This window comes from Desmodus rotundus, chromosome 12 (genome assembly GCF_022682495.2).
Source record: "Desmodus rotundus isolate HL8 chromosome 12, HLdesRot8A.1, whole genome shotgun sequence".
NCBI classification, from domain to species: Eukaryota; Metazoa; Chordata; class Mammalia; order Chiroptera; family Phyllostomidae; genus Desmodus; species Desmodus rotundus.
In genome coordinates this window covers 38,658,607-38,797,112 of record NC_071398.1, presented here as the reverse complement: position 1 = coordinate 38,797,112, position 138,506 = coordinate 38,658,607, and the positions used below count along the sequence as shown (strand labels likewise).

Genomic DNA, 138,506 nt, shown 5'->3' with positions numbered 1-138,506 from the left:
TAAACATCGTGCAAACACTGGAGATAGTGTTTACACAGAGAGGGCAGGGGAACAGCGGAACAGCTTACGTTGTAAGAAGGAAAAAAGCAGAACTGTATAAACAATTTGCTCACAGAATTATATAAAACACACACACACACACACACTTTAAAAAGCCTGGGTAAAGTAGAAAAGGCTGAATGGAAATATGTCAAAATGTTAACTACAATAGTGATGTGGGTCTGGGGGGCTGCATGGGGGGAGATAGAGGTATTGTCTTTCTAGGTTTCTGTACTTTCCAAATTGTGCTTAACAAACAACTAGCTCTTCTTTTTTATTTTATTTTCAGAACTTTTCACTTAGATCATGAACATTTCCAAACAGATACAGAAAGCAGAGAGACAACAAACCCACATGCACCCAACACCCACCTTCAATAACCATCAACATTTTGCCGTTTCATTGTCTTTCCCTTCCCCGCTTTTCTAAACTTGAAAAAAAAATACCAGTGCCAGACAGGGTGCTGGTTCTCACATGCCAAACGAGCATCTAAAAGGGGGGGGAGGTACTTCCTTACATAACTACATTGATGCCTTATCACATTGAACAAAATTAACCAATTCTTTAATGTCATCTAACTCCCAGACCATATTCAAATTTCTCCCAGTGTCTAAAAAACATCTTTTTACAGTTGCTGTGTTTGAACTGGGATCATTGCCTTGTTTATTATTCTTCTTCACAAACAGTAGAAGTGACGGGCGTGCGCACGGCTCTGGGTTTTGACAAATGCACGGAGCCGTGCAACCGCTACCGCGAGCAGCATTGGTGGCAGCTCTACCGCTCCAAAAAAATCCCTCACTTTGTAGTTAAGTGTGTTTGGTGTTTATGTTTCTGTATCTGTTTTCTAATGGGAGAAAAATCAATCACCAGAGGTTGTTTAAGCCCTAAAGTTATGTAAGATCTGGAAACACAGGGTTAGGTAGAAGACCTGGGCTTGAGTGCTGCTCTCCTTCCTGGGGCTTCCTCTCTCTGAGCCTCAATTTCCTCATCTGTGAGGTGGGTGCTGTCAGGGCCCAGTGAGTTAGGAAGGGTGTCCAGGAAGCTCTCCGTCACAGAGGTCGGTCTGACCTGCTTTTCTTCTTTGTTTACAGCCCCCCAGGCTGAGTCATCTCCTTGTCCAGGCACCAGGCCCACACAGAGCAGCCAGCACTCCATGTCTCCTTCCCTCCCTCTCCCTCACAACCAGCCCACACTAAGTTCTGTGGTTTCCACCTTCAGTGCCCCCTCCCCCAACCCAGAGTCCCCAGGGTCTGTCCCACCTGCACCCCCCTGCTTGGCCCAGGCCTTCGTCTGGGACCCACTCCCCTTCAGCCACCCGATGTCTTCCTAAATCTTACTACCCCTTCCTGACCTTCCCGTGTCCCTCGGGCATCACAGAGGCCAGCCAAGCCCCGCCCCACTCCCCCCCCACCCCCCCACCCCCGTTCTCTACATGACAAAATTATCTCCAGTACCAATCAGGAAATGAAATGAACAATGTTAATGGCCAGGAAAGAAATGCAAACAGTGAACATTTTCTTTTCTTGAACCTCACAGATATGAAATCATGCCAGCAAAAAAAAAAAAAAAAATTAAAAATAAACATTACAGCACCAAAAAAAGAAAAAAATGCACTACTATTTATTCAAAGTTTATTGAAAGATTCAAAGTTTGAACTTGGATCCTTGAGTTGCAGTCTGATGTAATAAAACGTTATGTAAATAATTTCGAGTTTTTTTCTTCTTGAGGGGAGAGAGGTTGGCAGGGAGGCAGGGAGACAGACACAGTGAGAGAGAGCACCCGCCAGCAGGTTGCATTGCCAATGGCTGCTTCACAGGAACGCTTGGTACTGAGTCCTACCTGCAGACACTGGGCTCTGAATACGTGGGGAGCACCCTACAAAGCTCCCCATCAGGATTTAGGGCAAGGGCTGTATGGGGCAGTCCCTCCTGCCCCGCCCCCGCACTGGCCGTCTCTGCTGGAACCTGTGAGGTCTGTCTGGAACTGCTTGTAAGCTGAGGGAAGCAGCTGGGGCTGCGGCGGTGTGTGCAGTTATAAAACCGCATTGTGACGGGAGAGAAAGGCCTGAGAGCTGGAAATGTCCTGTTTCTTAAGCTGGGTGGGTGGAAACATGGAGTTTTAAAACTTAAAAACTTAAAAAAAAAGACTTTATTTTGAGAGAGGGAAAGAAACATCCATGCGAGAGAGAAATATTGATCGGTTGCCTCAGGGACTGAAGCTGCAGCCCAGGCACGTGCCCTGACTGGAATCAAACCGGTCACCTCCTGTTTTGCAGAATGACGCCCAACCAACGGAGCCACACTGGTCATGGCTTGTCTTTTTGCTAAACTGATGCCTGAAGTAAACGCACGTGCAAACCAGTACAAACCACAAGTGTATAGCATGGTGAATTTTCACCGACTGAGCACTTCTGTGCCACCAACTCTCAGACCAAGAAACACTTGTAGTCCCCCTGAAAGCCCTTCGTGGCTTCTGTCAATTTATCTGGCACTCCCTCCCCTGCTCCCCACTCAAAGTCACCGTCATTCTGACTTCTGGCTGCACAGATTGGTTTTTCCTGTCTTAAATTTTGTATAAATGGAATCAGAAAATTTATTCTCTTTAGTGTCTGGCCTTTTCCACTCAACACAGTGTAACTCATTCCTGTTATTGTGTGTAGCTATAGGTTATTCCCATGGCAGTGCATGATTCCATTGTGTGACTATACCCAATTTACTTATCCATTTTCTGTTGGTGGTGAGGAAGTGAGCCAAGTGGAAAGAGGGAACAGTAAGTGCAAAGGTCCTGAGGTAGGAACATGTCTGGTACAAGGACACTCATGTGGCTGGAGAGGAGCAAGCCACATGAGAGAGGGGGGTGACAAGAAGCAGGGGGGTGACAAGAAGCAGATGGTGCAGAGTCCCATGGGCCAAAGGGGGGACTCTGACATTTACTCTGAGTGAGACGAAGACACAGGAAGTTTCTGAGCAGGGGAGGGACTGGACTTGGGTATTTAGGGACTGGACTTGGGTATTCTGAGTCCCTCTAGTTGTGGGAGGGAAGAGACCCTGGGGGTGTGGGCAGGGGGAGACAGGGTGGTTTATATTTTATTCATTTACTTTAGAGAGACAGGAAGGGAGGGAGAAAGAGAAGGAGAGAAGCATCAATGTGTGAGAGATACATCAACTGGCTGCCTCTTACATGCCCCCAACTGGGACCAGGCCAGCACCCCAGCCCATGAAGGCATGTGCCGTGACCAGGCCGTGACCAGGGACCAGATTGGTGACCCTTTGGTCTGCAGGCCAGCAGTCAATCCACTGAGCCACACTAGCTAGGGCTGAATTTATGTTTACCTTCTGACTTCATGATTCTGTTGCCCCCACTTTTTTCTATGCTTTTTTTCTCCCTCTCATTTAACATTTTTTATTTTATTTTGTGTTTTCTTTTTTTTTAAGATTTTATTTATTTATTTTCATAGAGAGGGGAAGGGAGGGAGAGAGGGAGAGAAGCATCAATGTATTATTGCCTCTCGTGCGCCCCCTACTGGGGACCTGGTCTGCAACCCAAGCATGCTCTGACTGGGAATCAAACCAGCGACCCTTTGGTTCACAGGCCAGTGCTCAGTCCACTGAGCCACACCAGCCAGGGTGTGTCTTGTGTTTTCTTTCTCTTCTCTTCCTTCTACTCGTTTGAGATTTATGCACCATTTCTTTTCTTTTCATAGTAATCCTTGAAATTTTACCACACACTCTTTTTAAAAATCAGGTGTGAAGTTTAATCTGCAGTTGAAAATGGAACACTACCTGGATAATAGAACACTTTATCCTTATCTCCCTGGTTCTACTTTCATTGAGATTGGTGTCCAGAATTTTACAACTCTCGATTCTTTAAAAAAATAAATTAGCTTTTTATTTGGAGATAATTTCAAATTTACACCCCCCCGCAAGACTAAGATAGTACAAAGAACATACTTTTTACTCAAATTCGATTGTTAACATTTTTACCGCCTTTAGTTTTTCATTTTCTCCCTCCTCCCCTTGTTTTCTCCTGTACCATTTGAGGCTCAGTTACACACACCAGGGCCTTTTACTCCTCAATTCTTCACCGTGTATTTCTTGAGAATTGGGATAGTTTCACCCTGGCCGGGGTAGCTCAGTTGGTTAGAATGTCGTGCTGATACGCCTAGGTTGCAGGTTCCATCCCTGGTCAGGGTACATACAAGTATCAACCAATGAGTGTATAAATGGGTGGAACAATAATACATTGATGTTTCTCTCTCCCTCTCTCTCTCCCCCACCAAGTCAATAAATTAAAAAAATAAAATGAAAACCAGTAGAGATATTCTCTTACGTAACCACAGTACAATGATTGACTTTAGTAAATGTAACACTAATACACAAAATTTTCTTGATCTACCATTGTATTCCAGTTTTGTCATTGATCCAATAATGTTCTAATTTACAGCATAACCTTCAATACAGCAAGCCTAGGAGTCCCTTCCCACCAGTGCAGCAACAGTGCCAGGGCTAACTCTCATTTGTCCAGCTTCTAGGAAATGTCCATCCCTGAACCAATAGTAAAGGCACAAGGGAAGGGACCCTTCCTTCATAGGCCAGGCCTGGAGTCCGCCACTGGGGTCTGCCCCCTGGACTCAGAATGAAGAAGGCCATTTTTCCAAAGAGAAAGAACGAGCGCTGGGAGTCTGAAATATCACGTGGTAAGGACCCGCACTATTTAGGACAGTGGTTCTCAAAGTGTGGTTCCCAGACCAGCCGCAGTAGCAGGAGCCCCTGGGAACTTACTTGAAATACAAGTTCTCTGTCCCTTCTCCAGACTTTCTGGGAGTGGGGTCCAGCAATCTGTTTAAGCTAAGTTGCTATAACAAAGAGCCTTCAAAATATGACAACTTAAATAAAAAAGTTGACTCTCACAGGATACTCCAGAGGCGAGATGATCCAGGTTGGCAGTGTGGTGGTCCAGGGACCCAAATTCTTTCCTCTGCGACTCAGCTGTTCTGTGGGGCGACTTTGAAGCAACCCCCAACTATTATACAGGGCACGACAGGAGTGAGGCCTGCCGTGAGTGTGGTTGGTAGGGTGATAATATGGGTGTAAAATTTTATAGTTTTAATTTGAATATTTCACCTAAAATGTCATGTGGTGTGCTTGAGTGTGATATTGTTGTGTTACAGAATTACATGCTTATGATTTTGAAATACAAGATTTTGTAATAAAAAGGGGTGTTATTTGTGCCAAACCCTGTATTATATCACTTCATGATTATCTTTGAATAGTTCAGAAAATGAACTCCAGAGCCAGAATACCTATGTTCAGTCCAGACTCTGCCATTTAGTAGCTGTGTGATCTTGGGTAAGTTTCATGAACTTTCTGTGTTTCAAATGAGGAAAGTGGGGATGATAATAATGCCTATTTCATAGGACTGACGTGAGGATAAAATGAGGTGATATTACAGTTGTCCGGAATTTTACATCTCTCAATTCTTAGCCTGGCACATAGGGAGCGCTATTTACATATTAGCGATGATGATGATGATGGTGACGACAACTACTGGGGTGACCTTCGTCTACAGACCAAAGGCTGGCAGTGGCAGTGGCAGCGTCGGCCACTAGGGGCACGCAGACGGCTTGGGATGCACCGGCGTGTGGTGACCGTCAGGGGGCGCTGCGGCGCTTGTCCCACGAGCGCCAAGACCTACCTCCTGGACTGTTTCCTTCTGGACATTCCAGAGGAGAACGCGTTGGTCCCTGCGCATGCCAAGGAGTCTACTGCACCGGGCCTGGGGATTAGTGCGGGGGATGTAGGCGGGATGAAAGCTAGATCGTTGGCATACCCACCAGGGCCAGCGGTGGGTGAGAGAGATGTTTGGGGTTCTCAAACTTCCTCCCCACCTGTTACTCCTAGGATGCGTAAATTCAACCTCAAAGTTTTCCAGTACTTTTGGACACCCTGTCCCCATTCCTGGGACATTTGTTCAGCAAGGGAGGGAGTCATGGGATGCCTGCCAGCTTCCCAGGAGGTGGTTGAGGGAATGGACTATTAGGGAATTGCCTACAATGTTTGTGTGTTTTCCTTCTGTGGGTGTCCAGAGCATTCAGTACATTTTCAAAGGGATCTAGAGCCCCAGAGACACCTCGGAACTTTATCTCTTCCTCCAGGAAACCTCCGCTGATGTCCTCTTGGACTGGGGCCAGTGCCTCCTGCCATCCTCCCTGTACTGTCCTGACCCTTCTGCCTGTGCCTGCCCGATCTCAGCCCAGGGTACCGTGCCGGCAATGTGTCTGTGCAGCTCACCGAAGCTTCATGAAGGCAGGGACCAGGGGTTTATTATACACCAAAAATGTCATCAGCATGTCCAACACAGGGACTGACATACAAAAAAAAAAAGTAAAGATATTTGCCTTCCTTGCCTCTAGGCTTTTTCAGATGCTGTTCTCTCCACATGCAACACTCGGCTCCACGACTTCATCTGGCTCATTCTCCCACAGCGTGCAGGCCTCAGCTCGGGTGTCTCGTCTGCCAAGAGCCCTCCTTAGCCCTCACCCCCAAGGCTGATTCAAAGACTGTGTTCCCGACACTCACTTATTACAAAGCAGATATAGAGAATACTTGTTGACTGAACGACTGAAGGGTCAATATTTGGGCCGGGTCCCCTGTATCAGCTGGAGGGTCACCTCCTGAACTCTCTTTCTAAGTTGTACTTTTTCTTTATTGAGCTATCATTTACATACCAGACAACTCACTCATTTGACGTGTACACTCCAGTGGTTTTTAGTACACAGTTGTGCAGCTATTGCCCCCTTTTATGGAACTTTGACCCCCTTGTGGTCTGACAACTCTCCCTGCCAAGGCCCCTGTGCTAGGTGTTTCTCGCTGTCTCACTGAAGGGGATAGAGTCTGGCTTCTCCCTCACCCCAAGGGGCAGGGGAGGTCAGGAAAAGAACAAGACCTAGCCGCCTGCCCTCACCATCTGCCCACCCCCAGGGTGAAGCATTTCCAGGGAGGCCCAGGGTTATGGTAACAATCACTGTGCACTTGCTATGTGCCAAGTGCAGTTCTGTGCACTGGACATAAGGAACGATTCATTTAACCGCCACCAACACGCCTGTAGAGTGGGCACTACTCGCATAATCCTCCACATGCACCAGTGGGAATGTGACTCCTCCTGAAGCTCAGGGGCTGCTGGGGGCCTGCTCAAGAAGGAGCCCCTGTCCCTCATTTACACAACTTCAGCTGTGCCTGGAAGATTAAAACTGGTGGCTCATGGGCAGACATGACCCATAGGCTGATTTTTTAAAATATTATTATTTAAAATAGGGAGACTTAGCCCTGACTGGTGTAGCCCTGAGTTGGTTAGGCATCGTCCCACAAAGCGAAAGGTCGCCGTTCCATTCCCAGTCAGGGCACATGCCTGGGTTGTGGGTTCAGTCCCTGGTCAGGGCACCTATGAGAGGCAACTGATCGATGTTTCTCTCTCACATTGGTGTTTCTCTCCCTCTCTTCCCCTCTCTCTAAAAATAAATAAATCTTTTAATAAAAATAAATAAAAATCTTAAAAAAAATAAAACAGAGAGACTTCCCTCTGTGTCACCCCGACCTTTACGCAGGTCGTGTACCCTGCCCTGGTGCCGTGGTTTTCTTATCCTGCACCTGCCGCGCTCCAACCTCACTCGCCTCATCCTGTAAGCATTTGCGTTTGAGACCCTAACAGTAACAGAGTGGAGAATGACACAGGTACAGGTACAGGGTTTGGTTGGTTTTAGTGCCAATGAGACCCCCACTCCTGACCGTACCCTGCCCCCTGAGTTTATGCCCAGCAAGCTGTTTTATGTCTTTCGGGGGGGGGGGCAGTTATTTTGGACTCTCACTTGGCCAGGAATTAGGCAGGGGCACTGGGGGCTCCATGCTGGCTACCTGACCCTTACACACATAGCTCATTCCAGCCTCCCCCAGCACTGCCACCCTGCTTTGTCACAGCCAAATCTGCGGCCAGGGCCGGGTTCACCCTCAAGGCACTCCTGCGCCTGCCATGTCCCACTAGTCCCAGAACCTCTTTTCACTTATTTGGAGAGTATGAGGAAATCTGGGGTACCACCTAGCTGAGAAAAGACAGAGAACCCCATCCCATTCCTTGCTGCAGCTCCACACAGGGAGGGGGACGAGGGAGCTCCAGCAGGATTTATTGGGAGGGTGAGTACTGTAATTAAAAATTCAGAGGCAAGCCCTGGCTGGCATAGCTCAGTGGATTGAGCGCAGGCCTGTGAACCAAAGGGTTGCTGGTTTGATTCCCAGTCAGGACACATGCCTGGGTTGTGGGCCAGGTCCCCGGTGGGGGGGGGCACACCAGAGGCAACCACACATTGATGTTTCTCTCCCTCTACTTCTCCCTCCCTTTCCCTCTCTCTAAAATCCTTAAAAAAAAAAAAAAATCCAGAGGCAAGATCTTCCTCAAGATTAGAGAGAATGAAGCAGATAGGAAAAAGAGAAGGTCATAGAAAGAGAGACTAAAAGAGAATCGGGCAGAGAAAATGAAGCGGAAAGGAGACAAGAGAGAACAATGAGAGAAAGAGACATAGGAGAAAGGCCGAGAGCAATAAAGAGGCAGACAAAGCGACAGGCATGGAAGTTAATAGGAGTCAGGATGGGAAGAGGATATAGTTTAGTGGCTCAAAGAACAAACTCTAGCCCTGCCTGGTATGGCTCAGTGGATTGAGCACCGGCTTGGGAAACAAAACATTGCGGGTTCTACTCCCTATCAGGGCACATGCCTGGGTTGCAGGCCCAGCCCCCAGCTGTGGGTGTGTGAGAGGCAACCTACGGATGAATCTATGGATGCATCTCTCACACACACCCACCGTTCTCTCCCTTTCTCCCTCCCCTCCCCTCTCTCTAAAAATAAATAAATAAAATATATATTTTTTAAAGAACAAACTTTAGAGTTAGACTTTGAGAAACAGGCAGACAGAGGCAGAAGGTACAAAATAGGTGTTTTTTAATTGAAAACTTTTATAAAAAGGATTAGAAATATGAAGGGAACACTGGGCCGGGCCCGGGCCTGCGGCGTCGGTAGGAGGGGCTGAGGGTGGTGGGAGCAGCGAAGGGCGTCCCACTTCCATCCGTGGATCAGTTGTCCACTCTGTCCGGTCCGGCAACCCCGTGCCCAGGCGCGCAAGCAGGCAGGAGCGAGTGCCCCGCAGGGAGCCCGCGTGCGCAGGCGCGGGGAGGCATTGGGGGCCGCCCAGGCTCAGGCCCGAGGCCGGGCAGGCACGCAGTGGTGAGGCTGGTGGGAGGGTGCGAATCCCGGGCGGCAGATGCAGCGGAAGGAGCCGTCTGTGTTCACGCAGCGCGCATTGATGCAGAGCGGAACCGCAGCCTCGGCCTCATCGCACTCATTGATATCTGGGGAGGGGGTTGGAGGAGTGCTGCTACTCAGGGCTGGGAACCTGGGAGTCTGACTCCCTGTCCCCTGAGGCTCCTGAGGCAGAAGGATGTGGAAGCAGAGCCTCCTGGATGAGTTTGAACCCCGCCAGTATCATCTGCCGGCTGTGTGAGTCTGAGCAGGTGACTTAACCTCTCTGTGCTTCAGTTTTGTGTTCTGTAATATGGGTACAGTAGCCCCTAAGTCACTAGGTTTTTGATAGGAAAAGAATACTGATGACGGTATCGACCACAGTAAATGCTTACTCCAAACCGGACATGTGTTAAGCACATTACCTGCATTAAATTTATCCTCCTAATAACCCTATGAAGTACATTCTGTGATTCAGTTTTACATATGTGCCAACTGAGGCCCAGCGTGGGGATGCCCCTTGCCCAGTGTCACACAGCCGGCCCACACTCTGCTTAGTAGGTTCTCAGACCAGCTCCCAGAGGCTCTGAGTGCCCAGCCCCCTGCTCTTTCTCCACTGTGAGACCTTGAGGAACTCAATTCCCCTTTTCCGAGCCTGGATTTACAGCATCATTGTAAATCAGTATTAACAATGTTTGCAATTCTTTGAAATGGGTTCTGCGATTCGGTCACTTCAGATGAAAAAAACACTTAGCAAGGGACAGTGACCTGGCCAGGTCACACAGAACATTGCTGGACTGAGTCTGAGACCTCTCCAGTCCCCGCGGAGTCCTGCATCACTGCTCTGGAAACCAGGCAAACGGGAGTCGTGTTCCCACTTTACAGACGTGGAGACTGAAGCTCTCCAAGAGGTCAAGCAAATTAACCCAAGGTTGCCCTGGTAGCCCTTACACATCACCCCTTCAGGATTCCGCCCTGCTTCAACCTGCTTCAAGCCCAGCGCAGGCACTGGGGTCAAGCTCTGCTTCCCTCAAGCCTGACTTCGCCTTTGTCAGGCTGCTCCTCCCCTGCTGGCCCTTCTCCTAGACGTCACTGAGTACCCACCTTTAGTCGGGGCTTCCACCCTCTCCCTGCCCACTGGTCCCTGCCATCCCCTCACCGACGCAGGCCATGCGGGTCATGTCCAGGCGGTAGCCCTCGAAGCAGTCACAGGTGAAGCCCTCGGGAACGCGCACACAGCGGCCATGGGCACAGCCGTCCAGTATTCCGCACTCCTCCGCTGCCAGCCCCTGGTAAGGCCCAGTCAGGGCACCTGCGGAGAATGCCCGGACTCCCTGATTCAGGGTCTGTGCCTTTTCTCCCTTATTTCCCAAAGGCTAGTGTGTCCCTGGCTCTGTATCCTTGTTTGTCCCCTTCCAAATGGTCCATCGCTGTCCAGGGATGCTGGGGGCACTGGGGTGCTCTCTCTAGCTCTCCCTCTGTCTGCACCTCTTTCTTGGTGGATCTATAGGTATGTCTCCATTCTCTGCGACTTCATCTGTATTCTCCCATCTCCCTGAGCCTGTCTCTACACCGGGCTTCTTTGCGTCTGCAACTCTCTCCTTCCCTCCTCCCTGACTCCGTATTTGCACAGCTCCGCCCTCATCTCAGTCCCCATCAGCCCGTAGTCTCACCATCTTCCCGTGGCTCATCAGGCTCTGGGAAGGAGCCACGGGTGTCGCGGGACCGGTAGCGCCAGCGGGTGCCCGGGCCGGGTGGAGCAGGAGCCTCAGATTCGCCATAGGGACCACCATCATCCTCAAAGTCGGGCACATCGAAGGGTGGCACCCCGTAGGGGGCCTCCCGGCGGGCGAAGGGCCCAGGTGGCAGATGGTAGGGATCATAGGGTAGCACAGGTGGTGAGTACAACTCAGGCCCGTACGGAAGGCCCTGGTAAGGTGGACCTAGGTCTGGACCATACTCGTAGGGGAGTCCAAAGCCACCTGGCCGCGGGGGGCCATATGCAGGGGGACGCAGCACATTGCACAGGGCCTCAAAGTCATCTGTGAACAGGAGCCAAGCCTAACAGTCATCCCTTGCTTGCCTTGCACCTACCATTCATGTCCCCACTGTGGGAAGAACCCAGAGGAGAGGGTGGGAGGGCCCCAGGCTGAGGCATGGACGGGGCTTCAGAGGTGGGGCTTGGACTTGCAGGGTGAGGATCAGGGGGTCCGGAACCAGGATGGAGGGTCCACGGGCTGAGACTAGGATTTGAAGGTAGTGGGGTCAGAAGTCCTAAGGACTATAGCTAGGAATTATGGTCCAATGTGCTAGAATTTGGGGGGCCCCTGGGAACTCAGACTAGAAGCCCACAGAAATGGGATGCTGGTGTTTTAGGGACCAGGCCTGGGAATTCCCAGGACCTGCTACTGGGGTCTGAGGGGCCAGGATGCATGGGAGGGGATCTGAGCCACAGGACCTGGAGGTCTGAGGACTGAGTGTGGGGTCTTTGAGCCGGGGACGGGGATGGGTTCCCCAGGGCTGATGACTGGGGGAATTGAGGGTTCGAAGAGCCCTGTGTGTTGGGGTCTTAGGCCCTGGATACAGGGGTCCAAGGCAATGGAACTTGGAGGCCTGTGGGTTATGACCAGAGAGGCCACGATGGTAGGGCTGGAGCAACTGGTCTAAGGGTCCAGAATTTGGCAGAGGGGGCCTCATGGGCTGTTTTGGGATTTGGAGACCAGTAGTTGAGGGTCTGAGATACCAGACCTCAGGACCCTATGGGACTGGAACTGTGGGACCTGCCAATAAGACTTGGAGGTCTTTGGGATGTGACTTGGGGACTAAGGGACCAGGATTTAGGGATGGGCTGGGACATTTGGGAGTCTAACACTGGGTCTCAGACTAGGAGGTCTAAGGGTTTGGATTGGGAGCCTGAGGGACAGGGTCTTTGAGTGTGACCCAGGCAGGTGGCAGTACCTGAGTCCTGGGCAGGGCAGAGGGCACAGTCCATGCCCCAGGCCTCCCCGTAGAGGCAGCAGCACTCTGTGTAGGTGGCCTGGCGGTCCAGCCGGGGGCGGCTGCACACGAGGTCAGCCCCCACTTCCTGCCAGCACACTCCCAGGCTGTCCTCTGAGGGCAGAGACAACATGCATCAGAGTGGGACTGACTCTTAGATCCTCCCAAACGCTCAGCCTCCTCTCCTTCTGGAGTGGCCTAGCAGCCTCTGCCTATCAACACATCCTTCTCAGCAGCTGAGATCCGACTCCCAGAAGCCCTCTGAGGTAGTTCCAAGGTTCTGAACTGAGGACAGGGCTTGATTGCATACAAGGCTGTCATATAGAAGGGAAGAGAAGAGGGGTTCCAGTGGCTGGGACATAGGGTCTGAGAGCCCTGTCCGAGCCTGGCCTCTGGAGGGCTGTGTGGCCTTGGGGCAGTTGCTTTTCCTCTCTGAGAACTGTTTGAATGAAGTGTTTGGGCATGCTGTAGGAACAGAGTTTGGGTCCGTGGGCAAAAAAAAGAAAGAAAGAGCCCAAAGAAATAGAGACAAACACATCCAAACAGTCAGAGATTCAAAGACAAACAGGTGCCCTAACTGGGTAGCTCAGTTAGTTAGAGCATCGTCTCAATATGCCAAGGTTGTGGGTTCAATCCCTGGGCAGGACATATACAAGAATCAACCAATGAATGCATAAATAAGTGGAACGACAAATCAATGTTTCTCTCTCTCAAAATTGATAAGTAAATATTTTTTTAAAAAAACAAAACAGGTAAGCAAAGATGCAGAGACAGATGGAAAGAAACAGACCTAGAAACAACGATAGACCCAGAAAGTGTCCAAGTCTGAGAAAAATACCTAAAGACAGACACCCAGAGGAAGGTGGAAAGAGTTGGGATGCACAGGGAAAGAACAGGGAGCACGCCTTTAGCACTTAGATCGGGCCCTGTTCTGTCCTTAAAAATTTTCACAACCATCTTATAAGGTAGGGCTACTGCCAATTCACAAAATGTGCACAAAGGAAGTGGGATCCCAGGGGCTGGCTGCGCAGCTTGGGCAAGGCTGGGCAAGGCGTAATTGGCTGGGCGGAGCAAGGCGGGCTTGAGGCCGTGTTACCCAGGCTCTGGCTCTCGTTGGAGACACAGCGGCGCTGCGAGCCGTCCAGCACCAGCGGGGGCTCACACGTGCAGTGATAAGAACCCACGGTGTTGACGCAGCGGCCCGCCTCACAAGCCGGCTCCTCGTCTGCGCACTCGTCATTATCTGCGGGGGCATGGGGGCAGTGGTTAAGAAGCAGCCCTCTACACTTTCCCAGTTCCCCAGTGCAATGACAGTGATGGATAGGCTCCAGGAGGGACGTCCTATTAGTGGTGGCCACATTCCAGGGAGGGGCTGGCGTGGTGGATGGTGTTTCGGTGGATGGTGTTTCGGGGAATGGTGGCGATGGGGCTCATACCGACACACTCCAGCCGCTGGGAATGGTAGTAGTAGCCATTGCTACAGTAACAAGAGTAGCCTGGGGCCGTGTTCACGCACACACCACTTTTGCACACCTGGTCTCGGAACAGCTGGCACTCGTCCACATCTGCGGGAAGGATGGCAAGAGGCTCGCCAACACCAAGAGAGATGGATGAGGGCCAGAGTGTGGGGTGGGCTGGATGGTGAGGGGTGTGTGGCTCTGTGGCTTGGCCAGGAAAGAGAGAGACAGAGATATGGCGATAGAGACCCAGAAATAGAGATGGGGAAAGATGGAGATAGAGAGATGGGTGGGCAGGGGCTGGGCCTGGGGGCTGAAGGTGGATGGGGCTTAAAGTCAGGCCTCACCTCTCCGGAGGCTTGGGTCTCCGCTGGGTGCCAGGTAGCCACGGCCATGGGGGCACAGCGACTGGTACTCAGCTGCGCACAGAGACAAGGCTAGGCCCAGACTGCAGCATCCCAGCCCCGACCCTGGGCTCGCTCATGCCTGCCTGTCTCCGTGTTTACTCTGGCCCCTGCCCACCCTTCCCCGCCCTAGTCTTCAGCCCTAGTGCCTGTTTGTGCCCACCTCTCCACCTCACACCCACCACCCAAACCCTCAAGCCCGTACCCATGCAGTAGCCCATGCCCACCTGTCTCGGTGCTCGGGCACTGTTGGATGCGGCAGCCACTGCCCCAGCCCTCACCCACAGTGCAGCAGCACTCCTGCCACGTCACATTCCGAGCCAGGATGTTGTCACATGCATCTGGAGCTGCTGTGTCAAAGTAGCACTCCCGGCGCCCACTGCCCACAGGTCCCTGCCTAGGTGGGCTTGGCCGGCGGGGTGGGGGCGGTGGGGGTGGCCTGGCGGGCAGACCAGGGCTGGCAGGTGCCTGGGGCTGCGAGCCTGGAAATGTGCCTGGGGAGATAAGAGGCTTTAGGGAGCGTGGCCTGAACCTCCAGCCCCCATGTAATAAATGGGGAAACCGAGGCACAAAGGGCTCCCAGCCAGTAATGGCAGAACCGGACTCCACTCTGTCACAGCCCCTTTCTCCTATTTTTGTCTCCGGTCATATCTGCACTTCTTGCCTCACTCTCTCCCAGACCTCCGGCCGTCACCAAAGCTGCAGTTCGGCTAGGAGGAGAGGGGGTTTGTTTCCCTTACCTCCCGGATGTCTCCCCGGGTTCTCACATCCAACATGTCCCAAAATGGCCTTGGAGTCTTCATCCCCAAACGTAGGCCTGGGTCAGACCACCTGTCCCTCACCCAGGCAGCCCTACAGCTTGTCCATTGGCCTCCTGAGTGTTTCACTCACCCGCCCCCTCTTTCCCTCCTGTGGCTGCTGCCTCGATCCACTCCTGTCCGCTCTGCCTGGGCCCTGTCCCAGCCTGCTGCCCACTCTCCCAGCACCCAGGGCCACCTCCTCCAACCCACCTCCACATGGCAGCCAGAGGAGGTTTCAAAATCTGATTATACCTCCCCTCCTGCTCAAAACCCTTCCATGGTGCCAGGGTAACCTTGGGACAAGCCTAACCTCCTGACCATGGTGAGTCAGTGTGACCTGGCACCAGCCTTCTTCTGAGGCCTCTCTCCCTACTCCTTCCCTTGCCTCCCTGAACTTATTTCAGGTCCTCCCGCATGCCAGGCCCTCTCTGCCTCGGCCGACCTTTGCCCTTGCCCTTGCTCTCTCTACCCCCAATGTCACCCTCATCCACTTCGCCTGGCTCATTTCTACTCATCCTACTTCTCTCAGTTCAGACACCCCCTCCCACAGGAAGCTCTCCCTAACTCTTCTCTCAGGCTGGGGCAGGACTTCCTGTGGAGTCTCACAACCCAGTAGCCTTTCCTCAAGATAGGCTCGTTCCCTCTGGCCTGTGCTTCCTCATCCCAGCCCTGATTTCTTCAGGTCGTCACCATCTAGGGATATCGCTGTCGGTCCCCACTACATTGTGAGCCTCTTCAAGACAGAGCGATCTTCCCTGGTCACTCCTGTGTCACCAGTGCCCAGAACAGGGACCAAACACAGTGGATGCCCTTGTGGACATTTGTTGAATGAAGAAGTCTGGTAAAGTCAGGCAGGGCCAGGATCTAGTTCTCCTGTTGCTGGGTCACACTCCCCAGCTTAACCGACGAATTCTGAAGTTTTTGCTGTTTAAAACAATGGCATTTCATGGTTGGCACCTGTCCACATCAGCAGTGGTTAGGCCACACGAATCTTCTGGGGGGCAAGCGGCCATCAGTTAAATAGACACTGACATCAGTCTTACCAGCGGAAGTCCGCGGGGGAACACAGCGTCCAGTCATGGGGTCAAACTCCTCAGGACTGGTGGGGCAGACACAGAGGAAGGAGCCTTCCACATTTTCACACAGGGCGGCTCCACACACGCCCTGCAGGGTTTCACATTCATTCACATCTGTGAGCAGGAGACAACGGGGAAAGGAAGTCAGTGGCGGTAAACTCTGAGCTTTCCAATGTAATGGGTATTTGTGACAGCCTGGGCCCCGTCAGTGATTTTTGTTCTGGTGACAAACCCTGAATTTCCCTTGGGAGCCTTCTGCTCCTCTGTTTTCAGCCCATGTGTTTTGAGCAGAGCTATAGCTACTACTGGGGGTGGAAACAAGTCCCAGGTACAGACAACCCAATTGCTGCATTTCTCTGGTTCAGAGATGGGCAGTGGCTAAGCTGTGCCAATCAAAGCCAGTCCTGGGATTTTGGCTGGAAATACTGAGAAAGAGCCTCCCTCTGCAGCTCGGGTCGCCAAGCTGAGGATGTGAGCCAGAGGCGCTAGGGCCGCCTCTGCCGTCATGAAGAGCCTGCCTGAAAACAATGCGGTAGAGGAAGGCAGAGCTGAGAGAGGAGGCAGGTGGCCTTGTTACAATTCCTGGGTCCAATTGTGCCTGAAGTTCAAATATATCCTATGACTTCACAGTTGTAATTCCTTTTAAAGAAATATAGCCTGTTGTGTTGGCATTGTCAAAACTTAAAGAGAATGTGTAATTAAGATTCACACATTTCACTGCATATAAACTGAACTGCAAATGAAAATATCCGTAAACACACATTGAACTTTGGTAAATGATAGGCACACTGAAGAACTTAAAGAGAAGTGTACCGATGACTGTAATTTAATTTTCAATCTATCCAAAAAATTAGGTGGATTCATGGGTAGATATATGAGGAAGCAAGTATAATAAAATGATAATAATAGGGTATAGGTCATGCTATATGTTTTTCCTCATAAAATGTTGAGGAAAAATAAAGAATGTTTATGTACATTTTAGATTAGTGCATTTTACACATTTCGCAATTTTTAAAAAGCATCCCCCAGATACAATGTGAATGAAGAGGTTCTCCTGACATGAAGATGACCTTACATCCCAAGGTCTCAATTCCACACCCCCAAAGTTCACAGCGTTCAGATTTATGATGAGGGGCGGGGCCTGACCAACCTCTTCCCCACCCTTTGGCCCCACCCACCCCTGGAGCCCCGTACCCACGCAGTGACGCCCGTCCCGCGCCCCCTCGTAGCCCTGGTCACAGAGGCACTGGAAGGAGCCAGGCAGGTTCTGACACACAGCATGGGCCCCGCAGAAGGACCGGTTCCGGCACTCGTCCACATCTGCAACCAGTAGACAATCAGGCCATCGCTGGGCCTTCTATCTCCCCCTCAGCTCACCCAATGCCCAACGGACACCCACCCTGGCATCCGCCCCCTGGCGTGGGCTGGTAGCCAGGGTCGCAGGCTGGCATGCAGCGGTAGGAGCCAGGAGTGTTTTCACAGCGCTGGGCTCCACAAATTGCGGGGCCGTATTCTTGGCACTCGTCCACATCTGCAAGAGCAAGCACAGCATGAGGGAAGAAGAGGGAAGTCGCAGGCCTGGATTCACAGGTTCCTGATGCCACTTTCAGTTCTCATGACTGAGAAGTCTGTGAATCTCCTATTCTAGGAGTCTGAGCTTCTAAAGACTGACAGTGATGGTGATTCCCAAGGCCTCATTGCCGTTTCTCATGTAGCCCAGACAAGGCCCCACCTCAGGCTTTTGTACTTGCTGTTCCCTCTGTCAGGAACACTTTTCCCTCAGCTATATGCATGGCTTCCTCCCTCACTTTACGCAAGTGTCCAGGTCACCCACTGCCCGGTCATCTCTGTCCCTTTATCCCGTTCTATTTTCCTTTTTAAACTTGACCTCATTTTATAGCCACTTCCCTAGAATGCAAACTCCACACAGCAGGGACTTGTGTCTGCCGTGTTCTCCACTGCACTCCCAGGGCATAGAACAGCACCTGACATGTAGTAGGTGCCCCAAATTGTCTGCTGAGTGAGTTTTGAATCAACATACCTATTTAAGGGAAAGGAGGGCTGTTGGGTGGAGGGGCACAAAGGGGGAAAAACTGGGACAACTATAATACCATAACCAATAAAATATAATTTTAAAAAGAAATAGAAATAAATCAATAGAAAGACAAAAAAATTACCTATGTATTGTCTGTCCGTCCCCCCTCCCCACATCAGCTCCACAAAGGCCAAAATTTTGTTCGACTTACTGCCAGCTGCACCCCCCACGTCTGGCACACAGCAGGTGCTCTGTGGAATTAGTGAACAAGAACTCCTGGACCTAGCTTTTCCATGAGTCAGAGGTCTGGCAACCAGAGAGCCACAGGCAGCCCACAGTCATTTCATCTGTTCCACCAAATGCTGACCCACACTCCATCCAAAACAATGTCTTAGATTAGTCCTGGCCTCCTATCTCAGCCGGTACCTTGCCAGAACCTCTAGGGGAATGGGGCAGAGGGGCTGGGAGGCAAGGGGTGAGGTCGGGGAATGGAGGGGTGGGAAGGCATTGTAAATGAGAACAGTAGGCAAAGGGTGGTCTGAAAGTGGAGCAGAAACCGGAAGGTGTAGACCTGTAGTTCCCAAGACCTGCAGAAGTCTGAGCAAAGGCAAAGGGCTCAGACTAAATCTGGAGAGACAAATAGCACTTCGAAGAGTGGAGTTTAAGTGGTCAAGGGCCAGTGCTTAGAGAAACCTGGCGAGTTTCTCATTGGGAAAGGGTGGGGCCTGGGACAGCCAAGGCTGTGCCTCTTTGGAGGGACAATTGGAAGGAGAGTGAGTGGTAGAAAGTGGGAGGAGGGTGGGTCCAAAGAGAGGGGACCTGAAGAGAAACAAGGAGTTTTAATTGGAAAGTGGGTGGGAGGAGACCGGGGAGGCAGGTGAGGCAGCAAGGGCAACTATTCTGAGGTCAGAGATATTTTACCGGGGTAACTCAATAGGCAGAGGGGGCGTGGGCTGCTTCTGGAAGTGAGGCTTGGCCTGGTTCCTAGTAGTAGTGACTTTCCCCATCCTCCCACTTTGCCTTCACAAGAAACTACAAGACATACTAAAACAATTTTTTAAATTAAAATAATATTGCATGTCAACTGTAATTGACAAATAAAAAATGTTAAAGAAAAAAACCCCACTGGTGCCGTATTTCCAGCATAAAGATGGGGATAGAGTTAGTGCGTTGTTGGGGCCCTTTCCCTCCCCACAAGTCCGTGAGACACAGGGTCCCAAAGGGAACAAACTCCAGCAACCTAGGGGCGAAAGCGGTGGTCTCACCATCACAGGTGCCTTCAGGGCCCACATTGTAACCGGGGTCGCAGTGTCGGACACAGCGGTAGGAACCCGGGGAATTCTCACAATGCTGGGAGCCGCACAAGGCTGGGCCCCTCTCTCGACATTCGTCCACGTCTGAGGGGTGAGGTAGGGCGGTCAGATGCGGGAAGCAGGGGCGGTAGAAAAGCAAAGGAGAAAAGATGGGGGAATCAAGAAGGGGAGAAGACGGTCAGGAGGAGGAGGCAGAGACGCAGAGAAGAAGGCAAGAGAGGAATAGGACAGAGGATGGGAGTCAGGAGGCAAAGGGAAGAAAGGAGGGGTCAGGTCGGGCGGGGCCTCTCACCGAGGCAGGAGGCGAGGTCCGGGCCGGCGCGGTGTCCCGGAGGACAGACGCACTCGAAGGAGCCGTCGGTGTTGGTACAGATGCCGCCCTGGCAGAGGTCTTCCTCGCTGCATTCATCAACATCTGCAGGACAGTGTCCAAAACCGGGCACACCTCTTCCACTGCCTAACCTCTCAGGCCACGCCCCTCCACCCACCACTCTGGCTCCACGGCCTTTACCACCTTCCCCAATTTGTCTTAGGTTCCTTCCCTCCCTGCAATCCCCACCCCTCCGATGGGTTTAAGCTCGGTCCTTTCTAATCACTACCCAGCTATGCAAACCCCGCCCCTCCCTGCTCCGCCACAGGGCCCACAAGCCCCGCCCCCAAAACGCAGTGCAAAATGCAGATTCCCCATTCCACCTTCTTCTGCTTGTCCTGCCTTTTCCTGGTGTAAGATCACCCTTTCCGGGTCCAGGCTTAGCCTGGGTACAGACCGAGACAGGAGGCTCCACGAGGTCCGGGTCGGTAGCCGGGGGCACAAGTACAGGCAAAGGAGCCGTCGGTGTTGAGGCACTCGCCGTGGGGGAAGCAAAAGTCACCCTCAAGGCACTCGTTCACGTCTAGAATACCCGAGAGATAGACCTGAGGGTCACCGGACCCGCTCTAGAAACCCAAACCCCGCCCACAAAGAGGCAACCTTGCCTACAAGCCTCAAACCAAACGGTGGGTTTCTAAGCTCCACCCACAGCTCCTCAGTCCCGTTTCCATCTCCCTAACAGGATCGCCCAGGAACACAGGCCCATCGCACAGGCTCTCCCGCCCTTGTCTCATCCTGCCCACCTGCACAGGGCCCGGGACGGCCGGGCGGCGCCCGGTAGCCAGGCGCGCAGCTGCAGTGGAAGGAGCCTTCGGTGTTAGTGCAGTGGCCATGCGGGCCGCAGGAGGCGCCTGAACTGCACTCGTTAACATCTGTGGGAAAGGGGGGTTTCAGAAGGGGTCCAGTCTAGAGACACACAGGACGATTCCCTTGGGGCAAGGGGCCTGAAGGAGGCGGTGAGAAGTGTCTTGGGTTGAATATAAGGTGAAGGCTCCATGGCAGAAGTGGGCTGGGGAGACCAGGTTTCTCTGATTCTGGGGACCACAGCTGGGGGTCCTGTGGGCCTGGGTTTCTGGGAACTCCCTGTGCCAGTATCCTGGGGTCAGGGGAAGGGACTCTGACTGGTACAGGGGTCAGAAATTAATTAGAGTAAGGGATCGGGTATTACAAACCAGGATTATTGGATGGCATTCTGATGGGTCAGGGGTCAGAGTCAGTGACTGGGAACTGAGATCAACCAGGGTCAGGGGTTGGGGTTATAGTCAGGGTCCAGAGTTCTGCCTCCAGTCAGAGGTTGGGGCCAGGGATCATGGACCCAATCAGACCCCAAGGAAGGGGCTCTCAGAAGACACAGGGGCAGCGAAAATGACAGGATCAAGGGTCACACAGAGTCAGGGATTGTGGTCAGAGTTATAGTCAGGAGTTATGGTTAGATCAAATGTCACAGTCAAGTTCAGGGGTCACAGGTCACATATAGGGCCAGAAACAGGTAGGGTCAGGAGGGGCACAATTGCTATAGTGCTGTGGTTGGGTTATTAGCAAGGATCATGGTTAGGGTCAAATATCAAGTTGAGGGTTCATGGGTCACAGAGTAAGAAGTCACATTCAGGGTCACGGGCTGTGGTTCAGGTAAGGGAACTGAGGTAAGGTCAGGAGGTTATGGACCAGGTCTGGGTGGTAGTCCAGGACAGGGGTCACCGTCTCGGTCAGAAGTCATGATGCAGGTCCAGGGTCACAAGCAGAGCCTGGTCTCACCAGTACATCGTCCACGGTGCAGGTGGTAGCCAGCAGGACAAGCCCTGCACTGGAAGGAGCCGGGTGAGTTCACACACTCCTGCCCAGGACATGCCAGGTGGTTCTCACACTCATCCACATCTGGGGGGGGCAGGGGAGAGCATGGCTTTGAAGGAGTGGCCCAATAGCCCCCTCTCCCATCCACAGTCCTCCCTCCCTCCCCGGCCTCACCCTCGCACTCAGAGCCAGCAGAGTTGGGTTGGAAGCCTGTTGGGCAGATGCACTGGAAGCTGCCTTCTGTGTTCTCACACCGGCCATAGGCACAGGGCGGGGGGCTACGGGCACATTCATCCACGTCTGGGGCAGAGGGAACCAGTGGGGCTGAGGAAGCGGCTTGGACCCATTCCCATCGCCATCACCACCCTCCTCAGCATTCCAGTCTGGAGGCAGCCTCCTGGACTTTGTCCAGGCTGCTCCCTCCCTCCCCGTTTCCCCATTAATGGTCCCTCCACAGTTGCCAGGGTGAGGCCTGGACACCACCTCCTGCATGTGGCCTTCCTGTCTCAGAGCTGTCCCCTCCTCAAGGGTCCCACAAGCCCGAGTATCATCCAAAAAGGGAGGTGATATGGAGAACACCTTCATATTTGGAGAAAGGGGAGAAGACTCTGGAGTGAGATTCTCTCCTCTCCCCTCTGACCCATCCTCCACCACTGAGCTGCATCACCCTGCCTCTCTGTCCCCCAGTCCTGTCTCTTTCCAGTCCCCACAGAAGATGGGGGGTAGACTGCGCTTGGACTCAGCATCCTTACCTTGGCAGGGGGCCCCTGGCCCTCGGGATCGGAAGCCGGCAGGGCAGGCACAGTGATAGGAGCCCGCCGTGTTGTCACAGCGGCCTGGCCCACAGGGTGGTGGCTCCTGGGCACACTCATCCACATCCTCTTCACACGCCGAGCCCCGGAAGCCAGCCGGGCAAACACAGCGGAAAGAGCCGGGCAGGTTCTCACAGACCCCTCGGCCACAGAGGCCCGGGCTCTGGATGCATTCGTCCACATCTGCAGGGGCAAGGAACCCCCTTATGCACCCGCATTCTACAGTCTGCCCCCCGACCTCCAACACTCTGACTTTCCACTCTCTATCACACTGTCCCCAGCACTCTGCACTCCATCCTCCCTCACTCGTCCTCCTTCTCATCATTCGGCCACCCTCTCTCTCATCATTCTAACTCTCCAAACTCCACCCCTCTACCTTTTCAATCCCTGTTGTAAGCTGCCTGTTGGCCTCCTAGAACTCTGCCTTTCTAGTCACCACCAGTGTGGGCCTCTTTCTACTCTGTCCCCTATAGCTGACATATCCACCCTCCATGACTCAGTCGTTCTGTTTCCCGCCACTGTTGCTGCAGCCATCAGGCCGCATGTCTGGTTCTCAGAACCTGGCCTCTGTCCCCCATCAGTCAGCCTCATTGCTCAGTCTCTCCAGCCTTCATCACTACCGCTCTGCCCTTCCCCGCCACAACCCCTTCCCCATGGCCCCTTCCAGTCCTTCACCCTGGCAGCCTGCTCCGTGGGGCGCAGCCTGGTACCCAGCAGAGCACACGCACAGGAAGCTGCCTGGCGTGTTCTCACAGCGCCCGCGGTCACAGGGCGGCGGCACGCGGTGGCACTCGTCCACGTCTGCGGGCACAAACCGGGCGGCTGGTACTGGGGCAGACACTCCTCCCTCTGCTCCCCAACTCCCCGCAGTCTCAGGGAAGCTAGTTGGGTAGGGGCGGAGCCAAACTAGGGCGGGAGCCAGGATGGATGAGAGACAAGGGCGGTAAGGAGGGGTTCGAAGTAGGTAGATTTACAACGAAGGTGGGGCTTGAGCGGGGAAGTCAGGACAGGGTCTGGGATCCCCACCCGGCCAGAGGCCGAGAGGTGAACAGTGAAGTGGGCAATGTGGGAAGAACAGAGCCTGGGCAGGGCAAGGAAGGGAAGTTTGGGAGACTGAGCAAAGGGGTGGCAGGAGAGAGGGGAGGGGCGATCTTGGGAGGGGCACTAGTGTGGCAGGGTGGGAATCAGGGGTCGTACTCAGCAGATAGGTTTCGGCAGTTGTGGGACAGGGGCGAGGGCTAGGGGGCCGGCGGGAGCTAGTCTGGCAATTGGAGGGGCGGGGCCCAGAGAGGGCGAGCTCGGCCCTGGTCGGAGAGAAAGGTTGAGTAGTGGTAGAGCACAGATCCGCCCGGGACCGGGAGGGCCAGCTGGTTGGGGAAGAGGCAGTGGAGAGGCCGAAGGGAGAGCCTGAGCTGGTCAGGGGGCGCGGCAGGGCCAGGGGCCAGGGCTGCAATAGTAGGACCATAGGGGTTTGAGGAAGCGTGAGAGGGCGGGGACTGCTCTCGAGGGAGAGTAGGCGCGAGATCCGTGCAGAGGTGAAATCTGTAGCCAGGTAGGCAGTTTCTCACCCAGGCACTCCGTAGCCCGCGGACCTGCTCGAAAGCCCGGGCCGCACACACAACGAAAGCTGCCTGGCGTGTTTTCGCAGCGCCCAGGAGCACAGGGCGGGGGCGTGCGGCGACATTCATCCAGGTCTGAGGGCACGGAGGGGCTTGTCAGGAGGTGACCTGGCACAGTCCTCCACCCCACCTCCGACAACCCACTCTGTCAGCTCACCGGTGCAGCGTGTGCCCTGCGGGTTGAGCCGGAAGCCGGAATCGCACACGCAGGTGTAGCCACTGGGCCGTGGGATGCAGCGTCCGGGGCCGCAGACCTGGGGATTGCGCTGACACATGCCCGCGGAGGGACCTGGGGGGTCCAGTCAGCCAGGGTTCTCCCATCTCTGAATCCCCTGTCCCATTCATCCCAGTACAATCCCCTCAGATACTCTGCCTAAAACACCTTCATGTATGTCCCCCGCCCCCCAAAGCCATCTTCCAGCTACAACCATCCTCTTTCATCGTGGGATGTTCTCATCAGATCTTCTCCCTAAATTTCTCCATAATACCACCCTAAAATCTCCATTTTAAAATATTTTGCTCTCTAATTCTCTGCCTCAGGTATGTTCTTTGTGCTCTCATGAAAATAAGTATTTGTAACATTAATTGAGCATTTACTATGCGTTAGACACTTTAGAGATAGATCATTGAATCCTCACAATGATTCCTATTTTACAGATGAGGAGATTGAAGTTCAATGATTTTCCCAGATAACAGAGAACTTGAACCCAGGCCTGTCCGACTCCAGCTCCTGAGGTAACCACCACACAACCCTCCACGCCTTTATCTCTTCCCACCCTCCTCAACTCCTCTAGCTGCGGCATCCTTGCTTGTTCTATCCTGGAAACCTTCGCCTAAGGCCCCCACTGTCATGCCCCAATCAATGCCCTGGATTCCCTCCACCAAACCTGATTCAGGGACCTCAGGACCAATCCAGGATGGGATGCTGGGTGGGGGCAGCTCAGGGCCTGGCCGGGGCTCAGGCCGAGGTTCTGGGCGATGGGTGGGCAGAAACCCTGGTAAAGAAAGGCTACCATCGAGTGGAGGCCTGGATTTGGGTGTCCCCACTCCTCTCCCTGTTCTTAGGAGAGACAACATCCCCTCCTCCAGAAGCCAGCTCACCTGCATGTGACCGAGGGGTGGAGGGTGGGGCACGGGGTTGGCTGAGGGACACTCGAGGTGGCTCCTGGCTCAGGGGTCTGGTGTTGTAGCGGAGGTCGGAGGCCGAATAGTGGTAGCCAGGCCCAGCAGGGCAGATCTCCCGAAAACCCTCTGGGAACAGGAAAGGGAGAGGGGTAGAGAGAGGGCATGAAAGCAGGAAGGAATGAAAAAGAGAGAGAGAGGCTAGGGTCTTGCCCTGGCTAGGGGTGGGGGTTGGCCTGGGAGTGTAACAGGAGTTTGGATTAGATGTTGGGATGGGGTGGTACCCTTATCAAAGAATGGGATGTCTCGGAGGCCAAGTATGGGACCAAGGATGGTTTTCCATATTTGGGATGGTGGTGGGGTCTGGTTTTGAGGTCTACAGAGACTAGGCTGAAGGCCAGGAAACAGTCAGGCCCATTATGGTGTTTAGTCTTAGGCAGAAGCTAGATTTCCAGGGAAGTGCCTCAAGGAGGGGTGTGTGTGGGGCAGGACCCAAGGTGGAGCCTATGAAGACAGTGTCTCAGGAGCTGGGGACTTGGCTAAAGTAAGGAGACACGGTAAGGCAGGCAGCAAATCTGAAGAGCTAGGAGTGGCCAAAGCTGGAGGTGCTGGTCGGAGGAGACACACTAACTTAAGGTAGTGTGTCTCAAGGGCAGGTGTGGCCAAGGATGGGTGTGGCCTGGACGGAGTTCAGTCTGAGGGTAGCGGGTCTCAGAGGCTGGGGCGGGTGGCCGAGACTAGGGCCCGATCAAGTTGGAGGGCTGTGAGCCTCAGTGCTGGGAGGCGGGGCCTGAGTCTAGGGGTTGGCCCAGCAGGAGGCCCTCACCTGAGCCGAAGGGTGGGCAGAGCTGGCAGCCCCGACCCCAGGCTTTGCCCACGCGGCTACAGCAACAGATCTGTTTGGTGATGTTGCGCAGAATGGGTAGTGAGCAGCCGCCATCGCGGAGCACGCGGAAGCAGGGCCCCTTGGCCTCAGAGATCACGTGTTGGGCTGGGGGAGGGAAAGGAAATTTTTCAGTGAGGAGTTAGGAGGGTATGGTAGCTGAGAAGTAGAAGTAGGGCATCCAGGGCATGTTTGGTGGGCTCGAGGGACATTCAGGAGAGCTCTGAGCGGGGTCTGGAAGCCAGAAAAAGGTTTGGGGCCTGAGGAGAATCTGAAGGGGTGAATGAGACAATCTGAGAAGGATCTCAGGGTCTGAAGGTCTGGTGGGGGGAGGTGAAGGGATTGGATCCAAAAGTTTTGAGGACTTCTTAGAAATGGCTGAAGAACATCCAGGAAGTCTCCGAGGGTTCTAACAAGAGACCTGGGAGTCTTGGAGGACCTGGGGATGTCTAAGGGAATTAAAGGTCCAGGGATGTTCTGGGATGAGGTCTGAGGGCAGAGCAGGGGAGTGGGGACATGGGACCCAGCCTTATCCCCTGTCTTGGTGGCTCACAGATGCAGCTGCTGCGGGATGAGTCCAGCAGGAAGCCATCAGGGCACACGCACGTGTACCCACCATGCGTGTTTGCACACTCCCCGTGTTGGCAGCGCCCTCCAGTTGCGCACTCATCCACATCTGCAAGGAGGGATGGAGTGGTTCTAGTGGCGTCAGCCTCCCTGCCGGCCCTGCCCCCAGGGCTAGGTCCCTTCAACCTCTGTCCCGCTCACCTTCGCAAGACCCATTAACCCTTTCAAAGCCAGCTGGACATGGACCATCTGGGGCTCCCACTCGGTTGGAGTGCCCTGTGGAGAGAGGAGAGGGGTGGGCCAGGGATAAGGGGAGTAAGAATGGAGTGGGTGGGGACAAAAGAGGGGGAGGGACTAAAAGATGTTGGGTGTTGTTTGAGTGCAAGGTCAGCCTTAATTAAAGCTGGGGGTCTGACTGAAGGCAACGTGGGAGGTTCCAGAAATGTATGACTGGGACCATGGCACAAAAGCAGGATGAGAACAGAGAAGTCAAATTCAGAACGATATGGATGGGTCTAGACTGGAAGTGATCAACTCAACCCGGTAAACATGGCTAATCTGTGAACTGGGTTTATCTCTGGGCAGAGCACACGCAAGGTGGGCAGGGCGGCGGTCTCACCCCTCCCCAGCTCAGGGCACCTCTGGGAGGTCCTGGGGCTTACCCAGGTGCTCCGAACACGGCCGACAGTCGTGAACGCCCCAGGCCACACCGGCCCCTCCACAGCAGACTTCCTGGGTCCTGAGCCCGGGAAGTGGGGAAGTGCACTGTGGGGAAGTGTTGGGTGAGCAAGTCCCTGCGCACACATGGGACCCCTCCCCACCAGCCTCCTCTCACTTCGCCTCCACGCAGCTCCCGAAAGCAGTAACCAAAGCCTGAGGCGTCCGAGTAGCTGTCCTCACGGGGAGCGTTCTGAGCCAGCACCGTGTAGGGTGCCGCGGCCTCCGCCCGCGCTGCCGCCTCCGCCCGAGCCACTGCCTCGGCGTCTGCCACATCCCAAGGGCCGGACACACGCTCCACCTGGTGCACCACCACGGACGCCTCCTGCGGGTGCTCCACGTGGACGCTCACCATAGACGCCACACCTGGAGGGAGGCACCGCGGGGCAAAGGGATGTATACCTGGGTTCTTACACGATTGGGCTAGGAAAGGGGCGCACTGGAGAAGGGTACTGGGGGGGAGAGGCAGAAAAGATGGGGGTCAGAGGAAGGGCGAGGTGGTAGACACAAGTTTAGGAGAGGACCCGGGCCGCACTCTCCTCACCGTGCTCGTCGTCGCGGTGGTTGGCCAGTGGCATGGTGTACACTGAGCGGGTGAGGCCTGGCATGGCTGGGGCCGGTGGCCGGGCACCCGAGGAATGCAACTGGCAGAACTTGCCAGCGAAGTCCGGAGGACAGAGGCAGCGGTCAGGCTTCACGCACACACCGCCGTTGTGACAGATCAAGGGACACAGGACTAGGGGTAGAGCGGGGACATTCAGTCAACAACCTTCCTGGCAGGCATCCCTGGCGCCAGCGCACCCAAACTAGCTCGATCCCTAACATAACTAAATCCTCAAAGGTATCGCTCAGTGCTTAGTCACTACACCTTGAGCTGTCTTGTGCCAGCTCCACCAATCCTTAGCTACCTGTATTGGCTTGGTCCAGTTTTCCAGATCTCTGTGGTATAGCTTCGCCCACTGAATCGGCTCGCCACGCCCTCCAGCTCTTCATTCACTTTCCTGTTACCCCACTCTCCCTCCGGAGTCCCACTTTCTGACTGAGTTCCCAGAGTACCAGCCCCACCCACACAACTCTATCCCCGCCCATTTGGCTCAGCCCTGCCCACTCTAGCTTTCCATAAGCACGTGTTTATTTATTTTTAATAAATTTGTTGGGGTGACATTGGTTAATAAGATCATATATTTCCAGTGTACATTTCTATGATACATATCTATGTATTACATTGTGTGCCCACCACCCAAAGAAAAATCTTCTGTCACCACATATTTGGTCCCCTTTCCATAAGTGTTTAGCCCCGCCCATCTCTCGTCGGTCTGCGAGTTTTGCTTTTCCAGCCCCGAAATCCCAGCTGGTCCCTTGCATTGACTAAAACCACATTTTAGTTACTCCCTGGCACCACGCCCCCTCGCAACCCCGCCCACATCTCCTTCTACTCGCGGAATTCTAAACTCCGCCTATCAAATGGCCCAACTTGCTGCCTTTATCTCCGCCCACCTCCTTTCCACATGCTGATTTGCCCGGGCTTATTCGTTCACGCCCCACCCACCCCACCAGCCGGCTATCGGGGCGTTCTAGCTCCGCCCACCTCCTCTTTGGCTCTGGCTCCAGAGCTCTAGCTCTGCCTCCACGCTTCCAGGATCCCCGGGGCGGGGCCACCAGCGGGAACGCGCCTCAACTCTCTGCGCGCCCTCGCTGGGCCCCAGGCCACCTCTGGGAGGGGCACTGCCAGCTGTGCGGCGGGGTAAACAAAGAGAGGGGCGCGGCCGGGGTAGGGCGGTGGCTCCACATTCCGGATCCTTGGGGAGCCCCGGCCCGCTGAGCCAAAGAAGGCCGGACATACGCTTCGAGGGCACCCCCTCCCTTTCTCCCCAGGGGTGACCGAGAACAGCTGGAGACAGCTGTGGGGAGAGAAGGAAGGGGGCAGGCGCCGGGGCCATCCGGGAAGGCGTGTGTGGTATTCTGAACCATACACTGGAGAGAGAAAAACATACACAGAGCCCCTTAATTTAGAAGGGTAAAGAGACTGGACTCCTGGGAGGAAATCAGCCAGAGGGCAGTACTCTGGGGTTCAAAGGCAGCTCAAGTTTTCTGGAATTGAAAGAGAAAGAACCTAGCTTAGAGGAACTAAGGCATCCATTCAACGGGAGTCCCTTAAGTCTTTTTGGGGAGAATTACCTAGAAGAGAGGACTCTAGTGCCTTCTAGGGGATGGCCAGTTTGAGGGTACTGAGAACAGGGTTAGAAGGAGAAGTGGAACTTCTGGGAGTCCCCAGCACAGGAGACCTTCAGTAGTCTGGGAAAACTCTAAGATGTTGTAAAATTTCCCCTCCCCTCCCAGCTAAAGTATTAGGTGCCCAAGTCTTCTGTTTAATGGCCGACCAGTGTCTGAAGTCCTCTTGGGAGAATCAGTTAATCAAGACCAACTCTGGAGTTCTCTGAAGATAGATGAATCAGAAATTCCTGGGGAGGGGGACAGGTGAAAGAACAGGACTAGGAAATTAGGGATTAGGAATAACTGGGATTAGGAATTTCTAATGGGACTCAGTTGCAAATATAAGAAAAATGGTAGTCTTTGTAGGAAGACAATTCAGCTAGGAAGTGGAATTATCAGTGTATAGGGTTTGTAATCTTAGGCTTCTCTAGAATAGTGGGGAGCAGTAGCTCAGAGAAAATACTACACAATTCTCTGGTGAGGAGCACAGTTTGTGGGATTACATCAGAAGAATAGGAGGGAGGGAAATTCACTGGAGTCTATTGTTGGGGGGGTGGGGGTTGAGCCAGGCCAGGACTCCAGGGTGCTTTATTGGCGTTCTTAAGTGAGTGACAGGCCTAGGAGAGGCTTAACTGGGAATCAAGATTCCAAAATAGGGAAGGTCTCTGCTGGGGGTTGTGGGAATCAGGCTAGGTCTGGGGGGCACTTCCCAGCCTCCGAGTGCATTTCTCCACCTTCTGTTGGCCTCAACGCAGGCCCCCGCCCAGCTCCCTGAGGGCTCCCAGGCCTGGGCAAGACACTAGATGTGCATGGCCAACTCCACTCCCCTGGCCCCTGGAGAAGTGAGGAGCTGAGGACATTGGGGTTCTGCCGAGGGCAGGTTCCCTTCACATGACCCTCCTTGTGCCTCCAGGGGCTTGGCACCCACCTGGGCACGGCGCCTGGCACGGGCTCATTGTGGCTGGGAGGGAGTGAAGGAAGGAGGGAGGAAGGGGAGGAGAGAAGGAGTGGCAGTGGGCGGGGGCTCAGGCGGGAGATGAGCTCACGCCTCCAGGGCTGGGTTGGCTGGGGGCCAGGCTGGGCGAGTTCTCGGCGCCAGGGGCCCCCACTCCCCACTCCAGAGGGCCTCTTCGGTTGGGGGCAGGTAGGCTCAGACCCTGAGAGTCCCCCCATCCCCGCATTCTGGGGCAAACAGGTGGCCCGTTTTCTCCACCTCACCTGAAGCCCCCGGGGGCTACCTATCTCTAGGGGTGCCTGGTGCGAACCCTCCTCCTGTCCCCTCTGCCCCCAGAGGATCATCCCATCCCCTAGGCCTCCTATCTGGATTTCTCTCCCACGTGTGATCCTTGCAACTCAGAGTTCTGAAGACACTCTCCTTCTATGGACCCTTTCCCTCTCAGCTCTCTGATCCACTTTCTTCATCCCGATCCCCCCCACCCCGGCACAGGCACCCCCTCCCTGGACTTTCATAATCCCTCTCACCCACAGACGCAGAAACTGCACCCCCCCCCCACCAGGGCCCTGAAACTCTCCCTTGGTCTTCAGGGACCCCTTACAAGTCTCAGAATTAAGGCCCCCTTTACCTAAGCTCCCACGACCCTCAATTCTGGTATCCCCAACTTTGACTTAAAGGCTCGAAAGTCGACCTCAGTCCCTTCACGTGGGACGCCACAGGTCCCTGAGAAACCCCATTGCTTGAAAAATCAGGACCCTAAGGACCCAACCCCAAATGCCAGGAATTTGAAGCTCTCTTCCTTAAGTAACCAGGGATCCCCCTGCACAGGGAATCTAGGCTCCCTCTCCCAGGGGGGCTGTCTCCCCCATCCCCGAGGGCTTCTCCTTCCCCTGGGAACCCCTCCCTCGGGACCACCACCCCGCACTCACAGGCGCGGAAGCCGGGTCCCCCCGGGGCCGCCCCGCCGGGCGCGCCGCTGTCCACGCTGGTGGTGTTGCGGGGCGCGCAGATCGGGGTACAGCGAGGGCCGGTGGGCACATGGACGCAGCGCAGGCTGCACACCGCTGGGGTAAAGCGCACGCGGAGGCGCTCTCGCAGTTGGCTGTGTCCGGGCTGCGGCCGGAGCAGCTCTAGCAGCACCAATAGCGACACCCACAGCAGCCGCGCGCCGCCCGCCATGGCTGCAGCGCCGCGCTCCGCCGCGCCGCCGCCCCAGCCCGCCCGAGGGGCCCGGCCGCGCCCGCCCGCCCGCGGGGGAGGACGGCCGCGCCCCCGCTCAGGCCCCCCCCTCCCCACCACTCCCTCCCCGGCGGCCGCGCGGGGGCGCGTGGGGCTGGGCGCACAGCCAGAGGCGCGCAGGCTGGGCGCTAGACTCGCAGGGGGAGGGGGGCGCCCCCTCTGCCTCCCCCTCGCACCAACAAGTGAATGGGGCCCGTAGGGGAGCGGCGACCAAGGGAACAGGTGGGGGCGGGCCCATTTCTCCCTAGACAGGGCTGAATCCGTAAAGAGGAAGGAGAAGTGGGGGCCGCATTTGGGGTGGTGGCTAAGGGCTGATTCTCTGCCCTAAGTACAGAGAAAGGGGCTTCATATGGATAAGGTGCTGTCATGGCACATCTGGGCAGCCAGGTGGCACATCTGGGGGAGAGAAGGGTCAGTGCACCTGGACCCATAAAGGAATTGGGGGTCTGGATGGCTGGCAGAGCGCTGGTGGGGGGTCATTTAAGGATACACTCACATCTGGCCAGAATCGCCCCACACCTGGTAGAAGAAGTCAGAATGGATAAGGGGAAAGGATGGATTGAGGCTGTGGGTGGGGGTCCTTACATCTGGCCAGAGGCCCACATCTGGAAGACTTTAGGGAGGAGGGGACACATCTGGGCTGAAGGCCACAGCAGGAGGGGGATTTCTGAGGGTGGTTAAAACTAGGGGGTGTGCTAGCCCAGGGGTGAGAGCTGGAGCAAGAGGAGAGCAAGGGAAACAGGGGAAGGCCTTTGGCCTCTAGCTGCCGGGCAATTTTGGGCATTCAGTGACCGGGCAGGCGCCAATCCGCACAATCGCTTTTGTTGTCTGGGCTAGTTGGACTGCACTCTCTGCCGGGACAGTGCCCCGCTCTTTGGCCAAGGGCAGCCCGGACGCCTGGCTTCCCGGCCCCACCCCCACGGGTCAGCACCTCTGGCCAGTGTCTGGTTCTGTCCCGGGCTCACCTCTCGAGACCGGACGCCGAGGTCCCTAGAGGGGGCTGTGTCCTGGGGTAGGGTGCTGAGCTACAATGGGGGGCGGCTAGGCAGCGGCTGAACCGTGGGAACCAGACGGCTTTATCTGGCCCGGAACCCCCCGCCCCCCGGCGGCAGAGGAAAGGCGGATGTTCTTACCCTGGGTCTGGCCGGCAGGGGCGCGCTGCGGGGGCCTCCTTCTCAGCAGTGCCCGGCCCCCCGGCCCACGGGGCCGCAGTCGCCTCAGCAGAGCTCTGGCCTCCTGCAGCCTGGTTGGGAGGGGGCAGAGAAGGAGCTGTGACCACGGTTAGGCTGACACCCACCTCCCAGCTGGAAGGGGCCTCCCAGCCAGGAGGTCTTCCAGTAGTGGCTCTGCCCACCCCCCTGCCCCTCCCACCCCACTACAGGAACCAGGCCTTGAGCGTTCTTTAGAGGCTTGGCGAGAAACACAGACAAAGTCGGTGGGAGAAACAGATGAGGAAGGGAGAAAGAGGAGAAATACGGAAGAAAAGAGGCAGGTAACAATGAGAGAAACAAAGTGAAGGAGATGGAGGGAACAAATACGGAGAGAGGGACATGGAGATGGAGAGATAGAGACTGAAAGGCTTAGAGACTGTAATAGGCAGGAAAAGGAGAAAGAGAAGATAGAAGTTGATAGAGTCAGAGAGAGAGAGAGAGAGAACAAGTGAGAGGAGGAGACCAAGAGCAAAGTGAAATATGTGCCAGAAATGGTGGAGGAGCTGGGAGCTCCAGAACATTTGGTAGGGGAGGGCCCGCACACTCACGTTAGTGGCTGCCAGTTAAGGGACACCTGTCTCTTCCTCACGCTGGGGCTGGGACTGGGGCTCGGCAGCGCAGGGGGCACTGGTGTCAGGCACCGCTGAGAGCCTGCACACTTTTGAGGCAGGCAGCTCTGAACCCTGCAGGAGGCTTCAGAGATAGCCAGGGGCTAAGTGGAGAAGGATGTGACCAAGTCCCTCTTTCTATCAAGATTATCCAGATCTCCAGCTGGGATGAGGGATGGGGAAGGGAGCCCTAGCCCCTCCGCTCCTACTCTGTTTCACCCCTACCTATTCCCCACCTAGGATAACCCACCTCTGAAGCAGCGGCTCCTCCTGGGGGATCGGGCTGGGCAGCAGCGACACGCAGCAACACTATAAACAGAAAGGTGGAAGCCACTCAGGTCCCTAGGGTTCTAGAACTCCCCAAAGGAGGGCAATGGGGATGGGGGAGGAAAAGCCAAGATAAGTCCTGAGGGTGCTGGAAATAGACGTGTGGCCAGTTCGGACACTGCGCTCAGTGCCTCTGTTTCTCTGTCTGTACAATGAGAGGCAAATTGGCATAGCCTCTCCAGGGATGAAGGTCACAGCAACCTTATTTTTACTTGTTTTATGAAGTGTTTGGAGGTAAAATATTATTTTTAAAACGTATTTTTAAAAATACATTTTGAAATAATTTGTAAAAAACGATTTTTTAAAAAAAGACTCAAAGAGGATTTCTGAGAGCAGCATATCCCATTCCGGACTGTCTGGGAATGTAGAACCCGGCCCTCCCCGTACATCCGTGCTGGAAGGACTCAGCCGTCATCCCACACGTGGCCGGCAGGTGGCGCAACTTCCACAGGCCTCTGCGACTGAGAAGGAAGATCTTCGGCTGTGGGTCCTGCAGGGTGTCTAGGTGGAGGGGGATACAGAAGGAGCCCAGAAACTGGGAATCCCGAGGCTTGAGTTTTAGCCCATTCCTGCCCTTGAAAGCTCGTGTGTTCTGGAGCCAGGATCTCCTGGTCTTTGGGCCTCGATTTCCCCCCTGTCGTTCTTGGAGAAAACTCCGCGGCCAGAGGGTCTCAGATTCTGGGTAGCAAAGCCCTCAGCTTAGTCGCCAGTGCGCCGCAACCGTGGGGCCCCCCTAGACAAATCCATTATCTCCAGGCTAAGGGGGACGAGGGATGAGGGAGCACGCGCAGGCTCCGAGAGAAGGGCAGTGAGAGGATGCTGAGAAGGGGACGTAGGGCGCGTGGACTCTTCCCAGATGGTTGGGGTCCAGTGGGGAAGGAGGCCGCCGGGTGGGAACCTCCAGGACCCTTGATCTTGCCTTCATCCCTCCCTCCTTTTGTCCGGGTTAACCCCTTCCCGGCCCCGCCTCCCGCGCGGCTCGGGTTACTAAACGCATTCGCAGAGACTGAGGCGGGAGCGAAGCCCGGGGCCTTTGTAACGGAGCATTGGGCTGCTGGGCGGGGGGTGGGGGTGCTGGGCAGACTGTTTCCTTTGGTCTCGTCACCGTAGACAGGAAGGGTGGCTACAAGCTCCAAATCTATAGGAAATCCTGGGTCTCTTGCCGCGAAGCCACTAGTACCTCATTCAAACCTGAACTCTTCTAATTCTAGGACACTAGAGCATCTCCAACGCCCAGGAAACCCGAGGAACACCCCCGCCGGCACAATTCCCTGAAAGCCCTTCCGCCATCAACCCAAAAGTCCACGTCTTCCTCATTAGGAAAAGCCAAGTGTCCTTTTAATTAATCCAGGCGCCCCCAAACCCCAGGAAACCAGCACATCCTAACTCCCACATAAAACCCCTTCACGACCTCCCATACTCTTCCTCCTTAAGCACCCAAAAAACCTGGGGAACCCGATCCCAGTTCGAGGGCCCCACCCATCTGTCATCCTGAGAGAACTCAAAGCCCCGCCCCCATATAAACTGCGACCCTTCTCAGGGGAAAAAAAAACCCAAAACAGAAAACCCTAGACTTTGCTGGAGCCACAACTATCTCTACCACGCACACCAGAAGGGAATCTCTCCAGTCCAAATCCCAGTTCTTCCCGCACAATAGAGAGCCCTAGTAAGTCCATGGGCTCTCGCTCTTTCATCCCATCCCCGAAGCAGTGCGTTTGATTCACCCTGTATTGGAAAATCTTTGGCCTCCCGGACCACCACTCTTTTAGGGTAGAGGGGGCACAAGGAAGAGGGGGCTGCAGCGGGGCTTACCCGGCCGGGCGGCCCGGGGTCACCGCGGCCTCGACGGCCTGGCTGGGGCTGGGGCTGGGGCTGGGGATGGCGGCGGAGGCGGCGGCTGCAAGGAAGGGCAGCAGCAGCACCAGCGGGAGGGGGCGGCGGACGCTGGGGCCAGGCTGCCGCATCGTGTCCCGCGTGGAGTCCGGCTCCAGGCAGGCCGTCTGTCCAGCAGGTCCGGCTCGGCGCCGCCTAGCCGCACCACCCCTCCCGAGGCAGACTCATTTTCTCCACAGTCCCAGTCGCGGGCTGCTAACTTCCCGCCAATCGTAGTCTGGTACCGCCGGGGCGCTGCCCGAGCAGCCAATCGAAAGGCGGAAGGGGCGGGGCTAGAGGGACAGGTGTTGGGCGGGGGGCACTGGGGCCTGCCTGAGTTCTCGTGCGGTTGGCGAGAATCGGAAGTCGGTTACTGACTCAGTGAACCCTCTGGTGAAGGAGAGGCCCAAGTGTGGAGGTGCCGCGACCCTCCCACTACTGGGAGGCATACGTAGGCAGTGTCCCCTAAAATAGACTTCCATTCGCTGGCCTCATCCCTCAGCTCTCAGTTGTGGTAGAATTCGTTCAAAATTTGCTCCCTGATTGGTGTACATGCTGGAAGTCCCCACAGGTGTCCACTTTTCACGCGAGACACCCAGGATTCAGGGAACGGAGCATCCTGCACTGGGCCCCAGTCCCACCCCTCTGAAGGTCTCAGGCCTATTTTGGACCTTCCCAAAAGATTCACCCCTTCTACAGGCCCTGTGCTGCAGGGTTCCCGGCTCAACAAGCAATAGCTTAGTTCTTCAGAAGGCCATGATCTCGCACCCAGAGACTCCACTCCCAGAACTCCTGACTCTGTTCTCCTCCTTGAACGGCTCTCCATTGGCCACCCCTAGAGGGAACCAGACCCCTTTCCCTGCGGGAATCTTCAAAGACTCCCAAGAGCACCCCCTCCAATTCCCAGAATTGCAAATTCTCCCTAGGGAATTCCAGTTCCCTCCCTTTACCTTTAGGAACCCCAAACCACAGAGGGCCTTTGGCCCCCCTTGTCCTCCCTTTAAGGGGTTCCAGGCTCCAAGTCCTGCTCAGGGCTTTAGAGGGTATCAAGACCAGTCCCCTGTGTTCGTTAGATTCAAGGCTTAAGCCCCACCTTCTTTCCTTGGAATTACAACCCCAGCCCCTTCTCTCTTCTCCCCAAGGCACCATCCCAGGGCTTTTAGGCCTGCCCCCTAGTTGACTCAAGTTTCAGGCAACACTCCTTCCACAGATAATTGGGGAGTGGCCCTACACTTAGTATCCCAAGCCCCACCCCTTTTACGTTTGCCTCGTCCCGAGGGTTTCCAGGCCCTACCTCACTGCAGTTTAATTCTTAAGATTTTCAGTTTTGTAGTGTTAGTCTCTCCCTGAGGGTCCACCCACATAGAGTACTTAGCCACCCACCTGGACCAGAGGGCTGACCCCACACTAACAGAACAACAGATCCAGCTTTGTTTTTATCCCCTACTTCTTCCAAGGAAAGGTATACAGGAAGCATAGAGGACCCCTCACCCTCCCTGGTACAGTGAGGCGCCCCAAATGACTCACATAGCCACACTCACACCATCACTGCTACCTACAAGCAATCCACACCTCCATCCTACACCTAAGCTTAGAACTCTGGGCCCTCCACCACCCAGGAACACACAGCCCCTTGAAGCAGTAACAACAGCACTCAGGCCCCATTCAGGGGCATTCGTGGGCTGTCCCAGCGTGATGGAGTGCCTAGTTCTGTCCACTGAATGTGCTCCATGTCCCTGTCTTTGTGAAGCCCCCTCGATCCCTGCTAACAGCCCTGCAGGACAGCGTATCCCTGCCCCCTGTTGGCCCCCCTCCCTACATCCTACCCTGTGGCTGGAGCATTTGCTGGAGCGCTGCCGAAATTTCTCCCTTCTTCCTGGGATCCAGAGCATCTTCAATGCTCGTTGCTAGGCAACAGCCACTGGCTCACCACTGCAACTTCCGGGGATGGCATCAGATTCCCGTCCCCCTTCCAGCCCCCACAGCATTTGGAGTCCCCAGTTCTCAATCCCAATCAGTGCCACTATCTCCTAGGGCTCCCAGGGTCATTTTTTAAAATTTACTATTTATTTACTTATTTATTGTATTGTTGTTCAATTACAGTTGTCTGTATTCCCTCCCACTGCCCCCCATCCCAGCTATGCCTGCCTCCCTCCCCTGCTTCCACCCCCGCTTGGTTTTGTCCATGTGTTCTTTATAGTTGTTCCTGAAAACACTGCCCCCCCTTATCCCCTCCCACCTCCCCTTTGGTTAGTGTTGGATTGTTCTTAATTTCAATATCTCTGGTTATATTTTACTTGCTTGTTTGTTTTGTTGATTAGGTTCCAGTTAAAGGTGAGATCATATGGTATTTGTCCCTCACCACATGCTTATTTCACTTAGCATAATGCTCTCCAGGTCCATCCATGCTGTCTTTCTTATTTATTTATTGTTTATTTGAGCCAAACTGATGGCATATGCAGGGAAGCAAGATCTCAAATGCTCCTCCAGGGTCATTTCTGTGTCACCCCTTGGATCCTGATCTGCTCTTAATCCTTCAGAAACCCCAGAGCTCTGGAGTCCTGGGATTACAGAGGCTTCCTCCCAGGATGCACTCACAAACACCATTTTATCCCTTGTATTAATGAATAAAGCAACTAACAAAAATCTCTTTAGTGTTCTAGATTTACTGACATTTCCCCCCCTTGGTTCTAGAATCACAAACATGTGTTCTGGATTCCCTGGCATGGAAAAAAAAACTCAATATTCCAGATCTGCAAGCATAACAAAACACCCTCATACCCTAGAGTCCCTGACATCCCAACACCCTCCTATGTTCTAGACTTCCTAACATTCAAACATCCCCCTGTGTTCTGAGTGCTCTGGCAGGTGAAAACATTTCTAGCCCTGGCCAGGTGGCTTGGTTGGTTGGAGCATCATCCTGTGCACCAAAGGGCAGTGGGTTCCATCGCTCTCTGCCCTCAGGCACATATAGGAGGCAAGTGATCAATGTTTCTCTCTCACAGCAATGTTTTCTCTCTCTCAAGTCAATAAACATCTTTGGGTGAGGATTTAAAAAAATATTTCTAGAGTTTGAGCATCACAGGCATTCCAAACACTCATGTTTTAGAGTCACTCACCTTTTAGACCTCCCATTCATGTTCTACATTCTCTGACAATCTAGAGCCCCCTGCCGTTGTGGATCTCTTGGAATGCAAACCCTCTAGTGATCTAGAAAAGTTGACATTCCAGAATATCCCTAGATTTTCTAGTATTCCAGATTCTTTTCTTTTATAAATCCTCAGCATTCTATAATCCCTGGCATGGAAAATATTCCTACTGGTATAGATTCATAGCCCTTCTAGAACATTCCCATTCTAGAATTACTGACCTTCCAGGTCCTTTTTGTCAAGATACTTCTTCAGTCTGGATGCTCTGAAATGCAGGGGAGACCCCCAACACTGTCCATCTACTAGAACTCTAGAATATCCTTGTGTTCTAGATTCTCTAACATTCTAGACTTATCTCCAGCATGTTACAGAAGCTCTTGCATCCCAGAAAGTCTGGGATTCTATAATTACCATACCCTGAAATCCTTTCTTGGCCCACTTTCTCTCCCTTTCATTGGTCCAAGGAAAAGATGCTGAAAGTTTCCATAGGAACAGGTATTATTTGAGGGAAGATCCCAAGGATGTCAGGCTGTGGTGGGCTGAACCTTTCTGTCTCACATACCCTCTCAGGTGTGGGCAGCAAAGGGGTGAAAGACTGGGCAGCCAGGGATGTGGGCAAGGTATTTGCAATGCTGAGGTTTGGAGTACAAATGTTAAGGATGTGGCAACAATGTCTGTGTTTATGCTGACCTGTAGCCATTCGTCCCCACTTGTGGTAACAAAACCTTGGTTCGCTTTTCAGGAAATCCTCTTCCACTGTCAACATGGAGGTGACCTCACCTGGCCATAATGATTGGTTCAGGGATGGTCATCTGACTCAATTCAAGCCAATTCAGTCTTATGATTTCTGTGGCTGCTAGAGAGAATACAGTTGCTAAGGAACTACCTGGAGTTATTTTGGCACAGTCAGGGAAAACCTGAGAACCCCTGGATCCAGCCATGCCTGAAGCTGAGTGTAAACCTATACATTTCCTTTTTTTGCTTAAACCAGGAAAGACAGATGTCTCTGAGTTTACAGCCAGAGACATGGTTGGGCCCCACATCTCTCTCACCCTTTCCCTGGGGGGTCCCAAAATCCTCTGAGAATGTAAGTAAGATGTTGGCAGTGAGAACTTTATTAGGCGAGGGGTGACTTTGGCTCCAGAAAAAGGGTAGGGGGATCTAGTAACAGTGACCACTCCATGGAGGCCCTGGCCCTGGCCCTGAGCCCAGGGCTCTGACAGGAAGCAAGGAGGAACCAGAGTCCCCAGGACCTGGGTATCCAAAGGCACCATGGCAGCTGCATTCAGAAGGAAGTTTCATTGAGCTTCACCTTGGGGGGTGCAAGGGGAGCTCCAAGACCCGTGGAGGGCCGGGGGGCTGGTGTCGGTGGCCGTCTGGGCTCTGGCCCACTGCGCACCAGTTCCTGGCAGCGTTCCACGAAGCTGCCTCCCCCACGGCGCCGAACCTCAGCCTGTGGGGGGCTGGGGCTCCCACGGCGGCCAGACAGGGAGGTGTTGCTGGAGGCTGAATGGAGACTGGGGGGTGATGAGAGTCAGTGCAGGCCATTATGAGGCAACTGGGCCAGTCACCCCCACCAAGGCCACCATGTTCCATCCTTCCCCCCATGGCACAGAAGGGGGAGTGGAGTCATGCCTACCTGGTGAGAGAAGTGCGGGGGGAGGGGCTGGGGAGAGAGCCCCTCGAGGAAGCCAGTGGGGCCAGGTCGCACTGCTCCAGCTGTTCCATCAGCTCTTCCTCTGTCAGGCCGCCTGCTGGGGGGGCAAGGAAGTGGGGTCAGGGAACAAGACAAGGATGGCAGGGCAAGGGAAAAGGTAAAGTGGAAGGGTTGAGGTCAGGAGAAAAGATGCAGAGGTCACGGGACAGGGGTCAGAAACTGAGAGGAGTTAAAAAGTAATGGTAAGGAGGGGTTGGCGGGCAGAGGAAGGGGTCAGAGGGCAAGGGCTTGAGGAGGGAGATGGTGATGAAGGAGGATGTGGAGAGGGGTTCAGGGTGAGTCTGTGAGGCTTGGGGCAGGATCGAGGTGGGATGGGGAGTACCAGGGGCCTGGCCGAGGCCATCCATGGCGGTGGTCAGGTCCCACATGGCCAGGCTGCCGTTGGCCTGGCCAGTGAGCAGGTAGCGCCGGGGCCGTGAGCCAAGCCGCCGGGATCCCTCGCACTCGAGCACTGTGAAGGCGGTGGTGGGAGAGCCATCCACGGAGCGCACGGAGCACACCCTGCGAGGGAGGGACGGGTCACCCTGGCCACACCAGGGCCTGGCCTGCTCCCTCTTCTCATCCTTACACCCATCCTAGGCCACAGGCCCCACCATTATGGCTTCCGTTCCTGCCTCTCCACCCTCAAGCTTCTCCATCGTTCTCCAATCTACTTTCTTGGGTTCCGGCCCTGGGGGACCGGCAGCTCCTTGGATGTCCCCTGCCTTCATGCTCGCCATGTGTCCCATGTGGGCCTCAGGACTCTCTGCCAAATCTGCTGCTCCCCCAGTTCCCACCCCAGGGAAGGCCCAAGTCTCACCCGAGGTGCCTCCCTCATCTCATTGTATCGGCCCCCCAGGCTCCTCTGCCCAGCCCGCCACATTGCCCTGGTCAAGCCTGCCCTCTCTGGCCAGGCGCCTGCCCAGCCCTCTCACTGGCCTCCTGGCCTCCTATCCAAGCACCAGTCTGTCCCTGTCACAGCAGCCATGGCTCCCAGGACCTGCAGGACAGTCTCAGCTCCTCCATTCGATCACCAAGGCCCTGCCCCTCTGCAGCCCCACTGCTCACCTCCAGTTCTGTGCTCTGGCCCCCAGAGGCCATGGGCACTTCACTGGCTACCCTACTTAGCCATTCCTAGCCTCCGTACATGCTGTTCCTTCAGCCTGGCACACTCACTTCTATTTATCCTCAAAGCCTCAGCTCAGTCTCCGCTTCAAGAAAACCATCTCAGGCCTCCTTCCCAGGCTAGAGCCAAACCCATTCTACAGCTTCCTGGCCACCCACCCCAACCCCACCTGCCCGGGCCCCTGTCCCGCCCTGACTACACGGGGCAGTCTCTAAGGTCCATCACAGGTGCCACCTTCTCCAACTTCTCTCCCGCCACTGTGTCACACCTTTGCTGCCTCTGGCCCCCCAACCCGGACCAGGCCCCTGCTCCCCGCTAGCCCCTGCTTCTTTAGTGCCACTTGGCTGAGGCGTCCTGGCCTCCATAACACAGCTGGCCTCTTGCCTTCTCCTCTGACCACCCTCCCTGTTTGAAGAACAGTCCTCACCGCTGGCCAGTGGATGAAAGACGCACAAAGAGCTGGCTGGCGCTTGGCACCACCTTCTGAATGAACACTTGCTGGTCATCCCGCTCGCCATAGGGGCCTGGACCAGGCAGGGATGAGGATCAGGCCTGCTGGGTGCCTGGGACCTCCAGACCCCAAGGCTCTGCCCCATCCCAGGACTAGGTCCCTGTCCCTAAATTGCTGGAGTTGGGTGGAGTCAGAGAGGGCTGAGGGCCAGCAATAGTCAACAGGGTTCAGGTGCATCAGGGATGGGGGTGGTCCCCGGTCAGGTGGCAGTTAGCAGGAATCAGTGGGGGCAATAGAACTGAACAGGAGGAGCTAGGAGTAAAGGAAGGTCAAAGGGGTCAGATGGGGGTCAATGGAGGCCAATACGGGTCTGGGGGGTAGGCAGCCAGGGGCTAGGAAGCACCAATGTCATTGCCAGCACTGCAGCCGCCATGCCCATCAGCCGACTCCAGAGCCAGGATCTTGAAGGAAGCGAGTGGGGTGGAACCCGGCTGGGTGGAAATCATGCCACGGAAGCGGGTCACAGACCACGTCCGCACGTGGTTGTTGTCAGCACAGACTGCAGGGCAGAGGGCAGCAGGTCAGGAGGGCTGTTGCTGCCCACCTTCCCCAGCCCAAGAGGACCAAGTTTCAAAGGTGTGAGGATTCAGATCCCTCTGAGTTCTTTCTCCAAATTCCAAATGGTCAAAAATCCTGTTGGCTCTGCCTCCAAAACCATTCAGAGTCTGATCTCACCTTAGCCTGTCCACTGCCTCCAGCTGCTCCTGTTCATCTCATCTTCTGCCTGGACCACTGCAGTAGCCTCCCTCTGCTCCCTGCTCCTGCCCTGTCCCCACCGCCTGTCCCACACGCAGCCAGAGGGCGCCTACACACACCTGCATCAGGTCACAGCCCTCCTCTCCCAGAGCCCTCCTATGGCACCATCTCAGTCAGGTCAAGGACACAGCCTTCTCCATGGCTCACAAGGTCCTACTGACCCGCCCCCATCAACCCACCCTCTCCCTTGCCCACTCCACTCTTCACACAGGCGGCTCCCTGCTTTTCCTCAGATATATCAAACATCCTCCTGCCATATATCCTTTGCCGTGCCTGTTCCCTCTGCCTGTAATGCTTGTCCCCACCGATCTGCGCTGTTCATTTCCTCATTTCTGCTTAAAGGCCCTTCCTCAGAATGGCCTTCCCAGAACCACGCACTGTCCTGTGACCCTGACACTCTCTAGCCACTCACACAGCTTTGTTTTTCTCCATGGCCCTCATTACTGCCTGACAGCGATTTACACTTTTTATCAATTCGTCTGCCATCACCACGAGAACATCTGCTCCACGAGGGTAGGGACTCGGCCTGTCTCATTCATTCACTGTGTGTGCCTGGCACACAGTAGGTGTTCAATAGACGTTTGTTGAATTGATCAATTATTTACTCCCTCAAACTGGTCCCCTTTATAGTGTCCTCTTACTTCTGCGATTACTGTCGCAGGTCAAACTTCTCTCCCCGGTAGGTCTCTCCCTACACAACGTCCCTCCCCAGTGGAAACCCTCATCCACCTGGTTTCACGCTCCCATTGGAGCCGCCCCACCCGCAGGGAGAGGGCATGGGCAGCCAGCAGGCCCACCTGAGATGAGGTGCTTCTCCGACAACATGGTCTTGATGACGGGGCTGCGGTGCACAGTGAAGGTCTGGAAGAGCTGCGGCCCAGAGCCCACCGTCTCGGGGTGCTGCACGATGACCCGCACCCCCCCTGAGCTGGTGCCGTAGGCAATCTCAATCCAGTTCCCACTGTCACCTGACGACAAAGACAGGGACAGGGTCGCAGCAAGACAAAAACCAAGGCAGAGACAGACATATGAAGAACAGAGAGTCAGGAAGCAAGGAGAGAGGGAAGGATGAAAACAGGCGGGTGAGGAGGTGTGGAGATGGAGGAACAGGGACACAAAGCGACAGATCAGAGAGACAGGGAACCAGGGACAGACATTCAGATGAAGAGAGGCAGACCTAACATGAGAGGGAAGGGAGAGAGAGACTACAGAAATGGGGAGACATGGGCACTGGGCAAATGAGTCACCAGGAGGGCTATAGACAGACACACACGGACGGGGTTCGATTCCTAGTGAGGGCACACACCTTGGCTGCGGGCCAGGTCCCTGGTTGGGGGTGTGAGGGAGGCAACCAATCAATGTTTCTCTCACGCTTCAATGTTTCTCTTTCTTTCTCCCTCCCCTTTTGCTAAAATAAATTAACTCAAATCTTAAAAAAAACAAAACCCACAAAGGTAAAAGAAAATAAAAAATAAATAAAAGCCACCAAATGGCACACTTCAACATGCTGAATTTTATGGTATGTAAATGATATCTCAACTGAAGCAAATAAAAATCAAGTTTTCTCTATTTGAAGTCAAGGAAACAAACAAAAAGAAAAACCGTCCCAAGTGAGAAAACTCAGCCTGGTCCACTGTAAAATGTGCCTTGTCTTTGTCTTAGGGGCATGCAAGCATCACGCCCTAGTCACGGAGATGGGGAAGGAACCCACAGATGAACAGCTAGTGGTCAATTTTGCCCTTGGTGGGAGGCCTGCCGCCGCCCAGTGTCTAGAATGGCACTTACATACAAGAGGTGCTCGGTGAGTACTTGCTGAATGACTAAGTGACAGGTAAATCTGTCCCCTCTTCCATTAAATCTCACTGGGTCATGCTACACAAGTAGTGGGGAGACAGCTATGGGCAGGGGCTGGCTGTGGATGGGGGTGAAGCCAGGTCATAGCTTACTGGTCTTGGGGGTGAGGTAGACGCTGAGGGCTGTGACCCCGTCTTCTGCTGGGTCCCGGTAGAGCTCGCTGACAAGGAGGTCATTGTCCTTCATGCGCAGGGGAAACTTCTGCACATCTGCAGTGGACACGGAGGACACAGCAGGTTTGTTCAAAGCACCCCAGCCTCTCCCCTCCTCTCGCACTTTCCAGGGGGCGTGCTGAGGCACCTGCTGCTCACCCACGTAGTAGATGGAGCCATTGTTGCAGCCCAGGAGGAGGAAGGAGCCTGCTGCATCGTAGCTGGTGATGGGCTGCACTTCTTGGACCTGGGGGCAGGGCAGACTGTGGCCGGGAGTCCCCCCCTGCCTTTGCCCCTGCAGCTCCCAGTGCACCCTCCCCCTCCCCCTCCCCCCAACCCCCCCCCCCCCCGTCAGGAGCCCACGGAGAGTTTCTAGGTCAACTTCTCTCCAGCCTTGCCTGCTCTGGGCCTGTCTCAATCTGTTTCTCTCTATCTCTGAACAGCTCTTGGTCAGTGCTTCTGTCTCTGGGCTTCTCCCAGATGCTGCATCTCTGACACTTCTCTCTTCAGCTCCGTCCATTCTTTGGGTCCCTTCATCTACCACACATTCAGTCCTGGTTCCTCTCTGTCACCTCTTTCCACTTTTCTGTCTCTCCCCCTCTGTCTGTCTCTTCCTCCCTCCTCTCTCTGCTTGTTTGTCTGTCTCTCTCTCAAACACTCGTACTTCAGCAGAAGAAAACAACACTGCAGGTGTGCTTTCCTTACATTTGGGACATGGCTAGGGGTAGATGCAGAATGAATGACAGACGTTTGCATGTGTCTCCCTGGGTTTCTGTCTCCTACACCATCTCCCCTCACCTGCTCCCCCATCCAGCACCTGCAAAATCCTCTCTCCTTTCCAAACCCATCCATCGTTCCTGTGAGCTTGGCAGTCCCTCCTCCAGGAAGGCCTCCCTGATGCTCCTTAGGCCTTAAACACACAGGCCCAGCCTCTGGCCCACTGCTGAGCTTGCTGGCTCGGTTCAGGTGGGGTGGGGCAGAAAGAAGGTCCACCCGAGAGGGCTGTGCGGTCTGGACACCGGGGAAAGGGAGCGCCAGCACTCTGACCTGCCAGTGCTTGGTGACGGCATTCCACACCCCGATGCGCCCTGTGTGGCTTGTAGCAATAAGCTGGTTCCCGACAAAGAATAAGGCTTCCACGGGCACCCCCAGATGAAAGACTCCTGTTGAGGGAAAGGAGCATTCAGCCAGGACCCTGCTTCATGGGGGAGAGGAAGGATGGCAGGAAGAGTTCCGAGGCCCAGAGGAGTCAGCTGGCCACAGAATCTTCACAGGATAGAGAATTCCATTAGGAATTACAGGGGTTCTCCTGAGGATGGAGATTTGCTAGGGAACACATTAGTTAACAAGTCAGACAGTTTTAATGAGAACATAGAGTCTAATAGGCTTGGCATTCCACTGGCATGAAGAATTCCAACAAAGCAAAGGTATCTAACAGGGCAGTGAATTCTGACAGAATTGTCCATGGGTGGATTTTTCTACCAGGCCAAGGAATTCTAACGGGAACAGAATTCTAAAGTGTTGGAACATCCTAATAATGCAAAGAACTCTTATGGGTTGGAGAACTGTACAGCAGGGTTATTTTAAAAGGCCACAGAATGCTAATGGGGTGGAAAATTCTAACAGACCACAGACTGGAATAGAATTCTACAGGACAGAGGCTTCTGGAAAAAGCCTGGTGCCATACCTATCTCAGAGCCACCGCCTTCTGCCTGCAGAGCCCACAGAAGGATCTCGCTGCCTGTGGCCGCTGCCACCATCTTGTCATGCTCCCCCAAAGCCCCACCGAGTACCCGGGCTGTGAGTGCCAGTCGCTCAATGGGCCAGTCCAGGCGGGGACTGGAAAACACCAGCTGCCAGCCAGAGGCTTCCTTCAGCCTGGAGGATTGGGGGACATCATCAGCCCTCACCCCATGACCTCCCCATCAACAAGGCTCAAAACCTCCTGCCACCACCCTCCCCAAGCACCTGTAACAGACGAGAAACTGGGTATAGGCCACAGCGATCCAGTTGTGGTGTCCACATACCAGGCGCACCATCCCTGGCTCCTCCGGGAGGCCTCAGAGGGGAGAGCAAAGATCAGCACGGGGGAACGGGGATTCTACTGGCTGTCCTAGCCTCCCAGGAGACAGAAGCATACCTGATGGGGAGGGAGGGGTTTTCTCATCCAGCATTCGGCCCAGAAGTCCTGCATTACCCAGGTTGGGGGGCATGGTGTTGCTCCTTCGAACAGGGGCTGGGCGTCCCCCTGTCTGCTGGGGTCCCACCAGGCTGTGCCGGGTCCGCCGCTTCATTGGGAACACTACAGCAGGGAGAAGGGGCAGAGTGACAATAACTATAATAATTATAATAGTGGCCACATAGTGAGCCCTTAAAATAACCAGATATTGATTTCTCCATGTGTGGAACACAGTCCTTTAAAAAAAAAAAAAAAGATTTTATTTACCTATTTTTAGACAGAGGGAAAGGGAGGGAAAAAGAGAGGGAGAGAAACATCAATGTGTGGTTGCCTATCACGCACCCCCCACTGGGGACCTGACCCACAACCCAGGCATGTGCCCTGACTGGGAATCGAACCAGCGACCCTCTGGTCTGCAGGCTGGCACTCAATCCACTGATCCACACCAGCCAGCACCACCAGTCTTTTGATGAAAAGAATTTAGGTGGTGTGGGGACACTGCCTTAAGTGAAACTGAATCACACGGCAAGTTACTCCCTTTTCAGTTTCTTTCAGCCTATCACAAAGGAAGAACCAGTTTAGAAAGCCATAATATTGATTATGTCTTCAATATTTGCTAGTCTTTCCTTTTAAGAAATGGAAGCCTGTCCCCTTGGCAGAAAACAGCATCTAGCCAAAGTTTAATAACACTGTTATGTTTGGGTCTTATTCTTGTGTTTTCATATTTATGGTAGAAAGGTAGTGATATAAAACTTTTATTTAAAATGATTTTTAAAAAAACAAGGCAGAGCTAAGTGAAGAAAAGAATAGCATAGGTCTTCATATTTGGCAAGCTTCACGAAGGTCGTAGATACTGATTGAGGATAGGGAAATAAAGCCGTAAATTGAATTTCCCCCCTGTTCCTTCTACCAATCAGCAAAGTTTCATGGATTATAGGCCCCAATAACCACTGGGGCATATTTTCCTCGGCCAGTGGGCTGGCTGCACCAAGGTCTCATGGATTATAGTTAATAAATCCCGTTTAATAGTTCTCCCCTCCATGCAAAGGAATCCAGGTCTTCCTAAGCTTTCCAATAAGAAAATCAAACCTGGACAGCAACTCTCATTGAACTCTAGGGCGTGCAGCAGAGCATAGGTGGCAAGCAGAAGGCCCGTGGGCCAAATCCGGCCCTCCACCTTGTTTTATCCAGCCTGGCACCTTGTTTCTACCCAGCGGCAGCACCGAGCTCCTTGAGCCTAGTTAAGGAGCAGTTACATTTATACAGTCCTAAAACTACATTCGGCCCTTTGAAGGCTACCCTGAAGCTGATGTGGCCCCTGGTAAAAATGAGTTTGACACCCCTGCAATAGAGCCTCAAGGGGCCCCCTGCCTCATTGGAATGCTGGTTCCTACTTCCTTCCCAAGCATCATACCAAGCATTTGATACAGAACTACAACTCCCATTGTGTCTTCAGTGTTTATAGCACAGGCATTCAAGGGCTGCCAGCCTCATGGGAAATGTAGTCTTTATTCTATCCATCCTCCATTCTATCCCTTAGTAGTGCCCACCTGGTGGAGGCAGGTAACCATTGAAGAGAACGTTTCCACAAGAAGAGCGATCCAACTCCTCCCGCAGCTGCAGACGACGAACTGAGGTGGAAAGACTTGAAGGATGGGTCTTGGCGGGTATTGAGTCCAATTCTTTCCCCTCTCCCCCATTTCTTTCTCCACAGAACACCACCACTCCCCTGAGACCCAGGACAAAATCCAGGGCTGTCAGCTCTAACCCAACCTTCTTTCAGGAGAGAGAGGGATAGAGGAGCATCACTAGAGAGCTGGTTTTCTATCCATTGAGGATGCTAATGGGGCCCCTACTCACCCAGAGGAGTGAGCCCATAGAACTGGGCTTCGTGAAGGAGGCTGGAACCGTGGACACCCCTGGGTAGTGAAATGACCAGGGGTCAGGGTCTGGGTGGTGGGAGTGGGCATAGAATTCTGAGGAGAAAGTTTTCAAAACTGCAGAGAATCCCAAGAGGGATAGGTGATGACATGGCTGGTAAAAATGTGTGTTTGTGGGGAATTGTAAGGATGCACAATTTAAATATGATCAAGGAGCTTAAATGAACATTCTGAAGGGAAGAAGAAATTTCTCAGGGGACGAAGACAGTCAGGGACATCCTTTAATCCTCCATGCCAACCTGGGGTCCAACTCTTTGGTGCGTAGAAAGTTGAGGATGGGGGTGAAGACGGTGGGGTCCCTGTCGATGAAGATCTGCGGGGAAGGGGTGCAGAGAATGGATGGCGCAAAGAGAGGGGCTAAGTGGGGGATCTGTCCCATCTCCTACCCGCTGCCCCATTTCAGGTGTTGCCCTACTCACAGCTCCGGTCTCATCTTTCAGTGTTGAGATGCGTCCGCTCAGAAGACTGCAGGGAAGCGTCACAGAGCAGGTGTCACGGGTCGGAATGTGTACTGGCGGGGCAGGGGCATGAGGTCTCCCCATACTTTCTTCTCCCACTCCCTCACCCCCCCAAACTCGCTCTCCCAACCACCTGGAGAAGAAGGAGTCTGGTATCCAGGTGAGAGTCTGGCGAGAGGTACTGAATCTGTGCGGGGAAGGTGGGAAGGTGAGCTGACGAGAGATGGTGTAGGGAGGGTGAGGAATCCGGTCCCCTACGCCACGGCCGAGCGAATTCCTTACCCTCCGCGGGCGCCAGTCCAGCCTCCCGCGCCTCCCTCAGGGGGCGGAGCAATCCCTGGGAACAAGATTCCCGGGAAGAAGCGACTTCTCCCACCCCGATCGCCGCCCCCGAGGGTGGGGCTTCAGGAATCTCCTAAACTCACCTCTTGCCTCCCACGTTCAGATGAATCACCTCCCCTGGAGGCCCTCGTCCCGGGAACCCTTCCGCCGCAGGGGCGGCGGCTGCCATGGCCCGCGGGCTAGCCGGCCGGTCTGTACCTGCTTCCGGGTTTCTCCCCGCCCCCGCCCTCCCGGCGTGCTCATTGGGCAAGAAACTCCCGGGACCTCCGGCGATTGGGCAAAGCACTCATCCCTCGCAGTTAAAGCCTCCGCCTCCTTAAAGGGGGCCCACCTTTCCTGTACCGGACGGGGCGGGCCCGGCGGCTCCTTTGGGGAAGTTTAGTTAGGAGAGATAGTAAAACATTCCTCTAACCCTTTGGGGTTCCTATTTTAGGAATGCCATCTAAATACTTCGTTCAGGGAACGTGTTTAGACTCCGACATTAGTCCACACCGAGGGGGACCTTTAAAGATTTGCCACAGCCACAGTCTCTCCCCGCCCCCATGCCCCCAGGTGCAGCGCTTGAAAGGCGAACAAACGAGTGTAGATCGTCAAAGCCAAAGGATTTATTATAGGTACATACAGTGTGCGCCTGCCACACCGCCCCACACCCCTGAGCCCCAGCGACTTCTCCAGGAGGTCACGGGGGCTGTCCACAACCCGGTTCCCCCCACACTCCTGGAAGGTGCTTCAGCCTGAAGCATGCAGGGGGAGGGCTTCCCCTCGCCTCCCCCCGCCCTCACGAAGTGGCATTGACAACTGGAGCGGGGGGAGGAGAGAGGAAGACTGTTTGGAGCTTTGACGCCCCTCCCATTAAATGCCTTCACGGATGCCGGGCAGGGGTGTAGGGTGGGAGGAGGTCCACGTTTTGCAAAAATAAACTAAGTCAGGAATTAACCGCATGGCTCTGAGACGGCGGAGTGCGGGGGCTTGGGCCCCTTCACTCCCCCTTCCCAGACAGAGATCAAGGCAGCATTGGAAGTGAGGTAAAGGCGGGGAGGGGCCGTCCCCTCCCCACCCCCTAGCACCCTGGATGGTCCAGGGGACCTCACCAGCTCCCCCATACCCATCCCTAGGGCGGAGAGGGGGGCAGGAATTATCGCCCCTTCCACTCCAGCTTCCTAGGGCAGGATCTGGGGATCCCGGCAGGGGTCTTGGCTCAACGGGCCCCTTACCCGCTCCCCCAAACTCAGTTATTGCATAAAAATAATGGAGCCCCAGCACCTGGGGTGGGGATGGCGAGCGGGAAGGGGCCGAGATATGGCTATAGGGGCGGCAATCCCCCCACCACTTTTTGGGGTGCAGGAGAAGTCCCCTCCTTTCCATTGCCCGTCAAAGCGCGTCCGCAGTGTTGGTGGAACTAGGGGCTCCAGCCCCTGCGGAAGAAAGTGTCTTTGTGCCCACAGTTCGGAGAGGAGGGGCGGGGAGTTGTGTCAGGTCCTGGGGGTGGGAAGTCACTTCCGGCGCCCACTGGCCCTGCGTTCCCCTGTCTCCCGCTTGGGGTTGCCCTCGTCTGTAGACGAGGTAGTGGGTAGTGTCTGTCCCCAGCGGGCGATCTCGGCATGTTCCGCCACCGTGGCGGCTACAGCTTCCAGCCAGCCGTTCATCTCCTCCTGAAGAGAGGAAACAGCACAGAGTCGGTGTTTGTAAGAGAGGAGGCCGATTAATGTCAGCAGACACAGAGAGAGCACTTACTAGGCCCTGTAAGTAGTACTCTACATGTATCAACTTATTTAATTCTCCCACTAACCCTATGATGAAAAACTATTTTTATCTCAATTTTAAAGATAAGTAAAGGAGTCATGGAGAGAATAAAGACCTATTTATGACCTCTTGTGAGGATGAATGAAATAAAAAGTTATTATTTTAAAAATCTCTTCAAACCACCTCCACTCCTGCTCTTCCTCCTCTGTCCTTTTCCCCCTTAGCCCTAGTCCCAAGGTCCACTCACATTCCTGACTTTCTCACTCACCTCCTCCTCCCCTTGACACAGGCCTGCCAAGGTTTAGCCTGTGCTCTCCCACTTGAGTCCCTGCCCTGGCCACTTCCGGGTTCCACACCTCCACTCTTGCCCTCTCCAATCTACCCAGCACAAGATAGGCAAAGGGATCTTTTTTATGCATCACAGTAACCCTCCCTTGCTCAATACTCTGCCACGGTTTCCCAGTGCCCTTAAGGCAAACCTGACCTCCTCTGGACCACAAGATCCAGCCCCTGCAAACCTCTCCTTGAACTCTCCTCAAGCATAGTTAATGCTTTGCAATTCTGCACCTCTAGTTCTTTGCACTTGCTGTTCCCTCTGCCTGTATCAACCCCTTCAGCCTCCTCCATTTAATTAATTAATTTATTTATTTATAGCTAATTCCCCCTCTCTTATCTTTCCAACCTTACCTCATAGGCAGAGACAAGGAGATTGGACTTTGTCCTGGGGACTGCAGGGAGGCCTCCTGATCTGCCACATAACCCCTTACTCTCTGATTGCCTCCCCCCCCAACTAGGTTTGAACTTCTTCTGGGCTTTCTCTGCCCATGGGCTTTGCCATTACAGCCCTGATAACTCTAGCTTGTGCTTCCCCCTCACAGCCCCATCACTCTGGGCCAGTAACCAGCCAGCCAGGTGGTCCCTGAGGTGCAAATAAGGCAGGGAAAGAACCAGATCTCACCTCATCTTTAGCCTGGAGCAAAAACTCGCTGCCATCCTGGGTTCTGTAAGAGGGGACACAGGACTTGGGGGATCTGGGGCAGGGATTTGGCTCATCCTTCTACCAACTATTTTTCCAAGGGAGCAGGGGATTGCTGGGAGGGGACAGCTGGGGCTTGGATCCCTCCCTCTGGCCCTTTGGGAGTCTCACTGAAGCTTGAAGACGTGCTTCTTTTTCTTGTAGTCACTAGCCACCTCGCTGGTGGCCTTGTGCAGGCTGAGCAGTGGCTCCCCACCATGAGTGCCCCCAGATGCCGGGCCTTTGGCGTCTTTGTAGAAGCCCAGCTCCCCCTTGCTGAGCACGCAGTACAGGCTCACCCACGACCTGGGACAATGAGACAGGGCTCAAGGCAGCGCTGCAGCACTCTGCCTGGGTCCTCTTCGTCAGTATCTTTCATGGGCTGAATCTGTCAGAGCCTTCCTCCCTCGGGGCCTTTGCTTTACAGGGGCCAGACGCCTTGGGTGTTCCTGAGCTGAGGGCAGGGTCTAACTCTCTCAGTACCTAGTCTTTGCCCAGGCTGGCCCTGCTGGGATTGCCCTTCCTAATATGCTCTCACACTGAATTTCTAGAAGTGAAGACTTAAGCTGTGTCCTTTATATGCCTTTTGCTTGGGCGTGTTCCCAGCCACTCCTCTACCTCCCATGGAATCTCCCGAAAGGAAAGCTTATTGGTCTACGGCTTGGAATGAAGAATTCATCTCTTCATTCAGCTAAAGCCCCAACTAGGGAGGAGTAAGTCCCCCAAGAGCAAAATACACCGAAGTACCCCTGGTTATTCCTATCTTGGCCTCAGCACAAAAGAAGAAAGACTGCCTGAGACCCCACAGGCAATCTGTCTGTTCTTCCCATTTCATGGATCTAGACTTCACTCTGCTCATTGGCCAGCGCTGCTACCCTTTTTGGCTTCACCACTCCCCAGCTTCTGCTGCCCAGCTGAACAAAAAAGAGCTGGGCAACCAGGAGCTGGACTCCCAACAGTAAATACACCACCGTTAAGCCCCCTTTCGGATATCGATATGAGATGACCTCAACCCTCAGAGTTTGGGCTCCACACCTTCTCAGATTTTCCCCCAATTTAAAACTTTGGGTTTGGACCCACCCCATTAATTGGTTGGATGGACCCCTCCAGGCTTTATCCCATGAGATACTGAAACCCTCTAGACTAGACCCCACATCCAATTTGCTATTCGCTTTAACTAACTCCTAGGTTGGTTGCTACAGTATTGGGTCGCGATTTATTCACTTTAGGAACATTTTCTTCAGGTCCCGCCCTCATTTAAGCTCCACTCGCTCACCCATTGGCCACACTAGCTTTAGGCCCCACCCCTCCCGCTCATTGCTTGATTACTTAAAGCTAAGCCCCGCCCTTCTCCAGGCCCCGCCCACCCCGCCGCTGGTTAGACGCCCTTCTCACTCCCACCTATTCATTTACTGGACATCCCAAGCTTGGAACCCGCCTTCAAAAGCCGCTCCCACACGCTCACCGATTGGACGACTTGCGGTTAGCGTCGAGCTCACGCTTGCGCAGCAGGAAGCCCTCGTGCTGCACTGTGTGGGTGGGTGGTGGCGGAGGCGCGGGGGCAGAGCCGCCCTGCGCGGGGGCCGAGCGCGAGCGCCGGCTTCCCCCGCCCTCACCACCTTCTCGGGGCCGAGGCCGTCGTCTGGGCTTGGGCCGGTCCCGCGCCCGCGGCCGGTCCGGCCGAGGTGTCCGTTCGGGAGGCTCAAGCCCGTTGGGCAGGCGGCCGGGGGGTAGCTCGCGAGGCTGAGGCAGCGATGTCTGTGGGAAGGGAGGGGAAGAGGGGTGCTGTACAAAGTCCGGTGTGGGGGTCCCATGTGTCTGCGGGGCCGTTCTGTCTCGGGGGCGAGTATGGGAGGACCTGGGGGCCGGAGACCCAACTCTTAGGGGCCCGCTGGTCTTGGGAATTAGTCTGTCCGGCCTCAGGTTCGGAATCCTTCTGGACCTTGGGGCGGAGGGGTCAGGACGGTGGGAAGCGGGCGCGTGGGTGTCCCAGCGGTCTGTGGGGAGAATCTAGGCTTTCTGTGTGTGGTGTCCATAAGGAAATTTGAGGTTCCCGCCACTGGACTGGAGACAGTCCAGAGCAGATGTGGGAAGACTCTGTAGTGTGTGTGTGTGTGTGTGCGTGCGTGCGTGTGTGTGTGTGTGTAGGAGGGAGGAGTCTCTCAGGTCGGTGGCCTCATCTTTCTAAGGGAGAAAATATGGGGAGGCATCTGGGGACCCTCTCCATCCCCGGAGAGCCTCTCTGCAGGGGTCAACTGCAGGGGTGAGCCAGGGTGAGACCCTGGTGTTTCTGGGATCCAGACGACTGCACTGAAGAGCTCTCCATTCCCCACCATTCCTAGGCTCAACTTACCCCAACAGGGAGCCCGGGGCCTGCCTCTTTCTCCTGCAGCTGCTCCACAATGTCAGCCAGGGTGGCCTTCCTGGGGGTGGGGGCAGAAAGACCCAGTGGAACTGCGGTGCCTTCTCTGAGGGACCAAGCTGGCCCTTACTCACTTCCGCAGCTGCCTCTCAGATGCTGGCCTTAACACACCGCAGGTGCTCAGGTCGTGGCTGCTGAATGGAGGACGGAACCTCTCTCCCTTTTGAGTTTTAAGCAACAGGAAGAGCAAAATGCAAACTGGTGCCTTCAAGCCTTTGAACACACGGTTGCCTTTTCCCACCTACCCCTGCGCTTCCAAGCCCACTGGCCTCCCCCCATTCCAGCTCTGATCATTCTGGGTCATCACTGTGTGGTGACAAGTGTGTCTCCCCTACCGGACTGTGAGCCCACGGAAGCAGGGCCGGGCTGGCTCCGTCCCTGCTCTCCCCAGCACGTGGCACACACAGGGGGGCACTCAGCAAACGTTCGTGAAATACGAAATTTAAAAAGGGGTCAAGAAGTCATTGTCACTGAAATGTGTTTGACCCAAATACCTCTTTCTGGATACACAGCTGATTGGATCGGTCTGCACAACACACTCTGGCTAACTGTCCTTTCAACGGTTAGAACTGCGCTGTTGGAGAGCAGGCAGGTCATCTACCCTCTTTCAGGCTCAGTTTACATCTCTGCAAAATGGGTACCAGGAGTCTCTCTCCCTCCGTAGGCAGTTCGGCAGACGGAAGCCCTCTCCACTCTGCCTGTTGGCTCCAGGACCTCTCTCTGCCTCCCCACCCTCACTCCCTGGACCAATGAGGCCTCACCCCCTGGCCAGCTCTCCTCTGGCGGGTGTCTCTTGTTCACTGGACTCCTGCCGCTCCAACCTCCGTTCGCGCCGCTCCCGCCGCCGCTCCATCTGCTCGTAGCGGCCCAGGGTAAGGCTGTGTGCCCCCTCGTGCTCCACCGACTCCTGCCGCTCCGGCCTCCGCCTCCGTGCAGCCTCCTCGGATTGATCTGCTGATTCCTGCCGCTCCGGCCTCCGCCTCCTGGGCAATTCCTCCGCGCGATCAGCCAACTCTTGGCGCTCTGGCCGCGGCCGGACCTGTTCCGCTACTGCGGGGATCCCGGGGGTCTCCACCACGTTCTCTGGTGCGGTTGGTGGGGCCATGGGCTCAACCCTCCCTGGGACCTCGGGCAGCCGGTCGATGCGCGGCTGGAGGCGCTCAGGCTTGAGTTCCTGGCGCACGTACCCCACCCGGGTCCGCACCTCGGCAGACAACGCGTCCGAGGCCCGGCGGGCCAGGGGCTCCAAACCCCTCTCGTAGCCCCCTGGCCGCAGCAGGGGTGCCGCCTTAGCTGCCAGTTCTGTGGGGTCCCCAAAGAACTTGCGCCCCAGCAGAGGAGTGGGCGGCTGCTTGCTCTGTTCTGCCTTGATTTTTTCGATCTGGGGACGGAGGGGCCAGGGTCAGGTGGAGGGGCGTGGTGAGGGGCCGGGGGGGCGGGGGGGCGCGGAAAGGCAACTCTGGGTTGTCTGCCTCACAACCCAGGTTATTAGTTTCATTGGTGAAAAAACAAGCTTGTCCAGGCCTGCACCTATGACTTGCTCTCTGCTAGGAACTTAATTCCTATTTTCTCCAGCAAATACCTACTGTTCTGTTAAGAATCAGCTAAAGCATCACTTTCTCTAGGTGCCTTTCTGACCCCCATTACCTCCTTCCTTAATGGTCCCCTCCCAGGACCTTAATTAAGACTTTTGACTACAATGGTCTGTCCTCCTCGTTCTTTAAGTCTCAGATGAGACTCTCCCAGACCAGGCCAAGTGCTTCCAGACTCCCACAGCCCCTCTGCTTACCCATCCCAGCCCGCGGCTACCACTGTCTGGTGACAGGTCTGTCCACCCCCCAACTCCCCCACCACCACCCCCAGACTGGGAGCCCAGTGAGGATCTGTCTCAGCCTCTCGACACAACCCTGAGCTCCAAGTCCCAGCGTTTCCGTCTTATATAGACGATGTGGGTGTGGGGGTCGGGGCTGACCGTGGTCAGGCGCCGTAGAGAGCTGAATCTTTCTTCCCAGGCTGCAGCCGCTTTGCGGAAGGCTTCGTGGCGCCGGATAAGCTGCTCCACCTCGTCCACACTGCTGCCCAGCTCGCGGCTCTGCAGGAGCGGCTCTTGCGCTGTCAGCCAGGCATCCGCCACCACCGCCTCCTGGGCAAATTGGTGCACCTCCAGCACTGAGGAGACATTCGGGGTAAGGGTGCTGGGACACCTGTGGGCCCTTCGTGGGGCAGTGGCTGTCTCCTCTGGCCTTCCACACACCTCCTCCCCACTCCGACTACATCTAGCCTGGACCACTCTGAGCTCTGTAGGAATGAGAAGCTGAGGCTACTTTAGAGGGCACCAGTTTCTCCTCTAAATATCTGCTTCAATGGCGAGGCAGCCCCCTTGTCCTCCCCGCCAGGCTTTCGTGATTTCTGATGGGGACCCATGGGTGATGTGCAGAGCGTGCCCATGTCACCCTCTGGGCCTTTCTAAACACACGAGAGAAAGTCCCTGTGCCCTTGAGCCACATGTGTGCAGGCCCCACTCACTCTGCTGCAGCCACTCCCAATGACGGTCCCACTTGTCCGACACCTCCTCCTTCCTGGTGTCCAGCTTGTCCAGCTGTGCCTGGATCTGGGAGTGGGGGGTGGGCAGGAGAGGAATCAGGGTGGCTCCCACCCCAGGGGGCATGGATGGCAGAGGGGCACCCGCTGCACCCCTCCCCACCTCGTCAGCCATGGCACTCTTGTTGAGCAGCAGAGAGCGGCCCAGCTCCTGGCAGGCCGTTAGCTCAGGTGCCCGTGCCTCCAGCTCGGTCTTCAGGCCCTGGTGGTAGTTCATGAGCACCTCCACCGACGACACATCCCTGCAGTGGGCGGTGGCAGGGGTCTGAGCCTCAGGCAGCTTCCCACCCCATACAGACAGCTGTAGAGGAGCCCGAATCCCTGGGGCCACAGTTCCACACTGTCTCCAGAATCCCACCTGCTATGAGCAAGTTCTGAGGGTCCAAGGCTCCCCACTGACGCAGTGATTCCAACCTTTCCCATGGTACTACAATGTCACACTTTGTGAGTCATAGCTAAGACTTCAAGATCCAGTTTTTCCAATTTTCTAAAGCTGTGCTCCTGAAGATTTCCCTAGCTGGGTGGTTCTAACCTTCCAATCCTGTGCCGTCCAGTATAGTAGCCACCAGTCATTGTGGCAAAGGAGCACCAGACATGTTCCTAGTCTGAACTGAGGGGTGCTGAAGGGTAAAGTACACACCATGTTTTGAAGATTTGGTATAAAAAAGCATCAAATATTTCAATAATTTTAATATTGACTACATGTTAAAACTGATAATATTTTGGGTATACTAGGTTAAATAAAATGAATTGCAGTTACTAAAGTTAATTTCACTTTCCTCTTTCGACTCTTTTAATGTGGTTACAAGAAAATCTTCAATTATATGTGGGGTTTGCATTTGTGGCTTGCACTGTGTAACTCCTGGACAGCACCGCTGTCCGCTGGCATGTGTCCGAAACAAACTTCAAATTTCTGAATGTTCCACCAGGCAGCAGGTATAGCTTTATGAGACTTAAAAGGTCCAAACTTATTTCCAAAGGTTTCACATTGTAATGGCTTCTTCCTAAGACTAAGGTCATCTGGAATGATCTGACTCTCCTCTGGAACCCTCTGCCTCAGTAAGTTCACCCATCACTTATCCAGGACTCCTTCTCCCTCAGGCCCTGAAGCCAGTCCATCAGTCGAAACTGGACATTTATCATCGTAAAGCATACCTCGTGATATGACACGACACCTGAGATTTACTTTAAAATAACTCAGCAAGCAGTGGGGGGGTGGGGGGTGGTGCAGATGAAACAAGACCGGCCAGATTGTTCAGGCCAGGCGTTCATATATGCACGTGGGTTCACTACACCGTTATGGCTGCCTCTGTGCCTATTTGAAAGTGTTCATAATGAAAAGACTGTAAATTCCTAAGACTAATCACTTCCGCCCATCTCTGCAGCCACCACACGGGATCAAGCCACCGTCGTGTCTCACCTGGTTTATCACAGCAGCCTCCTGACTGGTCTACCTGCTTCCATCCTTGCCTTCCACACTCTATTTCTTACAAAGCACCTACAGTAATTTTTCTCAAATGTACGTCACAGCCCATCAGTCCCCTGCTCTAGACCCTCCCGTGGCTCCTGTCTCACTCGGAGAAAAGGCAAACTCCTCACCACACCCTATTCCCTCTCAAATCGCATTTCCTACCTCTCTCCACTCTCCCCCTCACTCCCGCCAGCCAGCCACAGTGATCGTCCCTCTGGTCCTCCACGTGCCTAACCGCAGCCTACCTCAGGCCTGTGCACTTGCTGACCCCTCCACCTGGAAAACCCCTTTCCCCAGACTTCACCCAACTCACCATCACTTCATTGAGGTCTCACACTTGACATCCCCCAGAGAGGCCTTGCCAGCTAGCACCTTGTCCCCTCACCTTGCTTTATTTTTCTTCAGAGCACTTATTACTGTCTGAAATAATATTAGACGTTTGTTTACTTATCTGTTTCCTGTCTCCACCCTCAGACCCTCAGACTAAGCTGCACTGGGGCAGGGGCTTGGCACACAGTAGGCATTCAATAAATATTTACTGAGGAAATTAATGTAGACTCAAGGCCTCACAGCCACAGAAAGAAACAATGCTACATGAGTGCAGGCTCAATTCGTCAAACCTCCCCTGTGACCCTCCTCATCTGCAGGAGGGTCCGGCCAGTGACTCACAGGGCAGAGTGGTGGAAGGACCTGGCTCCCAACCACTGTGGTTCAGGCCTCTGCCAGCAACCCGCATGAACTGTATGTAAGCAGTAAGTCAGTGTCTGCTAGGTTAAGCCTCACATACAGTGCCACACCTCCCTGTCCCTATCCTGCGGCAGCCCCTCCCATGCCATGCCACCCCACGGTGGGGACAGCAGCGGGCAAGTGGGAAGGACAGAAGGCACGTGTATGCCCTGTGCTATGAGCCCCTGACACGAAGCCTGACGGGGGGTCTTACTACACGTGAAGCATTTACAACAGTGCCTGGCACACAGAGCTGTCATGCAGGTATTGGCTATTGTGATTCTTATGGGAACAGGACTGCCGATGGGCAGGGGGTGGCCGCCCAGAGGCAGGTAGGAAGCCTGAGGTGGGATGAGGAGCACCTGGGCTTGTCAGCTGCCCCAATCTGCCCAGAGACGCCATCCATCCAGGAGAGCAGGTCCCGGGCCTGGCTGTGGAATCGCAGGGCGTCGGCCGTGGAGCTGACGTGCAGGCGGGCGTCCTCGCAGGCTGCCAGCAACTCCTTCCAGCCCTGCATCACCTCCTGCTCCCGGCTGGCAATGGCCTCTGCGTGCTCACCTGCATACACCGTCCGCAGCTGTGCTGCCCCCTCCTGCAGCTGCCGTACCTGAGGGGCAAACCAGGGCCAGGTAGAGCACCAGCCCTCTGTGGGGTCCGGGCTCTGCCCTCTCTTTCCCCCACCTACTGGCTGGGTACAGGGCTTAACAACCTAAGAAGCCTGCACCCTGCTGATCCCACAGTGGGTTTCCCTTCTCTGCTGCCTGGTTTTTCTTTGACTTACCTGCATTCTGACTTCCTTTAGACCTACCACCAGATTTCTTTTTGTCCACTCCCTGATTGCTTTGGTTCGAGGCTCTATGTCTACCGGGCCTGTCGCCTCACTTTTTCAGGCCCATTCTGTCTTGTTTCAGACTGATCTGACTTCTTTCAGGAACCTTCTTTCCATCCTGCCGTTTATGAGACACGCTGTCCAATTATTTTTCAGGGTTTTTTCAGACCCATTGCCTACCTACTACTGCCCAATTCCCTTCAGAATGGCGATTCGATTGCTATCAGGTCTCCCGCCCAATTTCTACTGGTTCTGCTGTGTGAGCTCTGTGGGACCCACTGCTCACTCTCTGTTAATTCAACCTTGGAGTGACCGCCACATTTCTAACAGAACCACCACTAAATCACTATCAATCTCTCCGCCTGGTTTCTAACAGTGATCTATATGATTTATATAAAAATAAGTGCCCACTTTATGCCTTCCTTCACAACTGCAACTCACTGCTCTTCCGTCCAGCCGTCCGAGTTCTATTAGGTCCACAGCTTCATTTCCATCTCTTTTCTCGGCTCCACCTCCCAGTTCCTGTCAGATCCACTGCCTGATTTCTATCAGCTCCACTACACTTTGCATGAATTCGGCCCCATCTGAATTTTTTGAGGAAAATCATATGATTTCTATGAGACCTGCTGTCCACTTTTTATCTGCCGCAGAGCCAAATTTCTCTTAACCCTCCCACAATTCCTTTTAGACTGACTACCTGACTCTGGGTAAGATTCACTTCACAGTTCCAAGGAGAATCCCTGCCCAATCTGCACTGAAAATACTATCTAATTTCCTTCCGCCATCCTGCACAACTTTTTCTGCCATTGTCTGATTTCTGTGCACCACGTAACCAGTCCATTTTCCACCTGCCCCATCATCTAACTTCTCCCCGTTTCGTGATCCATTTTCTCTCTGTCTCACCATCTAATTTGGACATGCTCTACAGCCTGATTTTTGTCTGCTCTGCTGCCCACATCCCCTACCCACGCTGCCCAGCACCTCCCACATTCCCTCCTGGTTACAGGCACCCCACCTGGGACACAAGGAGCTGTAGGTCATGCTCAAAGGCTCGCAGAGTCCGCTGCATGGAGCTGGCACTGGGTCTGGGCTCAGGTGGGGCAGTCAGGCGGGGCAGCCGCCTCCGCTTCTCTTCGATCTGTCCCTGAAGCTCCCTGGCATCGCTGAAGAACTTATGCAGTTCCCGAGAGGCAGCTAGCAGCTGGGCCCGTGTGCCCATGAGCTCCAGCAGCTCGGCCCAGGCCTCGTTCAGCCCGTCCTTCCACTCAGCCATGGTGGCCGCAGCTGTATGGCCACACTCAATCAGCTCGTCCACCATCTGGTTCACAGCCGCCAGTCGCTCCCGCCCTGCTGTGCCGGTCTCATTGGCAAACTCTGAGAATTTCTCCTGCAGCACCTGCCACCAGGAAGTGGGGGCGGGGCACAACATGGGCAAAGGCCCCTTCGGCCCATCCCCTTGTGACAATTAAGAGGAGAAATAGTAATAATGACAGCCATAATAAAAAAACAACTAACACTTATGAAGCACTTACTCTGTAGCAATAATAGCAACAATAATGAAAATAATAATGTGATAATAACAACTAACACTTACTGAGTTGGGCATTATTGTGTGTGCCGAATACTTTGACAAGTGCCTGACATTGCAGGTGCTCCCCCTTATCTGGGGTTGCGCTTTCTGTGGTTTTAGGTACCTGCAGTCAACTCCAGTCCAAAAATATTAAATGGACAAACTCCAGAAACAAACAATTCATACGTTTTAAATTGTGGGTCATTCTGAGTAGCGTAATCAAATCTCACTCCACCTCATTCCGTCCTGCCCTGGACATGAATCGTCCCCTTGTCCAGTCTCTCCATGATGTGTGGTCACTTAGTAGCTGTTTAGGACATCAAATCAACTGTCACACTATTTCGGTGCTTGTGTTCAAGTAAAGCCTCACTTAACAGTGGCCCCAACGCTCCAGAGCAGTATTGCTGGCAACTTGGAGATGCCGTAGAGAAGCCGTACAGTGCTTCCTTGCGGAAAAAGGTATGTATATATAGGAGAAATAATAGTACATATAGGGTTTGGTGCCATCCGTGGTTTCAGGCATCCACTGGGATCGTGGCACATGCCCCCTGTGGGTAAGGGGGACTACTGTATATTAATTCATTTGGCTTACAACAGAGCCGTGAGGTAAGTGCGATTACTATCTTCATATTACAGTTGGGGAAACTGAGGCCCAGAGAACCTCAGTAGTATGCATAGTGGCCACTGGCATGACTGTTATTACTGACCGTGACATGCTCAAAGTCCTGGCCGAGCTCCGGTGAGCCAGCCACCAGCTCCTTCTCTGCAATCCAGTGCTCCAGCTCGTCCACCTGGCGGCTGAGCTGGTACAGCCAGTACTGCTGCTCCAGGCTCACCCTGCGCTCCTCGCCCAGCTCTTTGAGTGCCACATACAAGCGGTCCACCTGAGACTGCCGTCGGCTAATCTGCTCACTGTGGCGGGGGGGGGGGGGGGTGGAATGGAGGGGCAGAGATGGAGCCCCTGAGATTTAAAGGACAGAACTGGGGCCCCCTGACACTCTCTCTCAGGGCATGGCTGTGTCTCCTCTTAACCTGCAGGCAGGGCAGGGTCCCCATGCAGGACTCTGTTTTCTGCAAGCCTTGGGGTAAGTCAACCCGGTACTTGGATCTCAGCGCTGAGGGAAAACTCTGCTTCCAGAAGCTTGGTAAGCTCACTACCCCTCTCCTGGCAGCCTTTCTATCTGTGGTCCCACGCCCCTCCTCTCCAGTGACTTGGCTGGGGCTCCTGACTCCCTACTGGGGTCCACAGCTAATCAGCCTCACCACCAGTTCCAATCTCCAGGTTTGAGAGGATGGAGGTCTGGCCCTGTGCCCCCTCTCAGATCTCACCCCTGGTCCAAGCTTTCCAGATATGGCTCCTGCTCCTGACCACAGGGAAGCCAACACCCACCACCCAGGAGATCTCAGGCCACGCCCACTCGTGCACTGTGGGCTCTCTGTCCTCGCAGACACTTGCTCAGACTCTGGTAGGAAGAGGACCCTCCCCTGCCCTGAGCTCTCACTTCTCTCCTCAATGCTAGGCATCCCCCCTACTGCCCCCTACGCTCAAATCCCAGTTCACCTGGCCCTACTCTTTCCACCATCCTTGGGCAGTGCCCCTCCATTCCGGCCCCAACCACTTGCCAAAATACAGCACGTGAAAATGAGGGCTCCAGCACGTGGCAGTGAGGGCCCCTCCCAATCCAATGGCCAACACTGGCCCTGTCCCAGTTTCCGACAGCTAAGCTTCAGATCCTGCAGGACCGTTCCTTAAGAACGGGCCCTGCCCCCCTCCCCGTGCTGAGTCCCCGCCCCCTGCCCGCCCACCTGTCCGGATGCCCCATCTCCAGCAGCGCCCGACACTGGCGCGACAGCTGCGCGATGCTTTCCTCATAGTTCTCCACGCCCTGCTCCAACTGCAGGTGCTTCTTGAGCAGCTGCAGGGTGCTCTGTTCGTCCTGGGGGCACATGGCGCCCGCGATGAGGCGACAGAGGCCCATCCGGAGCTCCGGCTCTCCCAATCCCCTGCACCCCCAGCCCGGGCGCACCTTGCCCTTGTCCTCACTCATCATGAGCACCTCCTGCTCTCCCAGCCACGCCTCCACCTCAGCCATGTCGAAGTAGTACTGCTCCACCTGGAAGGCGGCATCCAGCACCTGCTGCCGCCGCTCCGCGGCCTCGCGCAGTCCGGCCCAGGCGCTCTGCAGCTGCTCCTGGCCGCGGCGCACCGCCTCCGCCTCTGGGCTGCGCAGCGCCGCCAGCGCGCCCGCGCGCTCCAGCACCTCCTCCAAGCGCGGCCCGTGCGCCTGGATCTCCCGCCTCAGGCCCTGGGGACGGAAGGTGGGGGGTGTGCAAGAAGGGTGTTCAGAGTCAGGGCAAGACCTCGTGGGCCTCTGAGACTGGCACGGCTCAGGAGACACGGGCAAACACCCGCACATTCCCCAACCAATGCCAGGTCCCACGCAAGCATTTGTCGTTATTCATTCGCTCACTCACTCATACCCCGTGTGGCAGGTGGGAAAACAGGCACAGAGAGGCGAAGTACGTCGCCCTGAGAAGGAGCAGCTAGAGAGGGGGTGACACGGTTTGAAAACAGGAGGCTGGCTTCAGAGACTCGGAACCAACATGCCTGCTGACACAAGACCCTCCCTAATGGCTGAGACACAGGCCTGAGAATCAGGCTGCTTGGAGGTGGTTGGGGTATAAATTATACACAGCAAAGCGCATAAATCTTAGAGGTAATCCCGTGTACCCAGATCAGAATATGGAGCACTTCCATCACCACAGAAGTTTCCCTTAACCAGCTCTGTACTTGCTGAGTGCCTTCGTTAACCTCTCCTGTGCCTCAGTTTCCTCAACTGGCAAATGAAGATAATGATAGTTAACACTTACTGAGTACTACTGAGTACTTACTGAGTACCTACTACTTGCCAGGCACTTTGCTAAGTTAAGTAAGGGCTTTGCCTAATGTAGCCACTCATGTAGCCTTCACTCCAACCGCAGGAGCTGGGCATCATCGTTCTCACTTTACAGATGAGGAAACTGAGGCCCAAAGAGGTTGAGGAGCTTGCCAAAGTCACGTGGCTAGTGGCAGCCTGCCGACATCTACCCCGTGGAGGTGTTGTACCACCACGCACTTAGGGTTGTGCCTGGCACACAGTAGGTGCTCAGTCAACATCAGCAGCGACTGGTCTTTTCTCAGCCCCTGTGGGTCCACACTCCTACTCCTGGCTGCGCTCCCCCAATTTTAAGCATGCAGTGCGCTTGATCGCTTTCCTCAACTGTGAAAGTGATGAGCCAGCTCTGTTTGTCCCCAACACTGGCCACAGCCAACAGTAATTGCATCAAGATGGAAAACCAGATTCTGAGAAAAACTCCGACCTCTTAAAGAGCTCCATCCAGGGCAGCTCGGTCACGAACACTTCAGAACAGTTTGTGTACCCACCTCCCCACCACCCTTCGGGGCCCCACTCTCACACCTTTTCTGTTGTAAAAAGGGGTGACCTACCTCATAGGGCTAGTGTGGGAATTAAATGAAATAACTAGCACGACACCCCCCCCCCCAGGACAGTACTTGGCACATCATCTTTGATTAATGCATTTTACTATTATTACTATTATTATTCCCCTTTTGTGTGCCTTACTTCAAGCTTTGGTGAGACAGGTACTGTGACCAACAGGTTTCTCTGCTAAGCAATAGAACCACTGCTCTAGGCCGGGGCGTCACACTCATTTTCACTGGGGGCCACCTCAGCCTCGCGGTTGCCTCAAAGGGCCAGATGTGATTTTAGGACTGTGTAAATGTAACTGCTCCTTAACTAGGGACAAGGAGCTGGGTGCTGCCACTGGGTAGAAACAAGGTGCTGGGCAGATAAAACAAGGTGGAGGGCTGGATGCGGCCCTCAGGCCTTGTGTTTGCCACCTGTGTTCTAGGCCAATGCTCCACTATTTAGACATGGAAACTGAGGTGCAGAGAGCAGAACAGAGGCCCAGCGATTTTAGAGGCTTAAAAGCCCCCACAGTGCTTAGCTTAGGAGTCAGCACTCTCGCTGACCCTCTCTGTTCTCTCCCTCTGTGGGAGTTTTGAGTTTGTATGTGTTGTTTTTATTTTTCATGACCGAATAACCATTCACCTTACTTCTAGTCAAGGGACTCTGACTTTCTTTTGGGGAACCTCCTTGCCTCCCTCTCATGGCAGGTAATTAAGTTAAGGCTGACTCCACCTGCTGTTCCAAGGGTGGGCCCTTAGCTGGGACCACGCCAATCAGAGCAGTCTAAATCCCTGGCTACCTCGATCAGCTCAAGGGTGGACATGTGACTCAAGTTGAGCCAATAGTTACTCAATAACTATTCAATATTAGTTATTCAATAATTGTTATTCAATAACTATTATTCAAAAATAATAGTTATTCTGGAAACAATTGCAGATTAGTAAGACTGGGCATCTGTTTAAAGAGACAAATTCTTTTTAGTTCTGCTGGTGGGATGTAAACTTGAATCTGTGGGAGGTCTTTTACCACCAGGGCAGGAGAGCTGGCCTGGGAACAGAGCTAATGCAGAAAAACAAACAAACGACGGAGCTGGAGCTGAGCGATTTATGACGCCACGGAAGCACCTGAATTCTTCTGTACCAGCTGTCTTTTCAGTGACAAGAGCCAATTAAGTCCCCTTTGGGGCTGTAGCTGCCTTGAGCCATTTTCTTTGTTTTCAAAAAGACTTTGAAAATTTACTTTTAGAGAGAGGGGAAAGGAGGAAGAAAGAGAGGGAGAGAAACATTGATGTGAGATACAAACATTGATCGGCAGCCTCCCCCACACGCCCAGCCGGGGAACTGAACCTGCAACCCAGGCATGTGCCCTGACCGGGAATTGAACTGGTGACCTTTCACTTTGCAGGATGATGCCCAACCAACTGAGCCACACAGGTCAGGGCACCTTGAGCCATTTTCTGTTGCTCAAAAGCAAGTGTGTCCTAATCTACTCCCTCACCCAGAATCTGCTCACCTGGTTCTTTTTGATGTGCTGCTGGACAGCCTGCAAACCACTGCCCCGCTCCGTCTGCATGGCCAGGGGCAGCCGCTCCTGGACCCATGCCTGGGGAGGATACAGGGAACAGGTCAGGGAATGTATCCCAGGATCACTGCAACCCAACCAAACTGTAAGCCGTTTGCACAGCATCCAAGGCCCTTCATTGCCTAAGAGCCTGCTCACATCTTCGGCCTCCTCTCTGAACATGCTCCATCTTGCTCTTTGCACTAGAGCCAGGCTCTTGCTTACCTCTGGCCTTTGCACAGGCAGGTTTTGCTTCCTGGAATTCCTTTCCCACTCCCTCAGCAAGCTCATGTGTACTCTCTCTTCACATGTCAGCTCAGACACCCCTTTCTCCAGGGATCCCGCCCTGACTTCAGACCTGGACCGGTTGTCTCCTCTGGGCTCCCACAACTCCCTAACTTCCCCCATCACAGTCCCAACCACACTGGCTTGTCACTATGTGGGGACAAGTCTGTTTTCCCCTTTGGATTCTGAGCCCTCTCTGGGCAGGAATGATGTCTGCCTTGGTCACCCCTGTGACTCCAGCACCATCCAAGCACAGGGCTGGAGCCAGAATCATCAAATGAATATGCAAATGAGTGAGTGAGTGAGTGAATGAAAAACAAGTAAATAAATGAATGAAGGAAGGAGAAAAGAGTAAGTCAATGAATGAGAAATGATTGAAAGTGAGTTCACGAATGTGAAAGAGTGAATGAATGAATACGTGCATGAGTAAATGAAGAAGTGAAGGACTGAATTACTGAGTCTCTCAGGTCTCTTAGCCAGCTCCACCCTTGAACCCGCCAAGGTGCCACGACCCCGCCCCTGCTCCTAGTCTCCATCCCCTCTGCCCGCTAGCCTGCCTCGGGCCTCACTTCCCGCCAGGTTCCCCAGGTCCCTCCCCAGCTCACCACTCCCGGCCTCACCAGCTCGTCATCGAGGTCGTGCGCCACCTGGTGCAGTTCTTTGGAAGCGAGCAGCAGACGACGGCGCTCCTGCAACGGCTCGAGCAGGCGCACCAGGCGCTCGCCCACTGCGTTCTGCCGCTCGCCGACCAGCTCCTTGCTCGCCGGCTCCAGCGGCAGCGCCGCTGTCTGCGCCTGCAACTCTCCCACCTCGCGGTACCACTCTTCTACCTGTGACTCCATCGACTGTGGAAAGAGGGGCAGGGTCAGTGGGCCTCACCTTTCCTCCCAATCCTGCTGTGGCTCTCCAGTACTTTTATGGTGACAGCAAACCCCTCACTGCGGCCCACCATTTCACTCTCCCCGGTCCAATCGCCTCCAGAAGCGCTGCCCTCCTCTCTGATCCCACAACCCACTAAGCTAGTTCCTGCCTCAGGGTCTTTGCGTTTGCTATTCTCTCTGCTAAGCATGTGCTTCCTTGTCAATTACCGGTAGATCTCAGCTCAAATATTACGTTCTTAAAGGAGGCTTACTTGACCCCTTGGACTAAAGCGGCCCATTAATTTTTTAGTTCTCAGAAAAACCTTTCACAGTTGGTGGTAGCTCTGTTGTCCAGAGGAGGAATCTGAGGCCCAGAGAAGTTAGGTAATTTGTCCAAAGGGCCAACCTTTCCAAATAGCAAAAATAAACTCAGAGCTGTAGTGATTTCAATGGTTGGTGTGAAACAGGCACAAAGTGCAAAAGCAGACACAAATACGCAGGGGAATTTATATACTTTACAGATGCCACTTCAAATCTCCAAGGAAAAGGTGGGTTCTCAACAAATGGTCATGGGCCAACTGGCTAACCAATTTAGCTGGATCTCTTCCTCACTGTTTATGCTAAGAACAATTCCAGATGGATTAAATGGAATAAGTACGTCCATAAGGTACCAAAAGAAAACCTGGGTGAGTGCTTTTATAACCCTGAGATGGAGAAAATCTTTCCAAGCATAAAAACCATAAAGGGAAAGATTTACAAATTTGGCCACGTAAAATACTTTCTCATTAACCAAAGTTTCTAGATGTAGTTAAAGACAAATGACAATCTGGAAAAGTATTTAATACATATTAGATCAAGGAATTAGTTTCCTCAACAATCAAAGAGTGTCATTAACAAGGGGAGACCACCCAAATGGGCATCATTCACGTGCAGGCAACACACGGAAGAAAAAAGGAGCCCACTAAAAGATGCCCAGTTTCACGAATAAGCAGGAAAATACGAATTAAATAAGGTAACCTTCCCCTGGCTAGTGTGGCTCAATTGGTTGGAGTGTTGTCCCGTAACCGAGAGGTTGTGGGTTCAATTCCTGGTCAGGGCACATGCCTAGGTTGCAGGTTTGATCCCTAGCTGAGGCGCTTATTGGAGGCAACCAATTGATGCTTCCCTCTCACATTAATCTTTTTCTCTCTCTCCCTTCCTTTCTCTCTAAAAGCAATGAAAAAATTTCCTCAAGTGAGGATACAAAATAAATCAACAAGGTATCCTTTTCTATTTGTCAGATTGGAAAAACATAAAAGATCAATAATATCTAGTGTTGGCAAAGATGCAGGGAGATGGAGGACACACTCAGGCAGTGTCGGCAGTGGTGTAAATGAATAGAGCCTTTTGGGAAGGCAATTTGGCAGGTCCCGTCAAAATGCTTCGACCCAGCACTTGCATTTCCACTTCTAGGAATATATCTAAAGCAATACTGGCACCTACACACACAGATGTTTTTCCAAAGATGTTCATCACAGCAAACATGCCTGTGTGAGGATCTCATAGTAGCGGAGTTTACAATGGGAAAAAAATTGAAAACAACCTCAGTGCCCATTAGGAGCAAAATGATTAAACAAATCCCTAACAGTGTTGAAAATAGCCAAGACTTACTGTCAAGAGGAAAAGCAATTTTGAACATACATATTAATATATATTTGTAGCGGACTGCACATGCATAAAACTCCCCTGGAATAAACAAGAAATTAGTAACAGATGGTACCTATTCGGGGCATGGGGACATAGTGAATGGGGACAGATATGAAGGAGAGGCTTCTCACGTAGGATTTTTATGTGGTTTTTGAGGTCTGAAGCATTAAATTGATTTATTAAAAATATAAATTAAACATGAAAGACAAATAAAGTAAAAACATTAAAAATCCACACAGGTACATTTGTAAATGTGTAGAAAGAAGTCTAGAAGGGTGTGCACCAAATAACAATTGAGGGTGACTTTGGGGTGTGAGACTGGGGAGTGGACGGAAGGGAGGCTTTGTTTTACTGAAGACTTCTAGGTTAGTAAGATCTTTTACTCAGAGAATGTGTTTACGTAGTAGTCGTGTGATTCTAAACAGATGCAGGGGAAGCTAGAAAAGAAAACAAAATAACAATGAAATTAAGTGGTAACAGATTAGGGCAAAAGACTGCAAGCCAGAACTCAAAACTTAAGAACCAAGTCGAGACTTCTGTTCAAGGTTCTTTAGGGCAGAGCTGTTGGTTTACCCGCGTGGCATCCATCCCTTCCATTCCAGCGCTTCCAATCCCTCTCTCAAGGCCTGAGCTTCTTGAGCAACTAATAAAACCTAAAGGGCCTGGGGGGGCACATGACCCAAGCTTGGCCAACCAGGACACTAAAGTCGCCCTGGCCACAGGGATTGGGTCAGGGATGGTCATGTGACCTAAGCTGGGCCAATGAAAATGCTTCTGGCTACCTGAGGAGCTTAAGAAATCCAGTGGTCCAAGAACAGCCATGTGACTCAGGCCTGCCAAGGACAACACTGAATCACTGTGGCTACAGGGATTGGGTAAAAGGTGGCACGTGACCTAAAATCAACCAGTGAAAACTTCCCACTTTTGCTGGCAAAGTGTGAAAAGGGATGCTCTCTTTCCCACACGGTTCCTGAGCTGATGGAGTTGCAGACCTGGGGAACTGGGCAAGGGAACGGGCTCCCAATGTGGAGGCCCACACAGAGGAAAGCAGGGTGCAGACATGGAAAGAGACTCCTGAGGACAGCCATAATTTGAGTAACTGATCCAGCCATGCTGGAAGCTGCACACCTCCTGAATCTTTCAACTCCCTGAGCCAACAACGCCCCTTTTTAGCTTAAGCCAATGTAGGTTTAAGCCCTGTCAACTTCACCCCAAGGAGTCTCGGCCGATACAGTTCATATTCTGTAGGAGTCATAAAAATGGATAAAAATCAAACTACAAGAAGTCAAAACCATTAAGATGGAAATTTTTAAAAGGTACTAACATAAGCTACAGAAATCAAAATAAAATGAAACAGTCACCACAAACCTTTTTCTACTGAGAAAACAAAAATGCATTAGAATCAGGACACTCTTAAATATAAGCTGAAACATTAAGGTTATAAGTTCCAGTTCCCATTAGATGAAAACCCCTCCACAAAGCAAGTGGCCATATGACCGGAGATGGAATAATTCCAGACGCCGACACCTTCCTACTTCCACAAAAACGCCGTGTATTTTGACCACCCGTTTAACGTATATCCTTTCCTGCAAACATGGGCAAAGCATGCAGAAGCACACTGGTCATTAAACACACAAGAAGATGTGCAGCCTCCTTTAATGTTGAGGAAAATGCAAATCAAAGTAACTACAGGACAGTATCTGTCTCCCCAGGCGAAGAGAGATGAAAAAGCTTGACAATATGCAACAACGGGGCCCACGGGAAGACGGGCGTTGCCGGTCACGTCACAGGTGTTCCACTGCAACGCGGAACGAGGGTACCTGGCAATAGCTACCTTTCTTGTGTATACCTTTTGGTCCAGAAGTGTCACTTTGAGAACCATTTTCTACAGAAACACTTGCACGTGGGCTCAGATACATAGAGACAGAGATGTCTGTTGCAGCGCTATTTATAGGAGCCGATTAAACAGCCCAAAGGTCTCTCAAGAGAAGGCTGGTTAAAGACAGATTGGCCGGCCAGCCCATGGAATTCCACGCAACAGTTTAAAAAGCCAGGGTATATCCACAGATTTTGCAACAAGAAAGGATGCTGAGGGTGTTTTTGTCAAGTAAAAAGGCAAGTTTCATTGTGTGCGAGCACAGAATATTTCCAGGAAGATAGAGAAGAAACCATGGAGAGCGGTTACACCCCTGGAAGGTGGTGCTGTGCGTGTGGAGGGGAAGACTTTTTCCTTTTTCTTTTTTCCCCTTCTCTTTGAAGTTCTTACCATAATAGCAAAGATAGGGGACACGTCCCGATGCTCTTGCTCCAGGCCAGGCATTGTCCTAAGAACTTGACAAGAATAACTCATCTAATCCTCACAACAGTGTCTGAGGTCGCGGAGGAAGCGGAGGTCTGTTTTGTGCACGGCCGGGTCCCGGCGCCTGGCACAGAGCCTGCACAGAGCAGGTCCCCGCAAATGCGTGTTGGCTTCGCTGGACTAGGCACCTGCTGTTCTGCTTCCCTTAGCTGGGCAGCGTGGAAGGATAACATTTAAAAAATTAAATTAACTTCAAACATTAAAGTCAGCCATGAAGTACTGATGCATCCCACAGCACCGACGGCTTTTGAAAACATTGTTAGATGAAAGGAGCCAGACACAAATGACCACATATTTAGGATTCCACTTATATGAAATGTCCAAAATAGACACACGTATAGAGACAGAAAGTAGATTGGTCGACACAGCCGAAGGTACAGGATTTCTTTGGGGATGATTAAAACACTCCCGAACTAGACAGCGATGAGAGCTGCTCGACTTTGTAAATACACTAAAAACCATTGGATTGTTCACTTCGAAAGTGTACGTTTTATGGTATGGAATGAAATGTCAACTTTTTTAAAAAGAAAAAATTGTTAAAGTTTAGAAAGAAAGAAAGAAAAGAAGAGAAAAAGAAAACCCAGAAGAGCCTACTTCCAAAAAACGCCTCAGGTGCTGGCCACACGGTTGGCAGCAACACAGCCAGCCCTGACTCCAGACCAACCTGATTCCTACTCGGACCAGAGAGGGAAACTGAGGCTCACAGTGGGGCAGTCCCTGGTCCAGAGTAAAAACTGCCAGAGCCAAAATTTGAACCCAGGACCATGTAACCACAAAATCCTAGTGGCTCTCAGTCACTCTGATTCTTTGTAACTCGGACATTGGGGCTCAGAAAGATGGGGTCATTTGCTCTCGTTCACACGGTAGTGGAAGGGACTGTGGAGTTCCTGAATCTGGCCTCTGCCCCTAGGCCATGCTGAGCTCGATGAAGAAATGTGGCACAAAAATTGAAAAAAAGGGGAGGAGGGTGTTCCCGTAGCTAGAGAAAGAGACTTGCTTAGCGTGGGGGTGGTAAAGGGTCCCCAGGGACTCAGCCCAGCAGCTGCAAAGCCTCCAGTGCATTTTCCCCTGGCTGACCCCCCTCAGATGGCAGGACACCATTGCCCCCCACCTCCCCAAGCAGGAGCCTGGGCTGAGCCAGACCAGCTGGCCAGGCCCCTGAGGACTGGGAAAGTGGGGGCTTGGGACTCCACCATCTGGCCCCTCAGCCAGAAGGACATTTGGGCAGGAGGTGCTGAGAGAGGACTCTGCATGTGTCACATGGCCTAGACCTGGGAGGTGGGATCCCAGGAAGCTGGATGCAGCGGCTGGGGTGGGGACATGAGGGGACATGAGGAGGGCACAGGGATAAGAGAGATCAAGGGAAAGAGGCTGAGATAGGAGAGAGAGAGAAAAACAAACAGAAACAGACACAGAAGAACTGGGGGAGCAGGACTGAGAGGCAGAGGGGAGACACACCACTCATACATCCACCCCCCTCCAGCTGGAAGCAGTACCTCCCCTAGCCCAGCCTGGCCCCACAGCCAGCCTGAGGGATAGGGCAGCCAGGGTGTGTGCCAACTGAGCCACCCCCTCCTTCTGGCACATGCCCGGTGTCTGGGCTCTCCAGAGGGCCCCAGGGGACAACGGGCCTTGGGAGGCTTCTCCCCTCGTCAGCGGCAACTCCTGAGGCCCAGCTGGGCTCCATCTGGGTCAGTGGCCACTGAGTCACTCCCTGCCTTGGGCTCAGGCTCCCTCTGCTGGGGAAAAAGCCTAGGACCTTGTGCTGGGGCCTGCTGCCGAAGCCCATGGCTCTGTGACCTGGAGTGCCAGTCCCCCCCCCCCCCCGCACATTCCCTGCATCTTGGTCTCTCCCTTAAACAATGCGGATCCCCACATCATGGTCTCCAAGGCTTGGTGGGGCTAAAGTCCCCCATGGGTAGAGAAGAGGGGACTCTGTCTGCACTCTGGCTAGAGCAGGAGGCACCGAATCCTTCCTCTGAAATCAGAATGGCCAAAGAGAGACAAGGATGCCCAAGCTCACCAGTTCCTTGAAAAAAATGCAAATGGCAAACACCACAGTGAGCTATGCTTCCAGTCCATGAGAATGGAACAAATAGAAAAAGTCTGTGCCCTGGCTCAGTGGACTTGGGGCCGGCCTGCGAACCAAAGGCTCGCCGGTTCGATTCCCAGTCAGGGCACATGCCTGGACTGTGGGTCAGATCCCCAACAGGGGGCACATGAGAGGCAACCACACACTGACATTTCTCTCCCTCTCTTTCTCCCTCCCTTCCCCCTTCTCTAAAAATAAATAAATAAATAATCTTAAAAAATAAAGAAAGAAACAAATAAAAAGTCTGATGCCACCAGGTACCGGCGGGTTGGAAGGAAGCAGAAATCCCTAATGAGCATCAGGGCTTGAACAAGGAATTGGGAAGATCAAGTGAACCGAAGACAGTTTTAACGTTGGGCACTATATTAATGTCTCACACCATTACCTCCCAAAATCCATTTTAAACAAACTATATGGATGGAAAAAAATGCCCACATGGTGTGCAAACAGAAACAAATGAAACAGCTCTTCCACATAACAACATAACCACAGAGAAGGTGAAGAAATAAGTAACACAGTATAGTAGTATCTCCTCTAGCTGGAGACAATTACAATTGAAAAAACCTATAAACAAATATTGGCTCCCAGATTTGGTGGGTCAGCAATTTTGAAACCACTGTATCATTATGTCTCGTAATCTTCACAATGTCCACACGAGGCCCTGAACAGGCCGCTGGGGGCTGTGTGAACTTGGGCAAGCCACGGACAGCCCCTCCCTGATGAGGAGAAAGGGGCAGCTATGCCTGGCACAGAGTGTATATCAGGGGTTCTCAAAGTGTTGTCTGGGGGCTCCTGGGGACCCCTGGATCCTCTCAATGGGTCTGCAAGGTTACAACTCTTTTTATAAAAACTCCAAGGTTGGCCCTGGCTGGGATGCTCGGTTGGTTGGAGCATCATCCTGTGCACCAAAAGGCTGCAGGTGCCGTCCCTAGTCAGGGCACATCCTGGGTTGCTGGTTCGATCCCCGGTTGGGGCATGGCTAGGAGGCAACCAACTGATGTTTCTCTCTCATGCCAATGTTCCTCCCTCCCTCTCTCTCTCCCTCTCTGTCTCTCTCAAACCAGTGAACGTATCCTCAGGTGAGGATTAAAAAAACCCACTAAAGTGTAGTTTGCCTTCAACACTCTCATTCTCTCCCAAGTGTACAGCAGGTTTTGCAGGGACCACATGACACGTGCTTCCACAGCAGAATGAATACAGGAGCACAGGTGGGAATCCAGCGCTTCTATTATTCCAGACACAAAGAGAGTTGTAACATTGAAAACAATACCAGTCTTCTGACTACATTCTCTTTCATCTTGGGAAATATAGTTACTCCACATAAAAGAATGTTTTGGGGTTAGTAAGTGATAGGTTTATTATTGCTGTTCTTAAATGAATCAATAATTTAAATATTTCTTTTAACTTTTAATATAGGAAATGTCAAATAAGTACACTCTAAACAAACAAAAGCTCTTTGGGGATCTCAGCGTCTTATGAGAGGTAGAGAGTCCAGGAGACCAAGGCGTTTGAGACCCACTGGCGCATATAAAGCGATGACACCCCTGGAGTCATATTCAGACGTGTGCCTCATGTTCCTTTGTCTGTCTCCTCCGCCAGAATGGGAGCCCCACGAGGGCAGTGATTTTTGCCAGTTTTGCCCCCGGCTGTATCCCAGCACCTAGAAAAGTGCCTAGCACACAGTGGGTGCTCAGTAAAGATTCGCTACATAGATAAAATGAATACATACTAATTAGTATCGTTATGCTTTTATGTGTGAGTCAACTTTTTTTTTTCTGCCAGACCCTATGCCAAGCACTTCAGAAGCATAACCATGCAGAAGATGGATCACATGGAGTGTGAAAAACACAGGGACCTGGGTTTGAATCCAGCCTTTGCCACTTGCTACCCAAGTTCATCTCCTAGAGCCTCAGTTCCTCTTCGGTTACAGTCAGGCATTGTTCCTGGCACGCAAAGGCAGGAGCTAAACACCTTGGGAGGTAAGATGCAACACCTACATTTGCACCTCCCGCCCTTTATGTCACATGGTCAGATACTGAGCATCCACCAGCTGTGTCTGTTCTCTAAGAGCCTCTCGTTTCGTAAGGGAGACACTGGCTAGCTGTGTGTCCCTGAGCCAGGTGCCCACTGGTAAAATGGGGGGTAGATAATAATCAGGCCAATCTCTTAGGGTTGGTGGGAGGTGTCAGTGAGAGCCGGCACGGAGACTGGTAGAGGAGCACCACATGAATGTCATCACTATTCTGTGCAAAGCCATTGTCCCCACTCTGGGCCTTGGTTTCTCTATCCAGGAAGCCAGCGCCAGGGCCCTGTGAAACCCTCAGTGCACTAGTTACTCTCCCACTGCTTCTGGGCTCTAAATCCTTCTCTCCCCTTTGTACCCCACACCCTAGGGGTGGTGGCTGCTTCCAACACTTACTACTAGCTGGATTGCCCCGGTATTCCCTTTCTGTTTCTGGGCCTTTTAACACATGTGGAATAAATCCCCCCTGTGTGAAATACATCAAGCGAAGTCTGATCCTGACTCAAGCCCCACTGTGGCATAGAAAGCCCCCATCTGGGCCAGCCAGGCCATACCTGCAGCTTCTTGAGCTGGCTGTTGACAGTGGCCAGGTCCCCGCCAGGGTCCACGTCTTGCAGCTGGCTTTCCATGTGAAGGAGCTTCTTGTCCAGCTCAGCGAAGCTCTGCACCAGCTGGTCGGCCTTGCTGGCTTCAAAGAGCTGCCGCGCCTTGGCCTGGGTGGTGCTCTCCAGCTCGGCCCAGCACTGCCGGATCTCACCCAGCTTCTTCCGCACAGAGGCCGCCAGCTCTGGCTTCTCCTGCATCAGTTGCTGGCCCTCCTGCCCCAGAGAGTGTGAGTCAGGAAGTGAGGGGGAGGGGGTGGATGGTGGGGAGAGACAGAAAAATATGGGGGCAACAGGACAGAGGGAGAGATGCGGGGAGAGAGAGTGGTGAGGAGTTGGAAACAGAGACAGAAACACGAGCAGTGGCTGCAGAGATAGGCACAGAGATGGAAGGAGCCAAGGAGTGGGAAGAGAGACAAGGAAAGAGACAGGCAGGCAGGCAGAAGTGTAGGAGGGAGACAGAGAGGCACTGTGACATGGGAAGGAGACATGGAGAGAGTCACAGAGTGACAGACACAGAGACATTCACCTAAGTGCAGAAACAGGGGAAGAGAACCATAGAAAAGACAAGGAGGAGAGAGAGAATGAACTGCCACTAAAGTCAACAGGAGTGGTTTTGCCATGTGCTACCATTTGTGGGGCATCTATGGCCATTTAAGGTTTAAGGCCCACCTGGGTGTCTCTGTTTGAGTCAGAAGAGTGGGGGTATCCAGGGCTGCAGGTCTAGCTAGGGGTTCAGCCAGAGTAGGGGACAGTTTTGGGAGTTGAGACTTGGAGCAAAAATCTGCCTGGAAAAATCTGCCAGAAAGCCCCTCCAAGACTGAAGTCAAACTCCAACGTGGGTTGGCCTAGAGCGTATTAAAAATAACGATACCAGAGCAATCACAGCTCTTCGGTGCTGGGTCTTGTGTTAAGCACTGTGTGTGCAGAAGAGCCCAGGGAAGTAGCTACATTCATTATTTCCTTAATTTTAAAGCAGTGCCAACTGAGGCTCAAAGAGGTTAACACCATTCCCCAAGGTCCCCCACACAGCTGGTAACAGGCTCAGACACAGTGAGGACCCAAGGTTGTAGCAATGCAAAGTTCGCTTTAATCCCAGCTTCCCAGGGCTGCCCCAGCCCGTCTACTTGATGTTCCACCTTAGATGCTCCAAATGGTGTGGAAGGAAGAAGCCTGCTGGGGAAGGTTATAGGAAGGGGTGAAATATGTATTTAACAGCTAGGTATTGGCACCATTCAGAAGAGAAGCTGGCCATTTTACAAACAGGCAATCGAGGCTCAGAGGTTACATAGACGGCACAAGGCTACGTAGCTAGATGCAGATGTGGAAATGATCTGAACAAGTTCTGAGGAGTGACGGCAGCAGGCTGGCAGTGACAAGTGGGTTCTCTGGAGGCCTCTGGCACCTGAAGAGGCCTTCTGCTTCCTCACCCTTTCGATCTTCTCCAGCCACTCTTTATTCTGAGCCAGCTCGGCCATGAATGCCTGGTGCCGGAGCCATCTCTTATGCAGCTTGTGGCCGTCTTCCCGTGTGCCATCTCTCGCCATCAGCATCTTCTCATGGATCCAGCCATCCAGCTGCGCAGGACAGGAGGAGGGGCTCAGCCGGTTCCCCCAATGCCGCACAGCCCCACCCCCGTCCCCTCCAGGGTGTTCCAGGTTCAGCGCCAGGGCTGCTAGTTTTGGGGCAGGGGAGGAAGGGATGGAAAACCTTTGCAAACGAGGTCTTTCTGTGGAGGGCAGCAGGGGGGAGCTCAAACTCCTTCCTAGGGAGTGGAGGTTGGATGGAAGGGTCCCCAGAAAGCCCCAACAGCAACACTTAGACCCTTCGATTCAGTCTCAGCCACCTCCAATAAGGACGGATGCAAGATCCCCCACTCACGCCCCAGGGCATCGAGTGAAGCCCTCATACGTAGCCCCAGCCCTCAATACAGGCAGATGAACCCCTAAGCAATTTCCAAACTGGCGCCGTCTAGTTCTCCCCAAACCAGCCCTCCAATCTGGGGCAGACCCATCCCCCACAACCCAGATATAGCCCCCCTAATGAGCCCACAGGACTCCCCAAATTCAGCCGAGAGGATCCAGCCAAAGACCACAGTTCCCCCAAACCATGACCAGTTCTAGTCCCTTACCAAAGCCAACCTCCCAAATGCAAACCACAGGGCTGCTTTCTAGCTCCCCAAATGGACATACCCCAAGAGCTAGGCCCAGAAGCTAGGCCCAGACTTCTCCTCAGCCAGCCCCCTCCCAGACTAAAGCCATTCTAGTCCTCCGTTCACCAACAAAATGCAAGCACTGAGTGGGCCCTCTCACTACCCACAGCAGGACTAATCGCAGGGATTTCTGGGTTCCCCAAGCCCCAACCTCTCCACTCGTGACCAAACCTGGCACCTGAGACAGTTGCTCCTCCCCTCCCCCCCGCCACCCCGGGCCAGTCACAAGATCATCCTCCTCCCTCTTGGAAAAAAAAAAAAAAAGGACTCTAGCTCAGCTTCCCGGGAGGCAAATGCAGTCATAGCCAAGGACAAATCCCCAGCTGGCCAAACCCCACTCCGTGTCCTCCATCATGTGCTCCCCAGGGGTCCAGGATAGCTTCTCACACACACACACACACACACACACACACACACACACATACTCTAGAGCCAAGTCACATACTGAAACCCCCAACTCAATTCACAGGTTCCCACACACGGGAAAGAGTTTGCCAATGGCAACCAAAGCTCGCAGTGAAGGCAAAGCCCTTAAAATAGATGATACTCCGTCATCAAGGTAAAGCCACCAAAAGTGATTGACGCCCCCCACCAAGGACAAAGTCAGAGTCCCCAACAACCAGGGGAAAGTCCTCCAAATCAGAGCTTCTCAAAGGCAGAGCAAGTCTAAGACGCTCATCACCCAAGGCAGAACCCGGCAAAAGTGATTCGCCCCATCATCTAAGGCTAATACAGATCCCACAGGAACCAAGGAGGAAACCCCCCAAAAGGTTGAAAGTCTTCCAATCCCAGGTCAAATCTCCCATTCCCCATTACCCAAAGGAGAGCCCCTTTGAGAGGTTAAGACCTTCTTAACCCCCAGGACAAATACACACAACCCCAGGAGTAGCCTTAAAAGTCCTCCGTTTTTTCCGTCCCTTGGGACCCGGTCCCTCAGTCCCGCCCTCAGCAGCACCGCGGACAGCTCCAGGCGTCCCTGCACCTCCGCAGGGCTAGGGTCCTGGCGTCCTGCCGACTCGCCCCTGAGCCCCTCCCTCCAGCAGCCGAGGGCGAGAGCGCGCCTAAGCCCCCTCCCCCGCCCGTCTCCGCGGGAGCGCGCATCAGCCCCCTCCCCCCACCTTGGGCGCCCCCGAGACCTGAAGTGGCGGCAGCGTTGGCGGGGCGTCCCTGCGGCGGGCGAGCGGGCGGGCTCTCGCCACTCCACTGCAACGGCGGCGGCAGCGGTGGAGAAGGCTGAGGCTCCGGCGGGCGCGCGCCTCCGCCCCCGCGCCGTGGCACCGCGCCGGCCCGCGCGCGCCCCCTGCCTGCCTCCTTGCCAGGCCCCAGTTGGGGCGTGGGGGTGGGGGTTCTGCGCCATCTCAGACGATTGCTACTTGGTCCAGAACAATCTCAGGACCAGAGGGGGAAGGGGCTCCTGGACCAAATCCAATGGTGGGAGTGGGGGGGCAGGGCATCTGGAGCCTGGGCTACCTATGTGAAGGTGGGGAGTATGGGGTGGGGTTGGGATGTGCTCCTGAACCATTTCTAATGGGAAGAGGCTCAGCTTCCTGGATACCTCAGCTACAGGGGGAGGGGGTATGGGAGCGGGGGAGGGGGCTGGAACATTAATCTCCAGTGGGAAGGATGGGGACAGGGAGTTCCAGGATCCATTTCTAGTGGGCTTCTCCAGTCCCAGACCCATCTCTAATAGGCTTCAGATATGTGGGGGCTTTGGGGGTATGGCAGCCCTTGTCCTTTCAAATGTGAACGAAAGTCTTTCATGGGGGGTTACCATGGAGGGAGGCAAACCATCTTTAATTGGGGGGATCAGGGCCTAGTTCCTGAACGATGTTTGCTTGGAGGAAACGTACATACTGGATCATCATGCGGGGAGTGGGGTAGATGGGTGAGGCCGGGCCCATCTCTGTGTGAGTGTGGGGTGTGGGGGGGTCTTTCTGGGCCGTCTCTAATGGGCTATTTCTTATGTGGTTAGAATCCAGAGCAGTTTCTACGGAATGCAGGGGAAGGAGGGGGAAGAAGCGTGACTCCTGAACCTTCTCTAAATGGGGAAGGGATCTGATTTGGGGCGATCCTTATAGGTGTATACATCATCTCTAAAGGGGCAGAGCTTGATTCCTGGACACCTTTAAAGGGGCGAAGGCTTGCTTTTGGACCATCTGTGACCGAAGTTGCGTTCTGGGCCACTAGACCTCACGCCCCCCCCCCTCCCCGGTCTCCCGCTCCTCTCCCCAGGAGGGCGCTTCTCGAAAGTCACCAGAGGAAAGGAGACCGGCGCGCGACCCCGCGGGACCTGTAGGCGCGGTCGCGCGCCGTTGCTAGGGGCGACCGGAACCCCTCTCAACCTCCCCAGAGTCCGCGTGGGCGGGGCGGGGCGGGGCGTGGGGTGGGTGGGAGGGACGTGCAGAGCATGCGCATTGGGGCCGGGTTCCGCGCGCCTCCTGGCGGTGTGGCGTGAACATCGCTCCGCGACCCAATTAGAGGGGTGTCCCCACCTCCACTGCCCCTCTGCCCTGGATCACTTCCGTTCCTAGGAAAGAAGTCGGTGTGCCTAGCACAGCTGGAGTTCCTACCTCGTGACAGTCTCGGAGGAAGTGCTGCAGCTCAAGTTGGTCGTGTAGCTTCTCCATCCACTGCTGGGCCTGAAGTTGGTTTTCTTGGCTCCTGGGGATGGGAAGATAGGGGCTGGGGGAAGCCTGAGTGGGGATGCTGGCAGTAGTTCTGTGAGGGAGGGCATCGGGCTTGTCAGGGCTAGAAACCTAGTGCACACGTGAGAGCGAGGAGGAGGAGAGAGCAAGGTGGGAATAGAGGGAGAGGCAAAGAAACATCAGTGGGGCAGAGCCAGGGACAGAGGTGGACAGGTGCAGGGACAGAGACTCACATCTGGGAAGAGAGGTACAGAGAGATGCCCAGAGAGAGATAACAGAACACTTAGAGAAACCTAGAGAGAGAGAGAGAGAGAAACAGACACACACAGACACAAGGCCAGAGACAAAGACATAAGCAGAGACCACAAGAGGAACTGGTTGACAGAGACCTAGAGAGAGACAGATAAAGAGAATGAGACATAGGGAGAAAATAGGGAAAGAGAAGGAAAGAAATGAAGCAGGAGTAGTGCCAGAGACAGAAAGAGAGAGCAGTAGGGGGTGGAGAGGGAGAGTGGGAGAGAGGAACTGGGGAAGTGACAGAAGAGTCAGGGCAGGGACAGCCCAGAGAGGGTCAGGCAGAGAAGAGGCACGATGCCAGTAAAAGACACAGCCAGCTAGACAGAAGGGTGCAGCGCAGTTGGAAAGAGGGAAGAGAGCAGGGCGTGGGGAGAGAAGGGGCTGGAGCCACAGCGAGGGTGGGCCTGTGTGCCAGCAAGGAGGGGCAGGCCCTTGGCCTGAGTGACCTGGACATAGGCCTGAGGCCCACAGCGCAGGGCAAAGTGCCCGAGAAGCCTGGTGGTGCCTTGAACAAGCCACTCCCAGCCGTGGCCCACCACTGGCAGCTCCCTCTGCCTGAAATTCTCTTCTCCCAAACATCTCCGCAAATGTCACCTTCTCTGTGAGACCCTGCCTGACCACTTTCAACATTTTCTGGCTTTCTTTCCTTCTTAAGTTTCCTCTTCGCACTTAACAGGAACATGAAGTCCACATACATGCTATTTGTTAATCTTGTCTGTCTCCCCCCCTAGGATATCATACCGTGGGGGCAGGAATTTTTGTCTGCTCTGTTCACAGCTGTATCCCCAGTGCCTAGAAAAAGAGCCTGGCACACATACATACTTGTACTCGATACGTATTTGTTGAATCAACGATTTAATGAATGAACGCAAAAAAGACACAAGCAGAGAAATGACAGAATCAAAGGTAAAGTGTTCAAGAAAGAGAGACAGAGACAGGGAGACAGAAGAGAGCAGATGGAGGCAGAGAGACGGGGAGAGAGCGAGAGAAGGAAAGAGACACAGGGATACACAGAGAGATGGAGGCTAAAGGCGAAGAGACAGAGCGGGTGAGGGAAAGTTACAGAGAAGCCAGGGCACAACCGGAAGGAGGAACAGGAAACGCCAGAGACAAACAAGCAAAGGACTGTGACTCCCTCTTGCCTGGACTCAGCTCAGAAGCCAGAAGATAAGAAATGCCTCTGAAAATGAACTGAAATTAATGCCTCCCAGCCTTCACCAGACAACTTGTCAAGCATCTGTCCTCAGGATGACAAAAATCTCCGGGAGGGTGAAAAAAGGGGCAGGGTTCAAATCCCTGCCTGGCCACTTCCTGGCTGTGGCCTTGGGCAAGTCAATGACCCCCTCTGAGCCCCAGATGCAAAATGCAGATAAGAACACCTGGCAGATTGGCTGGGCCAAGTTCCAGGCTAGGCAAGGTCCATAGAGACACTATGTCATTTGCTCTGAATCTCACAGGTTGAGTGGTGGAGTTGGGACTAGGATCTGGTCCTATCTCACCCCAAGGCCCCAGCCCCCAACTCTGCATGGAGTGGGCAGCAACCCCCCCCCAGCCCCCTGCTGTGAATGGATGTTTGATTACTTCCACCAGGTGGGAAAACCATCCCTAGAAGAGTAAGTGACTGGGGCGGGTTGGAGGGAGTGCAGGACTTGGATGTGTCTCAATTTCTGCTGTCTTCCCAGGCTCGGCCAGTGCAAGCCTGGAGCAGGTGCACCCTCTAGGCTCCCAAGGCCCCTGTGTTCCCCATCCCAGCCCTGATCTCTCTGGGCCACCCTTGTCAGCATGCAAGCTCCGTGAGGGCAAGAGTCATGGCCTGTCCTGGTCACCACCCTGTCCCACCCCGGGCCTGGAACAGAGCACAGACTCTACCTGTTTAACTGGCTGAAGAATAAACAAATAAGCAATAGAATTAAAGGTGCAACTCATGATTGAAAAGGAATGAAGAAGTGAATCAGAGAATGACCAGTCCTCCAGGCACCTCCTTGTTCCGCAGAGCGTGGCATACAGCCAGCACTCAAGAAGCATAGAACAAAGGAAGGAAGGGTCCAGGCCTGCAGCTGGGGACACTAGATCATAAGTTTGCAGCCTCAGGACCCAGAATCCCCATAAAAGTTTCCTTTAGCAAACTCCAGCCCTGCAAAAGGAGGCTGGAGCCTTGGGGCTGTGGATGGTGGTTAAGTAACCAGGTGTGCTTTCCATCGAGAGATGGGAAGACACGAGGAGGGGTGCTGGGCTCTCTTCCAGCCTGGATCAGGACAGAGAGGGGAAAGCCAGGGTCACCAGGAGGGGCAGAAACAGCGAGAGAGACAAAGAAGTGGGTCTGGAGGAAACCCTATGAAGGACTCGAGTCTATGAAGGAGGGCTGGGATTTTGTTTTGTTTTGTTCATGGTCTAGAATAGTGCCTGGCACACAGCAGATGCTCAATAAATAGCTTTGCTTGATTAGTCCAAGGACAGTCAAGAGGCAGGGTAGTAGCAACAGGCAGAAGGCGACACACACACATAAACTCTGCATACCGCTTCCTAGAGAACTGGGCTTGGGGCGGGGCAGAGGTGTTCACTCCCAGTATTTGACAAACCAGCATCCCATCTGGAACCCTTGTCTGGCCATTGGCTGAGGAATCTGGGGCTGTCCCGGGATTCCCAGGGAGTGGGCAGAACAGCAGCTGCAGATGCCAGGCAGTCCGGGAAGATATGGTAACATTTTAACAACCGCTCCAGCTACCCCAGGCTGAGGGTGGGGCTTGGGAGAGAAACTTTTCATTGTGTATCGTTCTGTGTCTTTTGGGTTGACAACCACAAGTTAGCTTTTCACAAGTTGTCAATTGAAATCAAATCTAAAACATATGGAATTAAATAGAAATCAGAGAGGGGCAGAGAAGCAGAAACTGTGATAGAAAGGAGCGGAACCCTGGCTGCCTCACCCTCGCCTGTGCCCCTGGGGACCAAGGGACCTACTTCTTCAGCAGCCGGGTCACAGCCTCCTGGGCCTGCTCCCCGTAGACGTTGCCCTGCCTCAGCAGGCCCTCCGCAGCCTGCACAGCCACCTGCATCTTTTGCTGGTTCAGCTCCATTGTGGTGAGAAAATCCCTGTGCTGTTTCAATGCCTCCTCCACGGACTCCACTGTGCCTGGGAGCTCCAGACCCGACAGTGCCATCTCCTGGGAAAGGGGTGGGGTGGTGCGCAGGTCAGACACCCACCCCCCACCCCCCACTCCAGGACCCTGGGGAGGTGGCCAGCCTGGTTTGCCACAATCATTCTCTTCCCCCTTGTTTCTAGCATCACACACACCAGGCACGGCCCCATCCCAGGGTCTTTGCTCACGCTGGTCCCTCTGCCTGGCAGTCTGTCCCTCCAGATATTCTCATGGCTGGCTCCTTCGCTTTCTTCAGGTCTCTGACCACCTGCCAAAATTACCACCCTCTACCCCGGCCATATCCCCTTATTATTTTTCACAGCATATGCCTGACATAATACCATACATGCACTTACTTGTTTACTGTCTCCTCCCCACATACATGCACACACAGAATGCCAGCCACACGAATGTGGCGCTTTGCGTTTTGTTTCCTTATCATGCTCAGCCCCAGACGAATGCCTGGCACAGAGGAGGCATTCTGTAAATGTTTGGTTAACTGATAAAGACTGAACTGAGCCCTAACTGGTGTAGCTCAGTGGGTAGAGCAGCATCCCGCAAACCTAAAGGTTGCTGGTTCCATTCCTGATCAGGGCGCATGCCTGGGTTGCAGGCCCGGACCCTGTTGGGTGGTATGCAAGGGGCAGTCAATTGATGTTTCTCTCACATCGATGTTTCTCTCCCTCTCTTCCCCCCTTCCCCTCCCTCTAAAAATAAATAAATAAAAATCTTAAAAAACAAAAAAAGACTGCGCTGGGTGCTGTGTGTCCTCAGGGACGTTCTTTCCTTCTCTGGGGTTAGTTTTCTAACATAAAATGGGTGGGTAGGAGAGGGTTACTCAAGGCTACCTAAGCGTTGATATTTAGTAACCTCGTGATTCCAGGGGGGCTGCCTGTCTGTCCCCCCACCCCAGATAATCCTCAAATGCAGTCAGCTCTCTCTAGATAACCAGCACCGGTGGTCGCTCCTCAGATGATCCCCAAAAGTTGGTACCTACTCTTAGGCAATCTGAAAACGGGTGTTCTATCTTGCACAAATCACAAAATTGGTTCCCAAGCCAGAATGATGTCCAAACTGGGCCAGCTGTTCCCAGAGAACCACACGTGATCCCTGAAGCCACACACAGTTACCCCCTCCGGAGAATCTGCAAACTGCCAGCCCCAATAAGATCATATGCGAATTTAGGTACCCACAAGCTCATAATCCACACTTACCGATCCCAATAATCTCTCAGCCTGAATCACCTACTTCCATAATCTTTATCCTCTGTTAGGATAAAGATTATCCACCCCAAGATTTTCTTTGGACCCCATTAACCATCATCAGTCAACCTCATACTCTACCTTCCAGATAATTCACAAGCCCAGGAAGCCACTCCAGTGAACAGCCAAAGGCATTACTCACTAGGATGGTGCCCAAACTGTTAGTCACCTCAGCTAAGAAACCACACCTCCCATCCTAATCCTCAAATTCTGTTACATACGTTGCCCACGCATGTTCACACCCAGTTATCTATACGGGATACCCTTCCCACTCCCATCCACCTCCGTTAAGCCACAAACCCAGTGGTCCCCGCAAACACACTCCTCCATTCATTTCCCTGCCCCGGCAGTCCCGCACCGCCTCGGACCCCCACCTACGTGAACCCCCCAAGCCGGCACCTGGTTGCGCAGCACGGCAAGCGCCTGGCGTAAGTCTCGCAGGAAGAGCTGGTAGACGTGTGCCTGGACCAGCGCCTCCCTGCGCGCCTCCCACAAGCCCAGCAGCTTGTGCCAGCCAAGTTCCAGATGCGGCAGCCACTCATCGAGTGCCAGCCCTGGACCCAGCTCTGCGCCGTCCGCTGCCAGCAGCGCCTCGCTGGCCGCCACGATGTGCGCATAGTCCTCCTCGCGCTGGTCCACTTCCTCCTTGAGCGCCGCGTGGCGCGCCAGCAAGGCGTCCGCTTCTTCCAGGCTGCCTGGCAGGGGTCCCTCGTCGCCGCCCGCTGCCTCCTGGGCGCGCACCAGCCAGTCCAGGAAAGCGTCCAGGTCGTGCAGGAAGCGCTGCAGGCGCCCGGCCGCCGCCACAGCCTCGCCACAGGCCTGAGCAGCGCTGGCCAGCGCGCCCCACTCGGCACCCAGTTCTTCCGCACCCTGGTGCAGCCGCCCAGCCTGCGCGGGGAAGCGCGCGGCCAGGAGCGCTGCCTCCTCCAGGAGGGCCGCCTGGCGCGGCTCCAGCGCTTGCAGAGCCGCCTCCAAGCCGCTAAGTCTCCATTGCAGGGCGCCGCCTGCGCGGGGCGCGCTCTCCACAGCCCTCCGCTTCTCGCGCACCTGGGCGCGCACCTCGGCGACCTCCAGCACATGATTCTCCACAAGCAGCACCGCGCTCACTTCTTCTTTACGCTGTTCCACCAGCTCCACGATGCAGTTCCACCTACCCAGAGGAAGGAGGGTGGCTTGAGGAGGAAAGAACCTCCTCTCGGGTGTGGAGGGCCCACCCACCCGGAGTAGAAAGAACCCTGCCACTGCGTGACCTTGGAAGGACTTTATATCACTGAGCCCCAGTTTCTGCCTGTGTAAATTGAAACGCTACCTTCATAATTGCTTAGAGCAGCGGTTCTCAGAATGAAGCCTGGGCGAGGTCAAAAGTATCTTCGTATTAACGCTAAGACACTACCCGCCTTTGCACTCTCCCTGTCTCTACACCGTACAGTGTTTTCCAGCCGCTGCGTGACAAAGACCCACCGCTGAAGCAGACCTGAACTCAGCTGCCTTCCTTTAAGCGGGACATTAAAGAGATCTGGAACAATGCCAAACAATGCCACTCCGCTCACTACATTTTTTGTTTTGAAAAATAGTTATTTTTTTCATTAAAAATGTTAACAGGTTTATTTTTATTTTTACGACAATATTTTTAAATTATTCAGTATTAATTTCTAATATGGTAAACACTGATATATATAAACCATTAAAACAAGCGCTTTGGGGTCCTTAATAGTTTTTGAGAGTGTAAAGAGGTTCTGAGCCCTGGCTGGTGTGGCTCAGTGGATTGGGTGCCAGCCTGCGAACTGAAAGGTCACGGGTTGGATTCCCAATCAGGGCACATGCCTGGGTTGCGGGCCAGGTCCCCAGTAGGGGGTGTGTGGGAGGCAACCAATCAATATATCTCTCGCACATCAATGTTTCTCTCCCTTCCTCCCCCTCTCTATAAGAATAAATAAGTCAGTTAAATTAAAAAAAAAAAAGAGGTTCTGAGACCAAAGAGCATGACAAGCACTAGCTGACGACATCAGACAACATGTTGGGTCCAGCGAATAGGAAGCGGTCAGGCACTATGAGCCAGGTGCTGACGACAGAGGGGTGCAAAGGCAAATCTGTTTTATCCCCAGATAAATTAATGGAAAATCATGTATTGCTCTGTGCCCTCAGGCAAGTGATGACACCACTCTGGGTCTCAGTTCCCCTTCATGGACCGTGTGCCGTCCGGGGTGCGAGCATAGAACCCTAGCCGGGCAGCCTGCAGTCAAACTGAGATGTGTACCCTTTGGCTAGTACCCCTCTGTGCCTCAGTTTCCCCATCAGTAAAATGGGCACAATCATAGCTTAGCAACCGCCTTATGGGGTGTTGTGAGGGTCAAGTGCACTCTGACTTATGAACTGCTTCAATAGTACCTGTTTGCTGCTGCTGTTGCGTGGAGCTGATCTCCAGGACGTGCCAGGCCCTTCTCTGCCTTGGGGTTTTGTCTTGGCTGTGCTAACTGCCAGGTCACTGTCCTCTAATTCCTGCATAAACCCTTACAATTCTTTAAACATATTGTTCATTAACAGTTTATTTGTTAACTGTCACTCTGCACCCCTCTAGAGTGGACACGCCATAAGGGCAGAGGTTAGGACTCTGACATTGGAAGGACCAGAGTTCAAGTTCCGCTCTGGCCAGATACACTATGTGACCCTGGGCAGATCATTTCCCTCGTGATCCTCAGTTTCCTCATCTGAAAAATCAGGATAATAATGTCCATTTCACTGAGTGCTTCATGAGATCATGTGGCTAAAACACTTGGCATATAATCTCTCTAAAGGCTGTAACATTCTTTTTGTTATCGTGTGAGGCCCTGATGCTTCAACTCTGTCAGGGCTACACAGGCTGTAAAATCACTACAAGTTGAGGTCTTGCAGTACAGCAGTTAAGAGCACAGTTTTGGGAGTCAGATAAAGTCGATTTCAAACCAGGCTTGACTCTATAATTTGCTGTGTGACCTTGGGCCAGTGTCTTCCCCTCTCTGAGCCCCAATTTCCTCTTCTCTAAAATGGGGTGATTTATACCCCACAGGTTGCTGGGAAGACTGCATACATGCTATCAAGAGCCCCAGCTCTGGATTCAGATGGAACTGGGTTTGAGTCCAAGTTACTCGACTGAGTGAGTGATCATGGTAAGCATTTCACTTCCCTGGGTCTGTGTCTTCATCTACGAACCCGACCCACATTGGGAGAACTGCTGGTAGTGTTCTAGGGGGAAAGGTGTTAACTTGTTACTGCTTTTGGAGTCCTGAATTTTGGAATCTTCACTATGGAAATTGGAATATTGAGAGATTAAACAAGGTATATAAAGTGTTTAGGAAAATTCCCAGCAGATATTAAATATACAATACATTATTTCTGAACAAATAAATTAATAGCCCACTGAAATGTACTGTATCCTAATTTTATCACATCATCACTAGCACTGAGTATTAACCTTTTTTTTTTTCTCTTCAAATTGTGCTGATTTACCAGCAGGCCATTATTATCTCAGGGGGTTGAAATGGCACATTCTTGATTTCCATGGTTGAGTGGATGAGGAAGGGAATGATGGAGGGAACTGCTGGGAGGTACCTAGAAGGACTTCCAGCCCACGGCCCCGCCTACCTGCTGTTGAGGTGGTCCTGGCAGGAGCGCACTTCGTCTGAACTGGGGTGGCCCCCTTCCACCAGCTCCTGGACCGTGTGGTTCACACCCAGGACACGGCCCATCAGACTGTTCATCTCCTGGTCCAGACTCTCAAATCTGCAGAGGAAGGATGAACATTCTCAGAGAGGCCTGGACACTGGGGACTTGCCCACTTCTTGGCTTTTATAAAACTGCCTTCTCCTGGATCTTCTAACTCTCTGACCTCACTTTCTCAAGCTTCTTTGCCAGCTCCTCCTCCTCCTACCTGTCACTCAAATGTTAGGTTCTTAAGGGCTCTGAACATCCTCTCACACCCTGCCTGGGTCATCTCCCACATCCCCACAGCCTCAGCCCTCACCCCCGAACTTGAGACCCCCACATCTCAGTTTGCTGCCCTCTTTCCCTTCAGGCCACCTCCAACCTCAAGGCTGCTGCACATCTCCTTAGGGCTCCCCACTCTCAGTGCGACTCCAACTGGCTTCAGTATCTCCTTCCAAATTTGTTCTTCCCCTGGGTCCCCGTCTCAAGAACAGCCCTCTAACCCCCAAGCCAGAGCCCTGTTTTGTTTTGGACAACTCCCTGTTCCCAGCCTGTCCACCCTCATGGTTTGTCCACTTGTCCTCCTGCCCTGGTCTAGTCCTGTACCCTCCTACCTGGGTCCCCACCCCAGCTGCCTCTCTGGTCTCCTGGCCACCACTGTCATCCCCTCCAACCCACCCTCCACACAGCAGCCAGGGAGATCTTTTAAAAACTGGGCAGGCCCTCCCTTGTTTAAAACCATGCCCAGAGGTGTGACTTAGGTAACCGTGGGCACAGTAAGGACAGGGACCAGACCTGTCTGTGTTCCCAGGAATGCCCAGCACAAGACCTAGAACAGGGCAGCGGTTCAGTGAGCAGCTGCCAAGTCAGCGAATGGAGGAACAAGGTGCTCCGAGAAAGAGGTACAGAGAGTTCATCCACTAATTTAACTCATTCCTAAGTTGGCATCTAATGCCACAGGGTGGTAACCACTGTGAAGAAATATAAAGCAGGGCTAAGGGAAAGTGACAAGGGCCAGAGCTAATTTATTTGTAAGGGAGGTGATGTGATGTGCACATGGTAGTGGGCGTCCCAGTGGAGGGGCCAGGCTGGGATATATCTGGAGAAGCTTGTGCCAGGTGAATATAAGCCTCGGAGTAATAACGGCAACCCCCCCTCGAATGCTCCCTGTCCCAAGGCATTTGCTAAGCGTTCTATACGTATTTGCTCATTTGTTGTTCACCACAGCCTGTGTGGTTGGGACTAAATCATTCTCTTTGTACTGGAACCCTGCTTCCAGCTGAGCGAAAAAAGAAACTGTTGAACCAACGAAGGTGAGACTATGCGTGAAGGGGACCCTGGAGTCCCACGAGTGCGCACTCACCGGTGCTGCACCACCTCGACGTCGTCGAGTGAATCGGGGACGCGCATGGCGAGCAACCATTGTTCCTTCTCTCCGATCCACAGCTCGCACGCGTGCACCTCGCCGAACATGCGATAGACAGCGAGGGCATCGCGCAGCCACTGGCGCCGCAGAGCAGCCACCTCCGTCACCTCGGCGAACAGCTGCTCGGCCTCCACCACGCGCACCTGCAGTGCCACCACCATTGGCCCGGCGCCGCTAGCGCCACCCAGTGACGCCAGCTGACGCCGCAGGCCACCCACGTGTCCCCGATGCGCCTCCACCTCCCCGGTGAGCGCGCGGTGCTGGCGCGCTAGGCGGCGGCTGGACGCCTCGTCGTGGCCGAAGTCACCCGCCGCTGCTAAGCGATAGGCGTCCCGCAGCCAGTCCAGGAGCCCGTCGAGGTCAGCACCGAACTGATGCAGCGCTCGCGCCTCCTGCAGCCGCCTCTCGCGCCTCGCTGCCGCCTCCTCCAAACGCTGCCAGCGCCGCCGCGCACTCGCCGCGCGCTCCGCTAAGCCCGCCAGGTGCACCGTCTCGGCGCCCGGGCCTTCGGCGCCGCCGGCCGTAGCCAGCTCCTCGCCGCGCCGCAGGGCCTGCTGAAGCAGCGCCCGCCGCCCGCCCAGCTCGCCTTGCAGAATCTTGTGCTGCGCTAGGAGGCGCGCGGTGCTGGACAGATCGTGAGCGCCGCCCGCTGCGCCCGCCCCGCCGCCTCCCGTCGCCTCTAGGAGTCGCTCCTTGTCGCGGGCCCAGCTCTCGGCCTCCTCCAGCTCCTGAAGCAGCGCCCACAAGCTCCTCGAGGCGTCCAGCTCCGCGCGCCGCCGCGCCGCCTGGTCCTGCAGCTCCGCCAGACAGCCATGCACATGGTTCACGCGGTTGCAAATGACCTGCGGATCGCAGGGCTGGTAGCCTGGGCCAGGAGAAGGGGAGGATCCCCGGTTGGGCACGGGCAAGGGGGCGTCCAAAAGAGGGTGTTGGAGGCTACCTGACCAACCGTTGGCTTGGCTTCCTCAGAGGCCAGTTATGAGTCCTCTCCTCCAGGCAGCCTTCCCTCACACCCTGAGTCTGGAAAGCAAGCGCCTTCTCTGGCTCTCCCAGGCTTCTCTGCTTACCCATGTCCGCCCTGAACCCCCTGGGCGATCATTGCCTGATCCGTCTCCCCCACTGGACTGGGAGCCCCTTGACGGCAGGGCCTGGGGCCGTCTTCATCGCACTGTGTCCCACCATTGCCCAGCACAGGGTGGAGCCCAGGGCAGCAGCCTAATGAAAATGGTCACATCGACTGAACGATGAATGGAAACTGAGATTCGGAGGATCCCAGCTAGAATTAGTGTATTCTCATGTAAACTGCGTTTCCTTCGGAACTGGACCAAATGAAACTGCTCTACTCTTAAGCTATTTTCTGGGTTCCTTACCTCTCTCATTCTCTGTTGCCTTATGTATTAACCCCGGTGATGACCTGCACTCCCTTTTTCTTCAAATATTTCACTTTCCTCCCAGACCTCTAATCCGTGACCCCAACACTGTGAAATTCACTTAATGGGCTGCAACCAGCATTTCTTGAATGGGGTGGAATGGAATGAATGGGAACACCAGAACTCAACGCACGAGGAAAAGGGAAGAAGCAGTGTTTGATAAAACTGTGGCGTTGGTGTGGGAATATGTGTGCGTGTGGACTCTGGGTTATGGGTAAATACATTTCTGACTGGGTCACAATGCTCCCCTAGATGGAATGTGGGATTTCTGTAATTCTGGATATCCACTGAAATCGACCCAAATAGTAAGGCATCCGACTGAACATGGCAGCCATGTATCCAGCCCGATGTCACGATGTCATTTAATCCACACAACCATCGTATGAGGTCAGCATCCTTACTAGCCCATCTTACACATGAAGAGACTGAGACTCAGGGAGGGAAGCTGCTTGCCCAGGGTCAGCTAAGACGCAGTGGGTCAGGAGGCCACACGCTGGGCCGCTTGTCAGGCCATGCAGCCACCCCTCACCGTGACCCCCCCCCCACACACACTAGCCTGTTTGCTGTTTTTGTGGTGCTGCTGGTTGTCACCAAGATCTCACGAGAAGGAGACAGGGAGACTCCTGGGACAAACATCCCCAGGCTGAAGGACAGGGTCGAACAACTTCTGTGGTTTTCCCGAGGGTGAGAGTGGCTGAGCCAGGATGGAGAAGTCTGCACCAGGGCTTGAAAGGACACCTCACCTGCTCTTAGGACATCCCCAGCCTACGAGGGTGAGAAACTCCACTATCCTTCAAGCCTGTCGACCTTCCTTTTCTAACAGAGCTCCAGGATTCCAAAGGGTCCTAGCTCCAGATAAAGGAATGAGACAGACCAGCCTCAAATCCCTGTTATCAGCTCTGCAGGGCTGGGCCTCAGAGTGAAAGAAAAGAGCAGCCCCACGGCCGTCAGCACACAGAGGCCCACGGCACACCGGCAGCTGATGGAGTGGGACAAAGCGGGGTCACTCCCCCGTGATGTGCAGATGCACCCCAAAACAAGGCCACTGTGCCAACCGCAAAAACACCTCCTTTCCCCCTTCACCCAGCTGAGCTGAATACCTTGGCTGATTCCTGTTCTTCCCACTACCTGGAGAAACATGATTCAGATGCACAGCTATCTTGTCGCCCCACTTCCTGACAGCATCCCATCTGCAGCCAGACACTGCGCAAAAGCACCCCTAGGTTGCCCGACACAAGCCCACATCCTATAACAAGCCTTTCTTAACAGCCTCTTACTGAGGTTCCCCAAGGTGTGTGCAAAGAGCCAACAAACCCAGCTTGTTCTGACTGAAGGGGGTTCCTGGGGGTCTTTGACCAGACGAGAATGACAACAGTAAGGTGAGAACCTCAGTAGAGCCAGCTTTAGTTTTGCCTATTGGTATCCATGCCCCTGCTTCTGGTAATGGCAGCCCACCTCTCTCCCAGTCCATGTCTTTGGACAGAGCTCACCCCCCTTCTTGGCCCCCAGGTCACAAAGATGTGGCCAATTACATCACTGTATAGTCCGGGGTCATGATGCTTGGCCGAGCAGCGGGGATGGAACCCACAGTGAGCTAATGGAGCTTTCGCTGAACCTTTGGTCAGAACTATTGGGAATAAGGGGACTGTTTTCTGCTGGGTCTGTAGGCTGCTCAGATGTAAACATGGAGCTGCATGACCCCAGGTCTACACCACAAGGGAAGGGACTGCCCAACAATGACACAAACATAGAGACGACAGTCGGAGAGTCTTAAAAGCATCATTGAACCATGCCTGGATCCGGCCCTTCCTGAAGCCAAACTCACCCCTCCCTGGACATTTTAGTTATGTCAGCCAATACATTTCCCCTTCCTCCTTGTGTTAATTGAATTGAGTTTCCCGTACTTGCTGCTGAACAGGCCCTGACAGTGCATTACCTTACACAGTCTTTTTATGATACTCACTGAGATCTGGCTGTAAGGGCTCAGCACATAACAAGCGCTCAATAAATGGGAGTTACTGCTACAGACTCTCAGAGCAGGAAGAAGTCATGTGGCTCAACCTCCTGCCCAAGGTGTTAATTACCCTGATAGTGTATCCCTGGTGGAGTGGGATCCTAGTCTGTGTTTGGATGCCTCCAAAGACAGGGAGCCCACTCCTTCCTTTTCTCTCTCAGGAGTCATTCGGCTTCTAATAGCATCAGCTTTGAAGGTCTCCTCCCCAAACCCCAATGCCAGACTCACCCTGCAGCTGGGAGAAACGCAGGGCGGCAGCATTGAGGGCCTCCACCCGCTCGCTCTGGGCAGCGATGTCCCCCTCCAGCAGTCCATGCTTCTGCAGCAGGTCCTCAGCCTCCACCAGGTGCTGTCCGCACTCCCGGGACAGCAGCTGAGCCTACAGGAGGGGGCAGTGTTGAGAATGTTTTTGGCCTTGGCCCGGAGGCCGCTCCCCCACCCCACTGCCCCAACTAGCTCTCTCTGCTCTCCTACACCATCACTTAAACTCTAATTTCTGTCTCTGTCTCCTGGTCTCTGTCCTGATCTGTCTCTCTCTGAATCTCTGAATGTCCCATCACTCACTGGCCCACATTTCTGGGCTATGCCTCCATCTCAATGGTCTTCCACCTCTTTCTCACACTTCTCTGTCTCCCTCTCTCTCACTGTCTCCATCTCTACCCCTATCTGTTTCTCTCCTCGTCTCTCTCCATGTCTGTCTGTCTCTCTCTCTGCTTCTATCCTTCCTTTCTCCATCTTTCTCTTTATCTAACTCTGGTTGGTCTTTCTCAAGTGCATTCTATCTTCCTCTGTGTCTTTCTCCATTTAGATTACTATTGCTAACTTTGCATCTGGCTTCTCACTCACTCTCTCTCTCCCTCTCCCCCTCGTCACCATCTTCCCCTGGAATAATCTTGTTCTCTGTGTCTTTCCCTGTCCCTGCCACTATAGCTCTGTGTCTCTTTAATCTGTTTCTCTCTGTGTCTCTTTCTCTGCCTCTCTGTCTCTTTCTCTCACTCTTTCTCATTGTCTCCCAGGCTTTCTCTTTACCTCTTCCTGTCTCTCCCTGCTTCCCTCTCCATGTGTCTGACAGCCCTTTCGATGTCTGTATCCCTCCTCCCCTCCCCCAGCCCATCGCATCCGTGCTTGGCCCCAGTCTGGCCCCCACCTGCATCTCCTCCATCCAGTCCACCATGTACACCATCTCCTGGAAGACCTTCTGCAGGGCCAGGTTCTGCTCGAGCCGTGTCCGCCGGGCACCTACCAGCCCAGTCAGCAGGGCCCACTGGCGCAGGACACTGTCACGTTGGGCTGCCACCCTCCGGGCATCGTAGTAGCCCTCAGTGGCCAATGCCTGGGCCAGCTCTGCCACGCCCTGCACCCGCTCCTCATAGGCTGCAATGTCCGCCTCAATTGCCTCGTGTTTCTTCATGGCTGCCTCCACTGCTGGCAGCTCATAGCCAAAGTTGTCCTAGGGCAGGACAGACCACAGACGCTCACTCATGCTGCCTCAGCAGCCCATCTGTTACCTTGACCCTGTGTGAACTTGGAAAACTCCCCTATTTGCATCTGTTACCCTGGAGACCAGCCATACCATCCCCTAGTTACTATGGAGACTAGCTCCACCTTTTCCTGTTACCCTAGAGAGCAGCTCACACTCTCCTGTTGCATCTCTAACCCTAAACTTGTTACCAAGTTGTTACCTAGGAAACAAGCCCCATCCTTCCATTTCCCTAGAGATTGGGGACCAGACCTACCCTATCTTGTTACCTAGGAGACCAATTCTATCCTCTTGAGTTACCCTGGACACCAGGTACAACCTCCTTTGCCACTTAGGAGATAATTAAATAGTCTGCCTATTTCTAAAAAAATGTAATTGTGTTCCCTAGTTACCTTGGAGACTAGCCTCAGTCTCCTGTTTCACTGGAGACCAGGCCCACTCCCCCTACCACCACCACCACCACCAATCACTCAGGAGAACAATGCTCCCTTCCCACCCTCTTGTCACAGAATCCAAAACTTCTTTGTTGCTTAAGAGATCAAGTCGCCCTCCCTGGTCCTAGAGCATCAGCCCTGCCCTCCCTCCCAAGCCACAAGCCCAGTACCTGGGATACCAGGCGCTGGTTCTCGTTCAGCCAGCTCTCCCTCATGGCCACCTTGTGGTCAAACCTCTGGGCCAGTAGTTCCAGCTTCTCCTGTCGGATCAGCTCAGCCCGCAGGGCAGCCTCCCGCTCATGCTCCGCCTTCTCCAGCTGGCCCCAGGCCTAGGGACACAGAGGGGCCTTCAGACTCCAAAGGCTCTCCTAGTTTAGTGCCCGGGCTTCTCTGTCTCAGGTCACCCCTAGGACTGATGGCCCTTTTGTGCAAACTGGAAAAAACATGTTGCTTCCTCATGACACTTCACTGCTGGAAAACCGTCAGAATGAAACCCAGCCCACAATGTCAACCATGAGAGCAGCTCCCTCCAGCAGTGCACGACCCCCACAACGCCACGGAGCAGCCCGCCCCTCCCCCACATCCTCAGCCTCACCTTGTCGATATCCCAGATGCCGCAGCCCTCCCGAGGCACATAGAGGCGACGGTTGCAGGCTCGCAATTTGCTCTGGATGCTGAAGAGCAGCACCTCCAGGTTCCCCTTCTCCTGAAACCTGAGGGTGCTTGAGCTCAGGAACCCACCTGCATGCTTCCACCTGCCACCCTCCCTCCAGAGCTGGGCCTCACTTGACAGGCTTCTCCAGAGTGCAGTAGGCCGTGAAGGCCTGAAGCTGCTGCTGCACCCCACTCAGTGAGTTGGCGAACTTCTGGTTGCTGATGAGGCCCACGGTGCGGTGGATCCAGGCCAGCAGCTCGGCAGCCAGCTCCTCATAGCGCTCAATGATCTTCCCCACCTCCAACACCTGGTCCAGGACCTGGTCCGGCACAGGAAGTTGGGGTCAGCCTCATTCCAGGTACACCCCCACCTGATTCCCAGGCTCCCACTCGCCCCATTCCTTGGTTCCTTATACCTTGCCAATCCGCTTCCCCTCCACAGCCAGAGCCTTCATCTTGGAGAAATAGTGGTAGAAAGAGACCACGTAGGTGATGATGGACTTCTCATCTGGAGCCTCCATGTTGACATCTGGGGGGGTAAAGGGGAAGGGGGGTGCACGACGGTGAGACCACGCGCAGAGTGGTTGAAATGTTGGGGAGGGAGGGAGAACCCACTCTTACTAGCTGTACGACCATGGGCAAGATAACCAACCTGTCTGTTCCTTAATTTTTGTGTTTACCAAAGGGGGGTCTACCTCATGGGATAGATAGTGCAGGACACACACACCACAACAGAGAAATTATCTGTAAGTATTTTGGAGCACACCAACGAACGTTCCACTGCAGGGCCTTTGCACACGCCGTCCTTACACCTGGAACACTGTTCCCTCTTCCATGTGCCGAACTCCCGCTCGTCCTCCAGCGCTCGGCTCAGATTTCCTCAGAAAAGCCTTCCTGTTCACCCATCTAGAGTTGGTCTCCTCCTTTTACTGCTCCTCAGAGCACCTCGTTTCCTCCAAGTTCTTCCAAATTCTTTATTGTAATTGTAATTAGATATCCACTGATGTGATTATGTCCTCATCTGCAATTTGAGCTCCATGAGGACATGGGTTAGGCCTGTCTTTTTAACCACTCTTCCTGTCATGACTAGCACACAGTAGGAGCTCAACAAATATTTACTAATTGTATGAGTGTTTTATGAGGTTTGAGGTCAAGGACACAAGATTTGGAGGGAGCACAAGCTTGAATCCAAGCTCAACACGTACGCACCTCAGGCCCTCAGAAAATACATCTAAATTCTCTGAGCTTCAGCTTCCCCTTTGTTACAGCAAGGACAACCTCAGTGCCTGCCTCCTGGGAACACTCTAAGTATTGGAAAGAATAGCCTGGCACAGAGGAGAAATGCAACAAATTCCAATGACCATTTTAATTCACCCACTGAATGCACGACACCATACTCAGCCCACTGGTGACACTGACATCCAGCAAACACCCGCTGTGTGCCAGCACCGAGCGCCAAATACAGCTCTCAGGGGCAGAGAGAGGAACGATGAATTCTGGAGTCAGGAGTCCCGTTTACTGGTTTTCAGTGTGACCCTGGGCAAGTGACTTCACGCCTCTGAGCCTTTGTTTTCATCACTTTAAAACAGAACTGGTCGATTCTGTCCAGCCAGGTCGGTGTGAGGATGAAAGAGAAGTTTTGATCACATTCCCAGCCATGTGCCTGGCACATAGTAGATGCTCAGAAAAGGGGCAGCTGTCATTCCAGAGATGGGGGATTGGTGTGGAGTGTGCCCATGGGCTGGGGATGAGGCTGAGGTCACGGGTAGGGCTGGGGATGACTGAAAAGGGAAAGGTGAGGGGGGCTGAGGGCAGCATTGTGGATGGGGGCAGACAAAGGGATGGGCTGGGGGTAGGAATGGGGTTGGAAATGGGACTCAGGGACGGGGATATGGATAATGTTAGGAAGGGGGTTGGGGTTTGGGATGGTGTTGGCTTTGGGGCTGGGGTTAGGGAGAGGGGGTGGGTTTGGGGGGAGATGAGTGAAGATGGGAAGGAGAGGGGCTCCTGTTGGAGATGGAATGGAAATACGTTGGGGTTTAAGATGAAGAGGGAGAAAGTAAGAGACATGGGGATGGGAAGAGGGAAAAACTGGAGGTGAGGAAGGAGAGGGGGCCGGAAGAGAGCTGGGGTTTGGAATGACCTTGGGATTTGGGACAGTGTTGGGGTAGGATGGAACTGAGTTTGGGATGGCATTGGGGTTGGGAGCCCCAAGGAGGTAGTCGGGACTGGGGCCATGCAACGCTCACCCTCAGGGTCCAGCAGACGTGCCAGCCCCAGGTGCTGCTCAGCCGTGCGGAAGGCTCTCTGCAGATTGTAGTTGGCATTGGACTTGGTGAGTTTGCTGAAGTCCACGAGGTCGGGCCTGGGCAGGGGCACAGAGTGGGCAGGCGGCAGGCAGGCTCCAGAGCCAGTGGGCAAATGGGTGAAAGTCGTCCTTGTTTGAGTCCCACCCAGGGCGAGGGGAATGACCCCGCCAAGGAGGAAGCGGTGTGTGCTGGCCCGTGTCTGTGCTGGCCCGTGTCTGTGCAGCATTTACTGCGGGTGTGAGGTGAGGGCCCCGTATGTCAGACGTCAGGATGCACACGGTCTGCTTGGGTGTGTTCTACACAGTTCTATGTAGCGGCTAGGCATGTGAGGTCTGAAGCCAGCCTGCCTGGCTCACACCCCAGCTTGGCCACCTCCTGGCTATCATCTGGGTAAGCCACTTCATCTCTCTGTACCTCAGTTTCCCGACTGTCATTTGTAAAATGGGGATAATAATAGCATCTGCCTCATAGGGTCTATGAATATTCAGTGACTTATTGGAAAGCACTTAGAACAATGCTGGGCACTCAGAAAGCACTCAATCCCTGTTACCATCGTTAGCTGGACCACATTACCGCTGTGGGTTTCTGGGTGTGTAGGTGCAGCTGGGTCTCCCCATGAGTAGTCAAGTGTGTATGTGTGGGTTCTGGCTTCCGCCACACCAAAGCAAGTCCTTCTGGCCTCTAGGCCTCAGTTTCCCCAGCCTGTCCGGTGGACGATCATGATGTGGATGTGACCCGTCTGGGTGCCCAACCCCCAGCCAGGCTGGCAGCAGGCTCTGAGGTACGACCAGGCGGTGTGCAGGGGTGTGCAGGGGTGAGAAGGGGCACACCATGAGGAAGGACTCTCTGACGGGAGGAGGCGCCGCGCACACACTCAAGTAGACCATCCACGGGGGAGTGAGCTCCCCCCCCCCCGAGGACATCTGAGCAGCAGATGCATGAGTGTGCGCCTGTGTGCACAGGCTGTGCAGCCTGGTGTGTGTGCTTGTGTGTGAGGGGAAGTGTGTGTGTGCACAGAGGTGAAGGCATAGGCCCTGGGTCTGCGCACCTGAGGAATGTGGGGCAGGGGGCAGGGCAGGGCTGGGTTGCCCCAAACCAGGGAATACCTGTGCCGGTGAATGAGGGCATTGAAGGCCAAGCCGTCTCTCCAGCTTGTGGTGAAATTCTGGATGTTTACCTCAGGGTAACTAGCAGCATGGAAGGGAGAGACAGAAGCAGAAATGGAAAAGTCAGGAGGGAAGAGAGAGGGAGAGACAGACATGGATGGATGGATGGATGGACAGGCAGATATAGATAAATAAATAGGTAAGCAGATGATAGATAGATAGATAGATAGATAGATAGATAGATAGATAGACAGACAGACAGACAGATAGGTGATACAATGAGCCAGGGAGACAGGGATAAAGATAGAGACAGAGATTGTGACAGACAGGAGTAAAAATGAGAGGCAGAGGAAGGAAGAGAAGAAAATAAGGAGGGAAGTCGGGATAGAGAGAGACAGAGAGAGCAAGATACAGAGATGAGGGGGGAAAAGATGGGGAGAGAGAAGGGAGGAAGACAGGGAAAGAGAGATAAGAACAAGGAAAAGCAGACACAGAGGTAACGCCTGATACTGGGAGAAACAGATTGCATTTCAAGACAGACAGACAGCCCCAGAAGGATGAGAGACAATGCCTAATTTCCCTCCTTCCTCCCAGGGAATGCTCTCCCACTTCAGTTTCAGACTGTGACCCTCCTTGAAGGGCAGAGAGTCAGGAGTCCAGGGCACATGCCCCCCAGAGTCTGTGTATCCCCTTCTCCACCCCACTGAAGGTACCCAGGACCCTGAATTTCCCACACAAGCTGCCCAAGCCCTGGTGTGTGCCCTGCTAGCCTGACAGGTGGCTGTTCGTGCAGGGGGAGTGGCTGGAACCTGGAGCTGGAGGATGCACTCAAGTGCATGAGGCCTCCTGAGGTGCGGGGGAGTTGGGGGAGAGAGAAGGGAGTAGGCTGGGGACAGTCCACCACCTTCCAGCCTTGATCTCTGAGGAGTCCAAGTTCTAAGTTTGCATCTGGCCTTCCAGATTGATAATACAAGTTTATTCGTCAAGGTCAGAAGAGTGGATGTTTTATTTACCAGTTTATTAGTCCCACAGTAACTTTTGACACTTAGGATTTGAGCTGCCCTTTTCACTGGTCCCCAAAGGAACTCCTGAGGTGAGGGCCCAGATGGTGGGGACTGGGGGGCTTACCCAGCTGTCTTCATCTGACACCACAGGAGCAGTGCATCCTTGGCAGAACGCGTCTCCCTGTTGTCCTCAGTCTCGATTTTGATGACTTGAATCTGGGAGGATATGCAACGCTGCTGGGGCCTGGAGGGCTTGAGGCTGGGAGACCCACCCCCAGTAGGTGACAGAGGAGATGGGAGAGGCAGCTTCGAGCTGGGGTGGGGGTTCAGGAGTGTAAAGATGGGTTCCGAAGTGGGCCAGGATGTCCACAATGGGGGGTGGGGTGGAGCGAAAGGCAGTGGTGGGTTAGGGTCTCAGTTCCCAGGGATGCCTCCTTCCTCGGTGTCTGGGCCACTTCCCTGACCCCAGCTGCCATCATCTCCCACCTGAGCCGAGCAGCGGCCTCCATGCTAGTCCCCCTTCCCAGTGCCCACAGTCTGTCCTTTGAGCGACAGAGGGACCCTGTGAACACCCCAATCGGATCACGTGCCTCCTGTCCTCAGCACATGGCTCCAGTTCACTCTGGGTAAAAATAAAATTCCTCACAATCTCCTCTTGTTATGTCTCTGGCCCCCCTTCAACAGCTTGCTCCCCTTCAGAGACCTCTGTCCTCTTCACTAAATCACCACCCTCCTCCCTCCCCAGGGCCTTTGCGCTGGCTCTTCCTTTTGCCTGGGACATCCTTCCCCCAGGTCCCCACAAGGCTCTACCCTCTCCCTGAGGTCTGTATTCACATCACCTTCTCAGTGAGGACTTGACCAACCACTTGGTTTTACATCTCAATATGCACACCTAAATTTCACATCCTCCTTCCCTGCCTTATTGTCATCTCCTTAGCATTTATCATCGCCCATACATTTTATTTCTTTGTCTGGCTTACCATCTCCCCATTATAGACTGAATTGTGTCCCTCCCCCCCGCCCCTACCCCGGCCACCACCACCAAATTCGTAAGTTGAAGCCCTAACCTCCAATGCAACTGTATTGGGGGACAGGGCCTGAGACAGTTAGTTAAGGTTAAATGAGGTCATAAGGATGGGGCCCTAGCCTAATATGAACGGTGTCCTCCTAAGAAAAGGAAGAGACCCTAGGGACCTGACCACACGGAGAAAAAATCACGTGAGGATGTAACGAGAAGGCAGTTGTGGGCAAGCCAGGGAGAGAGGCCTCAGGAGAAACCAAACCTGCCAGCACCTTGATCTTGAATGTCTAGCTTCTAAAACGATGAGAAAAGAAGTGGCTGTTGTTTAAATCCCTGGCCTGTGGTATTTTGTTACAGTAGCCGCAGTAGACTAATGCACTCACTACTCTATAATAAAGTTCCAGGACCACGTGATATTTGTCTGATTTGTTTTCTGCAGTAACAAACATCTATTTTGTTTCTACTACATGTTATCACACATAGTAGGTGCTCACTAAAGTTCTGAATGACTCAGAATTCAGAGCAGGTCCGACAGCCTCGGATGGGTGTTTGATGCTTGGGCCCTAGACTCAGGAGCTGAGTTTGGCATTTGGGTACAAGTAGAAAACTAGGTTCTCAGGAGGTCCCAACCCCTGGTTAAGGCTCCAGCTACCAGCCCCCAGCCCCCACCCAACAGTCTCATTCCCTCGTTCTTTATTGACACCTGCCTCCAGCTTTAACCACTCTCCGACTCCATTCCCAGGATCCGGTGGATTCCTAAATGTCTCCTCCTAAAGTCCTGGACCCCTTATGACCACTGTGCCCCAAGATGACCTCAGTGTCTCTCCCAAACTTGCTCTTTCTCCCTGGCGCTGTCTCAGGGTGGCCGCACTATCCCCCAGCCCCCAGGCCAGAGCCTTAGGCCTTGGCCTGGATGCATCCCAGTCCCTCCCCTTCTCCTACAGCATGCCCGCTCCTCTCCTAAGCTTCTTTCCTCCCTGCCTTCCTCTTCACCTCTCTGTGCCCCATCCCAGGTCCAGCTCCAGACTCTTCCCTGAGCTCCCAGCCCCCAATTTCGGTGGTCACCCCCAATACAGAGGGGTCTTTCTAAATATGATTATGCTCCTCCTCTTGATAAAACTCTCCCATCTCTCCCCATGTCAGGCAGAATAAAATCCAAACTGCTTATCAGAGATCATCTAGACCCTGGCAGCCCCTCTGACATCATCACCTCTGTCGCCCCTTGCTTCCTATTCTCTAGCCGCACCGGTCTTCCTGTACTTCCAACGTGCCATGCTCGCGCCCGCCACAGGGCCTCTGTGCCCGCTACTGGGTCCCCTGCCTGGAATGCTTGCTCCCTCCACCTCCATACAACATTCAGCAACCAGCTGCTCAGAGAGCCCTTCCCTGACCACCTGGTCTAAAATCGCAGTACCATCAACCTATACTTTATGTCCCTTTACTGGTGTATCATACTCTCGTTTGCATAGCTCTTTTTACTTCTCTGCCTAGAGCTGGTCCTCTCCACATACACCCCTTGTTTATGTATTCATAGGTTTGTTTATCGTCTATCCGCAAAGATGGAAAATTTGTCTGTGTTGTTACTGAACTGAAGCAAGATTGCCTGTATTCGAATTCCAGCTCCACTACCCAGCTGTGTGACCTTGAGCACATCGCTTCACCTCTCTGGGCTTGTTTCCTCACTGGTTAAATGGAATGACGCATAGTGCCTAGTTTATAGGGTTGTGGTGTGTATTAAATGTAATGTGCTTAGAATAGTGCCTAGAACACTGTAAAAAATATATAAATGATGATCAGAGTGATGCTGATAATTATTATTATTATTATTTATCATTATTTTCATTTCCACCACCTGGAATAGGGTTCCTGGAGCATGTTAGAATTTTCGGGAGTGAACGAATGAATGAATGAATGGTTGAGTGGGTGGGGACGCCTAAGGCCCCACTGCGGGCCGCCCGCTGGGCAGGGCTACCGTGAGGATCACCTGGAAGCGCAGGATGATGGTCCAGACCAAGCCCAACGTCAGCCGGTGGTTCCCGTCCACGATGTCATGCGACCCCACGTTCTCCAGGTGCACGCGCTGCTCCTTCAGAAACTGCAGAGCCTTGTCCACGTTTTCCAGCGAGTGGATCCTCATGCGTCCACGAGTCGGCCTGGGCTAGGGCGGCGGGGAGTGACGAGATGGAGGGCCTGATAAGATGTTGCCCTGGACCCCACCCCTTCCAAAGAAGTCCTCCCCGCAGCCACGCCTCCTGGATACCCAAGCCCAGTCCACGCCCCTACAGTCTTATCCAAAACCCAAGACCCAGTCCTTCTAAAGAATCCCACCCCTTCTCAAGGCCAGACCCAGCTCCCCTCCAGGCTTCCGGTGTCTGTCCTTACCGCCTCCACCGAAGCCCCACCTCCGACCGGATCACTTTACCTCTTATCGTTAAGCTCCGCCCCTGCATGTAGCCAGAGCTCCGAGCTTCCATTGGATCTCTGCCTTCGGCTGCCAAAGTTTTGCTACTAGTTCCATAGCCACACCCCTTCAGGCCCTCACCTGGAGCCTCGCCCATTCCTATCAAGCCCCGCCCTATTCCAAGACCTGTTCAAGGTCTTCCTTTCAATGTCAGTTTGTTTCTGTTCTGCAGCCAAGACCCTCACGACTTCTGAGCTCCAGGCTCCAGACCTTTAATGAATCTCTAGCTTCATCAGAGCCCCATCCTTCCCGATGAAGCACCATCCAAGCCCAGAAATAAACTGTGACCCACACAACAAGCCACATTCATTCAAGAGTTCTGTCTGATCCCAACTCCCACGACCACAGCCTTCCCCTCCGATGACAACCGCTCCCTCATCCACAAAGCCCCCTCAACAGAGTCTGGCCCTCACCGCCCAGGCCTGTCCCTTCTAATAAGGCTCCTCCCTTCTCTCATAGCCCCACCCCTTCCAACGAAGCCCCACCCAGGCCCAGAGTCCCGCCCCAGCCACCGGCACTCACCTTCAACAGAATCTTCTGTTCCAAGGCCCGCCCCCAGGGTCCACACAACTAAGCTCCACCCCTGTGCCACAGCCCCGCCCTCTCGAGGGAGGGGCCCCTTTCTCACCCGCACCTTCTAGGACGCTCCGCGCAACCATTAGCCAGGCCCCAGTCCTAGACCAGACCGAGACCCCAGGGCCAATTCCCTTCCCCCAGCCCCCCGGGCCCCCTCACCAGTTGCTCCCCCGACAGCACTTCCAGGAGCCGAGTGAGCACGAAGCCGTCCCGGAGGTCGGCGTAGAGGTCCCCGATGTGGCAGCCAATGCGGGCGAGGTGAGAGTTCACCCACTTGGTAAAAGTTTTCTTCTGCACGGCCTCCCGCTCATCTGAAGGACAGGCTCTGATGGGCCCCCGCCTCCCCGAGGAGCCTCCCCAGAACTCCCTCTTCCAGCTTCACTCCAGCCCCCCACAGCTCACTGCTCAGGACCAGCTCCCCCAAACAACAAGTCTTCGCTCAGTGGGCTCCTCCTGCCTGGGACGCCTTCCCCCACCCTCAGCTGCCCACCTGACGATGGCCTAGTTTGTCCTTTAGAAGTCTTCCTGAGGTCTCACTTCCACAGGAAGCCGTCCCTGTTCCCCACCGCAGTTGGCTCTGTTCGGTCATTCACGCCCCTGTGTGTTCCCCACTGTCCTAGGCTCTGAATCCGGGCAGGTTTAGCGTGGCACAGAGAATACTACACTGGGGAGCCGTGGAGGGACCCAGGCCCAGGGGCGGGATGACAGCTGTGTTTCAGGAGTTTCTCTGGCTGCGGTGGGGACCGTGGGTCAGAGAGCAAGAGTGGCAGCCAGGACACCAGGGAGGAGATTGGGGAAGGGACCGTGGGGAGAGAGGACAAAGCTCAAGGGCAGAGCTGTGGGCAGGGGAGAAGAAGGCATGTACTTTTTACTCAACTTTTCCTTTTTCTTCGCAACATTTTGGGTGTTACCTAGTACTGTTTCCAGAAAGCAAATCTTAAGATATTTGAATAAAACTTTGTCATTTAATTTTAGTGATGTCCTGATTTGCTTACACACATGCAACACTACCCCGGGGAGGGCGGGAGGGCAGGGTGGAAGAACGCGTGCACCTTCTGCCTTGCTTACTTACAAAGAAATTGTTTGGGGGCCTCTTACTCTTTTCTTAATAACTGCTTTAGTATAAGCTATGATACACATAATACAAAATTCATCATTTTAAAGTGTAAATTCAGTAGTTTTTAGTATATTCACAGACTTGTGCACCCATCACCACTACTAATATCAGAGTATCTTCAACACCCCAGGGAGAGCCTCTGCTCCTGTGAGCGGTCACTCCGCACTCCCTCTTCTCTCGGCCTAGGCCGCCATTAATACATGCGCTGTCTCCGTGGCTTTCCCTATTCTGGACATGTTCTATAAGTGGAATCACACACGATATGGCCTTTTGTGCGTCTGGTTTCTTTCACTTAATGTTTCACGTAATGTTTTCAAGGCTTATCGATGTTGCAGCTCATATCAGTACTTTTTTCCTTTTTCTGGCCAAATAATATTACATGTGTAGATATACGACATTTTGCTTGTCTATTCATCAGCTGAGGTTGTTTCTACTTTTTGGCGATTATGAATAACACTGTTATGAACAAGTTTTTCTGTGCACACCTGTTTTCAGTTATCGTGTGTATATACTTGGGAGTGGAACTGCTGAGTCATAAGGTAACTCTGTGTTTCAACTTTTGAGGAACTGCCGACTGTTTTCCAAAGTGGCTGCACCATTTTACATTCCCACCAGCAGTCTGTGAGGGTCCCAATGTCCCCATATCCTTGCCCCCACTTGTTATTTTCTGGCTTTTTAAAAAATGGTCATCCTAGTAGGTATGAAGTGGTATCTCAGTGTGTTTTTTCTAGTATTATTTTTTAAGATTTTAATTTTTGATTTTCAGAGAGAGGGGAAGGGAGGGAGAGAGAGAGGGAGAGAAACCTGAATGAGGGATTGTCTCTCACACGCCCCCAACTGTGGGGACCTGGCCCCGCAACCCAGGCATGCGCCTTGACCAGGAGTCTGTGACCTTTCAATCCACTGAGCCACACCAGCCAGGGCTCAGTGCCGTTTTATTTGCATTTCCCTAATGATTAATGATGTCGAGCATCTTTTCACATGCTTATTGGCCATTTGTATTTCTTCTTTGCAGAAATAGCTATGAAAAGCTTTGTCCGTTTTTAATTGGGTTATTTGTCTTTTTATCACCCATACTCTCTTTGCTACTTCCTGTGAATCTATAATTATTTCATAATTTATACTTTTACCAAAAGAGGAAACTGCTGCCTGGCCTGCCTTCTCTTCCCCTGACTCCCACAGGCTTGCACGCCAAGGTCCACAGAACACAGGATGGAAGGAACCTGGGATCCGCACTGACGGCTTGGACCCGCACCTCTCTGCCAACAAGGCTGCTCATTAAGGGACTACACAGGAGAGAGAAATAAGCTTCTAGCTCCTGTAAGCCACTGTATTGTTTGGGTCTCTTGGTTATAGCAGCTTAGCCTGTACAGATATTATTCACATTTTGTTACCAAATAATTTAGCAGTCACACTTATAAGGACATGAATGAGGAAGTGATGAAGAAAAGATGCTGTATTGGGTATTTGGTTGTTCTGCCTCCCAACATTGATGTCCATGCCAACAGCAGATTTGGCCAATGCTGACACCAAAGTGGTAATTTGGTGCTTCCCCAGAGTGGTGCCAGAAAGAGGACCACTGGAGTCAGCCCAGCCTCTATGAGGACCGGCTGTGTGACTTCGAGAGGTTATCTCTCCTCTCTGGGCTTCCATTTTCCCAGCTGCAAATGAGGGGTTTGGAAGAGACCAGGGTTTCTGCAGTGGGCCCCAGGGACTCTAGATGTTTGGGGACTCATGCTTGAAGGACAAATATCCACGAGAATATTTTTTATTTTGTCATTCATGTAGATGATACCCAAAGAAAACTAATAGAAACACATCCTGGACCATATGGATGGCAATTGCATAAAGGACTGTGCAGTGAGAGATCAGTTTTTGTGATTACAACCTTGTTAGCATGGAGCTGAACTGAAAGGTCCGGAACTGAAGTGCCCACGGGGGCCAGGCAGGTTCTGAAAAGGAGAAAACGAGGCCCTCCCCAAAGGGGGCAGCAGCCGCTCGGCCCCTGTGCCTGGAGCCTTGGAGATGGTGGCCCAGTGCTGCCATATCATGTGATATTCCACAAGAAGCCAAAAATCTGCATTCTTTAAAAGACAGCCTGGCTAGTGTGGCTCAGTGGATTGAGTGTCAGCCTGAGAATCAAAGGGTCACGCGTTCAATTCCCAGATCAGGGCACATGCCTGGGTTGCAGGCCAGGTCCCTAGAAGGGGGCGTGTGAGAGGCAACCACACATTGATGTTTCTCTCCCTCCCTCTTTCTCCCCCTCTTACCTTCTGTCTAAAAATAAATAAAATCTTTAAAAAAAGACAAAGTATCCCTTTTTTTTTAAAGATTTTATTTATTCTATTTTTAGACAGACGGGAAGGGAGGGAGAAAGACAGGGAGAAAAACATCAATGTGTGGTTGCCTCTCACACACCCCCTACGGGGGACCTGGCCTGCAACCTAGGCATGTGCCCTGACTGGGAATCAAACCTGGGGCCCTTTAGTTCCCAGGCTGGCACTCAACCCACTGAGCAACACCAGCCAGGGCAAAGTCTCCCTGTTTTTAAATGTTGGCAATGGATTTTCGTTTTTATAAAACACAGTGGGAGTGAAACCAAATGTGTCTCTGAGTGCCACTTCTGACCTAAGATGATGTGGAATGTTGCCTTTGGTGAGTGTGTCTGGCTAGCTTGTGGGACATCTTCGTTTGCCCTTCCAGTGCCACCCACAACTCTTCTGCACCTGCTCCGGTGTGGACTGTATGAATGGGCTCCCCAGCCCTCAAAGGCCTGAGACTTTCTGTTGGGTTCAGATAGCAGATGAGAGGAGAGAAGAAACGCCAAGAAATGCATTGCCTCCCTGCCTAACCAGCTTCCAGCAGTGACTGGCTCCTCTGCTGCATCCCCTGCTTCTGCTGGGGAGGCCTCTTTCCTGTCTCACTACTGCCTGCCCTGCCCTGTGCTATCCCCTGGGGGGTCTCCACGGCTCACACCTCTGTATATAGCCCCTTCTTTGAATTCTCCCTGATTTTATCCCTTTGAGGGGCCATCTTCTTCCTGACAGGATTCTAGCTGGCACAGATACTTTGGGCTCTCAGGACTCTGCGCCAAGTGACAATTGTCCTCCCTCTGCCATGTGCTCATATTGAGTTATGTTATCATTCGTATATACTTCTCCGCTCTGGAAGTCACCATCACAAGTGAAATACAGTTCCTTGCAGTAAGACTTTATTCATATCTTTAACACATTGAGACTTCCATACAGCAGAGGAAGAACTACTCCTTTGTCCATCACTGGTTAAGGAGAAAGGATATAGAGAGACTTAATATGTAAATGATGTGTTTGGATATTAGTTCTGGAATAGTTAGAAAGCTGGAGAATATCAAGTATTGGTGGAAATATGAGAATATCATAATCCTCATGCCTACTGGTGCAAGTTATAGACTGGGGAGACCATTCCGAAAACAATCAGAGTCAAATTAAATGAGTACACAGCGCCATGACCCAGCAATTTTTTCCTCTCTCTCCGTGTCCCCAAAACTTTTTTCACACTGGTTAATGGCATGTGGAAGGATGTTCAATGCACTGCTATTTGGGGATGAGGTGGCCAGGAGCAGGTTCGGGGTTGGAGGCAGCCTGGCTGTCCATCACTGGGAAGGGGACGGGTCAGATATGATGAATGCACACCATGGACTCCATGCAGCAGTGAGAAGCAATGGATTCGATGTACACAGAGCCACATGGATGAATCTTAAGGCATAGTGCTGAATGAGAAAATTATGCAAAAACTGCAATCTAGAACATGGCGAAACTTGCATCAATCAACAACACCTGCACATACAAACATACATATTGGGCTCCCAGATTTATGACAAAGCGGCATTGCTGTTCAGGTGGAAAAAGGAAACTATTTTCAATAAATGGAGCTGAGTCAACTGGATAGCCGTGGCGGGGGGGGGAGACCTTGACCCATACACAGTAATACACAATAATAAATATAATAAATATCATTCAGGTTATAAATCTAAATGTGAAAGGAATACAACAAGGCTTTTTAGAAGAAAACATCAAAGATATCTCCATGACCTTGTAGTAGGCAAATATTTCTTAAAGAAGACAAAATGTTAGCCATACAGAAAGTAATTATGACTTCTAGCCAAGATGGAAGCGTAGATAAATACACTTTGCCTCCTTGCACAACCAAAAGAAGGACAACAACAAATTTAAAAACAAAAAAAAACAACCAGAACTACAAGAAAATTGAACTATATGGAAGTCCAACAACCAAGGAGTTAAAGAAGAAACATTCAACCAGACCGGTAGGAGGGGTGGATATCAATAGTCAGGGCGGAGAGGATGTGCTGCAAGGCAGCAGGTGGAGGACTGGGCGGGCGAGGCAGCAGCTGGTGGTCCCATATTTGTGTGCAGATAAACCGGGAGGAACAACTGGGGAGCAAGACAGACCATGCAACCCAGGGTTCAAGCACGGGGAAATAAAGCCTTAAACCCTCTGGCTCCAAAAATCTGTGGTGGTTGCAGTGGTAAGAGAAACTCTCAGCCTCACAGGAGAGATTGTTGGAGAGTTCCAAAGGGTCCTAGAACATACATAAACTCACCCACCTGGAAATCAGCACCAGAAGGGCCCAATTTGCTTGTGGGTAGCGGACGAAGTGACTGAAAGCTAGCCAAGAGCCAAGAACGTGCCACTATTCCCTCTCTGACTCCTCCCCCACAGCCAGCACCACTACCGAGCAACAGGAGTTGCTCCGTCCTGGTGAGTATCTAAGGCTCCACCCCTTACAATGGAACAGGTTCAGCAAGACAAAGAAATGTGGCCCAAATGAAAGAACAGATCAAAATTCCAGGAAAACAACTAAGCAATGAAGAAATAGCCAACCTATCAGATGCAGAGTTCAAAACACTGGTAATCAGGATGCTCACAGAAATAGTTGAGTATGGTCACAAAATAGAGGAAAAAGTGAAGGCTACACAAAGTGAAATAAAGAAAAATAGACAAGGAACCAAGAGTGGCAGGAAGAAAACTGGGACTCAAATTGACAATTTGGAACACAAGGAAGAAATAAACATTCAACCAGAACACAATGAATAAACAAGAATTCAAAAAAATGAGAAGCTTAGGAACCTCTGGGACAACTTTAAATGGTCCAACATTCGAATCATAGGGGTGCCAGAAGGAGAAGAGGAAGAACAAGAAATGGAAAACTTACATGAAAAAATAATGAATGAGATCTTCCCCAATCTGGCCAAGGAAATAGACTTCCAGGAAGTTCAGGAAGCTCAGAGAGTCCCAAAGTTAGACCCAAGGAAGCACACACCAAGGCACATCACAATTACATTAGCCAAGATTAAAGATAAGGAGAGAATCTTAAAAGCAGCAAGAGAAAAGGAGACAGTTACCTACAAAGGAGTTCCCATTAGACTATCAGCTGATTTCTCAAAAGAAACTTTACAGGCAAGAAGAGGCTGGAGAGAAGTATTCCAAGTCATGAAAGGCAAGGACCTACATCCAAGATGACTTTATCCAGCAAAGCTATCATTCAAAATAGAAGGGCAGATATAGTGCTTCCCAGATAAGGTCAAGTTAAAGGAGTTCATCATCACCAAGCCCTTATTATATGAAATATTAAAGAGACTTATCTAAGAAAAAGAAGATGATCAAAACTATGAATAGTAAAATGACAACAAACTCACAATAATCAACAACTGAACCTAAAAAGCAAAAACAAAAATGAACTAAGCAAACAACTAGAACAGGAACAGAATCACAGAAATGCAGATCACATGGAGGGTTATCGGTGGGGAGGGGGAGGGGAATCGGGGAAAAGGTACAGGGAATAAGAAGCATAAATGGTAGGTACAAAATAGACAGGGGGAGGTTAAGAATAGTATGGGAAATGGAGAAGCCAAAGAACTTATATGTACGACCCACAGACATGAACTAAGGTGGGGGAATGCTGGTGGGAGGGGGGTCCAGGGTGGAGGGGAATTAAAAAGAGGAAAAATACGGGAGAACTGTAATAGCATAATCAATAAAATATACTTAAAAAAGAAAGTAATTATTAAATTAGACTACATTTAAATTAAGAAATTCCATTCCTCAAAAAGCACCATTAAGAGAATGAAAAGACAAGCCATAAAGTGGGAGAAGATATAGTACATATATCTGACAAAGGACTTGGACCCAGAAAATCTGAGGGGAGCCCCCAAAATATAGAATCACTTTCTGGAGGGCGGCCCCTTGTAGTGCTGGCTTCCTCCACTAGGTGAGTGTTCTAGGAACCCATTTCTATCAGTGCACCAGTTGGCGTTGTTGTGAGAGGCTGTGTTTGGCTTCAGTGAATTTTTTTGAAGACACTTTCAACACATTTGCCCATTTCATGAAAATGCACCCGCCCCACTGCACTGTGCGTTCAGCAGTTTTTGACCAAAAACTGCATTAACCCCATGCCTCACCCATCCTATTCACGTGATCTTGCCCCAAGTGACTTTTTTTGTTTTCCCAGATGACAAACGTCCTCAAAGGAAAACATTTTGTCTGTGCGGAAGAGGTGAAACAAAAAATGGCAGGCGTACTAAAAGGCATCAAAGTCCACGAGTTCAAAAAGTGTTTTGACCAGTGGAAAAAAATGTTTCAATAGGTGCATTGCATCATATGGAGAGTACTTTGAAGGTGCCTGAAGCTTAAACATGTAAGAATACATACACAATTTTTATAAATAACTTCCGGGTTTGGGTTTTTTTTTTTTTTTTTTTGCGGGGGTGGGGAGGGCGGTTCCTGCCTCATAAGAGAACTGAAACGTCATCAGAAAAAAGCAGGAAAATAGGCAAGAGACTTGAGGAGGCACTACATAGGATATTCAAATAGTTAATAAACATATGAAAAGGTGCTCCACGTCATTAGTTGTTATCAGTCATCAGGAGAATACAAAGTGAAGTCACAATAGAATGCACACCCACCAAAATAGCTAAAATTAAAAAGCATGAGCACGGCGAGTTTGGATACACACCAGCTGAGTCACTCAGACACTGCTGGGAGGAATGTAAAATGCTACAAACTGGCAGTTTCTACTAAAGTTAGAAATACACCTACCCTGTGAGCCAACAACGTCACAGCGGGGGTGGGCGGGGCAAGCCAACCAGAAACGAGTGCTTCTGCCCACCGCCAACATGCACTAAAAAGTTTGGAGCAGCAATTCCTTGTAATAGTTTCGTGTGCAGTAGTTCACGGTACTAGCAATCACTAGTTTGCAATAGTGTGTGACAGTCCTGACCTAGAAGCCACCCAAGTGCTCATGGACAGGTCACCGGGCAAGCGGAGGCGGAGTCGCATGCTGGAGTACTACACAGCAGCGACTTCCAGCCTTTTCCATCTCGCGGCACACATCAACTGATCACAAAAATTCTGCAGCCCACCAAAAGATATGTTGTATTTTTTGCCAATCTGACCAAAAACAGGTATAATTTTGATTCATTCATAGCGGACAGCTAGAGTTCTGTTGGCTGTTGTCATTTTTTTATTTGACAATCTAAGGGAAAAGAGGTCAGTGTCTCTGACTAAATAGTCAGGTGTCGTATGTTTTGTCGGGTGGAAGGTCCCTGCTACGCAGCAGGGAAGGACGCCTACAAGTACAGGCCAACATGGAGCAGCCTCACCGGCGGAGGGCTGAGTGACGGAAGCCAGACGCACAGCGGTGCACGCTGCACGGCTCCATTCTTTCACAGGGAGTGCAAGCACTAGCGGAAGGAATGGGCACTGATAGAAACGAGGACAGTGGTTGTTCTTGGGGTGCAGCGATACAGGGTGGCCAGAGGGGGGCTTGTCTGTGCTGTCGTATCCTGCTTCCTTATCCAGGGGCTGCTTACAAGGGGGTGCTCACTTGTGGAAATGTTGGACACTCATGATTTATCTGCCTTTCTATATGCATGTAATGCTTCAATAGAGAGTTAAAATATATGTCTGCGAACACACTAATTAGCAATGCACATTCTGTAAATTCATCCACATGCGAAGGACAGGATGACTGCCTATGGCACCAGACAAGGCCCTGGTGTGACGTGGAAATAAAAGAGAATAAACAGAGGGATAACGAGGAGAAGGGCCTCACACAGATGATGACAACATCGAGCCACAAATGTGGGATGTGACTGAGGGAACTTTCCCGAGAGATGGTCCAGACAATTCCTTAAATGTCTTCATGTGAAAGCGTATTATGGAGGACTCTGCTCAAAGGTTTGGCCTTAGTTTGAATATGAAAAAAAAAACAAAACCCACGAGAAAAGCAGGCAAAGGGGTATAAACAGAAATGCACCCTAGCAGCCCAGGTCACGTTAGCACTTTGAGCAGCAATATGGTTTCACAGAACAGCAGCGTCCCCAAGTTACTGTTACTATGAATGTTACTGGCTTTGTGGATTGGGTTTGGAGTCCAGTGTTATGTGTTTTAGTTGTAGAGAAGTGTAAGCACAAGAGATATAAACAGCCTGTGGCCAATGTGGCTCAGTTGGTTGGAGCATTGTCCTGTAGACCAAAAGGTTGCCAGTTCGATTCCCGGTCAGGACACATACCCAGGTTGCTGGTTCAACTCCCGGTCGGGGTGCTTACAAGAAGGTAATCAACTGATATTTTTCTCTCAAATTGATGTTTCTCTCTCTCTCTCTCTCTCTCTCTCTCTCTCTCTCCCCTTTCCTCCCTTCATCCCTCCCTCCTCTCCTCTCTCTCTAAAAGCAATGGGGAAAAAATGTCCCAGGGTGAGGGGAAAAAAAGACATATAAACAGAAGTGTATGTTTGTGTGTGTTTAAGAAACTACAGTTGTAATTTAAGTAGGCACAGAGAGTATATAAGAACCATTTTTTTCTTAAAGGGGATGTCTGCATTTCTCTGGACTAGATACTGTCTGAGGTCCAGCACAGACGTTCTGTGAGTCAGTGATTCTAGATTTGAAGAGTCCTTGGTCTTCATGTGACCACATTCCATCCCTGCTTGAAATCATACCATAGCTCCCTGGTGTCCCCATACCCTTTATGGTGACCTATAAGGCCCTTCAATTTGTGGCTCCCACTGGCTCCTCTCCCATCATCATTTACTTACCCTCCTTACTCAAGTCACTCCCAACTTTTGGAGGTCTTGCGTATTCTGTCCCCTCTGCCTGGAATAATCTTCTACTCTCCACGTCAGAGTTTCACTTCTCTTTATCCTTTAGGCCTCAGCTTAGACATCTCCTCCAGGAAGTACTCCTGGACTCTCCAGACTGAATCAGACACCTCATCTGGACTCCTATAGCCCCGGGGCTTCCCCTGTGCCTGTGCCTCCCCCATCCCAGCTCTGACCCCTCTGCATCATCGCTGTCTGGCTGGATCTAACTTTCCCACTGGACTGGGAGCCTTGTGGGAGCAGGGCCGAGCTGACTCAGTCATCATTATGTCCCTCATATTGTCCAGCAGAGGCCAGGCACAGAGCAGGCACCAAATAAATATTTCATAGACGAAATAATAAATTCTGGGATCCTAAGTTAGTATGTTCCCAAATGCTTAAGCTTCTAAGAGCTGGTGTCCAGGGCATTGTTCACCAGCTGACCACGCCCCCAGTCCACTCACTTGTTCGCATCACCTGCTTTCCCAGAGGCCCTTGAGTTTGACACCCTGCTTGACATCTTTTAATAATAAAGTTCCAAAAATCTTAGTATCAAAGATCCCATGATTGTCAAATGCTGAGTTAATACAATTCTGAGATTCTAAGGGAACTAGTTCTGACTTTAGAGTTTCAAGATTTTATGATTATAACAATATACATTTTATGTGTAAAGCACTCCAGGTCAAAGGTGCTAAGGGTTTAGTGTTTTCAAAGCTTATGATTGTGAAGTTACATGTCTCTGAAGGGTCCTTGCTTATAAATTTTTAGGTTGATGATTAAACTCTTCTGAGGTTGTAAAGCCACATGAATACACAGTCCTAAGGTTCAAGGGTCTACATTTCCTACCCGCTAAGGTCTAAGGTTCTATAACTCTATAGCTCTCTGCTCTCTGCTTATATTGTTCTAAAACATCAGAGTAGGCGACCAATCACCCTAGATGTCCCTGAGGGCTTCAGGGCTAAAGCAGGAAGGTTTGCTCATTCTCTCTCAGGATTCACCTTTTTCTTTCTTTTTTAAAAGATTTTATTTACTTATTTTTAGAGAGAAGGGAGGGAGAAAGAAAGGGAGAGAAACAGCAATGTGTGATTGCCTCTCATGCACCCCCTACGCGGGACCCGGCTTGCAACCCAGGCAGGTGCCCTGACTGGGAATTGAACCAGTGACTCAGTGGATTGAATCTCAGTGGATTGAATCCAGCACTCAATCCACTGAGCCACACCAACCAAGGTATAAAAAAAATAAGTAAATAAAATCTTTATTTTTTTTAAAAAGAAATTCTAAAGGGTTAGGATTGTAAGGCCCTAGGATCTATATGTACTAGAGTTTAGATTTCTAAGGGCCTGAGATCCTAGGAGCCAGTGATTAAAATTTCTAAGGTCTGTGATTATAAAATTCTGTTTAGAGGAGCCTCTGTTTCTAAAGGTCTCAGGTTCAAGTCTGATATTCTAAGGCCCTAAAATCCAGCGTTTCAGCATTTCAGCATTGCAGGATTCTAAGGAAGCATGCTTACAAGGTCGCACGTTTCAGGGACTGGTCACATCTCTGAGGTTCTAAGGCTGCACTGCTCCACACAGCAGCCACAAGCCACATGTGGCCATTTCATTAAAACTAAATAAAATCACAAATTCAGTCCCTCAGGCTGCACCAGCCGCATTTTAAGCGCTCGTAACCACAACTACTACTGCTTAGTATATCGGACATCACAGGTAGAGAACATTTCTCCGCCGTCGTGGAAAGTTCCATTAGACAGTGCTGAGCTAAATATTCAAGTTCTAAGTGTTTGTAACTGTCTTCCCATCCTCCAGGCCATCAGGGTTCTCAGGCAGTGAGGTACACATGAAACACCCCAGCAGTCCCCTCCCTTCCCTCCCTCTGTCTCCCACCCCAGCCCTCTCCCAGGTACCTGCCAAGGCTTTGATCCGGGAGCACTCAAACAGTGAGGCGGCTGCGGTGGAGGCCGCGGGCTGCTCCCGATCCCAGCCCCGATCCGGACTCTCCCAGCGGGCTGCAGGGTTGTTGTTGTTAGAGGCCAGCAGGCCCTCCATGTTGTCCACTTCTCCTGGCACCTGCGCCATCGGGGACGGGGAGGCCTGGGGTGGGCAAAGGCAGGTTAGGGCAGGCAGCAGGGACTGAGCTCAGAGATCCCACTTCGTACAGTGACTGGCTGTTGAGTCCTGTCTTCTCTCTCATCCTTGGTTTCCCTGTCTCTAAAGTGGGCATAATAATAATGACAAGCTGGCACAGTGTAGGGGCTGGGCAAATTGTCACCGTTATTGCTGATATGACTCTATAATGCAGTAATAACAATAATGAACATGTATTGAGCACTTGCACTGTGCTGAGTACTTTGTATGCATTATCTTATTTAACTCCCACAAATTCCCTAAAGATAGGCTATTATTAGGCCTATTGTAAGAGGAGGAAACTGAGGCACAGAGGAGTTAATTCACTTGCCAGAGGCCCCAGAGCTAGTGAGTAGCCAGGATGCAAACGCAGGCACTGTGATAGAATGATTCATTGCATCAATGGCTCCCATTCTCCCTCATAGCCTTTCTCACACGACTCTTCGGTGTTCTCCTGCTGTGGCAATGGGAGGGGCAGAAGAGTAGGGAGAGGGGACGTGCCCCACTGCTTTACTCTGGGTTTGGCCCCCTGGCTTTGATGAACAGAATTAGGTGGAAGTGCTGGTAGGTTCTGAGCTTGGGACTCGAGAGACCTTGCCTGGTTTTGCTTGTATTTGACCGTAGCCATGAGAAAAGCCCTGCAAGGCTAGTCCAGGGCCACAGCCCTGTGTGTTTCAGCCAAGACCAAGGAGAGCGGTCCCTGGCGAGCATCCCCCTCCCACCCTCACCTGTGAATGGATAAGCCAGATGAGCCCAACCTCAATCGCTGATCCCAATGCCATGGCTACACAACTGTTTACGGGTTTTAAGACACTAAGTTTGAGGGTGGTTTCTTATGCAGTATTATTGTGGCAATTGCTAACTGACACAGTGTCTGACTCTAGAACACTGTCAGATTGTAAATGTGAAATTTAAGGAGGTAGGAGACATCAGATACTTCTCCTCTACCCTCCAGGAATCCAAGTTTGATTCTAAGACAAAGAAAGGAGGGAACTGGGAGGAAATCAGTGTCTCCCCCAAAGATTCAGACAGTTGCCAACCCACCAGATTCTAGGAAGGCAGGGTCTAGATCTTAGTCAGTATAGTGGACACTTTCTCTTTTGGTGGACATTCCAAAATCCATTGTTATTCTTCCCTTCTTCCATGGAAAGTTATGTGGGCACATGGCTACTTACCACCTATGTGACCTTGGCCAAATTACTTCCCCTCTTTGGGCCTCAATTTGTTCATCTATAAAATGGTAATGATAACAGTACTCATTTCCTAGGGGGTTTGGAAGATACAATGATTTAATAATTCAGGGAACATGGTAGCTAGTACCCGCAAGCCCTCAAAACATGGTCTTTGCTAGTATTTTCATCTTCTGGTCACATATATTAGCAAATCAAAGTGCCTGTGCTGGAGTCAGACAGAAACAAGTTCAAATCCTGCTTTATTCTTGCTGTATCTTTAACCCAGGATCTTTAGCTCACAACTCGGTGCCTCAGTTCCCCTCCCTGTTAAATAGCGAACACAATTATTTCTTCACTGAAGGACCGTGGAACGGGATGGCACTTGGCGCTTCGTGAGCTCTCTGGCTGCAGGAGAACAGCCCTTCGAAAGCTCTGGCCATTACGTGACTGAATGGAGAAGGAAGGGAGAAGGAAGCGGTGGTGGGTGAAGGGTAGAGAGGGGTGTCTTGTGGCCCCAGCAAAGGCTGGTGGGGTGCAAGGCTGAGGGTGGGAGCACATGCTTTAACCTTTCAGAGGCCGCGCCTCTCTCTCCCTGCAGTCTAGTCACGGTTCCCAAGGAGGGGGCCTGGGAAGGACAAGGCCTGGGTGGAAGACTCACGCACGGCGCGGAGACTGAATTGGGTTGGAGGTGGGGGTTCATTCTGTTCTCCACCCTCCTCCTCCCCCCAGCCAGGGAGACCCTGGCGGCTCAGGCTACCGCCCCTGCGCGTGGGGGAGGGATGTTCGGGCAGGTGGGGAGATGCTGCAGGGAGGGGCTCTCCGCCCCCACTTTGCTCACCTGGGCGGGCGGCTGCCGGTGCTGCTGTCCACGCTGCGCGAGGCGTCCGACTGCCCTCCCTGTCAGCGTCGGCGGCCCGGTCCCGAGTCGCCCGGCTCCGCTCGGCCTCGCCGGCCCCGCGGCTCGGTCAGATCCGCATGCGCCGCCGCCGCCGCCGCCGCCGCCGCGCCTGCCCCCAGCTCTCGCGGCCGCCGCGCTCGCGCGCCCTCGGGACCCCCTCCCGCCCGCGTCCCCCGCGGTCCTGGCCGCCTGCAGCGTGGGCCCACGCGCGGCCACACGCCTGGCCGCTGCGTGTGATACACAGGTGCGCTCTTGGGGGCCAGAGGTAGCATCACACAGAGTCACATACTCTAACAATGTCACACGTACCGGGTCACATACAGTATCACAAACGTTATCCACACTCACACACGCACACAGTGTCACCCCCCCACGTGGGGGTCACACAGGGTCAAACGTGCAAACTCTCACGCGATGACACGCCCGCACTGGGTCCCCCACTGGCACAGTGCCTGACAACGTCACACACTGACACTGAGGCCGTGCCACCCCCACCACACACGCGGTGCCACACACACACACGCATTGTTCCACACTCCTGCGGGTGTCACAAGGAGTGCCATTATTCACACATCACACACAACTTCACAATCACACAGTAAGGGTATCACATTCTTTTTTACACACTCAGACTTGTCACACCAGTCACACTCACGTGGGGCCACACATCCGCAGTATCACACACTCATACATCGTGTCACAGGGGGTCACAAGCAGCATCACAACAGTAACAGACACACACGCAATGCGGTCAGTGTCACAAACCCTTATGTGACACGTGAGTGTCACGCTGTCACATCTAACAGAGTCACACACTCTCACGACATATTACACACGCCTCACATTCACATGTTCCCCAGAGTCGTGGGTGCAGATGGCATCACAGGCTGACACAGTGTCGCCCAGAGTGTCGCCACAAGGTCACACAAAAGCAGGTCGATGCTTGCCACTTGGGGCGTCACACAAGTGTCACTCTGCAACGCGGTGTTACACACAGAGGACGGCAAATGGAGTCCATGCTCATACTCTCTTTGGGGTGCTCAGTCACACAGAGTCGCACGGACACATAGACACACAGTTACACAGTGTCAAACCCTCACGCCCACGCTGGCCTCCCTCACTTTCTCTCCCTTTGGAGGCCCTGGGGCGTGGTGTGAGCCCCAGACCACCTCCAGGCCCTGGGAGAGGGGGCGTGAACCAGGAGAGGCTGGTGGGCGTGGCCCGATTTCGCCCCGCCCCCTGGGTGGGGTCCAGAGCTCAGGGGCGGAGCACTGGAGCCACCTTTTCTTGTCCGTCAAATACGGCGACACCTCCCAGTCTAAGTGGCGGGCGGAGCGGCGGGTGCTGGGAGGCCGAAGGAGACGAGCTCCGCCCACCCTCTCCCCAGCTGGAGGAGTGGCCTGTTTGTCCCCGCCCCTCGGTTTGAGCGAGTTGCCCAGGGGCGGGCTGAGGCGTGGTCCTCTGAGTGGTTCCTGTCCAGTCCCTCCCTCTAAAGAAGGGCGCTGAGGGCGGCCCAGCACTCAGTCGATTCCCGCGAGTCCGGACACTCCGCGACCTCGCAGCATGGCCGTCAAGAAGATTGCCATCTTCGGCGCCACCGGCAGGACCGGGCTCACCACGCTGGCTCAGGCGGTGCAAGCAGGCATGAGCTGGGGCGGGCGGGAGATGTCACGGGGTGCACAGGCAGAGCACTAGGAAGGGGCATCGTGGGGTCGAGCCGAGGCCATTTGGGGCCGTCAGTGCCTTGGTGTGTGAGGACCCAGAGGGCAAAGCAGTGGCCAGGGGGGCAGAAGTGGGGAACGCTATGAGATCCAATTTTATGTGAGTTCAAGGAATGGGAATTGGCCCTGGGAGGCTGGGGGACTCCAATGACAGGTTTAAATCCAGGCGCTTGCGACAAGTGTTGTTACTGTGGTGGTGGCTGCACACCCAGCGGGGCTTACTAAGCCGGGCAACGCTCGCCCCCCAGCACTGCTTGCCCTCCAGCACCTCCCGCTCCTCGCCCGTGTTAAATCCTCACAGCACGCAGTGTGGGGTTGGATCTTGTATCGCGTCGCTTCACGCAGGAGAAAACCGAGGCTGAGAGGAGAGTGACTTACCCATTGTCACACAACTGGAAAGCGACAGTGCTGGGATTTGAACCAAGTGTGAGCTCTTAACTGCCAAAAGCCTGCTAGCTGGTGCCCGGGACACCAAGGCTGGGGCTTGAAAAGTCTGGAGGGAGGGTTGCTGTAACCACCTAATGGAGAGAAGATCACGGAGACAGACATGGTGGAGACTTGAGGACCCTGGAAAGTCAATGAGGCCAAAAATCCAGAGTTGCCCCAGGGAAGGGGGCAGGAGAGGAGATACTTGGGCAGCCTTTTGCTCGCACTCTCCAGACTTCACCAAAACACAGCCGGGCCTGGGACTTCCAGATACAGGGCCCCACCCTTGCTGGTCGTAGCGACTCTGAAGATATTGACTATCGGGGTGCCACAAAAGGGTGGAGGCCACCAGGATTCCACTCTATGCTGTGTCCTAGCCCAGGCCTCCCTTAGAGAGACTGCCTGAAAGCTCCTCACTAGGCCCACTGCTCTCCCCTCCCCAGGAAGACTTAGTTTGGACCTTGACTTGTGGGAAGGGAGAAACAAATTTGCTGATAAACATTTGTAAGAGGGAGAAGTTAACTGCTGAGTCACCCTGAGGAACTGGGTTCCCTCACCTTTCAACCTTTTCCTCAATCTCGAATTCCACTGAATTCTGCTTATCCACCCTGCTGGTCACAGCTGGGACTGCACCCTGGGGAATTGAGAGCTGGGGCCTAGGGAGTCCTTGCCTTCTCACTGTAGCTCAGACAGGTTTCTGCACAGCTCAGGGCCTTGCTGTTGAACGAGCTGGGCGTTTATTTACCTCGATGATTCTGTGCGGCTGAGTCCTGACCGGCGTGGACTCTGGTGCTAGCCCACCCACACTCAAACCCCAGCTCTGCTACTTAGCCACCAGTGTGGCTGAATGCCTTGGGGCCTAGGTACCTACATGTCTGTTAAGCGGGGATGAAACTGTTAGCATTTGCCCTGGGGCTCTGGTAATGACGAAATAGGGTGGCACGCGGAAACTGCCTGGAATCACGTTGAGCACATAGCTGGTGTTCAGTGATCACTGCTTGGCTAAGTAAACTCAGATCCTAGTTGTGTGATCCTGGCCCAGCTACCTACAACTGCCTCAGTTTCCTCATCCTTAAAAGGCATTACGATAATACCTACCTTGTAGGGCTTTTGCAGTCTGGTGCTTTTCAAACTGGATCGTAGGGATGTCTGACATATATGCAGTTGTTCGTGACAGTTTGCGTGAATGTATAGCACACAAAGTACTGGTTTTATGCGTTTGTGTGGACTGGATTAGGCTGCGAAATAGATTTGGTGTAGAGGATTGAGATCAAAAAAGCCCAAAAGGGGCATGAACTCTGAAACTTGCTCTCAACTAGTTAGGAAAGCACTATATATGTGTTACACATATAATTATACATGTATAGATAACTTATATACACATATATAATTATGTATGTTACATATACATACATGGACACACAGAGAAGGGCAAAGCAAAACCAATATGGAAATCTAGGCCTTGTTGCTTCTCTATAGGTCTGAATTTATTTCAAAATAAAAACTTACAGAAAATGTAAGTAATATAAGAGATTTGTAAAAAAAAAAAAATTGGGAAATACCTTACAAATGTTTTTATTCCTTGTAAAGGGTAAAAATCTGTGAATTCTAAACCTGTTTGGTATGGTAGCCACTAATTTATTTTTAAATTAAAATGTCGGTTGTATTAAAAATTTGGTGGGGGGAGCCACATATAATTGTAAAAAGAGCTTAGCACAGCACTTCTAATAAATGTCGCTACTCACCAAAAATGTAACAATCAGCGGGCACCCTTGTTCCGAGATCTTGTGTCTTAGCTCTCGCTGTCTTTGAGAGCACTCCCTGCCCTCCCCCCCATACCCACAGTTTACCGGGATCGTGATCGTTTAAACTAATGCAGGGGTTTGAACCAAAGCAGGGGCAGTTAACCGAAGCCCACACCGGCACGCTGAAAGCCCTCGCTGCTGCCAGATGCAAGTGAGGGCAGCACAGGTTCTCTGTCATTCCCGGTGGAACGGTGGTCACATGGGATGGGTCACTGGGGATTGTGATTGAGTGAGGCATTTTTTTTTTGTTTATGAACCATATCAACTCACTTTCTTTTCTTTATAAAAAAATTAATTTACGTTCTAATTATGGTTGACACGTAATGGTATATTAGTTTCAGGTGTACGCCATAGTGATTAGACATTTATACACCTTACAGAGTTGATGATCTTCACTTTCTAGAGGAGACTGAAGGAGTTTCCTTACTGGTTCCTCCGCCCGTAAGTGGCAGAGGTGGACTTTGAACCCAGGCCTTTGGGGCAGTAAAGCCAGTGCTTTTGTGTTTATAAAAAGTCAGGGAGATGGTGGCAAATATGACACAGTCCCTGGACCCGTCGGGCCCTTGGTTTATTCCAAGTCAGCATAAGCAGGGCCATAACAGAGGAAGCACGAGTGGCTGGTGGGGCGTGGGGAAAGGGGGAAACGGGTGCTCCTGGCAGTGCGGACAGCGCGTGCAAGGGCAGGGAGGAGCACGAAGTGTTTGAGGAACTGAAGGACATGCAGTGCGTAGAGAGGGCAGTGGCTGCAGCACAGGGTGGAGAGGAGGACGGGCCTGGTCATAAGGGAGTCTTGAAGACTGGTGGGAGGACTTTATTGTCTCAGGGTACTGGGGTTATCATGGGAAGGATCTGGGGGGGGCACTTCTCTGGAAGGCTCTGTCTGGCTGCCTTGTGGAATATGAACTAGAGCGGGTGAAGACAGGGGTCAGGGCCCAGAGCGGACTAGGCCAGGCCAGGAAACAACATCATGAGACAGCTAAAAGGCATGGTAACAGCCAACACCCACAGGGTGCTCATTCCTGTGCCAGGCACGCCTCTGAACTTTTCATTTGTTTTCATTTTCGTTTTGTATTTTTACGACAGCTTTCTTAAGATACAATTCGCACACTGTACAATTTGCCCCTTTAAAGTGTACGGTTCAGTGGTATTTAGCATATTCACGAAGTTGTGCAAACATCATCACAAACAATTTAGAACATTTGCATCACCCCAAAGAAAACCCTAAAAGTCCCCTCCATTTTCCCACCCAACCCTTCCCCCAGAAGTCATTGATCTACTTTCCGTCTCTGTAGATTTGCCTGTTCTGGACATTTCATACATGTGGAATCATACAATATGTGGTTCTTTGTGACTGGATTCTACACTTAGCAGAAAGATCTTTTTCAAGGCTCATCCATGTTGTAACAAGTATCAGTATGTTATTTCTTTTTTATTGGGTACATTGTATGAATCTAGCACATTTTATTTATCCATTCAATTGGTGGGCATTTGGATTGTTTCCACCTTTTGGTTGTCATGAGTAATGTTTCTTATGAACATTTGCGTACAGATTTTTATGTGGATGTGTGTTTTCATGTCTCTTGAGTGGAACGGCTGGGTAACCCTATGTTTGAGGAACTACCAGGCTGTTTTTCCAAAGTGGTGGCACCATTTTATATTCCCATCAGCATTGACCTTGGGTTTCGGTTTCCCATGTGCACACCAGCGTCTACTGTCTGTCCTTCTATTATAGACCCCCTAGTGGGAGTGAAGTGGTATCTCAGTGTGGTATTGGTTTGCATTTCCCTGATGGCTGATGGTGTTATCTTTTCATGTGTTTATTAACCATTTGTATATCTACTTTGGAGAAATGTCAGATCTTTTCCCAGTTTGTAATTGGATTATTCGCCTTTTCCTTATCAAGTTGTAGAAGTTCTTTGTACATATATTTTAAGTACAAGTCCCTTATCTGATACATGATTTGCAAACTTATTCTCCTTCAAAGACACCCTGCATTGTGGGTCGTCTCTTTACTTTCTGGAGAGTGTCCTTGGAAGCATGTAAGTATTTAATTTTGATGATATATCTATTTTGTTGTTGTTGTAACCTGTGCTTTTGATGTCATAGCTAGGAGTCTAATCCAAAGGCACGAAGATTTCTGGCTATGTTTTCTTCTGAGTGTTTTATAGTTTTAGCTCTTATATTTGGGTCTTGGATCACTTTTAAGTGAATTTTCATATGTGGTATGAGGCAGGGATCCAACTTCATCCTTTTACACGTAGATAGCCAGCTGTCCCAGCACCCTTTCTTTCTTTCCCCATTGAATGGCCTTGGCACCTTTGTCAAAAATCATCTGTCTACATAAACTTTTAGTTATATTATTTAAGCATAAAACAGCCCTGTAAAGTAGAGACTATTATTTGTGTCACTTTACAAATGAAGTCCCTGAGGCCCAAAGGGGTTGAGTGAATTGCCCAATATCATTCAGCTAGCTAGCGATAGGGCTGGAATTCAAACTCAGGGTTACTTTGAGAATTAACGAGTTAATATAGATAAAGACACTTGGCACCTGGCACATAGTGAGTATTGTATACATATTTATCATTATCATCATCATCGCCCCAGAATGTAAAAATCTCCTTCCGTTTGTTTTTGAAGTGGATGATAACAGATATCGAGAGAAATGGGACAATTTCATTGTTTTTCCTCTTCCGCTATTATTTTCAGAGTAAGAGATTACGGTAATTCTCTGATAGGTGATGACCAATAAGGTTTCTTTGTTAGTGTCATTATGAACCCGCAGATTTTTATACATTTGATGTTTTCTATTGAATTCACAGCCCAATTATTCCGTAAGCACTGTCTCACCAGCTGGCCCTTTCCCTGCCCCAGCCCAGCAGCCATTTCTCAAGGAGCTCTGGTTCATTTTTCAGGAGAATGACATAGAGGCTGACTTCATGAGCTTGGGCTGCTATAACAAAATACCTTAGAATGGATAGCTTAAATAGCAGACATTTATTTCTTTTCTTTTTTTTTAAAGATTTTATTTATTTTTAGAGCAGGGAAGGGAGGGAGAAAGAGGGAGAGAAACAGCAGTGTGTGGCTGCCTCTCAAGCACCCCCTACTGGGGACCCGGTCTGCAACCCAGGCACGTGCCCTGACTGGGAATGGAACTGGCAACCCTTTGGTTCACAGGCCCGCGCTCAATTCACTGACCTACACCAGACAGGGCCAGACATTTATTTCTTCTACTTGTAGTTCTGGAGGGTGGGAAGTCCAGGATCACGGTACCAACAGATTTGGTTTCTGGTGAGAACCTGTCTTCCTCTCCTTCTAAAGGCATGAATCCTTTCACAGGGTTCCCATCCTCATTAAGGCCTCACCTCCAAAAACCATCACTGTGGGGTTAGGGCTTCAGTGTATGAATTTGGGGGGAATATAGTCAATCTATAACAGAGCCACGATTAATCATTTTATTTTTTTGACATCATCATTTGCAATACACCTGAATATTAACATCTTTTGCCATTGTTCAAAACAAAGGAAAAACATGTTGGTTGTGACTTTAAAATGGGTGTGTATGTTGAGGGGAGCAGGAGTTATCAAAATTCTTTTGAGAGGTAACATATCGAGGTGATGCTCAAAATCTTTTTAATGACCACTAAGGCAGGGCCCGGCCCTCCAGAAATAAGGTGTGGGGACAAACCCCAGCTCTCAGCACCCTCTGGACAGCTCCTATCTTTCCCTGTGCCTCAGTTTCCTCCAGGACTATGGATGGGGATCATAGACCAGTGTGACGCCAGGCATTAACCCCTTAGTTGCCAGAGGGCAGAGAAATTTGGGCAGGTGGCAGGGAGGCCCTTGGAGGCATCAGTGCAGGTAATGTCTGAACTGGCAGGAAGGAATGGCCCGTAAATATAGGCTGAATACCAACTGTGGCTCTACCCACAAAAATGTCTGGAGACCACTCCCTCAGAACAGGGGACCAGAAATATATTTGAAGGTTCATGGCCCCTCCAGGACCCAGCCCCTGGAGCCCAGGAGTGCCAGCCCACAAGCCTACTGACGTGCCTTTCTGTCCTTCTTGCCCACAGGTTATGAGGTGACAGTGTTGGTGCGGGACTCCTCCAGGTTGCCCTCGGAGGGGCCCCAGCCAGCCCACGTGGTGGTGGGTGATGTTCGGCAGGCCGCTGACGTGGACAAGACCGTGGCTGGGCAGGATGCTGTCATCGTGCTGTTGGGCACCCGCAGTGACCTCAGTACTAGGCCCCCCCTCTGCCCACGGCCCACACCTGCACCTCGGCCCCCAGCACCACCCCCACCCCCGGCCCCACCCCTGCCACCCCTGCCACCACCGCCGCCCACCAGTGACAGCCACTCTCTGTCCCATCTAAGGTCCTACCACGGTGATGTCCGAGGGTGCCCAGAACATTGTGGCAGCCATGAAGGCCTATGGTGTGGACAAGGTCGTGGCCTGCACCTCGGGTGGGTGGTGGGGTCATGGGGGGGCTGGAGGGGGGTTGGGTAACTGGACAGGCAGCCCAAGGGCTTGTACAAGGCGGCATCGGAGCCATCCCAAGTTCCTGTGCATTTATCGAAGATCAGTTGAGTGTCTGAACCTTCCTGGGAGATGCCAGGGGCATGGTGGTGACCAAAACAGCCCTGGGCCCTGCACTCACGGATTTCACAGATGACAGGGAAGTGGTAAACAGAGCCATCATAAAACAGTGACAGGCCACAGCTGTCTGGGCCAGGATGGGGGGCTGAGGCAGAGGGTTTAGGGCTGGGGTAGGAGGTCCAGGCAGAAGGGTCAAGGTCAAAACAGGGAGAAGCCTAGAGTACTGGGAGCCCATAGGAGGTGCTTAACCCAGCCTGAGACTAAGTCAGAGAGAGCCTTCTAGGGGAAGTGACAGAGCCACGGATACGCAGACCAAGCCTCTGCCTTCACGGAGACTTCTATCCCATTTATGAGGCGATAGACATTGAACAAACAGTTGCCACAAAAAATGCAAAAAGAAGGCTACAGGGTACGTAACAGGAGTAGTTAATGCTGACAGGTACAATTATTGAGTACTGGCTGTATGCTAGGCACCATCTGAGCACAGGGGTGAATGCCACTTCCTCCTCACAAAACTCCTTTGAGGACTCATGCTGGCACATAGTAGGTGCTCAGTAAATAGCAGCTGTTGTCTCTTGTATAGCTAAGGGAGAGGAGGCAGTGGAGGCCCATCAGCTTACCCGAGATCACACAGCTCACGGCTGCAGAGCTGGCGTGTGATACCTGGCTGTCTGTCCCCACAGTCCACACTCCTCACCTCGTTCCTCACACTCGTTGCCTCCCAGAAAGGGAAGTGACATGAGCGAGGGCTGTGCAGTGAGACAACAGGGCTCTGGGCAGAGGTATCAGCTGTTGCGAAGATTGTGAGGCCAGAGTGTGGCTTCAGAGCTGGTGAAGGGGAGAGTTGGGTGGTGAGGTCAGAGGGCCGATGGGGTCAGATTAGGTGGGTCCCTGTGAGCCCTGATGGGGACTTTGCCTTTACCCTGAATGAGGTACAGCCGCGGATGAGCTCCAACAACCCCCAGGTGTTCACAGGCCCTATGTGGCTGCATTCGGGGAAACAGATTGGGAGGACAGAAGCGGTCAGCTCTTACGTGGGCTGTGAGACGGGAAAGACCGTTTGAGCCTAAAGCAGCTGAAGGACAGTGATGAGCCCTCACAGGCTTTTGTCCTGGCACCTTCCCCGGCAGGCTGTGCGCCTGGCCGGGCTGCCCTTATTCTTTGGTTGACACTGCCCTGTGTCCCCGCAGCCTTCCTGCTCTGGGACCCGGCCAAGGTGCCCCCGCGACTACAGGATGTGACCGATGACCACATTCGGATGCACAAGGTGCTGCAGGGTTCGGGTCTGAAGTACGTGGCGGTGATGCCACCCCACATAGGTGAGTGAGGCTAGGACCCAGCGGCAAGTTCGCCAGCAGCCTGCCCCCTCCAGTCCTCTGGAGACATCTGCCAGGACTTGCCTGGCCCATCCAAAATTGCAAGCCTTCCCTCTACGCTCTCTATCTTTTCTGCTTGATTTGATTCTTCTTTCTAACATAGTTCTTGGTTATCTCTGTCGAATAAACTACTCGTGTATTATGACTTTCTGTCTCGGTACCCGGAGCTGACTAGGCTCGGGGGAAGAGGCTCGCACTGAGGTTGCTCAGTAGCTGGGAGTGGAGTCCTGTGGAAGGCTTCCTCTCAGACACACTGACGGGTGGTGCGGTGCGACTGTCACTGGAACACCTGCACGCCGCCTGCCCTGGGGTCAGGTCCCTCAGCGCTGCTTCTGCTACATTCTGTTTGTTAGAAGCGAGGTCCGAGGATCGGCCCAGATTCAAAGGAAGGGGACTTCCACTTCAGCACACATGTCACATCATTTCTTTACCTTATTTAATGTATGTTTCCCTCAGTAGGATGTCAGCTCTTTGGAGGCACGGATCTTGTCTTGTTTAGATGACAGCCGTGATCCTAGTGCCCAGAACAGGACCTGGCATATAGTAGATGTTCAGTAAGTGTTTGTCAGATGAACTAACACAGGGGAACCACCTCTCATGGTGTTGCTGTGGAATAAACAAGTAAACATCTCCTGCAACCTCTTTCCCCCTCTCAGGCCTGTAATCCACACTGAGAGACAGAGTCAGACACGGAGAGAGCCATTCATTCAATGGATGTCTCCTGCATTTGACCTGTGGGCCTGGCCACCATCTCGAGCACTGGCGACAGAGCCTCTGCTCTCATGAGGCTTACATTTCTAGTGGGGGGCGGGATAAAGATAGATGATGATATCATCACAGTGAATGAATGAAGAAACAGGCGCAGTGAAGGGAGTAGTAATGGTGAGCTGTTTATGAAACATAGGCTCTCCAAGGAGGTGGCTTCCTGCAGTGAGGGAGGGAGTTGGGGTAAAGGTCTGAGGGAAGGGAGGACTGGGATAAGGAACAGCAGTGCAGAGACCTGGAGGCCAGACCCTTGGACTCTTCACTGTCGCCTGCCCACTGGAAGAACGGTTCTGCTTTGCCCTCTGCTTTCTGGGGCCCCTGGCAGGAGCGGGGAACAACACACCCTGGAGGGCCAAATAAGGCTCACTGTTTAGATTCCGTTAAGGAACTGTATCAGGACCCTGTGACCCCAGAGCCCTGAGCTTTGAATCAGCGAAGCTGCCTAGTGGAGAAGCTGGGTGAAAACCCCAGGCCCTGGCCTCCGAGCCTCAGTTTCCTTTTCTGTAAACAAGGCTCATCATATTGCTTCTTGGCCTGCTAGGTTGGGAATAAGCACCCAGGGTCACGCCTAACAGTCATTTAACACAGAGTACTTTTCTCAGTTGTTTTCCTTTTTACGTGTGCACGTGAAAACTTTGAAACCTGTAGAAAAGTTGAAGGAATTAAAGTGGATGAATACCTAAAATTCTTTATTTAGGTTTAGTTTTTAATATTTTTGCCTTATTTGCATTTTGCCCTATCTTTCTATGTATAAATGGCTAGCTATCAATTATCTTTGCATGTATCTAATATTTTATATATATTAGTCTTTTGTTCAAATATTTTATTTATTTATTTTTAGAGAGAGGAGAGGGGAGGGAGAAAGAGAGGGAGGGAAACATCGATCAGTTGCCTCTCATACGCACCCCCCAACTGGGGACCTGGCCTGCAACCCAGGCATGTGGCCGTATTTTTTGAAAAGATTTTATTTATTTTATTTTTTAGAGAGGGGGAGGGAGAAAGAGAGGGAGAGAAACATCAATGTGTGGTTGCCTCTCACGCGCCCCCTACTGGGGACCTGGCCCACAACCCAGGTGTGTGCCCTGATTGGGAATAGAACAAGCAACCCTTTGATTCGCAGGCCAGCACTTAACCACTGAGCCACACCAGCCAGAGCTTGTATTAGTATTTTTGACAGAACAATTTGAGAGTGAGTTGCAGACATTCTCACACCTCACTCATAGAACCTCAGTAGAAATCTCCCAAGAAGAAAACTATTTGTGTACAAGCCACAGGACCATAATCATGGCTCTGGAAATTAACGTGAACTCTGTCATATCATTTAGTTCCCATGTCATACTCAAATTCCCTGATTGTCAAAAAATATCTTCCAATCTCCCCCACCCCCCAAGTCAGGATCCAGTCGAGGATCCGCGCTGTGGGGAGTTGCCACGCTACCTCAAATCTGGAGCAGTCTCTCACATCTTTTTTTCCTTTTCATGGTTCTCACAACATTAACCAGGCCTGGCATCTTTTTAAATGCCCCACATTCTGGATGTTTGGTTATGTTCTCACAGGCACAGAGTAAACGTTTTTAGTAGGAATGCCAGGAGGGTAAGGGTGTGCGTTTCCTACTGCACACGACTCCAGGTTGTGCCTGTGCTGGTGTGCTGCCTTTGATCCCTAAATTCAGTTGCTTGCTGGCAGGTATTATTTTTAAATTATTATAATGCAGCCACTAGATGCCCTGCAACAGCCAGGTCGTGCCCGTCCGCTGTCTGCATTGTCTAGGAAAGACCGAGCTATGTCCCTGGCATCGGGACACACCAACTCCATATGCACAAGGTCAGGAAAATGCGCTCTCCCACTGCCTACAGAATACAGACCCATGCCTGGGCCATGCCCCTCAGTCCCCCCAGAGGGGTCCAGAGATTGGAAAGCATCCACACGGAGATGCCTGGAGCAGATCAAGCCTTTGCCACAGGCATGTGACTTCTTCTCTTCAAGATTCAGTGTCCCCACTTGTAAAATACAGTTAATGAATAGTTCTTGATCCATTTTCTGCTTTATTCCTCCCAGTGTAACATATTATCTATTGTACTTTCCTACCTCATTAGTTGTCTTTACTTGGCAAATGTCTGCATGCTGAGAGCAGGGATTCGTGTCTGCTTTGTCCCTCGCTGAGTGCCCAGCACCTGACACAACAGGTCATCAGTAACGATCTGCCGGATAAATGAAGTGAAGGGTAGAGATTAGTGCCCTGCCCGTAGGGAGGGTTTCATACATTGTCGGCTCTAATACCGTTCATGCTGGGCAGGCTGTAGGCCCCCGGAACCATCATTGTAGTGACCACATGTTGGGGGACGGGAAAAGCACATCTTCATCCATCCCTTCTGTCTTCACAGGAGACCATCCACTGACTGGGGCCTATTCAGTGACCCTGGATGGACACGGGCCCTCAAGGGTCATCTCCAAACACGACCTGGGCCACTTCATGCTTCGCTGCCTCACCACCGATGAGTACGACGGGCACAGTGTCTACCCTTCCCACCAGTACAACTAGAGCTCTGTCCCCGTCCAGGACGACAGCATCCTGCAAAACGCAGAACAAAGGAAGGGAGCAATAAATATTGAGCCAAGAGCTTCAGATTATACTAGAAGGCCCAACTCTGGCTGTGGGTATCTCAATGTCTCTGTCTGCCTGTGTATAAGATTTTCTGGGTATTCCTTCCTTCATTTCCTCAGTTACAATTTATTGGGTCATTGTTCTCCACCTGGCCCTGTGCTGGGGACCCAGTGGTGACTAAGGCAGCTGTGAGCCTTGCTTTCACAGATCTCACAGTCTCACAGTGACAACCCACAGTGGCCAGGGCCCTGATGGAGGAAGCACAGAGGGCAGTGGGAACTCAGAGGGGATCCCTGACCTAACTTGGGGAGCAAACAAGGCTCTGTTGAACAGAGGAGTTCCCACCTGAAATCTGGTTTGGTAAGAATGAGCCAGGAAGAAGTCCTAAGGTGTGATGACATTCTGGACGAAAAGAACTACATGAGCAAAGACCAGGAGGCTGGAGAGCACACAAAGAACTAAAATCTATCCCCTACGGTTAATGATTATTTTCCCAGATGTGAGGAGTGGTCAACCCAAGAGGCTGTTCCCTGGATGTTAAATTGTGCAGAGTCATTGTAAAACGTTTAAACTTTATTCTGAGGTTTTATGCAAGGAGGGGGCACAGTAAGGTTTGGGTCTGATAAAATTCCCTTGGATATTGTGTGAAGGTGGGTGGGAGGAGGACACGAGTTGAGGTTGGGAGCCCAGGAGGACAGAGCAGAAATCCTGAGGAGGGGAAGAGAGAGTGGGAGGAGCCAGATTGGAATGACTAGGTGGGAGGGGAGGGCAGAGTCCAGGAGGAAAGAGAGCTGTAACCTGGGGACCAGATTACAGTGGGGCCTCCCTGAGATGAGGACCCTAGAGGAGGGACAGGTTTGGGAGGAGGGAAGGGAAGAATGGCCCCTTCCTAATCATGTCCCTCTGAAATCTGTCCCTGCCTTTATTCCCCAGGCCTGAGTGAGAGCCACTCCTCTCTTGCTACCTCCAGCCTCTTCCCAGGTCCCTTGAAACACCCTCTCTCCTCCTCCCCCACCAGCAAAATCCATTCTAACCTTACACTTTCTGCAAACAGTGTAAGATGACCTGGTTGTCAAATTCCATCCAGTGAGAACTGGTTTTGGGTAGCCTGGTGAAAACTTGTGGGGGTGGGGCACTACTGGTTCAAACTTTCTGGACACTAGCACTGTTTAACTTCTGCCCTGTTTATTACTGTCTGCCACATTGTCTTGGCATTTAACAAACTTTTCCTGGGCGCCTGCTTTGTGTCCAGCCCTCTGCTAGGTGTTGTTCTGACCATATAATGGGTGACAGAGACAACCTCCGTACCTGTCATCAGCAGACCCATAGTCCAGGCTGTGACAGCTCAGACCAGAATGGGGGAGACATGGGCAGAGGGGTCAGGCCTTCGATGGGGGAAACACAGGACCCATGGGAACCAATCCACCCTGGAGCATCAGGGAGGTCTTCCAAGAAGAGGAAACCTTTGAGATGATTTCTGAGGAGAGGCAGCCTAGGAAGTGAGGGTCTATTTTCAGAATGGGGAAACAAGTTTAAAGGTTCAGAAACCTTTTCTAAAAATTAACTTTTATTGAGGTAACATTGGTTATTACATTATACAGATTTCAGGTGTACAACATTACAATTCAATATCTGTATACTGTATTGTGTACTCACCACTAAAGTCTGTTGCCATCCCTTAGCATATATTTGACCCCCTTTAATTCTCATTTGTGAGTACTTGCTGTGTAGCTGGCAGTGTCGTCGGTACAGACGAAATCTCTGTGTTCAGGGTGGTGGAGGGCACCTGAAGCCATTTTAGAAAAACTCAAAAGTGAATTGGTGCGGCAGGACCGTAGGGAGCAAGGAGGACTGTGCATCAGGCCAGACCTTGAAGGACTTTGTGGCACAAGTAAGGAATTTGGACTTTGTCCCCAGCGTAGTGGGGAGCCATGAGTCAGTCTGCAGCAGTGGAGGTTCCATCCTGAGAGAGGCAGGATGGGGTGCCAGGAGGATGCGGGACAGACCGGCCACCAGAGGACTTGCTGAGTAGTCTTGAAGATTAGGGAGCCGGGGAGGCAAAGTTTTGGGAAGAGCCAGAGAACAAGGGCACGAAAGGGTGGGCTGCGATCGCCCAGGCAACGTACGCCGCGAGAAACTATTGGCTGGCCTTCAGTGGCGTCATCCTCCGCCCGCTGCGTCCGCCTTCGGAACTCCGGGGGCGCGGCCTCCGCGAGTGGCTCAGCCCCGCCCTCCCAGAAAGCGGATGAGGCGGAACGTGAGGGCCAGTTTTGCTCTGCCATGGGGTCCAGGCCTGGTATAAAAGGTTTCAGAGAGCAGTGCTGACGATCGTGGAGCGAGGACAGTACCTGACTTGAAGGGAACAGTTCTGATATCCCCTCGACCCTAGAGACGTGGCCCCGCCCCCTGTAGAGTCGGAATCCTTTAAAAGGTCCCGGACGCAAGGGAAAGGAAGGCGGGTGGGCTGTCTTCTAGAGACAGCCCGGTGGCTCTGCCAAGCCAATCCGCGCCCCGCGGCGCTCAGTATTACAGCCAATCGCGGCTCATGGCTCGGCTATGGGGCGGAGCTGGGTGAGCCCGAGGCCAGACCGAGAGGCCCCAGAGAGACGATCACAGGAGGGTCGCAAAGCTTCGGACGTTTCTGGCGGTAGTCGTTGCGAACCTAGTAGCTGAGGTGAGGGGTGGTTGCCCGGCTTGAGGCTTGCCCTGGGTTGGGGGAGGTGGAGGCGCGTCCCGAGAGTTCTGGAGGCGGAGTCTGGGTGGGAGTGGGGAGCGCAGATTCAGGGTTTGGGGACCGGGGACTGAATTCGAGATCCTGGACAGGCGGCGAAGTTGTTGGGCAGGATCTTCAAATGGAGGGAATTTGAAGCGAGGACCTGGGGTAGTTGCCGAAGCAAAAGAACCAGGGGAACAACTTTTGGGGCAGGAAATCTGAAACTAAGGCAATTCGGGTCTCCGGACGGGTCGAATCCGGGTCTCTACTGTTCTGGAAAAAAATGTGAGAGATTGGGGCTGGGATCCTGGGCATTTTAGAGAAGCGAGAAAGCAATCTTGGTTTCCCAGGTGTAGTGGCGGAGGGTGCCGGGGAGAGTTCCATGTTTAGGTCTTGAGTCCAAAGAGAGGAGTTTGCAAAAGGGGAGAATAGAGAAAGTTGAAGGGAAACGGTCTCCAAATTGAGATAACTAGTGTCCCGAACAGAGTGGATCGGACAGCATTTGTAGTCTTTGAGCGATGAGTTGGGCCTGCGTCTCTGAATCCGAGAGCAGTTTAGGGGAAGAATGCAGGACCTTGTGAGGTCCGAAGGATCAAGAGAAAGTAATGTTAGAGCCTCAGTCTGAGGTGGGGGAGGGGTGTTCAGAGCGCGGAGCGCAGATCCGCCGCCCTGGGAGCAGTAGAGGGCTGGGCTCGGCAGGCACCGGGCAGCTGGACCTCCGGGTTCCCTTCCCCCACCGGTCCCGGGCTTTTGTGCGCATGCCCTGAGGGAGGGTGGGGGAGGTTCTTCCTTGTGCCGTGCGGAGTGCTCTGGGGATTGCAGTGCACGCCGAAAGTCTACGTGCGTACCTGAAAAATGCTCTTGGCCCACATTTCCCAGAAGCCCCCGCGCCAAATTGGGGCGTGCCTGGCTGCTGAAGACTAGATCCGTGAAGGGGGCGGGGCCTGTTGAGGGCAGAGGTCTGGTTGGATAGGTCGAGAGGGGGTGGGGCTTGGCGTGAGTCAAATTATAGCAAGTTTTTCTACGGGGCCCGGCTTTGGGGCGGGAGAGAACGTAAGAAAGGCCCTTTCCTTGCTGTTGTGAGCGTTCCCAGTTAGGAAAAGAACATGGACAGAAATATACTCTGAAGAAGAGTCTCAACAAATAGGCCCCCTAATAGGACTCCAGATGTCTTGAGTATAGTAGACACTCAATAAATAAAATTACTGAATGAATAAATGGCAATCAACTCTTGTTCAGTAAGCATTTCCTGTGTGATGAGCCCTGTGCATATTACACGTGGGGTCTCCTTGAGGATGTGGTGAGAATTTTTACAATCCCCATTTTACAGTTGAGGAAACTGAGGCCCGGAGAGGTAGTGTCAGCTCACTTCCCAATATTACATAGCAGAGCAGTGTGAAAGGCAGAATTCAAACCGAGATTTCCCTGATTCCAGTCTAGGCCTCTGTGTTCTAACCCTGTCTTGTATGTGTCACATTTGAAGAAATGAGTACTGTGGAAAGAACAGTTTTAAGGCTTAGAGGGACTTGACTTAGGATTCTCATCTTACAGATGAGGGAATTGTGTTTCAAGGAGGAAAACTCACTATTCCAGGTGACCCAGACAAATCAGTGGGATTCAAACCCAGCTGTGTTCAGTTCTTGTTTTCTTAGTCACATAAATTTACTCTCCTCCTTGGCCTTGTGGGATTTATACTATCTCCATTTTATAGATG

General features: G+C 52.8%; 5 protein-coding genes and 1 long non-coding RNA gene across 21 annotated transcripts in view; 3 read left to right on the top strand and 3 right to left on the bottom strand.

The window, feature by feature from the left end:
* Window positions 1-9,010: 9,010 nt before the first annotated feature.
* LTBP4 (latent transforming growth factor beta binding protein 4) lies at window positions 9,011-35,820 on the bottom strand. Of its 5 annotated transcripts, XM_045185373.2 has the most exons (33): window positions 35,654-35,820; window positions 33,765-33,823; window positions 33,455-33,599; window positions 32,829-32,938; window positions 27,832-28,023; window positions 27,406-27,653; window positions 27,233-27,335; window positions 26,772-26,846; window positions 26,557-26,679; window positions 25,947-26,111; window positions 25,100-25,249; window positions 24,886-24,993; window positions 24,156-24,287; window positions 23,948-24,073; window positions 23,055-23,180; window positions 22,320-22,562; window positions 21,742-21,867; window positions 21,532-21,651; window positions 20,520-20,648; window positions 20,174-20,299; window positions 19,699-19,821; window positions 19,359-19,490; window positions 17,458-17,589; window positions 17,253-17,378; window positions 16,026-16,172; window positions 14,410-14,676; window positions 14,126-14,197; window positions 13,758-13,886; window positions 13,418-13,564; window positions 12,283-12,435; window positions 10,998-11,366; window positions 10,484-10,636; window positions 9,011-9,434 (listed from the first exon to the last, which is right to left on the bottom strand). In XM_045185373.2, exons 1-33 carry the CDS (start codon window positions 35,803-35,805, stop codon window positions 9,280-9,282), a joined length of 4,863 nt encoding a protein of 1,620 aa, XP_045041308.2. In that variant the 5' UTR covers window positions 35,806-35,820; the 3' UTR covers window positions 9,011-9,279. The 5 variants fall into 5 exon arrangements, with proteins under 5 accessions (XP_045041308.2, XP_053771229.1, XP_053771228.1 ...); XM_053915254.1 differs by lacking the exon at window positions 19,359-19,490; XM_053915253.1 differs by lacking the exon at window positions 23,055-23,180.
* Window positions 35,821-39,961: 4,141 nt separating this feature from the next.
* SHKBP1 (SH3KBP1 binding protein 1) lies at window positions 39,962-50,093 on the bottom strand. Of its 3 annotated transcripts, XM_045185576.2 has the most exons (19): window positions 49,960-50,093; window positions 49,817-49,871; window positions 49,668-49,721; window positions 49,496-49,541; window positions 49,316-49,389; window positions 48,997-49,055; window positions 48,687-48,767; window positions 47,098-47,259; window positions 46,926-47,016; window positions 46,645-46,835; window positions 46,005-46,120; window positions 45,117-45,204; window positions 44,898-45,014; window positions 43,749-43,919; window positions 42,539-42,694; window positions 42,112-42,208; window positions 40,902-41,080; window positions 40,502-40,616; window positions 39,962-40,379 (listed from the first exon to the last, which is right to left on the bottom strand). In XM_045185576.2, the coding sequence occupies exons 8-19, from the start codon at window positions 47,249-47,251 to the stop codon at window positions 40,148-40,150; spliced, it is 1,707 nt and encodes a 568-aa protein (XP_045041511.2). In that variant the 5' UTR covers window positions 47,252-47,259; window positions 48,687-48,767; window positions 48,997-49,055; window positions 49,316-49,389; window positions 49,496-49,541; window positions 49,668-49,721; window positions 49,817-49,871; window positions 49,960-50,093; the 3' UTR covers window positions 39,962-40,147. The 3 variants fall into 3 exon arrangements, with proteins under 3 accessions (XP_045041511.2, XP_024433441.2, XP_045041510.2); XM_024577673.3 differs by lacking the exon at window positions 49,817-49,871 and having other exon boundaries at window positions 49,960-50,089; XM_045185575.2 differs by lacking the exon at window positions 49,817-49,871 and having other exon boundaries at window positions 40,502-40,613; window positions 49,960-50,089.
* A 701-nt stretch (window positions 50,094-50,794) lies between these two features.
* On the bottom strand, window positions 50,795-120,798 carry SPTBN4 (spectrin beta, non-erythrocytic 4). Of its 8 annotated transcripts, XM_053914458.2 has the most exons (36): window positions 120,725-120,798; window positions 118,495-118,681; window positions 106,499-106,650; window positions 105,287-105,460; window positions 102,406-102,497; window positions 101,278-101,358; window positions 100,112-100,227; window positions 98,279-98,391; window positions 97,995-98,182; window positions 97,804-97,921; window positions 97,379-97,537; window positions 96,442-96,744; window positions 95,523-95,673; window positions 91,788-92,715; window positions 90,365-90,502; window positions 87,143-87,893; window positions 85,303-85,505; window positions 81,973-82,063; window positions 78,621-78,767; window positions 77,143-77,406; window positions 68,189-68,413; window positions 67,236-67,325; window positions 64,281-64,559; window positions 64,060-64,190; window positions 62,961-63,165; window positions 61,699-62,079; window positions 60,217-60,461; window positions 57,761-57,899; window positions 57,583-57,667; window positions 57,029-57,225; window positions 55,818-56,437; window positions 54,988-55,057; window positions 54,100-54,392; window positions 52,767-52,940; window positions 52,578-52,620; window positions 50,795-51,528 (listed from the first exon to the last, which is right to left on the bottom strand). In XM_053914458.2, the coding sequence occupies exons 2-36, from the start codon at window positions 118,664-118,666 to the stop codon at window positions 51,370-51,372; spliced, it is 7,677 nt and encodes a 2,558-aa protein (XP_053770433.1). In that variant the 5' UTR covers window positions 118,667-118,681; window positions 120,725-120,798; the 3' UTR covers window positions 50,795-51,369. The 8 variants fall into 8 exon arrangements, with proteins under 8 accessions (XP_053770433.1, XP_053770434.1, XP_053770435.1 ...); XM_053914459.2 differs by lacking the exons at window positions 101,278-101,358; window positions 120,725-120,798; XM_053914460.2 differs by lacking the exons at window positions 106,499-106,650; window positions 118,495-118,681; window positions 120,725-120,798 and adding an exon at window positions 105,725-106,164.
* Window positions 106,471-109,714, top strand: LOC128779589 (uncharacterized). The gene is made up of 3 exons (XR_008425637.1): window positions 106,471-106,597; window positions 108,639-108,776; window positions 109,245-109,714. It is a non-coding gene; the product is annotated as an uncharacterized lncRNA (long non-coding RNA).
* Window positions 120,799-122,212: 1,414 nt separating the features above from the next.
* On the top strand, window positions 122,213-134,113 carry BLVRB (biliverdin reductase B). The gene is made up of 5 exons (XM_024577521.3): window positions 122,213-122,426; window positions 128,810-128,974; window positions 129,111-129,200; window positions 130,524-130,652; window positions 133,859-134,113. The coding sequence occupies exons 1-5, from the start codon at window positions 122,348-122,350 to the stop codon at window positions 134,014-134,016; spliced, it is 621 nt and encodes a 206-aa protein (XP_024433289.1). The 5' UTR covers window positions 122,213-122,347; the 3' UTR covers window positions 134,017-134,113.
* A 2,217-nt stretch (window positions 134,114-136,330) lies between these two features.
* SERTAD3 (SERTA domain containing 3) overlaps window positions 136,331-138,506 on the top strand; it is a 3,523-nt gene continuing 1,347 nt past the window's right edge. For 2 of the 3 annotated variants that reach the window (XR_002976396.4, XM_024577597.4), the window contains exon 1: window positions 136,331-136,753. The gene's annotated coding sequence lies outside the window, so the exon portion shown is untranslated. Of the gene's footprint in view, window positions 136,754-136,868; window positions 137,078-138,506 lie in introns of those variants that run through there. The other variant, XM_053914456.1, reaches the window with a different exon arrangement.

Excerpts from the sequence above, each read along its gene's own strand:
- LTBP4 (XM_045185373.2), bottom strand. The coding sequence starts at position 35,805 with ATGCGGCAGCCTGGCCCCAGCGTCCGCCGCCCCCTCCCGCTGGTGCTG. Across the intron at positions 32,939-33,454 it reads CTTAACTGGCAGCCACTAAC|GCTGCAGGAGGCCAGAGCTC; the intron begins GTGAGTGTGCGG and ends CCTCCCAACCAG. Across the intron at positions 19,822-20,173 it reads TCGTGGAGCCTCCTGTCTCG|ATGTTGATGAATGCAGCGAG; the intron begins GTCTGTACCCAG and ends ACTGTCCTGCAG.
- SHKBP1 (XM_024577673.3), bottom strand. The coding sequence starts at position 50,045 with ATGGCAGCCGCCGCCCCTGCGGCGGAAGGGTTCCCGGGACGAGGGCCT. Across the intron at positions 46,836-46,925 it reads CAGTTTCTCGTCTGTTACAG|GCTGAAGGAAGCCTCTGGCT; the intron begins GTGCTTGGGGAG and ends CCAATCCTCCAG. Across the intron at positions 45,015-45,116 it reads TGGCTCCATCTACTACGTGG|ATGTGCAGAAGTTTCCCCTG; the intron begins GTGAGCAGCAGG and ends TGTCCACTGCAG.
- SPTBN4 (XM_053914458.2), bottom strand. The coding sequence starts at position 118,666 with ATGGCGCAGGTGCCAGGAGAAGTGGACAACATGGAGGGCCTGCTGGCC. Across the intron at positions 106,651-118,494 it reads CCGGATCAAAGCCTTGGCAG|ATGAGCGGGAGGCCGTGCAG; the intron begins GTACCTGGGAGA and ends CCTGTCCTTCAG. Across the intron at positions 56,438-57,028 it reads CTCTACGGCGCCTGACCACG|ATCGAAAAAATCAAGGCAGA; the intron begins GTCAGCCCCGAC and ends CTCCGTCCCCAG.
- BLVRB (XM_024577521.3), top strand. The coding sequence starts at position 122,348 with ATGGCCGTCAAGAAGATTGCCATCTTCGGCGCCACCGGCAGGACCGGG. Across the intron at positions 128,975-129,110 it reads GGGCACCCGCAGTGACCTCA|GTCCTACCACGGTGATGTCC; the intron begins GTACTAGGCCCC and ends GTCCCATCTAAG. Across the intron at positions 129,201-130,523 it reads GGTCGTGGCCTGCACCTCGG|CCTTCCTGCTCTGGGACCCG; the intron begins GTGGGTGGTGGG and ends GTGTCCCCGCAG.